Source organism: Lynx rufus, unplaced genomic scaffold (genome assembly GCF_022079265.1).
Source record: "Lynx rufus isolate CCGP_SWC_20201006 ecotype Redwood Valley unplaced genomic scaffold, mLynRuf1.p SCAF_9, whole genome shotgun sequence".
Lineage (NCBI taxonomy): Eukaryota > Metazoa > Chordata > Mammalia > Carnivora > Felidae > Lynx > Lynx rufus.
Window position 1 is genome coordinate 99,967,706 of NW_025814897.1, and position 144,179 is coordinate 100,111,884.

The 144,179-nt window shown below is 43.0% G+C and overlaps 1 protein-coding gene and 1 pseudogene across 1 annotated transcript; both read right to left on the reverse strand.

Moving 5' to 3' along the window:
* Window positions 1–470: 470 nt before the first annotated feature.
* Window positions 471–553, reverse strand: LOC124506557 (uncharacterized; annotated as a pseudogene).
* A 1,687-nt stretch (window positions 554–2,240) lies between these two features.
* Window positions 2,241–53,251, reverse strand: NUP160 (nucleoporin 160). Its single transcript, XM_047070130.1, has 36 exons — window positions 53,137–53,251; window positions 52,757–52,868; window positions 47,790–48,000; window positions 47,256–47,478; window positions 45,869–45,947; window positions 44,672–44,786; window positions 44,021–44,179; window positions 38,264–38,341; window positions 37,910–38,007; window positions 36,248–36,332; window positions 34,599–34,667; window positions 31,555–31,638; window positions 30,974–31,144; window positions 30,114–30,213; window positions 29,677–29,842; window positions 29,094–29,221; window positions 28,843–29,003; window positions 26,125–26,258; window positions 25,351–25,421; window positions 24,357–24,516; window positions 23,687–23,756; window positions 22,169–22,267; window positions 21,134–21,253; window positions 16,568–16,663; window positions 16,375–16,469; window positions 16,183–16,279; window positions 15,988–16,093; window positions 11,612–11,772; window positions 10,379–10,439; window positions 9,061–9,171; window positions 8,747–8,870; window positions 7,959–8,060; window positions 7,195–7,336; window positions 5,887–6,012; window positions 3,787–3,891; window positions 2,241–3,317 (listed from the first exon to the last, which is right to left on the reverse strand). The coding sequence occupies exons 1-36, from the start codon at window positions 53,234–53,236 to the stop codon at window positions 3,228–3,230; spliced, it is 4,209 nt and encodes a 1,402-aa protein (XP_046926086.1). The 5' UTR covers window positions 53,237–53,251; the 3' UTR covers window positions 2,241–3,227.
* Between the last annotated feature and the right edge of the window lie 90,928 nt (window positions 53,252–144,179).

Genomic DNA, 144,179 nt, shown 5'->3' on the forward strand with positions numbered 1-144,179 from the left:
TTACATCCAATTTTTTTTTTTTTTTTAAGCTTTTGTTTGTCTTTACTCCTAAGTGCTCAGTGCAGTTTCAGTTTTAAGAGACAACACAGCCTGGACTTTGGGAGGGAATCAGAATGGGGAGAGAAAAACCCATAGTGAGCTGGTGAGAGGTGATCCCCGGGATTCTCGAGTGTTTTAGTGAGGACGACTGGCAGAGGTGACAATGCACAATGTATTTATAGAACAAATTAGCTTTTCTTGGAAGGTCACAAAAATCAGTGATAAACTTGGTAAGAATGGTCAATATGAACCTCATGTGTATCATCAATTCTATTATCCACAGGAAATATTTTATTGTCACAGGCTGTTAAGGTAGGGACCTTATCAGTTACACCTTGTTACATGAAGAATGACAAAATTTCCCTTTGAGAGTCTTATCTTTATTTAATGGCAGTTAAGTACTAAAAAGGGGGGAGTTGTTTTTTTTTTCTTTTTTAATGGAATACTTGGCGAATTTGTGTCATCCTTGCATAGGGGCCATGCTAATCTCTGTATTGTTCCAATTTTTGTTTTTTTTTGTTTATTTATTTCTGAGACAGAGAGAGACAGAGCACGAGTGGGGAGGGGCAGAGAGAGAGGGTGACACAGAATCAGAAGCAGAATCCAGGCTCTGAGCTGTCAGCACAGAGCCCGACGCGGGGCTCGAACCCGCGAACCGTGAGCTCATGACCTGAGCCGAAGTCGGACGCCCAACCGACTGAGCCATCTAGGTGGCTTTTAAGTTTATTCATGTATTTTGATAGAGAGAGAACCAGCAGGGAAGAGGCAGAGAGAGAGGGGAGGACAGAGGATCTGAAGCGGGCTCTGTGTTGACACCCATGAACCATGAGATCATGACCTGAAGTTGGACGTTTAACTGACTGAGCCATCCAGGTGCCCCTGTATCCTGTATTCCAATTTTCAGTATATGTGCTGCAGAAGTGAGCACAGGAGGCAGCTTTTTTTTTTTTTTTCAGGATTTCATTTTAGTGTAATCTCTACACCCAACGTGAGGCTCAAACTCACAACCCTGATATCCCCTGATATCAAGAGTTGTGTCTCCCCTGACTGAGCTAGCTATGTGCCCGTTAAGAGGGAGCTTTTGTTTTTTAAGTTTTGAGAGAGAGTGAGCGAGCAGTGGAGAGAGAAAATTTCAAGCACTGACAGTGTGGAGCCCAACGTGGGGCTCAAACTCACAAACCATGAGTGAGATCATGACCTGAGCCAAAACCAAGAGCTGGATGCTTAATGACTGAGCCACTCAGGCTCCCCAGGAGGAACTCTTTTAGTAACATTTTGTAATCAGAAATTTTTGGCGTGGGAAAAACAAGGAATAACGATGCAAGGAATAATAATAATGGACTATGAAAACATCACATAGTCCAGGAAAACAAAAATGCAGAACTAAAGTGGAGAGAAAAGTGAAGTGAAAGAATTTCCATCGTCTGTTCTGGTTGGAAACCAAAGTGAAGAAGGTGGGAGAAAATAGAAGAGGGGTGCCTGGGTGGCTCAGTCGGTTAAGCATCCAACTCTTGATTTTGGCTCAGGTCATGCTCTCAGTTTGTGAGTTTGAGCCCTGTGTTGGGCTCTGTGCTGACAGTGTGGAACCTACTTGGGATTCTCCATTTCTCCCTCTCTTTCTGCCCCACCCCCCCAGCCGTGCTCTCTCCCCAAAATAAATAAATAAACATTAAAAAAAAAAAAGAAAGAAAGAAAGGAAGGAAAAGGACAGAAGAGCTGGGTTTTCTCCAGCATGGGTGGGGTCTTGAACCAAAATACTGACAACAGGAAAAACTGGTCAGGGTCTTGTGAACTGCCACCATGGAAGCTACTGCTCTGATGAGCAACACAGGTGGCTAAATTTCTGGAACAGGGCCAGTCTCAAGTTACTTCCTGTTCTCCAAAATGGCTACAAGAGGATTTGATTTTTTCAGACTGTGGCTTATGATCCATTAGTCATTCATGAAAGCGTCAGGTTACACAGCGACAAATACATATACTGTGAAACCTTTCTTTTGGTTTTATATGTGTATATTTGGTTATATATGTGTACTTCTTGCTATACTTGGGAGCCACACGGGTTTATGAAGCTCTGGCAGGGCAAGGGCTCTCCCAGTCCCAATTACATCAAACACTTCACATTAATCTTGGCAGAGCTAAAATGAAAAAAAGAGCCATACATCTCATTATCTACCAATAACAGTACCACAGTGAAGCTCACATTGTTATTTAAAATATATAATGTAATTATGGTATTGATAGTATAAAAATTAAAGGCTTATGAAAAACTCAAGAGAGGTCAAAGGGCATACAAGCAAGTAATATACAGATCATTTCCTTAAAAGATACATTTTAATATACAGAATAAAATCCAAGATTTTACTTTTCATGATCCCCCCAAATCTGTGGACATGAATACTCTGAATCCGACCAGGAAAGTTTATATTTTGGTCCAATACATTATTAGACAAGTTGTATGATCAAGTCCGGCTTGATTATCATAAATCATAGAAGTTAACAGAATTTACCTTGAAAATTGGTTACTTTTGTAGGTAAAATCCCCTATTTTTTTCTTAGCTAAGAGTTTACTCAACTTTAGCCTCAGAACCAGATTCAAAACCAGCTTCTTTCACAGCTGATCATCATTTTAGGTTTAATTTAGGCAAGTTATTTAATAGTTTATTGAAGATCATACAAAAACTCCACAATAAATAATGAAAAGAGTATGCAAAATCATTAGCCTCTGTTTGCAATACAGAAAATACATGTCAGTTCTGGACCAAAATAATTCCACTGAAATACAGACAGTGGCAGGAAGAATGAAAGGGTCTGTAGTGGCTGCGTCCAGTGGTTGGCCACAACCAACCACCACCATCAGCTACTGTGGCAAGTGAGGGTGGGTTTCAATTTGCAGATAAAGAATGTCTTCGGTTGTTTAAAAAAATAGAAACTCTAAAAAAGCTTGTGAATCATATACAAAAGCAGCTGTTTGAGACCAAGGTTGAGAACCAGAAATTGTGTGTTAGCACCGCCAGCAAGCACAGGTTCTGTGACTCATCTGCCCTCTTCTCTTGTGCAGGATGCAGACTCGATGTTGCACACACCATTTGCAGGTATAAAAATTGTCCTGGAATCCAGGGTTCCTGTAGGGTAAAGTCTTAAGCCCTAAGAGGCACCAAGCGGTTACAAAAGCTAGGCAATCATCCAGATCACAAGTTCCGACGATATAATAAATCTCGTGTTGCTTTATCAACTTTTTGCTGGTAGTCCTCCAATTTGTCAAGTATTTTCTGGGACAGCTGGAGGAGAAAAGAAGGGAATCGTTACAGAATAGGTCAAGGACTAAAAAAAGACTGAAGTTAGTCATCACTTTGACTTCACCAACTAGCTTCCCCCTAATGAAGATGTCTGCCACTCTGCTTCACTTACTCAACATTCAGTACCGGAGTCTGTTCTGCGATTCTACTGATAAAATTGGATTCCACTGTTCACACACACTATCCCACTCCTGTTCTAATGAATTTTCTAAACATGCAAATCACACCAGTATTTTAATAAATGCATTACCGGCTATCTTCTCAGAACCGGAGAGGCTACATGTGATTTAACTAATCATTTTATAAAGAGATTGGAGCAGCATGTTAAGGGCAACAAATGTTTTCTGTTCTCCCCTTAATCCTTGAGAGCTGAAGAGCCAGCTTCAGGTGGGAGTGCTAGTGCAAGGGCTTATAAAAGACACCTGCCCCGCCTCATGAAGGACTGACTTACAGCAATGTTGTGACTGTTGGCACTGTTCTCTCCCAGAGCCTGGAGAAGCTGGTCAATAGAAGAGTATGGGAGCCACACCATTGGAGCTGTTGCAGACAATGGAAACTGGAAAGAAAAATATCTTCTATTTGAAGAAAATCTCAAAAGTGGACCATTTCTTCTGGGTAGTTTCATAGGTTTGGACAACATAAACTAGTAATTTTTTTTCACAGTAAGAAATTGTGTGTGTATGTATGTACATGTACACAGACACACATTTGTACCACCCCCACCCCCTCGCTTCTCTTTTCAACTGGGAAACTTGCCTTTTCTTAGTGAAATCAAATGTATTTAAAAATTTTTTTAATGTTTTATTTTTTTTTATTTTTTTTTTTTGAGAGAGAGAGAGAGAGGGAGGAAGGGAGGGAGAGAGAGAGGGAAAGACAGATCCTGAAGTAGGCTCCAGGCTCTGAGCTGTCAGCATGGAGCCCGACGCAGGGCTCCAACCCACAAACCATGAGATCATGACTTGAGCCAACGTTGGATGCTTAGCCAACTGAGCTACCCAGGCGCTCCCAAATGTATTTTTATTTTATTTTATTTTATTTTATTTTTTAATTTTTTTTTCAATGTTTATTTATTTTTGGGACAGAGAGAGACAGAGCATGAACGGGGGAGGGGCAGAGAGAGAGGGAGACACAGAATCGGAAACAGGCTCCAGGCTCTGAGCCATCAGCCCAGAGCCCGACGCGGGGCTCGAACTCACGGACCGTGAGATCGTGACCTGGCTGAAGTCGGACGCTTAACCGACTGCGCCACCCAGGCGCCCCCCAAATGTATTTTTAAATCCATGTCACCTCTTATCTTAAAGTAACCCTAAGGCCTATCAAGGAAAAATACACTCAATAAAACTCTAACTTGTCAATGAATGCTTCTATTTGCAGTCTGAAATATAGATTCAAATTAACTGGAAAGAAAAGTTTGGAAAAGGAAAGCTCACCTTTCAAAGTTCTGAATACTTTTCTGAGAGTTTAAGAGCTTGGCTTTGTAGACCCAGATTTTAGACCTGGCTCTTCCATTTACCATCTGTGTGAGCTTTGGCAACTTACTTAACCTTTGAACCTCTGTTTCTTTGTGGGTTTAAAAAAAGGGGGGGGGGGTAAAACAATCTCCCATAGGTGGCTGTAAGGATTAAACGAGAAAACACTTGCAGAAATTCAGCACAGTTTTGGAACACAGAAAATAGCATTTTGTTCTTAATTACCTCTTTCCTCTAAATACTAACTAAAGCTACGTTCCTTTGATGGAGAAAAATGAAATGTATTTCCATTTTATAAACAGGAAACTGGGAAATCCTACAGTGCCAGTTCCTGATTATAAGGAAAACTAGTCGTGAGGACTCCTGGCTGGCTCAGTTGGTGAAGCATGCAACTCTTAATCTTGGGGTTGTGAGTTGAGCCCCATGCTGGGTGTAAACATTACTTAAAAATAAAACCTTTTTTGGGGCGCCTGGGTAGCTTTGTCGGTTAAGCGTCCGACTTCGGCTCAGGTCATGATCTCACGGTCCGTGAGTTCGAGCCCCGCGTCGGGCTCTGTGCTGACAGCTCAGAGCCTGGAGCCTGTTTCAGATTCTGTGTCTCCCTCTCTCTCTGCTCCTCCCCTGTTCATGCTCTGTCTCAAAAATAAATAAACGTTAAAAAATAAAAAATAAAAAAAAAACCCAAAAAAAAACCACCTTTTTTTTTTCTTAAAGTTTCTTTCTTTATTTTGAGACAGAGAGTGTGCAAATGCATGCAAGTGGGTGAGGGTCAGAGAGACAGAGAGAGAGAGAGAGAGAGAGAGAGAGAGAGAGAGAATCCCAAGCTGGCAGCTCAGAGCTGATGGGAGGCTCGATCCCATGAACTGTCAAATCATGAAATGAACTGAAATCAAGAGTTGGACACTCAACTGACTCAGCCACCCAGGCACCCGAAAAATAAAATCTTAAAAAACAACAAAAACGAAATAACTAATCGTGTAACTACAAATAGTAAAGGGTAAATCCACTATTCTATAGCTCAATCTACTTTCACATCCTGACTTTATTAGAGTGATAATACAGAAACACATATGCATGCCTACCTCAATTCCAAAGTACTGATGTCCTTTCCCCAATACAGCATCTACATATTCTGAAACCAAATCCACAGCTTCTTCTAAAAGGTCATAATTTAAGTACAAACGGAGCAACTCAGCGGCATCGACCTTCTGTAAAGAGTCAGAGATTAGGAACATCTACCTATTTCCATCTTACCTGGGCAGTGACCAAAGGATGCAGAGTGTCTAATTCCCTGGGATTTATACTTCTCAATATAAATAAATGAGCATCTTGGTTTACTTATCCTGGGACAAGGGTTGGATTCCTTAGAGCCCAATTACTTCTGGGCACCTTGTAAGACTTTATCTGTTAAGTGGTCTTCCTGCCCTGTTTTGTAATCTAAGACACATTTTATTATTTTTCTACTTCAGTGTCCACAGTAGTAAAAGTCAACAAACCTTCTCAGAAATGCTGAGTACTGAAGAGATGATATATTCACGTTAATTCCCAGAAATATATGAATGACAAATGCAAAAGAAGTTAAAAGAATTACCAACTTTCAGTACCTGAATTAAATCTTTTCAACTCAGGGTGAAACAAAAGTGAAAACAACCTCAGTTTGGAAGGGCTCTACTAACTATGTAATTATGCTTTCCATATTCTGATATGATCACATTTGTAACTTTCATCATCTTAGCTGCTTTTCTACTTTCTAATTTAACAACAACAACAAAACCCAAAAAGAAAAAAAAAGATCAGTTTTCCTGATTTTAAGCATTACCTTCTCTCTTTCCCTATTCCACTCTATGTATTTCAGATATAGCTTTCACACTTAAGCATGCATTATTTCAAATTAGGAGCTTGTTAAAATATAGATCCCAGATCCTGGCTCCAGATAACCTGATTCTCTAAGTCTGGAATGGGGCTCAGGAATCTGTATTTTGAAGAAGCCCACTACCCAAATAATTCTGATGCAGGCATTCCAAAAACCCAATTTTGATAAAACTCAAACCCTGCTGCAGTTTTGAAAACAACTCCACTCACTCCTGTGAATTTTTTGCGTAATGAACAGTAAATACTGTGTCATGCATATAGTCATTGTTCAGTTGAGCACACAAGCAGGCATGAACTTAATCACTAACCTGTAGAACTTTAATTCTAAACACCCAGTACTTCATACAGAATTCAAGTTCAGCTGTTCTTAGTGTTTTTAGCTAACTTTAAGAAGTTGCCCAAAGTATATGTCAGTATGTTTCCATAAATTATCACCTCTACTTTTTAATCATCTCATGAAGTTATTCATACTGATAACGACCAGCTTCTTACTCTATACGAGTTAAGATACCACTTACCTTGTAACTGTTTATTAGCCAATTAGGTAGAGGTACTCCATGAGACAAGAGCTTGTTGATTACACAGTGGTGATATAAGTTATTCCGAACTTTGTACCTTTCCAGATAAGTTGATAATAGTCTCCATGCTTCATCTGTAGCACTTGATAAAAGCAGAAAGGACTAATGAGTTCCAGATTCTTAACAGATATTTACAGCACCATTCAAAGCATCTATTTACAAGGAGAAAAAAAATCTTTAGAAGCTCACAACTGAACTGAAAATATAACTACATGGCAACTAATATCATTAGGGTCAATGTGACTTAGGGGTAGTACTAGAAACCAAATGACATGGATTGTATCTCTCCCACTAATCACATCTTTACTCAACTACACAATTCATTTAACTTCTTTGTTACGGATTTCTAAAACAAGGAAATAGGCTCACATCACTGTTTCCAAACCCGATCAAGCATTAGAATCATGCAGAAGTTCTGCTTTAGAAAATGAGGGCAATAGATCTGTATTTTAGTGGTGATATTGGTATGCTAATTTAGGGGTTGAAAACTAATGTCAGAGGACTGCCAAATCGTTAAATGCCCCAATTCTAAAGTTGTGTAATACAAATTGTAAATGCGATTCAAGGAAGGGAATTTTACTGAGGGTTAGGGTTAGAGAAGGATTCTAAAGAAACTGAAGTGCATTCAGGTAGACATGAATTGGGCACTAGGGGAAGTGTTTGGAAGGTAAGCCCTTTGGGGCAGAGGAGCACTAGAGCTGTACCTGGACTCCTTAGTGGTGATGACTGATGAGAGCTGATTGGCTGCTAGCCAGGACCAGGCTTCTGCTTGGGCTGCCTCGCCCCCTAACTGCAACTTGATGCATCTGTAACGAAAATGGTTCCACATGCCATAAACTAATCTGCTGAAAACAATCACATTATTTTGTTACCAAAACTAGAGATAAGGTGATAACTTTAGCTCTGGTCTGCTGCTGAATTCACTACTGGGGAATACTGGCTCTTTCCTCCCCTCACAGCCACATAACTGGAGGACCCACAAGGCCATTGGTAAGTGTTAAGAATTTACTTCTAAGGGAAAAATTCTGAAAGTTTAAAAAATATTTCCAATTCACAAACTGCTTGACTAATATTTAGGTACAAGGTTACTTCAATAAAAAGTACTTTTTAATAATGCTTACAGGGGCCTAAAGGATTGAATACATGCCTTTTCTAAAATGGACCCCACTGTTGACGCCACAGTATCTACTGTCCTGTGGGAATGTAGGCCTGGGAATGCCAGGTTTTTTGAGTTCTCAAGAGAAGCTATAAATCAAGATTAAAAAAAATCATAATTAAAAGAAATTATAAAAATCACTGTGGTAGACTAGACAAAAGCATTTCTTTAAAGCACAACTGGCTTAGGTACTGTGCTGACAGTGTGCAGCCTGCTTCAGATCCTCTGTCCCCCTCTCTCTTTGCCCCTCCCCAACTCATTCTCTCTCAAAAATAAACGTTAAAAAAAAAAGAAAGAAAGAAAATGAAGACCATGGAAAGACAATTTCATACATACTTGAAAGCAAGTCCCTCAAAGACTGGCGTTAAGGGAAGCTTAAAAGTCTGACAGAGGGATATGGCAGTGTCAAAAAGGCCAGCCTGAACCAAGAGAGAGACCATCTCCTCTGCTGATGAACTTCCTGTGAAAATGGAAAAGAGCTTTTTAGTGCAAACAATGGTGTATGTGGATGACCCAAAGCCCCAAAGCCGCCCCTGGTATGAGCATCTCAGAGGAAGAGTGAGAGGCTCTGGCCAGTCTAGCCTACTGTGTCCACCGCCCGGCCTGAAGCAAAGCGTGCTGCCAGTGCTCCCAGAATGCCTCATTCCTACCTGCAACTGCAACTGCTGACGGGTCATGCTGAGCCAGAGTGAGGCGGATTCGGGCCAAGGAACACTCTTTTTCCAGGTCTCCCAGTTCCAGAATTTCAATCTGCCGATTGGCTAGAAGCCAAAGAAAAATGTTTTCAATTCCCAAAGTACAAAGGAAGTGTGTCTCATCAGTGCCTATTAACTCAGTCTATCAATTTCCACTAAACATGAATTCAGTGTCAATTCCAAAGGCACTAGAGGGAAAACACAGGGCTCCATAAAAGTGAACTTAAAAATAAAGCAACAGGGGGCGCCTGGGTGGCTCAGTTGGTTAAGCGTCCGACTTCGGCTCAGGTCATGATCTCGTGGTCCGTGAGTTCGAGCCCCGCGTCGGGCTCTGTGCTGACAGCTCAGAGCCTGGAGCCTGTTTCGGATTCTGTGTCTCCCTCTCTCTGACCCTCCCCCGTTCATGCTTTGTCTCTCTCTCTGTCTCAAAAATAAATAAACGTTAGAAAAAAAAAATTAAAAAAAATAAATAAAGCAATAGCCCTGTGTCCAGCATGCAGCTGAGCCAAATCAAAGTACTCAAATAACAGCTGCAGTTGAGAAGATGCTTACAAGGTACTTTCCACAGAATTTCCTTTAACTCATACAACCCTGAGATGCAGTTATCTACATCAGTATGAAAGGAACACGCCCACAGTGAGAAAGGCAGAATTATAACCAGGTGTGTTCAACTCTGGAGCCCAGGCTTTTTAAGAAGCAATACAATGCCCGCCTGGGTGGCGCAGTCGGTTAAGCGTCCGACTTCAGCCAGGTCACGATCTCGCGGTCCGTGAGTTCGAGCCCCGCGTCAGGCTCTGGGCTGATGGCTCAGAGCCTGGAGCCTGTTTCCGATTCTGTGTCTCCCTCTCTCTCTCTGCCCCTCCCCCGTTCATGCTCTGTCTCTCTCTGTCCCAAAAATAAAATAAAACGTTGAAAAAAAAAATTAAAAAAAAAAAGAAGCAATACAATGCCTCCATGGTAATAGGCAAGGAGCCCGATAAAACAAGTTTGACACTAAGCTGATTCAAACACAGCAAGCAACAAAAACAAGCACTCTCTTTCGAGCATCTTCATTTCTCGTGCAGCCATACGAAGTTTTCCAAGAGCTGCCAGCCAACTTCTAGCAGATTAAAATCTTGAAAATAAGCTAAAAGAAGGAACTTCACAATATTTTTACAGTACTGTACATAATTTACAACTACTATACAAAAACACACATTTAATACAAATAATACTGTAACATAACAATATAATTATTGTCCAGCAAAGAATCCGCGGGAGATGTCCAACTCACTTGGAGCAGCTGTGCATTCTCCATCATGATTCCTCTTAGGGGACGTGCCAGGGCGATCACACTGTAAAGACAAAACAAGTGCTTAAATGTGAAAAGTTAGTACAGTTGACACTTGAACAATGTGGGGGTTGGACGCCAAACCCGTATACAGTTGAAAATCTGCGTATAACTTCTGACTCGCTCCAAAACTTAATAGCCTACTGATGACCAGAAGCCTTACCAATAACATAAATAGTCGACAAACATATATTTTGTATGTTATCTGTACTATGTACTATATTTTTACAATGAAATGAGCTGGAGCAAATCAAAAAAATCATGAGAAAATACATTTACATTATTGTATTTACTAACAAAAGCTGTGTATGAGTGGACTTGTACAGTTCAAACTTGTGTTGTTCAAGGGTCAGCTGTATTTTGAGATCATTAACTGATCCAGAGCTCTCATGCTTAAATTCTCTCCACATAAATTATGTTTATTTCAACCAGCACAGCTCTTCTTACAAAGGTACTGTAACTATCAGACACAGGAGTTGTTTGCCAAGTTGGCCAACTTAGCTCTAACATGTTATTGGGTCTAAGGACATGGATTTAACCCCCATATAAACGACTTGACTTTCTTTGGTTCCAGAGTTATATTCTCCAGCCCTAACCACAGGAAACAGCCTAGTAAATGCAGGAACTATACACAGCACAAGTAGCTGTGCATATATGACCTCATCAGCATGACAAGAAAAACTCAAAGTGCACATTCTTTAAAACAGTAATTGTAGATTTAATTAACAAAAATGACTGAAATAGAAGCAGTGACCATTTGCTGAGCACTTTTTGCAGGTCAGGCACTGCCACTGTTCTAAGCAATCTAAATGAATGATCTCATTTAACACCCCCCAAATCCTACAAGGTAGACATCATCATCATCATCATCCCTATTTTATGCAAAAGGGTAACTGGACACCAAAACATTAAGTAATCTGCTTGAAGTTAGGTCTAATTCCAAAACCACACTGCAATACTTCTTCCTATAATAATTCTAAACTTGAGAACTAAAGGGGTAGTAATACAGAACCGAATTGTTGCAAAAATAGGTAAGTTCACAAATATCCCAGCAAAAATTTTAAATGAAATGAAGCAAAATGAGGTGATGTTTTCTAAAGGACCAAACCAGTTTCAAAAGGACCAACCCTAATAAGCCAAATGATCTCCAAACTCCAAGATGGAAAGTTTTCATACCACTGCACCAGATGCTGGGTGGACGATCCACGCGTATTCTGGACGAATAAGTCGTAAACAGTTAACAGCGGCCAAGTAACAGTTGCCTTGCTTCTCAAGTCCCCGCAGAGTTCGAACTTCTCTGCCAAGACGCATTCCATACTCAAACATCACTGTACCAGCTAGGAGGCAATAATAAGTCAGACATCAGAACTTCAAAAACGTGTTTTAGACGGGCGCCTGGCTGGCTCTGCCCGAAGAGTATGTGACTCTTAATCCTGGGGTTGTAAATTCAAGCCCCATGTTGGGTGTAGAGATTACTTAAAAAATAAAATATTAAAAAAATGTGTTTTAGAGAATCTGTTATACTAATCAAATAATAAAATTTAAAACAAGATTGAGTTTAACTTAAAACCCCAAAAAATCCTGGGGTATCTGGGTGGCTCAGTCGGTTGAGTGTCCAACTTCAGCTCAGGTCATGATCTCACGGTCCGTGAGTTCAAGCCCTGCGTTGGGCTCTGAGCTGACAGCTCAGAGCCTGGAGCCTGCTTCGGATAGTCCAAATATGGAAAACAGGGCTTTGAGGAGATATTTGTATGCCCTTGTTCATAGCAGCCTTTACTCATATTATCCAAAAGATGATGGCAATCCAAGCATCCATTGATGGATGAACAAAATGTGACATATATATATAATGAAATATTGTTCAGTCTTAAAAAGAAGTTACATGTGGGCGCCTGGGTGGCTCAGTCGGTTAAGTGTCTGACTTCAACTCAGGTCATGATCTCACAGTTGGTGGGTTCGAGCCCTGCATCGGGCTCTGTGCTGACAGCTCAGAGCCTGGGGCCTGTTTTGGATTCTGTGTCTCCCTGTCTCTCTCTGCCCCTCGCCTGCTCATGCTCTGTCTCTTTCTGTCTCTCAAAAATAAATAAATGTGAAAAAAAATTTTTTTTCAAAAAGAAGTTACATGCTACAATATGGATGAACCTTGAAGATATTATGCTAAGTGAAATAAGCCAGTCAAAAGGGGTGCCTGGGTGGCTGAGTTGGTTAAGTGTCTGACTTTGACTCAGGTCATGTTCTCACAGCTGGTGAGTTTGAGCCCCACATCAGACTCGCACTGACAGTGCAGAGCCTGCTTGGGATTTTTCTCTCTCCCTCCCTGCCCCCTTCTGTCCCTCCTGCACTTGATCTCTCTCTCAAAATAAACAAACTTAAAAAAGCCAGTCACACACAAAAAATACTATATGATTCCAGTAGCCAAATTCATATGGACAGAAAGTAGAATGATGGTTGCCAAGGGCTGCAGGAAGTGGAAATAGGAAGCTGTGGTTTAATAAGTATAGTGTTTTCATTTTGCAAGATGAAAAGTTCTGGACATTGGTTACATGTAATGTGAATGCACTTAGCATTACCGTATACTAAAAGTGGTTACGTTAGTAAAGCTTATATGTATTTTACTACAATAAAAAAAAGAAAAAAGATCATGTAAATATTATTTCTGACATTCATTCATTCATTCATTCATTCATTCATTCAGAAAGTAATCTCTATATCCAATGTGGGGCTTGTGATAACTCACGATCTTGAGATCAAAAGTCCCAAGCTCTACCAACTGAGGCAGCCAGATGCCCCGATTTTTGACTTTTAGATACTACATTCCCAGACAGTACAGAAGACTAGTTTAGAAGGCTACTTTCAGCCACATTGTTACCTAATTCCACACCATGAGACCAAGAAATGTTTGGATGCTCTGCTCAAGAACAGATTATTTTTATAAAACTTTAGTTACACAGGTTGAATGAGATACTGAGGAACACCTTGTTCTGAGACAGCATGAGACTCCAGAAATCAAAGGGCATTAAAAATATCTTTTAGTTTTCTTTTTTTTTTTTTAATTTTTTTTTCAACGTTTTTATTTATTTTTGGGACAGAGAGAGACAGAGCATGAATTGGGGAGGGGCAGAGAGAGAGGGAGACACAGAATCGGAAACAGGCTCCAGGCTCTGAGCAATCAGCCCAGAGCCTGACACGGGCTCGAACTCACGGACTGCGAGATCGTGACCTGGCTGAAGTCGGACGCTTAACCGACTGCGCCACCCAGGCGCCCCAAAAATATCTTTTAGTTTTCAAATGAAACTATTTTTCATTCCAAGTTTTAAAGTTTATACAATTTTATTTAAATTGAAGTTAATTAACTTTTTCTCCCCAACAAATGTTTCTGAGTGCCTGCCATATGTAAGACATTTTGTTAGAAGAACAAGTCTTGCTTCAGAAAGACCTGGACATTAATCAGGCTAAACTGGTCTTAACCAAGTTGATGTAATGGATGTTGTAACTATAAAAGCAAACAGGGAGTGGTACTTAATCACCTATATTTCTCAGTATGGGTCAAGGAGATAAGTAATACACACACGTTTTACCATTAGGAAAATTAAGAGCATGTCTACAAATTACTTCCATCTATTCTTGCCAATGAAAATCATCAAGAAACCTTATTAAAAGTTTTCTGAGTGAAAATGGTATAAAAATGTTACCATTTCCAAAGGCGAACCACAACGGTGATCTTGTAAAGTAAGATCTTCTAATAGACATGTAATCCCTTCATTTTAGCTGTTCTTTTTTTTTCCCTGTCTCAAAGACTAATTTTTTTTAAGCCTCCAAGGCTCAAATTTTTTTTAATGTTTATTTATTTTGAGAAAGAGTGAGAGGGTGTGTGTGCCTGTGTAAGCAGGGGGAGGAGGAGGGGGAGAGGGGGAGAGGGGAAGGGAGAGAATCCCAAGCAGGTTCTGTGCTGTCAGCAAATGCAGGGAGCCAGATGCAGGCAGGGGTTGATCTCCTGGACCCGGGAGATCGTGAACTCAGCTGAAATTGAGTCCAATGCTTAACCAAGTCACCCAGGTGTCCCATAATTTTTTTTTCTTTTAAATCTCTTTATTTAAGTATAGTTGACACAATGCCACATTAGTTTCAGGTGTACAACACAGTGATTCAACTCCTTTATACATTATGCTATGCTCATTTTAGCTGTTCTGATAGAGTCTTCATTAGTCATCATACAAATCCAAACTAAGATACATTCTACAAAAATAACTGGCTTGTACTCTTCAAAAATATCAATGACACCAAGGGCAAATTAAGGCCAAAAGAAGGGCTCCAGATTAAAGGAGACTAAAGAGACATGACAAATATGCAATATGTGATTCTGTTTTTAACCTTTTTTTTTTTTTGAGAGGCAGAGAGAGACAGAACATGAGTGGGGGAGGGGCAGAGAGAGAGGGAGACACAGAATTTGAAGGAGGCTCCAGGCTCTGAGCTGTCAGCACAGAACCCGACGTGGGGCTTGAACCCACGACCTGAGCTGAAGTCAGACGCTTAACCGACAATCCACCCAGGTGCCTCTGATTCTATTTTTTTTTTTAAGTTTATTTATTTTGACAGAGTGAGAGTGGGGGAGAGACAGAGAGAGGGAGAGAGAGAATCCCAAGCAGGCTCTGTACTGTCACTGCAGAGCCAGATGTGGGGCTCAAACTCACAAACCGCAAGATCATGACCTGAGCTGAAATCAAGGGTTGGATGCCCAAGCAACCGAGCCACCTAGGCGCCCTGAAATATTGTGATTCTAGACCAGGGGGTAAGGATGGTATAGGAGGAATGTGCTATAAAAATAATCATGATAGGGGCCTGTGGGTGGCTCAGTGGGCTGAGAATCTGACTCTTGATTTCGGTTCAGGTCATGATCTCACAGTTCCTGAGATTGAGCCCCATATTGGGCTCTGCGCTGTGAGTGCAGAGCCTGCTTGGGATTCTCTCTCTCCCTTCTCCCTTCTTACATGCATGCTCTGTCTCTCAAAATAAACTTTAAAAAATCACAATAGTATTATATTTACATTTAATTCATGAAATTAGTTGTATTTCCTTAATCTAATAATTGTATTGAAATTAAATAAGAAACTGTCCTTAGGAGATACATCTTAACTATGCATGAGATAATGATGTCCATAACTTATTCTCAAAAGAATCAACAAAAATAAGAAAAGGCCAATAGCAAGCTGGCACAAGAAGTCACAACCAGCCACAAGAATTCAAGACGTCTCTAGTAAAAAAGTTAGTTTGTCTTAAAATCAGACAGAAGATATAGACGGAATGACATCTCGCTGGAAATACCTCAAGAATGTTCTAGAATGGGATAAGTGCATCTCTTTAAGGCTAGCTGGTAATCTTCAAAGGGGTGAAGCCAATCTTGTAATTAAATATAATTTCCCCAAATGCTTGTAGAGAACACTCATTCAATAGTAAAAATAAGGTAAAAATTACATAAGTCTAACAGTAATTTTGTAAACATGACTAAACTCTAAGGTTGCCCCCAACAAAGACTGTCGGCTTCAACCGCTCACCTTTTCGGTAATTGTGGCGATAGATGTGAAAGGCATAGAGGAGCTCATAGTAATTGTGAGTCATAAGGTCCACGGCTCGTGCACGTGATTCAATTATTGCCACAACCTAAGGAAGGGGAAGCAATCAGATTTCAAAGTAGCTAGCGTAACAACCACCACAGCTGTGTCCAGTCAGCAGTAGACACGTAAAATTACCTCATTATGCAGATTCACATAGGGAAACTCTACAAGATCCTGTAGCTGCGAGCGTTCACAAAGAACTACCACCAGCTGCCGCAGACAATCTAACCGCCTAGAAGGCAAAAAAAGGAGTGAAGGCAAACTATCTCAGTGGATTAAATAGAGCTGGTAAACTGTCTTCTCTAAAAAAAGACTAGGATTGACTACCTGCTGGAATCAGGAATGTGGGTTAAGGCTTCATATGCTTGGCTATTATGACCCAAATCCAAATGATGTTTGAAAATGCATGTCCTTAAAGTAGCCTAAATATCAAATATAGGGGGAAAAGAAGAGTAGAAATTGAAATACTACATCCAGGACCAATCTAAAGGGAAATAACTGGATTATATTTAGTTCTTACCTGACTTTTCCAATCATCTCCTGCTTCAGTTATTGCTGACATGGCCAACTGAATAACCAGCTCAGGCAAACCAATAACATCTAGTAGACGCAAAACCTAGAGAAATAGAGAGAGTGTCCATGAAAATTAATATGGTAGTGCACTTCAAACTGAAATAGGATTTAAAACAATCAGAAAGACAACTAGTTAAGATCAAAGATACTGACTACAAGACAGGACTATTTGGTTAATATTTATGACTTTCCTTTAGGGAGAACTGTCTGGCTCAGTTAGAAGAGCATGTAACTCTTGATTTTGGGGTTGTGAGTTGGTGGCCACCCACGTTAGGTGTAGAGATTACTTAAAATAAATAAACACAATAAAAAAAAAGACTTTCCTTTAGATTCTACTGTCAACAGACTTACTGTAAGATTTCCTATTGATCTTTTTGTTCACAGCTCCATCCTCAATGTTTAGGGCTCACAGTAAGTATTGGTTGGCAATTTCACTAACTTTTCCTACTGTTTAGGTCATAGACGAATTTAAAGCCCAATAAATAAATTGCCGCCATAGCCTTATAAAACCCTAAAGAGAATGATGTTTGACATAACCCATTTTTAAAACAAGACAGAACAGTGCTCTTCAAACTTATCTGACTGTCCACCCTATTAACAATGTCTGTGCATGGGGCGCCTGGGTGGCTCAGTCGGTTGAGCATCCGACTTCAGCTCAGGTCACGGTCTCACAGTCTGTGAGTTCGAGCCCCGCATCAGGGTCTATGCTGACTGCTCAGAGCCTGGATCCTGCTTCGGATTCTGTGCCTCCCTCTCTCTCTGCCCCTCCCCTGCTCATGCTCTGTCTCTCTCTCTCTCTGTCAAAAATAAACATTAAAAAAAAAAAATCTTAAATTTTTTTTTTTTTCAACGTTTATTTATTTTTGGGACAGAGAGAGACAGAGCATGAACGGGGGAGGGGCAGAGAGAGAGGGAGACACAGAATCGGAAACAGGCTCCAGGCTCCGAGCCATCAGCCCAGAGCCTGACGCGGGGCTCGAACTCCCAGACCGCGAGATCGTGACCTGGCTGAAGTCGGACGCTTAACCGACTGCGCCACCCAGGCGCCCCAAAAAAAAAAATCTTAAAAAAAAACAATGTGCATACTCTCCTAGACCTGTGCACATGTATTTACTTATATACACACAACTGTCTAATACATACATATAAAACACTCAACATATAAATGTATAGAAGATAAAGATAAAAAACAGTTTAAAATTATCTTTATTAGTACTTATTCTTTTATTAACAGTATAAAACACATTTATCTTTTAGGTGCTTAGTTTTTCATACTTTCCACTGAAAGAACATATTTAGAAATGTACATAAATCCTAGGTATGTAGCTAATTGAATGTTCACAAAGTAAACATATCCATTTAACAAGCACCTAAATTAAGAATTGTGTTATGGCAGTACTCCAAAGCTCCCATGTGACTCCTTCCAGCCACTACTGACTTGTACTGGTTTTGTTTTTAATTTCATGAAACAGAATCTTATGGTATGAATTCTTTTGTGTGTCTGCCTTATTTTGCTTAACATGTTATAAGGCTGATCTGTTATTACATGCAGTAATTCCTTTCACTGATACTGTATTCCATTCAAAGAATATACCGTAATTTAACGATCCATTCTATCAACGGACACTTGGGTTTCTAGTGTATGAGTGTTATGAATATGTTGCTTGGAACATAACCGCACATCTCTTTTGGTAAATACGTACATGTTACTGGGTAGATCTAGAACTGGAATTACTGGGTCAGAGGATATATGTCAATGACTGCAGCCAGTAGATGCTGGCAGTTTTTCAAAGTGGTTGACACCAATTTACGCTCCACCACAGGTAAGTAGGATGTTTAATACCTTGATAATTTTCATGGTTTCATATTATCTTAAATTGAAATTTTATTTCAAGGTACATTTATTTTAAAATAGCATTCCTGAGAAGTTCAACTGTTATCAGCTGATTCTTATCAAACCTGATTATAGACTGTCACTGTTTTTACCTTCCCATATGGCTGATCAAAGGCAGAAGTGTCAGCCCTATTTTGTCCTCATTTGCTTGTACTTTTTTTTTTTAATGTTTATTTTGATAGCGCATGAGTGGGGGGAGGGGCAGAGAGCGAGGGAGACAGAATCTGAAACAGGCCCCACGTTGCCAGCAGAAAGCCTGATGAGGGGCTCGCACCCACAAAATGTGAGATTGTGACCTGCGCTGAAGTCAGACGCTCAACTGATTCAGCCACTCAGGTGCCCCTGCTTGTACTTTCTTAATCTAGGTTTTTGAAGGAATTTTTAAAAATTGTGAAGGTGATTTTCATTAAAATTAAGCAATATAATGTGCAAATTAATTTAACCAATCAAACATAATCTACTAAAATGAAATACAGGAGTGTAGGTGCCACTATGTGCCCCACCCCAGCTGTGACACCGTCACTCTTTCAGACACCTGCTTTGAGACTAAATGATAAATGACCACCTGGTAATAGGTCCAAATAAGGGCACCAGGGATCAACCAGCGTTGATCCTTATATACATATTTTTAAATGTTAATTATTGAGAGAGAGTGCATGAGCCAGGGAGGGGCAGAGAGAGAAGGGGACAGAGGATCCTAAGCAGGCTCTGCGCTGACAGCAGTGAAATAACGAGTCTGATGTGGGGCTTAAACTCTCGAAGCACAAGATCATGCCCTGAGCGGCAGTGTGATGCTCAACTGACTGAACCACCCAGGCGCCCCAGGTTGATCTTTCTATTAAACATTAGCACATCTTAATTTAATTCTTCTGTGAGTATTCTCTTCCCAAGGCCCACTTTGGGGTTCACTAGAGCAGTGATTCTTAAGTCCTTTTTTTTTTTTTTTTTTTGCATTTTTTGGAGCAGTGATTCTTCATGTGTTTTGAATCAGTAAGTTTCCTCTGATGAAAAAGCTATGGAGCTTCTCCACAGAAAAAATACAAGCAACATTTTGCACACAATTTCAGGGGATTTATCAATCCCTCAAATCTATCTAGTCTCAGATTAAAAATCCTCAGAATTCAGAGGGCCTGGCTGGTTTAGTTGGTGGAGCATGCAACTCTTAATCTCAGGGTTATGAGTTCGAGCCCCACATTGGGTGTGGAGATCATTAAGAAAAAAAATAGGCGTATCTTGGGGCACCTGAGTGGCTCAGTAGTTAAGCATCTGACCTCGGCTCAGGTCATGATCTCACAGTTTGTGAGCTGGAGTCCCACACTGGCTGAGCCCCACTTCTCTCTTTCCCTCTCTCCCTCTGTCCGTCCTGGGATGCTCTCTTTCCCTGCCCCTCGTTCATCTGTGCGCCACCCTCCCCCCCAATAAAACAAAACAAAACCCTTAAAAAAATCCTTAGAATTCAAAATAATTTTCCCATTAGTAGGATGGGGAAGGTTATTAAGAGTTACAAATCTATTTCATTTATCTTGGTGTGCCTGGCTGGCTCAGTCGGTAAAGCATGCAACTCCTGATCTTGGGGTCATGAGTTCAAGTCCCACATTGGGTGTAGAGTTCATTAAAAAAAAAAAAAATCATTTTATCTCTTTAACAAGCAATGAACAAAGTAGTTAAGCCTGCCTTTACTTTCTAGTGGGGAACTCAGATAACAACAAATAGATACCCAAAATATGACAACAAGCATGGTTAAATGTTATGAGGAAAATAATAAGGGATAGCAAGGGCAGAGACTGCTCACAGTGCCTCAATCTGCACGTGGGGGGGTGGTACAGGTCAGCACGCAGCCCACGAGCACCACAGCTATTCTACACGGGGAGACAGAGAGGAACTCCCTGAGGTGGTGACAAATGCACAGACATCTCAATGAAATGAGGGCTTGAGGTTTGACTATTTGGAAAAAGGGGAACAGCAGGTAGAAGGGTCTTGAAGGGCAGACTGTGTGCTTGGCTTGCATGAGATAATAATAGGCCACCCTTGCAACAACTGAGTGACCAGAGCAAAAAAGGCCAGAAGAGGAGGGCCAAATCATAAACTAAGGCTGAATACAACATTCAAGTTAATTCTTTGAGATATCGGCAAGACTGATATTAATAAAATTCTAGTGATGACTTGGCTAATAAAATGGTATCACAATGGGAATTTCACTGAAGTTAAAAACATTTACCAGTTTCATTAAAATACACATTTCTTTAAATTTCTCAAGGCAAATTCATTTCTCTTCTTTTGGAATTTCAGGGAATGACTTAATTTTTTTTAACGTTTATTTATTTTTGAGACAGAGTGAGACAGAGCATGAACGGGGGAGGGTCAGAGAGAGAGAGGGAGACACAGAATCTGAAACAGTCTCCAAGCTTTGAGCGGTCAGCACAGAGCCCGACGCGGGGCTCGAACTCATGAACTGCGAGATCATGACCTGAGCCGAAGTCGGACGCTTGACCGACTGAGCCACCCAGGTGCCCCGGGAATGACTTAATTTTCACATTATTTTTCTCCCCCAATACCAAAGCTATTATTTCAGGTACATTTTTACACAGGTAAGAAAGACCAAACCAAGCCACAATGTACCTTATCATAATACTGCATCCTGGGGGTGGATACAATCTCCCCATCCTCTGAGCGAATCAAGCGATCCAGGAATTCCTCTTTGCCCACTTCAGATGCTGCCTGGCGGAAGCATTGGAGAGCCTGGAGAAGTAAAAGGATACAAAATGACTTATAATGGACTGTTCTAAGTGCTAACAATTAAGGTGGGTGGGTGCGGGTTCAGGTGCTAAAGGAAAGCCAAAAAAGAAAAAGTAAGACTGTTGACTACATTTACATTTTCTGCTATTCTAAATTCTGACACGTTATTTAAAGTTTTTTTTTTTTAATGTTTATTCATTTTTGAGAGACAGAGCACAAGTTGGGAGGGGCAGAGAGAGAGGGAGACACAGAATCCAAAGTGGGCTCCAGACTCTGAGCTGTCAGCACAGAGCCTGACGCGGGGCTCAAACTCACGAACTGTGAGACTATGACCTGAGCCGAAGTCAGACGCTCAACCGACCGAGCCACCCAGGCACCCCTCTGACACGTTATTTAATATTTTTCTTTATCTCACTTTTTAACTTAAATGCTATTAAAAGGTAAACTTTAATAAGAAAATTAATATAAGCATACTAATATGTTAATATTTGTAGAATTTGAGTGGTGAGTATATGATTGTTTATTATAAGTCTTTAAACTTTCCTGCATGTCTGAAAATGTACATTAATAGGATGTCAGGGAACAAATTAGATAAACTACCATAATGGGGGAAGAAAGCAGCATAACATTTTAAAAAATATGTAATAAAAACAATGTAATCGAGTAATAAATTTGATTTACAAAATTCATCCTGGGGCAAAAGGATTTTAATGTTTTCTTCTTCATGTTTTCTTATGTTCTAACTAATTTGCAAAAGTACAAGAAAGCTGAACAACCCCCACATGGCTCTTGCTGGCATTAGTTGTCTTTATCCTTATTTAGAGGATTCTGTGCCACCCCATCCCCCCTCACCTAGTTAGATGGAGACTAACTGTCCTCTTTGCACTGAAGTAGGTTCATCATTTGAATACAATTTACCTTCTGTCCTTCTCCTGTAACCAGGTAACAACGTCCCAGCATAAATCGACAGGAACCAATGTTGACTTGACACCAGGGATGGAGCAGTTGAATATAATCCTGAAAGGCATAAAAGGTGCTTTCTGATTAGAAAGTAAGTGCTATTTAATGCGATAACCACCCCCAAGCTCTTCACAGAGGGAGAAAAGATAGTGGTCAATCAACAGAAAAGTATTTCCTGAAATCATCCAGAAGTTAAAATCTAATTCTGTTAATCTATTCTTGTATTAAGTTACACACTTTAAAAATGTGAACAAAACTCAATAATACCAACACGCATAAACACACATATGCTTTTCCAATTCAGCAATTTCCCAACTTTATTATTTACTGGTTCAATGACTAGATTCCTGTAAAGGATTTTTTTTTAAAGTTTATTTATCGGGGCACCTGGGTGCCTCAGTTGGTTAAGCATCGGACTCTTGTTTCAGCTCAGGTGATGATCTCCCGTTTCTGGAGTTCGAGCCCTGATTCTCTCTCTGTCCCTCCCACGCTTGCATGCACACACTCTGTAAAACTTAAAAAAAAAAAAAAAATTATGTATTTATTTTGAGAGCAAGTGCAGGCGAGCAGCAGAGGGGCAGACAGGGAAAGAAAAGCCCAAGCAGGCTCTGCACTGCCAGCATGGAGCCCGATTCGGGCCATGAACCCAGGAACCATGAGATCATGACCTGAGCTGAAACCTGAGTCAGACTGCCTAACTGAATGAGCTATCCAGGTGCCCACCCTGTAAAGGATTTATATGAAGACGTTATGTTTGTTTTACTATAAAGAGAACCTAATAGGGGGTGTCTGGGTGTCTCAGTCGGTTAAGCGTCCAACTTCAGCTCAGATCTTGATCTCACAGTTTGTGGGTTCGAGCCCCATGTTGGGCTGTGTGCTGACAGCTCAAAGCCTGAAGCCTGCTTCAAATTCTGTGTCTCCCTCTCTCTCTGCCCCTCCCCGGCTTGCTCTCTCTCTCTCAAAAATAAATAAACATAAATTTTTTTTTTTTTTTTTAAGAGAGCCTAATAGGATTAAAAAACAAGCCAAGATACTCTAGAAAAAAATGTTAGGAATGACATGTCAAGAGAGAAGTACATAAAGAAAATCTCTCTGGAGATTTTCTGGAGTATGTTTTGGTGAAGTCAAGTTTAAATTATTGTGGCTCTTTTTATCAGCCAATTAAAATGCAGGTAACATTTAAAATTCCAGAAATCCCATTCTTTAAAAGAACGACTAAACCAGAAATATTTGGGGCACGTGGGTGGTTCAGGAGGTTAAGCATCCAACTTCGGCCGAGGTCATGAACTCATGGTTCATGAGTTTAGCTCCGTGTTGGGCTCTGTGCTGACAGCTAAGCCTGGAGCCTGTTTTGGATTCTGTGTCTCCTTCTCTCTCTCTCTGTTCCTCCCTCACTTGCACTCTGTCTCTATCTCTCTCAAAAATAAAGACTAAAACAAAAACCAAACAAAACCAGAAGTATTCAACAGTACTCACCTGCAACTGTACATACTGACAATTGGCCATCAAACATTCCATAAAGAGACAACCAGGATTGCTAGGCCATCTAGTCACTGGATAAGGAGATTTTTTTTTTTTTTTTGGCAAAACTTTAAATCATATACATATTGGGCATCAAACACCATGTAATGACTTAATTTTTAAAAAAGAAGGTAAAGAGAAGGGGTTAGAGCACATGTTCTTTCCACATAACTATATAACCTTAATATAAGACAAATATAGTTTAAAGACTATACACTAAAAGCCTAGTTACCTAACTCAGACCTCAGTTAACTAGGGGCTAAAGCACGTATTTCATCCCTGGACGATCACTTCTAACTCTGGCGTATTGCACATACTCTTGATGCCCGTGGGACACCCAGCACCTACCACATAGTGCCTGACATACAGAGCCATTCAATAAATACCTGATACACGTATAATGTTGTAAAAGAGATCTAAGTATTACATATTTGTGTACCAATAAAATCTGGCTAACTCCTGAGGAAAATAAAAACTAGGACATCTGATAGTAAATATTATTATTTCTTGTTGGGGGAATAGCACTCAACCTCATTAAAAAACTTCATTATACAGGGAGAATAGAAGAGTCTTCGACTATTTAGACAGAAAAAACCTTCTAACTGGCTTTTAAATAAAAGGATACAGAAGCTGCAATAAATAATTGGTAACTGCAGTAATCATCTCAGGCCAATTCAACCCAGTTTGGCTCAGAGGTGCCTTTGGTTGAGAGAAGAGATGGGCTATGATGTGTTTTCTTGCAACTTCTTGGAAGAATAATTCCACAATTGTCTGAGGGCTAGATACTTGAAAAGAAAAAAATTATGACAATCACCAATTTATGACAGTAGTATCAATTTTCAATTAAGACAGTCTACCAATTCATGTTATATCTGTAATAAAGAACATTTATTATTTCAAAACATGAAATGTACCATGGGTGTCATTAATGGCAATATAAATAAAAGCAGTTTGTAAAGTGTGCAGTACTATACAAATGCAAAAAAAAAGTCACTTAAATCAACATTGCACTCGTTTCTTTTTTTCACTGACCTCACTACAGCTAAGCATCTTCCTTAGGAAGTGTTTACATTAAATATGGTCTCAAGATTCCACGTTTTTGTTTTTTAAAGTTTATTTATTTATAATCTCTACACCCAACATGGGGCTCGAACTCACAATCCTGAGATCAAGAGTCACATGCTCTACTGACTAAGCCAGCCAGGTGTCCCAAGATTCCAAGTTTTTTACCAAAATAATATAAAACAAATTCTCCAGAATGGTTCTTAAGCATGAGAGATGACGCCTCTTGAATTTTTATTAAGACAAGATTATGAAAGCTACCATGAACTTAGTAAATTTAAAAAATAATTTTGTTGAATTAATCACTGGAGCATTAATAAACAATGGAAAAGCAGCAATACACACGTACATATTTTCATATGCGCAACACCCTTAATTCATGCCTGATTTGGGCTTCACGGGGTTTCATGGACTCCCTGTCACAGCCAGCTTATTAACCTCCCCAAATGAAAGCAGAGCTTACCTAATCTTTCTGCAGCAAAGGTGGCAAAGGACTTTAATGAATATGCAATAAAAGCCCAATTTAAAATCAAACGCATGCACAGACTAGTCCTTACCAAACTTATTTCCCGTTAGAGCACCAGAGTCTGTTAGTTCCAGTACTGACAAGTGTTGGAGGTTGGACTCCCTGTGAGAACAAAGAGACAGTAGTTCTACAAAAACATTGCTTCAACAAGCTCTCCTACCAGGAACACTGTCAATTTGATTAGTAAGTTGCACATAAAAGTTCTACTGAAAGAACACTGCCAAACAGGATGGTTTATCTTATATTGAAAATGTAAATCTAGTAAGTAATAGATTTCCCTTTTTATTTTGGTTATTAAGGAAGCTCAGCCTACCTTTAATAACTGGTATGTTTTTGTGTGTGGTCCGACTTTCCCTGCGACCTCATCTAACTATTTTGCCCTCAGTAGGATTTATCTTTACGTTAAACACACACACACATGTAATAACTGTACACCCCAAAGTAATGTAACATTGTGTGTCAACTATACTTCAATTTTAAATAAGCATTAAAAAAGTGGGTGTTTGTGAAAAGTCACCTATCTCGACAGTTTTTAAGACAAATTTTAGAAATGACATATATTTTCCACTTCCACTTCAGAATAAACATTTTTTCTTTTCAAAATGCCATACGTATAATAAATACATACTTGGTATTTTGATTCTTATAAGTTGTCTTCAACCTTTAGAAAATGAAGCATCTAAAGCTCTCTGAATTTTAAAGGCAAATCATGTTACTGCATTATGTTTACAATTTTTTGAAAATGATGAGAAAACTAATCAAACTTGCAATTTATTTTAAAAATAATTAGAATAATGAAACTCACAGTGTGTCAACTGGAACATCAGTTGCTAAGCACTGACTTCCCCACTTAATGAGATAATAACATAAGAGGAGAGGAGAGGTTCGGTGTAGTAGGTCTTGCTGGGCTTGAAAGAGCTGATCAGCTCCCAAGATCGCCTATACATGATGGGTGGGTGGGTGAGACGGGACATAGTGATTAGTGATGATAACTTTTAAGGGTCAGGTGGAGGTAAAATAAATAACAAAACACAGTTACAAAGGGCATACAGAAAAAAAGCAACATATGTACATAAATAAAGGCAACACACTCATTAAATTTTAGCGTAGCAAAAATAGCTACCCAAATATTTAATAGTGCAAAAATGCTGATAGTGAAAGAGAAAACAACAAAAATGTAACTTTCATTGAATGTGTGGGTTCAGAATTCAAGAACAGGAACAGGGATATCTAGCCTTTCTTTATGCTACTAGCCTTGGGTAAAGACAGTTATGAACATTAGAGGAAAATTTGGCAAAACCACCCAAAGCCTTAAAAATGTGCATAGCCTGGGGTGCCTGGGTGACTCGGTCAGTGGTTAAAAGAGTACGACTCTTGATTTTGGCTTAGGTCATGATCTCACGGTTTGTGAGACTGAGCTCCGCATCAGGCTCTGCATGGATGTGCAGTGTGGAGCCTGCTTGGGATTCTCTCTCTCCCTTTCTCTATGCCCCTCTGCTCCCTTTCTCTTGTGCTCTCTGTTAATATAAATAAATTAAAAAAAAAAGGAAGGGGCATAGTGTGTGACCAATCAATTCTAGTTCCGAGAATTTATCTTAGAGATATAGTCGGAGGCGTACAAAAGTATTTAGGTAGGAGGGAAAAACTGGCAACAACCTGGCAGGCCACAGATGGGAATGGCTGAATAAATTAAAACTGTGTAGGGAACTTTAAAAAAATAATTTTGTAGAAGAATACTTAATGACATGTGAAAATGCAGATGAGGTGTGTAAAGTAGAAAACAATTAGATTCCAAAAATACCATGTAGCATATTCTAATTCTAGAAATAATGGAAACAAAACATTTGCACAGGAGAAAAAAGGATATACGCTAAAATGTAAGTAAACAGCGGTTATCAGCTGGGTCAATTACAGACAAATTTTAATTTCTTTTTGTTTACAGAGAGGCTTACATATAAAGGTTCTATAAAGAACATCCATTACTTCTGTATTTAGAAAAAAACAATGGTTATAATTAAACAAACAAAAAACCCCACTAAAAACCCTGAAGAAATGGAAGATTCTACAAAGATTAAGAACTTAATAATGGCTGCCTTAAGTAATGGCCTCTCAGGAAAGGTTCCTGTTTCTCTTTGGTGGCTTAAACAAATCATCTTCCTAAATGTTTTTCCTTATTTTTACCCAAAATTCTACCATTATCAATATATTTGGGCTAAAAAATTCTGACTTAAAAAGTACAAACAGGGGCGCTGGGGTGGCTCAGTTGATTAAGTGTCCAACTCTTGGTTTTGGCTCAGGTCATGATCTCACAGTTTGTGAGACTGAGCTCTGAATTGGGCTCCATGCTGACAGTGCAGAGCCTGCTTGGGATTCTCTCTCTCCCCCTCTCTCTGCCCCTCCCTCACTCGTGCTCTCTCTCAAAATAAATAAAACAACATTAAAAAAAAAAACAAATGACTAGTTCTGAGAGCCCCAAACGCCTTTCAGTTATTTACATATTAACATGAGATAACTAGACTGCTTCCTCAGGTCAAGGTTCGTGTGAGATGACCACCTGAGAGACAAGTGGGACTTTTGCATGAGGGTGGAAAGGCAATCTCCAAGCATGGAACTTTCAGTAGGGTGAGAGACAAGGACTATCGGACAAGAGTCTGGTGGCCTAAGAAGACTAGGATGGAAAAGGAAGCACAGAATAGAGTTGGGAGGACCCCAAAGACACTGCCATCTCAAAAACGTGCTTAGGCTAAATTCTGTACTGCAGAAAGAGAATTCTTTTTCTTCTTTTTCCTCTTTTCTCCACACTAAATGGTACCTTGCTACCACATGCAGAGTAGTTAGTAACAATATTAAATTTGGGGAAAGCCATCTGGGGAAATTTCCCCACTGTTATATATACAAAGGTTAATTATAAAATAATCTGCTTTATGTACTAAAAAAAATTTTTTTTAACGTTTACTTATTTTTGAGACAGAGAGAGACAGAGCATGAGCAGGGGAGGGTCAGAGAGAGAGGGAGACACAGAATCCGAAGCAGGCTCCAGGCTCTGAGCTGTCAGCACGGAGCCTGATGCGAGGCTCGAACCCATGAACCGCGAGATCACGACCTGAGCCGAAGTCGGACGCTTAACCGACTGAGCCACCCAGGCGCCCCTTTATGTACTTTTTAAAAAAAAGTTCATTTGTTTATGTATGTATGTATGTATGTATGTATGTATGTACTTATTTATTTAAAGGTAATCTCTATACCCCAAATGGGATGGACTCAAACTGATGACCCCAAGGTCAAGAGTCACAGGCTCTTCTGACTGAACCATCCTGGTGCCCCACTTCATATACGTTCTTAATTTGTAATTTTAGATTATACTGTTTACTCATTCTTAATTCAACGAATATTTATAGAGCACCTACTACAGGTCAAACATAGGTGACAGAGCAGTGGACAAAGACAAAAGTCTGCGCTCATAGGGCTGACATTCTGCTCTGTGTGAGTAGATTTTACAAGTTTTCCTTCAAGCCATACTTACCGCATCGCCCAGCCTCAATAATAGGTGCTGTAAGATCAAAAGGTCTCGGCAGATGAGGAAGCGAGTGCTGGCAATTTTGCACACACCTCTGCACACAATATATCCTGCTGTGCTGCCACCATATAGCTGGGAAAGATTCATCCGAATATTCAAAGGCTGAGCTATGATTAAGAGGAAAAAAAAAAGGAAAAGTTAAAAGAAGTTAAATTGCTTTCTCTAAATCAGAGACATGTTTGCTTTTTGTCATTTACCTGGATTGAACCCCTTTTCCATTTCTACTTCTGTCTCGTAATCCATCTCCCGTAGAAGTAGCCCAATGGCATGGACTGGGTTCTTGATCTCTTGTAGCTTACTGCAAATATCCTCCATCACATTTTCTCTAGAAGGACAATTAGAAAACCATTACTACTGAGAATAGGTAATGCAGACTGTTTATGTTCCGTAAACTAAATGCTCTACGAAACGGGAAGACCAGCTACACAATAAAGAAATGGAGATAATCACTCTGGCATATAAGATACCTTTACTTCATATAGAGAATTTTTCCTCATTTTTTTCAGAAATGACGGAAAATGAATGTGAGAAAATACTTTTCTGTTTTAGAATTCATAGCTTAGTAGTTTAACTGACCATAACTTATGAGTTAGCTTCCAGATCTGAATTCATATGTTAGATTTTGCTTAAAAGGGGAAACACCTATTTAGAACCATGACAGCTCACTTTATCCATAAGCCACTATTGTCCATACTTGAATGTACATTAAAAACCTGACACTGGCACTAAAAATTGCTGAATTTTCATTAGGAAATGCACTTTACCCTAAATTCTCCTTACACATCAATAGTGATCAAATCTTCCAGAATCTGTTCTGCAGCCTTTTCTGGAGACTGTAGGTTGTAACAACTCATTTCCATCATTACTGACATGTCCATAGTTACTGACTCTCCAATCAGCCGAAGGCATTTTATAAGACACATGACGTCCCGAGCAACTTCCACATCTGTAAGAGAAAGTTAATATTCATGACTCAAGCCAATGAAGAGCTACTGATTAACATTATACTAAAATAAAATATTAATAATTAAATGCCAAGAATCTATCTGAAGTCTTAGAGATGCTTAGGTCTCTTCAGTTTTCCTTATAGCATCTATATTGTGGTAAACTGACCAGGAGAGGTCATCGTGGCAATCAATGTTTTTTGCATCCAGTTGAAACAAAGCACAGGGTTCATGTAGGAAGGGGCTAAATATGGTCACAGTAATTATTATTACCATCAGATATGGCTGCCTCATCCTCGGCCAAAAGGTCGTCATCAGGATGGAGATACAAATGATCCACTAAGGAGGAAGGCACAAGGAAAGACAGGTACCCCTGGAAATATAAATCTTCCAGTTATGCTTTTTTTCAATTAACGTTTATAGGTGTAAAAAAAATTGAGACCAGATTCTTATCAGCAGAAAATACGAGACAAATCCAGGCTGAGGGACACTTTATAAAACAGGTATGGTCTTCAAAAAATATCAAGGTCATGAAAGACTAAGAAAGGCTGACAAAAGCCCTAGATTAAGCTAAATGAACATAACAACCAAATATACCCAAGATCTTGGATCAGACCCTAATCAAGAGGAACAATTATGGGCACAATTGGTAGAATCAGAATGTAACTGTATGATACCATATCAATATCGAGTTACCTGATCTTTAAATTGTGCTGTGGTTACGTAAGGATACTCTGTTCTTAAGATACGTGGTAAAATATTTAAGGACAAAGGGGCATAATGTCTGCAACTAACTCCCAAGTGGCCCAGGAAGAAAAAAACGTATAGAAGGAAGAAAAGCAAATGGCAGTTAACAAACGATGAACCTGGAAGAAGGGTATACAAAAGTTCTTTGTGCTATTCCTGTAGCTCTTTAAATGTGAAATCAATATATAATAAGATAAAGAAAATAAAATGCAAGAAAATTATAAATAACGCAGGAGACTATCTAAATAGAAATGAACTAGAATTCTAAGAAAAAAAATACAAAGTCCTAAAAAGCTAACTACAACATACAACAGACTGATACTCTGAAAGATCCACTGAATCGTCTAAAGGATTAGACGATTAAGGATTAGTTTTAGCTCCCTTACTTTTTTCAGTAGGCACACCATGTTTGTGTGTGGATTCAAATGCAGGGCAAGAGGATGAGAGAGGGCTTCTTGGTACTGAAGACAACAGGCATAGAACTTGCACCAGAATTCCTGTTGTAAATTTCGAAATTCCTCCTGGGAAAATTCATACTCTGTTACACTTCCTTGGAGCTGGCAAAGAAGAAGACAAAAAAGAAACTGTTAATACCATTTGGGATCTTTCTCCTCCAAAACCTAACTGCCTAATATCATTTTACTAAATTATAACCAAATGAATATCCCTTAGGCCTTACATGCCATAGATTATATATATATATATATAATATATATATATATATATATATAATATATATATAATATTATATAATATTATATATAATATTATAATATTATATTATATATATATTATATAATATAATAATATTATATATATATATAATATATATATATAATTCTCTAATTAAAAGGTTTAAATATTTATACTTCCTACTAACAAGGTCCAGTGAACTATTTGAACAATTCCCCAGTACCAATCTACCCTATATCAAGAAATTATCATTTGTTCTCTACCCAAACCTCACCTCACTTTCAACAGCTAAAGTGACTTCTTTCTTCAGTTCACTCCAGGAAAGATCTAAATTCCTCTCAGTTCCTCGACAGAAAATCTAAAATTAAGAGAGACATTTTAGAGTATTATATATCATCCAAAACTGAATGAAAAAAACTTCAGTTTAGAAGGCACGGAGGCAATACGTAACTATACAATAGAAACTGAACATGCCTAAAATACCCATCTACTTCTAATGCTGTGCAAATAATTTCTGTAAGTAAAATCATAGCAAGTTTAAAATCATTTCTTTTTAAAAAATTATTTGAAGAATATTTATTTATTTTTGAGAGACAGAGAGAGATAGAGCATGAGGGGATAGGGGCAGAGAGAGAGAGGGAGACAAAGAGTCCAAAGTAGGCTCCAGGCTCTGAGGTGTCAGCACAGAGCCCAATGTGGGGCTCGAACCCACGAACTGTGAGATCGTGACCTGAGCTGAAGTCAGATGCTTAACCAACTGAGCCACCCAGGCACCTCTGAAATCATTTCTATAGACCAGAACGAACTATAGATATCCATGAATCTGACAGAATTATAACAGGATACATCTGGATTACTAAAAAAACCAAAAAGCTCGGGAAAGGCCATTGCTTAGCTGGAGGGAAGTTATAAAATGATGTTAAACACACACTCCCTGAGACTGGTATAAAAGCAAGCCAGAGTAGTCATGTGGCTGGCCACTCTACTACGAATGACTCTCCTAAAGGAAAGCATTTAATAAATGTCTTTAGTGATTGTTTAATATCTCTGTGTGCAAGAGATACCATAAGAAATACACATTTAATTGTTGTTAACAAGGAAGAAGGCTGATGAGAGGAAAAGAAAAAACACCTTGGGGGCACCTGGATGGCTCAGTCAGTTAAGCATTTGACTGCTGACTTCGGCTCAAGTTATGATTTCATGGTTTGTGAGTTCCAGCCCTATGTTGGACTCTGTGCTGACAGCATGGAGCCTGCTTGGGATTCTCTCTCTGCCCCTCCTCTGCTGGAGTGCTCTCTCTCTAAATAAACTTTATCATTATTTTTAAATGTTTATTCATTTTTGTGAGAGAGAGTGCGTGCACATGCAGGGGAGGGGTAAAGAGAGAGGGAAAGAGCAGATCCGAAGCAGGCTCTGTGCAGAGAGCAGTGAGCCCAAAGTGGAGCTAGAACTCACGAACTATAAGATCACGACCTGAGCCAAAGTCGACACTTGACCGACTGAGCCACCCTGGCGCCCCAATAAACCGATAAACTTAAACAAACAAACGAACCATCTTGGAGAGAGTGATCATGTCACACTGAAGTTCTATCAGAGAGAAAACAGCAAACATGTAATAACCAGATATTTAAGAATGTATGTAACAGAAAGGTCAAGGGTCTATAAATGGTATCACCTGAGAGAAAGTTAAGGCACTGCGTGTACTTGGAGAAAGACAATACGGAAAGATTCTTGAAATATTTGAAAAGTTGCTTTCTAGAAGAGAGACATGTTCTATGAAGTTCCAAAAGAAAGAATTCACCAAAAGCATGGGGACTAAATTTGATCCAAATGGGAAGAACTTTTAAATTATACAGCTCAGGAACAAGACCTCCACAAGAGCCAGTGAGAAACTTGTCACTGGAGGCAGAGACAATTAGAAGCTGAAAAGCTGTCTGTTAAAAGCCTCAGAAGGTGTTTCTTTGTGTGGAGGGTCAGGTTAGGAGATTCTAAGGGGTCTTTCAAGTCTATGAGTGATTATCATATTTAATTAATTTATTTTTAAAAGTTTCCTTAAATGTTTATTTTTGAGACAGAGAGCACATGAGCTGGGGAGGGGCAGAGAGAGAGAGAGAGAAGAGAGAGAGAGAGAGACAGACAGAGAGAGGGAGGGACGGAGGGAGGGAGAGAGAGGGAGACAGAGGATCTGAAGTGGGCTCTGCGCTGACAGTGGAGAGCCCGAGGTGGGGCCCAAATTCATGAACCCAAATTCATGGCCTAAGCCAAAGTCAGGTGCTTAACTGACTGAGCCACTTAGGAACCCCTATTTATTTTTGAGAGAGAGAGAAAGAATGCACATGTGTGGGCACCAAGGGACAGAGAGGGAGGGAAAGAGTCCCAAGCAGGTTCCTTGCTGTCAGCACATAGCCCGACTCGGGGCTCGATCCCATGAACCACGAGATCATGACTTGAGCCAAAACCAAGAATTGGACACTTAACCTACTGAGCCACCCAGGCACCCCAAGATTTTGTTTTTATGTCAGCACAGAGCCTGACGTGGGGCTCGAACTCCCAGACCGCGAGATCATGACCTGAGCCAAAGTCAGATGCTGAACCAACTGAGCCACCCAGGTGCCCCTTTAATTTTGTTTTTAAAGTTTATTTATTTTGAGAGAGAGAGAGAGAGAGTGTGTGCAAGCAGGGGAGGGGTGGGGGGGGGTGAAAATCCAAAGCACTGTTAGCTTGGAGCCCAATGCAGGGCTCGAACTCACAATCTGTGAGATCATGACCTGAGCCGAAAACGAAGAGTCAGATGTTTAACTGACTGAGCCACCCAGGTGCCCCTCTAAGTGACTTTAAGGTAAAGAATCTTTTTATAAAGCATTAAGTATCTCTTAAGCCATGTGACTTTGAAGATTCAATTTTCAGATTTTTCTTGAATCTGAACATGTCAGACCTCCATTGTATTAACAAAAAGGTAAATGTAGAGTACTATCAAAACTAACGAAAAAAACATTTTAAATTTCTTTCAAGTACAGAGATTATATGCAGTATAGTACGGTATCTTTTTACAATAGTGTAAGCACACATTTCTCTTTCAACTACTAGTATGCTTCAGTAGTCATTGGGAAAGTACCCACAATTCTACCTTCCTGTTGGGAGTCTTATTTAGTGGAAAAAACATAAAAAAAATTACACTGACATTTATAAACACATGCATACGTAACTGCAAAAATGTTTGTTTTGTGTATATAAAACAAAAGTTAATAGTAATTATTAATTATACAATGACTATACAAGAGATAGTCTTAAATAAACATTAAATCTTTTCTTGCTGACCTGTAAAGCTTTACATAAAGCTGCATTTATGAATCGTCCTGGTGTAAATAGAGTCTGCAAATACATCTCCTGTTAGAACAGTAAAACAAAAATTAGTATCATCCTAAATAGGTAAAATTTGGAAAAATTTGAAGGAAGAATTAATCACATTAGCGCCAACACTTGAGTTTCCATTATAAAAACATGGCCCTTCTGTATTTGAGCAATACCAAGTACTAGAGCAGTTCTATATTTTCACATTAAGGAAGAAACTACAGTGTGTTTGAGCCAACTAGGCATACTATAAGGAAATCAGCGTGTTCCTCATGGAGTACTTTACTGGGTTCCACTAGAAAACATAGCTTGTGAAATGCCAACCTTATATGGAAAGGCGAACACAGGTTTATTGGCGATACACACTGGTAAGAGAACAATTAAGCTAAACTGGTTTCTCCACCATCCATAAAGTAATCATCTTATGTCTCACATATAAAAGGAACCAATAGGCATTACATGTAAAAACAAACAAAAAATGCAATAAACTGTCACTACTTGGAAGATGAAGTAGAGAGAAGAAAAACGGAAAGTCTTAAGTTGCCCAAATATTTTACCCAAATTTCACAATTCAGATTTGCCAGGAAGTAGCAAATCTGACTAATCTTCACTCAAGTTTCCTTCCTTCTCCTGGGGTTCTGGGGGGTGACCCAGGGCCCATAATCTTCAACCTCATTTAACATAAAGGCATCAACTGATGCCTTTTTCTTTTCTTCTTAACCTGAGGATATCTCTGAAAAATAGGGAGACTGGCCTGTTTTGCTCTCTTCGGAATTATCATCTTTTTAAAAAGAGATTTCATGCCCAGTGTGGAGCCCAATGCGGGGCTTGAACTCATGACCCTGAGATCAAGACCAAGGCTGAGATCAAGTGTTGGGGCTCTCAACCCACTGAGCCACGCAGGCACCCCAACTGCATTTTAAAGTTATTTTCCTCATAGCATATACTGTTACCAGAATTTATTTGATTTCTAGCTTATATGCATGCTTGTACCAACATGGTTATAAACACTAGTGGACACCTAGTGTTTACGCCTACCCAGAATCCATTACCCTTCTTTTACTAACAAATCCCTACCTTCCTCTGGGGGAACCATTCCTCCTCTACCCATATTCCCCATACTCAACTGACTTCACCACCTCCACAAGAACAAGGTGCACGTTGGACATGTTTCTCATGCTAAGGCAGATTATTCTATTCTTTCTGATCAGAGTGACTGTGTCAGAAATCAGCACACTGCTCAAGCCAGGCCAATGAGAGTCTACTTCAGGACCAGGGACAGTGGTTCTCCCTCTCCTCTGGGGTCCATAGAATGCGTAGTTCACACAATGCATAGGCTCAGGGAGCCTGCCTGAGAATAAACCCAACAAGAAGGAAAACAAAATACAAAGGAGAAATCAAGCCCTGAAGGCATTGTGGCACTGTTCCAGCCTTGGGTGAAGCCAGGTAACTCTCCGCTTCTCAGCTGCACAAATATTTTCCTTTTAAGCTTAAGTGAGTTTGAGGTGGGTTTCTTTCACATGCAGCTGAAAGAATTCGGACTAATACACCTGGTTCTTCTCAAACTAATGATCAGGGTAAATCATCCTCTTACACAAGACTTTAATGTTGCTTACTCTGGGGTCTTGATCATCTCTGATAATGATCTCTTCCTCTGGCAGAGAGTGCATAAAAACTGAATTCCATTGACCTGCAACATTACTATAGGGAAACAAAAAAGGCCATCAGTCTACATAAAAATGATGACTAAAAGCTGATGCTGTTGATCTACTGAAGATTTCAAAATAAATAAGTAAAATTTATTGTCAACAGTCTGGCTTTATAGAAGTGCTCTTACCAGTTTTTTTTTTTTTTTAATGTTATTTTAATGTTTATTTTTGAGAGAGAGAGAGACAGAGAGAGCACGAGCGGGGGAGGAGCAGAGAGAGAGGGAGACATAGAATCTGAAACAGGCTCCAGGCTCTGAGCCGTCAGCACAGAGCCCGACATGGGGCTCGAACTCACAAACCGTGAGATCATGACCTGAGCCGAAGCTGGACGCTCAACCGACTGAGCCACCCAGAAGCCCCTTAATTTTTTTTTTTTAATGTTTATTTTTGAGAGAATGTTATTTTAAAGTAATCTTTACACCTAACATGGGACTTGAACCTACAACCCCAAGATCAAGAGTCCCACGCTCCACTATGCCGGCCAAGTGTGCCCTTGCTCTTACCAGTTTTAACAGGCATCTTCCTGAAATGAACACTCTAACCACAAATCTACAAACAATAGCTAACTTTTATTTTGCATTTACTATTATTAGATATTATGCTAGGCACAGTTAAGGATATTATTCTTATAAGCCTTATGGTAATTTTGAAGGACGTATCACCCACATTTTGTAGATGGGAAAAGTAAGGCTTTGTCACAGCTAAATTTCACAAGTGGACTCATACTCTTACTCTTATCTGATACCAGATTCTCCTCTATAAGGAGTACACTCATATTATCTGAGATGTGGCTCAACCATCTGGGGCAACTATCCCTATAGTTCTAGTCTAGAGTATAGGACTGATTATGAGGGATCCCTAAAGTTCAATTAGTTTAGTTCCAAAGACATTAAGCTATATTCCAGGGAATCCTGCACAGGGTGTTTCAGGAGTATATAAGTGTCTGATTAAGAAATTTTTTTCAAATGTATTTTGTAGCTATTAAAACATTTAAAACTATTATGTACATTAAAATATTAGAGACCAAATATATCTAATATTAGAGATAACCAACAATAACATTAAACTGTGTTATAATTTTATTCACAAAATACTAGTTTTATATATTGGAGTTCATTATCTTTTGAAAAAAAGGGTTTCCTGTTTAAAACAAAAAAGCTTGAAGAGCACTATACTTGTGCAATCAATCTCTCTTATAATGAGAAAATTGAGAACCCAAAGGGGCTGCAGTATCTTTTGGAAGTTGTGGGTATTGGAAATAGTCTGCTCAGAAGCAGAGTAAACTCCCAAATTAGAAGTATTTTAGATAGGTGCTATTGCTCCCAAGAAATATGGTATTTTATCTCATTCCAACCCTAAGAATCCTTCATTTTGTTCTAAAACCAAAAGGTAAGAAACATCACAAAATGCAAAAGGAGGAATTTTGGAAAATAGTTAACAGTAGGCAAACCCAGGACTGAATCCTTTAAATGCAAACACTTGACTTCGGTTCTACATAACAAGCTCTCTTGCTTTCTTAGAATGGAACCCTTAGGGGTGAGGCAAGATGACAGAGGAAGTGATCCATACTGCTCAAAGGTGATGTATCTCACAACAGTTTGGTTCTCAGCATCATGCCACAGGGCCCAGATATCCGTAGAGGTTAAGGCAAAGTCAATCAGTGTCTCCTAGGAGGAAATGTGGGGGAAAGGGGTTAAAATATGAAAGAGGAATAGCTTACAGCAACTTAAATTTGTATTAATAGGAGGTCAAAAGCATAAAAACAGAAGATAGTACCACACGAACTTGGTAAAACTCAAATGAAATTTGGTCTGCATCTATCAGTAAATATTTCATTTTAAGATTTCCGTCCCTTTACAACATAGTTAAGTCAGCCAATTCTTTCTTATACTTGAGTGATATGCAAAGGATGATCCAACCTACCTGAGAAGTGAAAACGGACGAAATGTGATCTAAACTATAGCGGTTATTCTCAGTGCTCACCAGTTGGAAAATGCAGAACTGTTAAAACACAAGTTAATAATTCATAACTTGAAAAAAATCAACATGCTACTTTTCTAACAGTTATGAGCATTCAGAAACCAATTATTTTTTTAATTAAAAAATTTTTTTACATTTATTTATTTTTGAGAGACAGAGAGAGAGCAGAAGTGGGGGAGTGGCAGAAAAAGAGGGAGACACAGAATCCGAAGCAGGCTCCAGGCTCTGAGCCATCAGCAAAGAGCCTGATGCAGGGCTCGAACTTGCGAACCATGAGATCATGACCTGAGCTGAAGTCGGACGCTCGACCGACTGAGCCACCCAGGCGCCCCAATTAAAAAAATGTTTTAAGTAGGCTCCATGCCCTGCATGGCAAGAGCTCCATGCAGGGCTTGAACTCATAACCTTGAGATCAAGACCTGAGCCGAGGGGCACCTGGGTGGCTCAGCAGGTTGAGTGTCTGGCTTTGGCTCAGGTCATGATCTCATAGTTCATGGGTTCGAGCACAGAGTCTGGAGCCTGCTTCAGATTCTGTGGCTCCCTGTCTCTTTGCCCCTCCCCTGCTCGTGCTTTGTCTCTCTCTCTCTCTCTCTCAAAAATAAACATTTAAAAAAAAAAAAAAAAAAAAAAAGACCTGAGCCAAGATTAGGAATCAGATGTTGGATACTTAACCGAGTGAACCACCCAGGTGCCCCTAGAAACCAATTTTTATAAAGGTGTGGTAAAATACACATAACATTTGTCATTGTAACCCCCCCTTATTATTTTTTTTTTTTACCATCTTAACCATTTTTAAGAGCACAGTTCAGTAGTATTAAATACATTCACATTATTGTGCAACCTATATCCAGATCTTTTCTCATCTTGTAAAACTGAAACTATACTCATTAAATAGCTCCACACTCCCTTCTCCCTCCAGTCCCTTCCACCCACCATTCCGCTTTCTGTCTCTATGAACTTGACTGCTCTAGGCACTTTATATAAGTAGAATATTAACAGTATTTTCTTTTTGTGACTTCACCTGGCATAACATCCTCAAGGTTTATCCATGTTGTAGCATGTGTCAGAATTTCCTTCCTTGAGGCTGAATAATATCCCATTTTATGTATATACCATTTTTGTTTATTCATTCATCTGTCAAGGAACACTTGGGCTGCTTCTACCTTTTGGCTACTGTAGATAGTATGATGACTATGGCATACAAATTTTTTTTCTTTTTTTTGGACTGTCTACAAGAAAACACTATCTTTTAAGTAAGAAAGCACATGCGCGTGTGAGCACAAGCAGGGGAGGAACAGAGGGAGAGAGAGAGAATTATAAGTGTGGAGCACAATGTGGGGCTCAATCTCATGACCAACCATGAGATCATGACCTATGCTGAAATCAAGAGTCGGCGCTTAAACGACTAAGCCACCCAGGTGTCCCCAAATACGTCTTTGAGACCTTGCTTTGAATCCTTTGGGGTATATACCCAGAAGTGGAATGGCTGGATCATAGATAGGGTAATGCTACAATTAGCTTTTTAAGGAACTGCCATACTGTTTCCCACAGTGGCTGCAACATTTTACTTTCCACCACCAGTGCACAAGAGTTCCAATTTCTCCATATCCTTGTCAACACTGCTATTTTCTGTTTTTTTGGGGAGGATAGTAGCCATCCCACGGGTGTGAGGTGGTATCTCATTGTGGTCAGAAGCCTGTTTTAAGTTTATATTTTTACCAAAGTGCCAGAGATAATTTAAAACATATGCACAATACAAATCAACACTAGTTAACTTTTACTAAAAACAAAACTCTATAAAATAATTCAAGTGTAGTATTTAGCTCTATTGCCAAAACAAAAAATTTCAAACTCAAAAATGATACTTTATGGATATTTTAAGTAATTTTTTTGGAAAAAGAAAATTCACTGTAAACTGGTAAGAGTGACAATGGTTCTCTCTTAATAACACAGAAGTTACTAAAGGGTAGTACTAAAAGAAAAATATACAGGGGCGCCTGGGTGGCTCAGTCGGTTGAGCGTCCGACTTCGGCTCAGGTCATGATCTCAGTCTGTGAGTTTGAGTCCTGCATCGGGCTCCGTGCTGACAGCTCAGAGCCTGGAGCCTGTTTCAGATTCTGTGTCTCCCTCTCTCTCTGACCCTCCCCCGTTCATGCTCTGTCTCTCTCTGTCCCAAAAATAAATAAACGTTAATAAAAAAAAATTAAAAAAAAAAAAAGAAAAATATACAGAGAGTCCCTTCTGAGAAAAAGTAGGAGTGTATGAAATACAAAAGATATATGCAGTGTTCATATTCATCCTAGTCTAGAGCTGTATTTTACAAGTTGCAGATCTCAACCTGTTAGTGGAATATAAATCAATTTAGCAGGTCTCAACCAGCATTCAAACAACAAGAACAACAACAACAACAACAACAACAAAGTATCAAAGTTCATCAGTTCATCACTCATAGTAAAGGTAAACATGTTTCATATATTTTTTTTTTGTTACATGTCCATCACCACAATATGTGTATAGTAGATAGCAAAACAAGGTATTTCTTGTTGGAAAAATGCTGGCCAAGCATATAGTGCTTCTCAAATTACCTGTGGTAAAGGACTAGTTTTTTGTTTTATTTAATTTCCAACCTGTTGCAGATTGATACTTTATTTATAACATACAGGAATCTTGAATGTGGACATCTGTAGCAATGTCAAACCACTATGAAAGTATCTGAAAGTTCACTCTCATGTTCTGTAGCTATCTTACTGCAAACTGGTAAACAAGAATTTGTGGCCCAGGACCAGTCTGTGGACCACACACCACAGTCTACAGGACTTCTGTTTGAGAGTTGTATTAAGGTCTTAGATGAAATACAGATGGCAGCTTGTATGATCAATGAGAACAAGATCCTGGAAATAACCGAAGTAATACACTTACTAAAGAATTAGAATCCAAAGAACCAAAGGAAACACCAGAAACAAATGAATAGGAATGGATATAAATATTAGAGACAAAGGAAAAATAAATTTCAACTGTGCCTATTAGAGGAAAATACAGGCTGAAGAGCAGGATTTGTGTAGGGGGGAAAAAAGTCTACAAGTTCACCATAACATGAGTAGGTCTAACTGCCAAAAAGGTTTATCTGATTTTAGGCTTCATGAATAGAACCATAATGCTCAAAAGAAAGGAGATAACAGCTCTGCTCAATTTCACACCACTCCTACACTCAATTTTGAGTCTTTTAGAGGAGTGCTTCTCAAAATGTAGACCATAGACTATTTCAGGGGATCAGTGAGGCCAAAACTCTTTTCATAAGAATACATTATCTGCAATATCTGTGTTGATATTTTTGCATTGATGATGCACAAGCCTAAATAAGAGGGTAAAATTACTGGTGCCTTATAACGAATCAAGGCAATGGCAGCAAACTGAACACCCTTGCATGAGAAAAACACTCAGTACTAGGAATAGAAAGGAACTTCCTCAACATGATAAAAGGCTTTATGAAAAATTCACAGCTAATGTCATACTCAGTGGTGAAACACTGAAAGCTTTCTCCCTTAGACCAGGAACAAGACAAAGATGCCAGCTCTTCCCACTTCTATTCAATATTGTACTGGAAGATCTATCCAGGGCAATTAAAAAAAAAAAAAAAGGCATTCAGTTGATTCAATTGGAAAGGAAGTAATAAAACTATCTTTATTTGCAGATGAGGTTATCTTGTATACAGGAAGTTCTAAGGACTCCACTATAACCCTATTAGGACTAATAAAATAATTCAGCAGGGTTGCATGATACAAGACCAATGATACAAAAATCAACTGTGTTTCTATAAACGTTCACTGAGTAATCTCAAAATAAAATTAAGGAAATAATTTCATTTCCATAATTTCATTTCCACTAGCATTAAAACGAATAAATACCCAGGAATAAACTGCTCAAAAGAACTGCAAAACTTCTACTCTGAAAACTATAAAACATTGTAAAAAGAAATTAAAGATGTAAACATATGGGAAAACATTCCATGTTTATGGACCAAAAGACTTAATATTGCAAAGATGGCAATATTTTCCAGCATCATCTACAGAACCAACATAATCTCTATCAGAATCTATCAAATAATAATAATAAATATATTTTGGTCTCTGCCACTGGGTGCTGGCACTAAGCTAAAACCCTTGTAATTTCCTGAATGATGAAGATGATAGGAGCATCTTATACAGAGCTCTAGAATCCCTTGGAATTTCCTGGGTGATAAATGCCTTTTATTTTTTCAAGTAGGCTCCACAACCAGCATGGGGATCGAACTCACCCTGAGATCAAGAGTCTCTACTTACTCATGCTCTACTTACTGAGCCAGCCAGGCGCCCCAGAAACACCTTTTGTTCTAATGAGATGACTCCTAGATAGCTTCAAGGATTAGGGCTGGTCACCAGAAAGACCAAGCCATGATTAGAAACTTGAACTTTCAGCCCCCACCCCCATTCTCTGGGGTGGGGAGAGAGGCTGGAAATCTAGTAATAATGGATTATGCCTACATCATGATGCCTCCATAAAAATCCCTAAAGTATGGTATAAGGAGAGCTTTCAGATTGGTGAACACATCCATGTGCCAGGAGGGTGGCAAACTCCTACACCACAGGGCAGAGGCCTCTGAACTCAGGATCCTTCTGGACCTCACCCAACATACCTCTTCATCTAGCTGTTCATCTGTATCCTTTGTCATATAGTAAACTGGCAAATGTAAGTTACTGTTTCCCTGAGTTCTGTGGACTACTGGAGGAAACTGAGACCGAGGTCAGGGTCATAGGATGGATGAATCAAGAGCCCAAGGAGGTAAAAAGAGTATCCACATTTGGCTTAGAGTGTAGGTGCATGAGCAGAGTGTGAAGGCTTCCACACATATGGAAGGCCTGGTATAGGGTGGAAACTCAAGCAGAACAAGGAGGGTGTTCACATAGGGTAGCAGTCTGTATTGGTGATTAAAGCCCAAGCAGGGAAGGAGGGTGACCACTGAATAGGGGTGGCAGAGTATCAGCTCAAAAGGCATGAACAAGGCATCCATATGGAGGGGCAACCTGTAGTTGGGCATCAGAGCCCAACAAGGGTGAAGAGGCACCCGGATGGGCACCTCTAGCACAGTGAGGACAGACCCTACCCCACTGAAATGTTATCCGGATTAAATGGATAACATGCATAAAGCGTGTGAGCCCAGAGTAAGCACTGTCCAAGTATTTGCTATTAATGTACATAAGGGGCCCGGCATCATGGCAAACACAGAATATCCAACGAATGGTTGTTTATTACCGGATTACCATTATATGACATCCTAAATACCTCATCTACATACAACAGCTAGTGTTTGGAAGACGAGCAAAATTATTTCTAAAAATTAACTTCCCTCCAACCACTCAGTAACACCTGCATCCCTTTCATAACTCCATTTTTCCACCCAGATGTCCAAACTGGCTCTTTCTTATTTAGCTTTGGTTAACTTTTCCTTTCACGTTCCTTTGAACTCTCTACTCCCTTTCACCCCGACTTCTTCACGATTTTTTTGATTCACACATTAGCACAAAACCCATCATCTCCACAGAAACAACACATGAAACACCTAGGTTGGTGGGAAGAGCTTAAATAGACTCAAATGTATCTCCCGCTACTTGCCCACATCAGTACATACAGTGTAGCTTGATACAGGTCTTATTTGTTTCATACCTGTCCGCGTTTTGGTGAATGCATGAACAGCCCTAGGTAGAGTCCCATGGAAGGGGAATAAGCAAGCCGTAACTTATGTCCAGTTCCAATACTGAGCTGAAAGTCTTTAGTCACAGGAACATACTCCAGCATGTCGGCCACCATCAGGCACATTTGGTCCTGCTCAAGATAAGTCAACAAGTAGTATCAAAGAATATCCAAGTCAGGAAAAACAAACTTCTTCCCCTTTGAAAGGATGTGCACTCATCACACCTAGCACTCCTCTTTTATCTGCTGAGGGACACTAAAGATTTTTTTTTAAAGTCTGAGATGAAAATGTCTCCTAAGTCTGATAAATAAGATCATCTGTTTTGCGTATGAATCCTGAAAACTGTTTTATCAACTTGCATTTACAAAACACATTCATTCCTCTTAAGTGAAGATTATTCTCTGTATATCTTAATTCTGTAGGATTCATAATTTAAAAATATATAAAAAAGGGGAGAAATGTATGAAAAAGCTAAATGAAACTGTCTGAATGTAGAAATGGCCTGCAATTTCCAAACTTCAGTGATCTTAATAATCTTTGACAGAAACAGCAAGATTGACTTCAATTCTCTCACAATTCGCAATGCTATTTTAACTTACAGTAACTATAAATGTAGCATTTACCTTATAAGACCACATTCGTAGTTTATGATCCTGGCACAGAGCAAAGATGAAGGCATCGTGCTCGACACAATGAACAGCAAGAGCGAGGGGACGATCTGAAGGCCCCTGGTCACCTCTAAAAACATAAAGCCCAATTTTAGGCTCGTAGTGTTCTAACTATCAGGTTATTAGAACTTGTTTTTAAAAACTTTTTTAGGGGCTCCTGGGTGGCGCAGTCGGTTAAGCGTCCGACTTCAGCCAGGTCACGATCTCGCGGTCCGTGAGTTCGAGCCCCGCGTCAGGCTCTGGGCTGATGGCTCGGAGCCTGGAGCCTGTTTCCGATTCTGTGTCTCCCTCTCTCTCTGCCCCTCCCCCGTTCATGCTCTGTCTCTCTCTGTCCCAAAAATAAATAAATGTTGAAAAAAAAATTAAAAAAAAAAACAAAACTTTTTTAACATTTATTTATTATGAGCATGAGCAGAGGAGGGGCCGAGAGATGGAGAGACACAGAATCCAAAGCAGGCTGCAGGCTTTGAGCTGTCAGCACAGAGCCCGACGCAGAGCTCGAACACACAAACCGCGAGATCATGACCTGAGCCGAAGTCGGATGCTTAACCGACTGAGCCACCCAGGCACCCCAAGATTATTAGAACTTGTAATTAAACAGATAAAAGAAAGTTATAAATGTACCATTTTGTTTAAGATTTTAAGTATTTCCTACATCCAACATGGGGCATGAACTCGCAACCCCAAGATCAAGAATTGCATGATCTACCGATTAAGCCAGCCAGGTGCCCCTATAAATGTACACTCTTAGTCAACACAAGGAACCAAGAGTTTACATGCTGGTATCAGATAACTATATTTTCTACTTGGTCTATAACCAATCACTATGATATACTTTAAAGGGCTCTACATAAGAAAGCAATAGAGTTTTAATCATCAGAAACTTCCTACTTCTAATTTTACACAAAATTAGTGAGTCAGAGCAGAGCACTGAGTTGAATATCATGAGAAAATATAGAAAAAATCAGTTTCTGCTATCAAGATGTCTGAGGTGTGGCTCTCCTCAGATGGACTGTGATATTTTGCAGACTCTTCTCCTTTCCAGTATAATGCTTATCTGCCTTAGAATAAGACTAGAATCACTAATAGTTCCTGACCAGTGCAAAAATGAAATTCTTGGGCCCTTTGGTTTGCCCACCAGACACCACTTACCTGATAGCTGTTGGCATCCAGCCTATAAGCAGTCTCTGCATTACTGAACTCTGTTTTAGTTCCACAACTGACACCATCCCTACGAGATTGAAAACAGACCAGTGACATCCAAGGCACCTCTTGATCAGACTCAGAGAAACTCAAAAACAAGGATCCATCCAATCATGAACAAGGTCCTTATAACAGGTGACAGGCTTCTCCATTTCCATACTGAATAAGAGGGTTTTAGGATGTACCTTTCCACATACATCACACTTAAAATATCTTGAATCATTACTGCATTAATAAAAATAGTACTAACATATTGCTAGGGAAAATTTTTGCCAAACAGTTACAAATAGTAACCTGATTGCTGCTCAGAACAGTCATTCTTCCCAAAAGAATCATTGGGTTCCTTTCATGTGTCAGGCACAGTTCTAGGTGCTGAAGATGTGGCAGTAAACAAAACATTAAAAAAAAAAAACACCTGTCCTCATAAAACTTACATTCCACTGGGAGAAGGTCAGAAGCCGAGACAGCTCACAAACTAAGCAGAATGGTAATAAGTGAAAACAGAAAGCATACAGTGAATGCTGTGTGTGTATGTGCAATTTGGAAAAGGGTGGTCAGGGAAGGCCTCACACACTGAGGGAACATTGAGTGAAGACCTTGAGGAGTTAAGGGAATGAGCCAAGCTGGCAGCTGGAGAAAGACTATCTCAGGCAAAAACCCTGATGTAAGAGTATGCCCAGTATGTTCAAGGAATTGCAATTGCGAGAAGCATGAGGCTGGTGTAGAGAAGGCGAAGGGGAAAAAAGAGGTCCCTGAAAGCCAACGTAAGGACTCTGGGTTTATTCAGAATGATATGAAGAACAAACCCTCACTTGAGGGCTTTGAGCAATGGAGTGACATGACTCTACTTAAAGTGTATCTCAGAAGTTTCTGTAGAGGGGTAAGAACAGATCTGAGGGATATTTAGGAAGATAATGCAATAATCCAGGCAGGAGACAGTGGTGACTTGGAGCAGGTTATCAGCAGCCGAACTTCCTTGTGTCAATTAACTTACTTTAGTGATAGTACCTCAACCTGAAGGTAGATAACTAGTCAACTCATCTCTACTACAGGCTTTAGACTAGGCTGTCTTACAGTTATGTCTTCCCACATTCCGAAAAGCTTTACAATTCCTCATCCGCTGTATAAAATCTTACCTTCTCAGAAAACAAACAAAACAAAACAAAAAACAGTAAAAGCACTAGAGACTCCTTTGGCAAGCAACACTGAATGATCAATTTCAGGGGGAGTAGAGAAGCAATTCCTGCCTTGGATGATGGGTATGGTCTTCTAAGGTCTGTTTTACTGCCAACATTCCTTGCTTAAAGTTAAATCCAAGTTCAGCTCCCACTCTTACCAGGTATGTCATAAGACGGTAGTTTAAGAACAAAGATTCCCCCAGAAGCAGACGGAAGAGCAAACAGAGCCTCCCCATCACTGCCAAGCCAAGCTGCCGAGGAGGTAGAATTAGGGGAGAGTCCAGGTACTGCTGGAATTAATTGAGAGTTGCAAGGATCCCTGAAATCAACTTTTCCAACGTCAGTAAATATTGACTGCATCTGACTTTCAATTACCAACTCCTGTGGAGTAATTAAAAAGAAAAATCTGTTAAATCAAAATAAACTGAATTTTGCTCAGTTCCTTTCAATGGCTACAAAAGTTTTAAAAGAAACAATTGAGCCTGGAAACAAAGCTGTTCTTTTTCATCAAGATTATTTCAACTTAAAAATGTGTCTGATCATTTTAGATTGTAACTATCAAAAGTATGCTTGGTAAGAGCTACCAAGAAATCCAATTTTCCTTCAATTTCTAAAGGATATTGCTCCAGCATTAGATGTGTGACAACCAGAGTAACTTGGGAAATAAAGGATATTACTCTTAACCAACTTACGCTCCTATACATCCGGGAAGGGTGTGGTAAAAGTAATCTGTGCACTGTCTGATTGGTCAAGATCAAGATTATCACATGATTCTGAGTCTCAGAGACGTGAACCCCTCCAGGTAAGAGGCTGCAATTTTGGAATTTGAGGCGAACTGCATTATTCAACAGATTTACGTCCAGTGACTCTTCCACCAGCTCCAATGTATCTCCAGAGGTCTTCCTATTAAAAAAGAGACATTTGTTTAAACAGTTTATGCTTTCCCAACTGACTGTTGTCTTGAAATATATGGAAGTGGCTTCCAGATGAACTTTCCCAATTTCAAAGTTTTGGGTAAACAAATTCAGATCAACTTTTAGAATCTAAACCATCACGATACATTCATTTGCCAACCACAGTACCATATAAAATTCCAATCTTACTATATGATTCTCTGTTAAAATGGAGGCATTTCCAAACTTGATGGCTTATTTATTTAGGATGATGACACTCAAAGTAACTGAACCCCACTATAAAGAAAATTCACACCATGCATCCCCATTACTTACAGTGGAATGCCTCTACTATCAGTACTACAGCATCATACTATGGTGACCCTAACAAATGTGACTCTTTCCCTTTCAGTGACTTCCTCTTGGATGCAGGGAAGACCTCTTCAGGCGCAACTCTGCCATATGGTAGCACTGGATCATAGAAAACACCGTGCTGGGAGGGCCCTACCTTCTCATCAGCTCATTTACCAGTCTGCCTGCATCCTCCCCTGAAGAGCGAGTCTCCTTCCAGCAATTCGAGGGCAACCTCTGATGTTCTCAAGTATATCCCTTCTGTGTCCATCTCTCCTTCTGCCAAAGCCTTCCCTCAACATTCAAATGCGCTCTTCCCTGGCCTCTCCCTTTCCATCACCCCATTCCTGCCACTATCCGGCTATCACCATCTCTCCTTTCCCCTCCATGGCCATGTCTTCTCTATCTCTTCATCTCCCTCATACTCTTCAACCTGCCCTCTTCTTACCAAGGTCACCACACCAATTCCAGTGGATTCCTGCCCTGTTCTTACTTGACCTCTTAGTAGCATTCCCCATACTTGACAATGCTGTCCTTCTGAGAGTTTCTTTCCTGACTTCGATGATACTACCCTCTCCTGCTTTTTCCCCGTGTCTCCAGGCATTCCCTCTCCTTCTCCTGGACCTGATGCTTGCATTTTATTTCCTCCAACCTTGATTTTCGGGTGTCTTATCTGCTTACTGTACCCATTCTCTCAAAGCGCATCTTTTCCACCCACGAAGCTGTACGCACCATGTGAACTCTAATTTCCTAGGGCTGCTTTGCTTCTGGTAACTCACGGCACATCATCAGCACAATTTTTTGGACTCTCAACCTCGTCTCTGAAAACCTGCTTCACCTTCTTGCTTTATGGTTAAAGTTGGGTCCTGGATCTTGCCCTGAGGACACCCCTCAGAGTCCTCTCTAACGGTGGTAAGCTCTCTCTACCACACTCTCTGTGCTGGGGCCTCAAAGTGGGGCACAGCTGTCCTGCTTGCTCCCCACTGCCACTCCAGCGCCACTGTTCCTCCCTCCCTGCCCGAACTACTCAGCTCTGAGGCACGTGCAGCCAGATACCACCTACGACCCCTGCCCATCGCAGTTATCTGCAAGTCTCTTTCATTCCTTGAAGACTAGCTCCTGGCTCACTGTTACTCTCCCACACTTCCTTTCCTGCATCTATATTTTTTTCTAATATCTCACTTTCTGCAGTTCCCATCTAGTGATTGCTCTTGACTGTGTATGCATACACTATTATACTTCCTCCATACACTTGCATCGCCCTCCTTCGAGAATTGGAGTTCTCTACTTCTCTCACAGCGGTGCTCCTTAAGAGAGCTATTCTGTACTCACAATTCCTGTCATCTTCTCTCCAGAGCCCAGCCACTTCAGATGTTTGTACCACAGTGGGAGCAGTTTCTGACAAACCTCCACCACACAGAGGTCTATTTTCATTTCTCTGACTTATATGCAGTACTTAACAGTTTTTCACTATTCTTCTCCTTGAAATATTTCCCTTAGCTTCTGAGATAACACTCGCTTTTTGTTCAACTCTTATGTCCCTCCTATTCCTTCCTAGTCTCCTTATCTTACTAAATATTGGAGTGCTCCAGGGTTTAGTCCTCAGAACTTAACTTTCCTCCACTACACAAGTTCTCAACAGGGGAACAATCTACCCCACTCCTTAATAACATTTAATAGTACCTGGAGAAATTTTTGCTTGTTACACTGGGGAGGGGGTGCTCTTGGCCTGTAGTGGGTAGAGACCAGGGATGCTACTCAATACCCTAAAATGTGCAGGGCAGCTCCCCACAACAAAGGCTTTTCTGGCCCCAAATGCCAATACTTCTGGCGATCTCTAAGTGATCTCACTCAGTGTAATAGCTTTAAATGCCATCTAATGCCAGCAATTCCCAAATCTATATCTTTAGTCCAAACTCTCCACTGAACTGGCTACTGCCTCAACACTTCCACCTGGATATCTAACAGGGGTTTCAAATGAAACCTGTTACAGAACACCTAGACTAGCAAACCTGCAAAACAAAGAGACCAAAACACCCACTTCACCTTCACTCTTCTCCAACTCAATTAATGGCATCTCTGTAACTTCCAGTTGCTCAAGACAAAACTCTGGAGGTCTCCCTTGATGCTTCTCTTTCTGTATACCCTATATCTGAACCAATAGTAATTCTAACAAACTTACCTTCAAGACATATCCACAAACAGAACATTTCTCACTGCCTCTGCCAATACCACCCTGTTCTAAGCTGCCAGCATCTCGTCTGGACCATGGCACCAACCTCCTAATCAGTCTCCCTGCTCCCAACCTTTCCCCACTATACCCTGTCCTCAATACAGCAGCCACAGCGATCCTCTAAAAACACAACCTAGATCAGGTCATTCCTCCACTTAAAACCCTTCAATGGCTTCTTCTCATCTAACTCAGAGCAAAAGTCGAAGCCTTAAAGTCACCAACAAAGCCCTGATTTGACCCGTGGCTACTTTCCTATTCTACCCTTTGATCACTTAGCTGCAGACTCCTGGCCCCTTGCCATTCTTTAAGCACAATGAACAAGCTCCTGTCTGAGGTTCCTTGCATTTTTGGTTCCTTTTTCTTGGAAGGCTCTACCTGAAAAATCTCATCCCCCAGATACCTACTTCCTCCGCTCAAATGCCAACTTCTCACTGGGTCTTCCCTGACTACCTTCTATGAAAGGTAACTGCAGGCATGTCCTACAGGCATTTCCCTTTCCTCTCACCTTGCCTCCCTGTTCTCTATTCCACTCATCACTGGACAAACTGTATTTATTTGTTTTGGGGGATTATTGTTGTTTATTGCCTCTTTCCCTCCATGAGAGCAGGGACTTTGTTTTGTTCCCTGCTATATTCTCAGTCCCTGAACACTGACTGGAAAATATTAGGTACTAAAAAGTATTTCTTAAATGAGACTTGTACGTCAAACATAGGTCTCTCTTCTGAGCCTCAGACCTATACATTTCAAGGCCTACATGACATTTCTGAAGGGCTCCTACACAGGTTAACTTCAAATGTATCGGAAAGAATTATTCACATCTCTCCATCTTCTTTGTATTAGTAAAAGGCAACTTGCCCACCCAATATCTTGTTAGTCACACCAGAAACCAGGGAACTGACTTTGTTCCCTCCATTTCCCTTCCCATCTTCTACCCCATATTCACTCTGTCACCAAGTCCTAGTGAAACTGCCTTCTAAATGCATCTTAAATCCATCTATTTCTCCTTTCCTAGCTACTCCTGTAAGTGAGCCACCAGCATCTCTCACATGGGCCATCATTAAAGCGAGCAGTTTTTTTGTATTATACCTATCTAACTCAAATCCACCTGCCATGAAGTAAAATGATTTTTTTTCTTTTTAAATAAAAGAAAAGGGGTCAAGACCTGAGCTGAAATCAATAGTCAGACGCTTAACCAACCGAGCCACCCAGGCACCCCTAAACTGTTTTTTTTTTTTTAATGCAATTTTGGTTATGTTAGTAAAGAGTAACTCTTTAAAATCCTTTACTCAATTACTCAATGTGCTTGGGGGGAAAAAATCCAAAACGCTTAGAAAGGATCTGAGGGTCCTCCATGATCTGAGTCCTGCTTACTTCCCCCGTCTCAGCATCTTCACACCACTGTCCATTTCGCCCACTGTACTTAAGCCACACAGATCTCCATCCAGTTAGTTCCTCAAACCTGCCCAGTTCCTTCTATCTCATGGATTTTGCATATGGTGATGCTGTGTGCTGGACGGCTCTGTCCCCCAATCCCCTCCCTACCCGGCCAACTTTTCATCCTACAGATCTCGGGTTAAATGTGATATCCTTGAAGGCCTTCTCTGTCTCACTAATAACATTTGGTCCGCTCATTAGCCTCTCACAGCCCCTATACTTTTCCTATGAGGCAAGTATGAAAAATTTGTATTTATACACCTATGTCGCAGTCCCTTACTTTAGTGTCTTTTCCTTCATAAAACTGCACCATCAAAAGCAGGTCCACACCCATCTTCAAACAGCTACAACATCTTGCGTGATGGAAATGGTGTTGCTTTTGTTCACCACTCCATTTCTAGCAAACTTAGATACTAGACGTGCTCAGATGCCTGACGTGAAAGAGCTCAAATGTATTTGAAGAATTAAGGAAGCTGTAGAACACTATAAAAACACAATGAGTTCAAGTTTAAGACTGGACTTTGGGGCTTTATCCCATAAGCTTCATTTCCTCTGCTTTTAGTGCTGCCTGGAAGGGCACCTCTCCTAGTACTCTGCGGCTCCCTAATTTTCCCCTGATTCAGATGTGAAAACAGTCCTCTTTTCCTGTCTATTACCGCCTCGGAGAATGACATTCTGGCAACAGCCACGAGAAGTCAGAAGTCCAACAGCCCAACCTGCCAGGGGGGTTGGCGAACACAGCACTTACCAATGAATGAACCTGTTTCTGGTGACGGCGAACAACTTGCCACTTTCCAGATAACAGAAGCCTCCCGCGCTCTCACTGTATTTCACGGCTCCAGCCAAGGCATTTGCAGTCCCTGCAAAAGAAGATTGGTCAGCCCGCACACCTAACTCTTTAGGGATGACAGGGACTGAAGGCACTGAGAAAGCAGAGGGTGACGACTGACAATCCATACAAAGAGAAGGGGAAGAAAGGAGGGCGAAGTAGGACACTACGGAAGCTCTGATCCCGGGGCTATAGGCATGTGGACTTAGGAGTATGAACGAGGGGTCAGACATGTAGGGACCCATAGGAGATGCCCGAGGGGAAGGACCGGATCGCGTCCTCCTTAGCTGCTTCCGTACCAATGCCGCACACTGTGAATTCCCGAAAGTGTCTCGGCCTCTCGCGCTCAGCACCGCTGAGCTCCACGAAGCTCCGTTCCAGGGCTCCCGCCGCCGCCATCTTCCCGCCGCCGCCGCAAGGCTCGACGGGACGCAAGCAAGGATGGGAGGCCATCGTCACTTCCGGGGGTGGGGCGGGCGGAGTTGCGGACAGGTGAGGAAGCCAGAGGAGAAGAGAGGGTAAGACCGTTCGTTGCAAGGCTTCCAGTCAGTTGGCTGGAGAACGAAAGTGGGCAGGGAGGAAGTCAGAAGGGAAAGGGAAAGAGTGAGCCGATTCTGCTTGCGGGGACATTCGCCTGGCCGGCTGGGATGCCCCCCCAGGGGGCGGTGCCCTTTTCCCGGCGACCTCCGGGAGCGGGGCGGGGCCGGGTTTGTTTCCATTTTGAAAACCCGGGCGCGGGCGGCGGTGGAGCTGAGCTTCCCGGGAGGGGCGAGGTCCGGGGAGGCGGGGCAGCTGAGCGCCCTCTGCCGGGTTTTCCGAGTTCGCGGTCACCCTTCCCTGCGTTGGGGTGGCAGTCCGTAAGTCTCCTGGTCTCCCTTTTGGCCTTCGGTTGACATGTGGAATGGGGAGAGGGGATCTTTTGTATTGGAATCTTTTCAAGAGGCTGTATTCGTGTAATCTTGTGTAATGATACATATTGCGTTCGATAAAACATTGATAACAACTTGCTGAGATTACCTAAATACTGCTCACTTGCGTACGTGAAGGGAATTTGCCTTTGCTTCCATTCCTCATCCGGAAGTTTGGAAGATACTGTTACTTTGCCCATATCTAGGGCACAATAGATGCCCAGAACTGGGGAAAATGCTGATTTTCAGGGGAAAATGTTTTTCTTTTTTCCTCAGTAGTCAACATTTGTTAAGCAATTCTGTTATTCTTGCTATTACCAGTGACTGCAACCCTTCGCTGTCATTCTCTGTTTCATTGATCTTATGCTGACCACTCCCGCCTAACTTTCCAGCTTGCTCCTAGGACACCAACGTTAGCGATGCCATCCCTCCATCCCACCTACTGTGTCCATTGTTCTTCCACCTTTTCACTGTCCCTCATTTCCTTGAGGTTTCCTTCTTGCTCTGCTTAAGTTCCATTTAAATTACTCCTTTTCCTAGCTCTCTTCCTCTTCATTATGCTCTGGTAAAAACTACAGCTTTGATTGAATCCAAGTCTGCAGCTGAACAGGGCTGGAATAAAATACGCAATCATACAGATGACTTCCTCTACCTCCATTAGGCTTCTAAACGTTGAGTGGGTCCATATTGCTGCCCAGCAAACACATCGTACTTCCTTTGTCCACTTATGGTCCAAGATATGAGCATTTCACAACTTCTCTAACCGGTAACACCTCCCCCCTCCTCCTCACTCTCAGCTTGCATTTTCGCTTACAAGATTGATGCAATCGAAAGAGAATTTCCCTCACTACCACCTCTCCCTACCTGCCTTCATCTGTACCCACATACTCTGTCTTCCTGTACTGTTACCACTGTAAATTGAACTGTCCCTGAACTTACGGGAGGACAACCTTTTTACATTTTTTCCAGATCACCTACTCAAGGACACCATTCTAGCAGTTATATCCTCTCTCCTACGTCTTCAACCCCTGCTCCTATTTACTGACTTGCTTCCCTAAGCACACAAACATGCTGTTATTTTTCCTTCTCACCACACACAGAAACCCTCATTTGATCTCTGCTTTCTTTAGCTACTATCTCCTACCTCAGAGCTGTTCTTCACTGTTAGGGCAGAATTCAAGAGCTTTCTGTTTAATTTCTTTTCTTCCAATCTCTTTTTTAAAATTTAGTTTAATTATTATTATTATTATTTTTAAAACTTACATCCAAATTAGCATATAGTGCAACAATGATTTCAGGAGTAGATTCCTTAGTGCCCCTTACCCATTTAGCCCATCCCCCCTCCCACAACCCCTCCCGTAACCCTCAGTTTGCTCTCTATATTTATGAGTCTCTTCTGTTTTGTCCCCCTCCTTGTTTTTATGTTATTTTTGTTTCTCTTCCCTTATGTTCATCTGTTTTGTGTCTTAAAGTCCTCATATGAGTGAAGTCATGTGATTTTTGTCTTTCTCTGACTAATTTCACTTAGCATAACACCCTCCAGTTCCGTCCACGTGGTTGCAAATGGCAAGATTTCATTCTTTTTGATTGCCGAGTGATACTCCATTGTATATATATACCACATCTTCTTTATCCATTCATCCATCGATGGACATTTGGGCTCTTTCCATGCTTTGGCTATTGTTGATAGTGCTGCTATAAACATGGGGGTGCATATGTCCCTTTGAAAGAGCACACCTGTATCCCTTGGATAAATGCCTAGTAGTGCAATTGCTGGGTCGTAGGGTAGTTTTATTTTTAGTTTTTTGAGGAACCTCCATACTGAGGTTCCAGAGTGGCTGCACCAGCTTGCAGTCCCATCTTCCAGTCTCTCTTAAACCCACTATTATCAGGCTTTTGCTCCTGCTGCTCTACTGAAGCAGCTTTTTTCAAGATCTCCAATGACATCCATTATATCTAACTCTGAACTCTTATTCCTTTTTCTTTTTTTTTAAAGTAATCTCTACACTTAATGTGGGGCTCGAACTCACGACCCCAAGATCGAGAGTTGCATGCTCTACAGACTCATACAGCCAGATACCCCTGAATTCTTAACCCTGAACTTAACTTGACCATCTGCAGCTTTTGAACAATTAGTTGCTTTCTTGCTCACTTTCTTCACACGGCCTCCAGGGCACCACACTACACTCTCTTGTTTTCCTCCCATTTCACTGACTGTTTCTTTTCAGACTCCTTTGCTAATTTGCTTCTCTTTTCCCCAGCCCTCTTAATGTTGGAGTACCCCAGAGCTCAGTTTTTGAGCCTGTCTACAAATAACTCCCCTGAGGATTTCATGCAGTCTTCTGGCTTTAAATACTAGATTGCTACATTCTGATAATTCCCAGATGCAGATCTCCAGTGTAAAAACCTTTCTCCCTTGAACTCCAACCTTATGCATCCAACTGCCTATTCTTTTTCTTTTTCTTTTTTTTAGAGTTTTCATTTTTAAAGTAAGCTCTGGGCCCAACATAGAGCTTGAACTCACAAAGCCAAGATCAAGAGTCACATGCTCTACTGACTGAGCCAGCCAGGCACCCAGTCCCTTGAGTGCTCAGTCTTTGCATTCATCTGCCTACAAACATCACTGGGATTCCCCCACAGACCTCTCAACCTCAACATATCCAGGACTTAACTCATTTTATCTCACTCTACACCATTATGTGATTATGTGCCTATCAGTACCCAGTGACCTGATTTAGAAATCTAGGAATCATACTGGGCACAGAGATCCTAAAACCCTTGGAATTCCCTAAGTGATGAGAGGATAAAGGTGTCTTTTTTTATGTTAACGAAATGACTTTTGGAAAGTCCCTAGGTAACTTAAAGGTGGGGGCTGGTTGCCAGGGGAAGCAACCGTGTGATTTGAAGGTTGGAACTTTCAGCCCCACCCCAGCCCCCAATCTCTGGGGAGGTTTGCGAGGTTGGAGATTGAGTTCAGTCACCAATGGCCAATGATCTAATCAACCACGCCTATATAATGAAGCCTCCGTGAAAGCCCCGAAGGGTGGGTTTGGAGAGCTTCAAGATTGGTGAACCAGAATAAACCCATTGTACTGTGCCCCAAATTCCATGGGAACAGAATCTCTTGCATTCAGGACCTTGCCCTATGTATCTCTATCTGGCTGTTTATTCATATCCTTTAGTATCCTTTGTAATAAACCAAACTCTAGTAAGTAAACTGGTTTTCTGAGTTTTGTGAGCCACTCTAGCAGTTAATCAAACTGAAGGAAGGGGTTGTGGGAACCTCCAGTTTATAGCCAATGGTCAGAAGCACATGTGACAACCTGAACTTGCAATTGGCATCTGAAATGGGAGCAGTGTTGTGGGACTGAGCCCTTAACTTATGAAATCTGATGTTATTTCCAGGTAGATAGTGTCAGAATTGAGTTAAATTTGTGGGATATCTGGTCAGTGTCCACAGGAGTTGAGTTAATTGCCTGGTGGTATGGAAAAGTCCCACACACTGGACCTCTGGAAAGTCTACTTTTAAATATCATGACAGTAGGGATTAGGTTTCAACATACTAATTTGGGAGGTGGTGGTGAGGACACAAACATTCAGTCTCTAACACTTCTTAAAAAGTTTCGGGGACTCAAAAAAGCCTTTCAGGGGCTCCCTGTTGCCCTGACTTCCAAGGTCTTTGTCCTAATTTAAGCTTATCTACCTTCTTTAAATTCTTGAATCTCCTTGAGGGAGAAACACTTACACTGTCCCAGGCGTAGACTGCCTTGTTCATACAGTGGGAGTCTTAACTTGAGTCCAAGTGGGATTTGGTCATATCTGGGCACATCTGTCAAACTTGTGTGATGGGTTTGCCCAAAACCTACTTGCTAGGGGACTGAAAAGGGACTTGGGGAGAAAAGTTTGCCTTAGGGCAAAAGGAACCTGTAGTAGTTTGGTTTGGGACTTAGTTGTAGTGGAGGGATCATTCTGAGTACATTGTGATTCGCCTACCTCCCTGGTTCCTACTGGACTTATATCTGATGTCCATGGAGAGCAGAGTGGGGAACTAGGAAGACAAAAAGACTAAGTACATTATAAAATCTATAAAACATTGAGCGCCCTCAAGTACTGCGTCAAGACTGATCATGTGGAGGGTACACAAAAAGGAGAAAGCCAGTCTTCCTCCTGTGCAAATGACCCCAGAGCAGTTTTTCCAGTTTAAAGCCTCCAGCATATTGGAGGGGGTGCCTTCCAGAAGTCTGGTGACCAAAGGAGTGGGGTGAGTACCTGGGAAGGACTTGTGTCCTAGAAAGCAGGGGTGGTTCCCCCAAGGAGACTGGAGCCTGGCCAGCACAGCAATTCTTAATAGTAACTTGGTGGAATTACCTGGATTACTTGGAGATGGATTATTTCATGAACACACATCCTCCTTGGATACTCCCAGAAATGCTTGCAGGGCTCTTTAGCAGGGACTGATAATATGCCAGCTGGAGTAGGTGGGACCAGAAGTCAGTGGAATTTGTTTATTTTATATATATGTGTGTGTGTGTGTGTGTGTGTGTGTGTGTGTATATATGATATATTTATATTTACATATATATATATATATATATATATATAAATCTTAATGCTTATTTTTGAGAGAGAGGAACAGAGGGTGAGCAGGGGAGGGGCAGAGAGAGAGGGAGACACAGAATCGGAAGCAGGCTCCAGGCTCTGAGCTGTCCACACAGAGCCCAGCGCGGGGCTTGAACTCATGAACCATGAGACCATGACCCGAGCTGAAAGCGGGTGCTCAACTGACTGAGCCACCCACGTGCCCCTCTTCATGTTTTTAATGTAATTGTGCTTTTACCCATAGGTTGGGGAAATTTGGATATTACTGTATTGAACTATGTCACTCGTATATGTCATGCTCTTAGAGTTCAGTGTGCTTTGTTGTATGAGTTTTCTATTGCTGCTACAGTAAATGACCACAGATTTAGTGGCTTACATGGTTGCATAGGTTAGAAGTCCAACATGGGTTTTGTTGGGCTAAGATCAAGGGGTCAGTAGTGCTGTATTCTTTCTGGAGACTGTATAGGAGAGTCCCTTTCCGTATCTTTTCCAGCTTCATGATGCCAACCCTCTCCTTGACTGGTGGCCCCTTCTTTCATCTTCAAAGCCAGCAATGTCACATTTCTCTCTGACGTCAGAGAAAAGTTCTCTGCTGTGATTAGGTTGGGCCTCCCAGATCATCTAGAATAATCTCCTCATCTCTAGATTCTACAAAGTTCCTTTTGCCATGTGAGGTACTCAGTCACAGGTTCCAAGGATTAGTATGTGGACATCTTCCTTGGGTTGTGGGGAAAGGGGACATTTTTCTATGTACCATATTTACGATTTACTAAATATATCATATTCACATTTCATTTTTGTAACATCCTTCTATGATAGATTATTCCTATAAGACAGATAACTTTTCTGAAGCACTTATTAAAAATATAGTTCCCATCAGTTGTTACTATCTTAACCCAGAGTTCAATCTTAGCATTACTCACTAATAAGGACAACCAGCTGTAAAGTGCCTCCTGGGTGATGCAAAGTGAAAGAATATGGCATCATCTGTAGAAGATTTTTAAACAACTTGATGAAGGTATTAACATACCATAAAATTTTCCCCTATAAAGTCTGCAGTTCAGTGAATTTTGTATATGTACATAGCTATGTAACCATCCCCACAATCTAATTTTGAAACATTTATATCATCCCCCAAAGAAATCCAATACCCATCAACATCACTGCCCCTTTCCCCTGTCCTCAGCGTCTGGAAACTACTGAAGTCAGCTTTCCTGTTTCTATAGATTTGCCTATTCTGGGCATCTTATACAAATGGAATAATATGGACGTGGCCATTTGGCTTCTTTAACTTGGCATAATGTTTTCAAAGTTCATCTGTGTTATAGTGTGAATCAGTACTAAATTCCTTTTTATGGTCAAACAGTATTCCGTTGTGCAGATATACTACATTTTTTTCATCAGTTACTGGCCATTTGAGTTGTTTTCCTTTTTGGCTATTATGAATAATGCTGCTATGAACATATAAAGTATTCCTGCAAAAATGTTTAATCCAGATTGTGGTAGGCAGAGTAATGCCCTCCCTGCCCCCACAAATGTCTACATCCTAATCCCTGGCACCTGAAAAGGGTGCCTTTTGCCTCACATGGCAAAAGGGACGTTGTAAGTGTGAGTAAGGTTGAGGAACTAGAGGTGGAGATGTGAGCCTGGATCACACAGGTAGGCCCTATCTAATCACATAGTCCTTAAAAGGAGAGAGCATCTCCCTCTGAGGATGGAAAGGGACTGAGATGGAGCAAGAAGGCCAGGAGCAAGGAATGTGGGTAGCCTCTAGAAGCTGGGAAAGGCACAGAAACAGATTTCCCCCGACAGCCTCCAAAAAGGAATGGGAACCCCGCCAACTCCTTGAATTTAGTCCATTGATTTTTGCTTTTAGCTGAAGGGAGCTGCCTTGTCTATGATTATGCCCCCTGCAACCAGTGAGTGGCCAACATGGAAAGATCCTCCCCTCTTGCTTTGATCTAGGACAACTCTGAAGGACCATCTCAGCTCCAGGGTGCTGAGTGGGATGGGTTGAGGCCTCAACCTCTATTTCTGCCCAACCCTGCTTCCCTTAGTCCCTTCCAGGCACTGTTCCTGAGAGCAATCTGCACGCAAATCTCTGCCTCCAAGTCTGTTGCCTGGGGAATCCAACATGAGACGCATGCACATGACATCTTGTCCAAGGATGCTCAGCCAGCTGGGAATCCGCAAAAAAAAGTTGAGGGGAGAGAAAGAGTTTAGGGGAGGATCTACTCTAAGTGCCAAAATTGGTGATGAAATATTGAAAAGAACGTCAGCTGGGCATTAGAAGGCCTGCGTTCGAGCTCTAGCCCTGCCTCACTGACCGGCTGCTGCCCGTCTCCGTGCCTCTAAGGAAGAGGGTATTGTACTTCTTTTTAATGTTTATTTATATTTGAGAGAAGAGAGAGACAGAGTGTGAGTGGGGGAGGAGCAGAGAGAGAGGGAGACACAGAATCGGAAGCAGGGTCCAGGCTCTGCGCTGTCAGCACAGAGCCCGATGCGGGGCTCTAACCCACAGATCGCAAGATCGTGGCCTGAGCCGAAGTCGGATGCTTGACCGACTGAGCCGCTCAGGCGCCCACAAATTCTCTTCTGGCACTGAAGCTCCAGATCTGTGGCCCAAAAGCCAGAGACAGGCTGGATCTTCACCTTCATCTCTCCCTAATTTCTGAGTTCGAAACTGAGTCCCCTCCAGAAGTTCCCCAGGACTGAGGACAGGCATGTCCTTCCTGGGTCAAAATTGACTCTCGAGTTGCACAACTTGTGGCCTTTGGGACACTTAGTTCAGACTGTGAAAATTTCTTAGATGCTTGTCTGTCACCAGGCTTTCCACATGTGCCGTATTCTCATTTCTGTGTTGATAACTTAAAATGTCATGCAATCAATGTGCATGTTTTATGTAGTTTCCTTCTTTCCTTCCTTCCCTCCCTCCCTGCTTCCTTCCTTCCTTCCTTCCTTCCTTCCTTCCTTCCTTCCTCTCTCCCTTCCTTTCTTTCTCTTTCTTCCTTTCCTTTTCTCCTTTCCTCCCTTTCTCTTCTCTTCTCTTCTCTTCATTCCACAAAAGTGTTTGTTAAATTGATGGGTGTCGCCTTACAGTTTCCTAGGAATCCAATAATTATAATGTTTACAGTGAGCTTTGTCATTCCTTTTCTGATCTTCAACATCCATCAGAGTCCTTGAAACTTAAAAGTTACCTAAAAATGTTTGAAGGAATTACTAAATGAATGAATAAACCCGCAAAAGAATCCTTAGGAAACTCAAATACCTTTTGAACCATTACTATGCTGCTGTGGGATGACTGTAATATAAATGGAATCATACTGCCATCTAGTGGTTAGTTGGTGACTTCATTTAGAAGCAAAATGCAGAATGTTAATAAGATTATTATTTGCGCAGCAAATTTTATTAAAAGATACTTTTGTAAGAAAAATACTTTTATCACCTGACACTGTATTGTGAGAATGTCTTGGTTTGCTAGATCACCACGAATGAGTAAGTAGAAGGGAACGGTATTGTAAATTGAAGTTTAAAGCCGATTTTCCTAACCTAAGAGATATTCTTTGAAAGGAGAATTTGGTAGTTTATAGATTTTGGATACTAACCCTTTATCCGATATGTCATTTGCAAATATCTTCTCCCATTCTGTCGGTTGCCTTTTAGTTTTGCTGATTGTTTCCTTCACTGTGCAGAAGCTTTTCTCTTGGTGAGGTCCCAATAGTTCATTTTTGCTTTTATTTCCCTTGCCTCTGGAGACATGTCAAGTAAGAAGTTGCTGTGGCCAAGTTCAAAGAGGTTGCTGCCTGTTTTCTCCTGTAGGATTTTGATGGTTTCCTGTCTCACATTTAGGTCTTTCATCCATTTTGAATTTATAACTCAATACCCCAAAACAAATAATCCAGTGAAGAAATGGACAGAAGACATGAATAGACACTTCTCCAAAGAAGACATCCAGATGGCTAACAGACACGTGAAAAGATACTCAACAGAACTCATCATCAGAGAAATACAAATCAAAACCACAGTGAGATACCACTTTACACCTGTCAGAATGGCTAAAATTAACAACTCAGGAAACAACAGATGTTGCCAAGGATGCGGAGAAAGGGGACTCTTTTGCACTGTTGGTGGGAATGCAACTGGTACAGCCACTCTGGAAAACAGTATGGAGGTTCCTCAGAAAATTAAAAATAGAACTACCCTATGACCCAGCAATTGCATTACCAGGAATTTATCCAAAGGATACAAAAATGCTGATCTGAAGGGGCACATGCACCCCAATGTTTATAGCAGTGCTATCATGTCCATCAACTGATGAATGGATAAAGAAGATGCGGTAAAAAAAAAAAAAAAAAGATGTAATGCACGCATGCACACACACACACACACACACACACACACTGGAATACTACTTGACAATGAAAAAGAATGAGATCTACAAACACAAAGGGACGCTTGGGTGGCTCTGTTGGTTAAGTGTCTGACTTAGGCTCAGGTCATAATCTCACAGCTTGTGAGTTTAAGCCCCGCATCGGGCTCTGTGCTGACAGCTCAGAGCCTGGAATCTGCTTCAGATTCTGTGTCTCCCTCTCTCTCTGCCCCTCACCTGTTTGCTCGCTTGCTCTTTCTCACTCTCTCTTAAAAATAAATAAGACGTTAAAAAAAAATTTAAAACAAAAGAAATCTACACACACAATGGAATACTACTTGGCAATGAAAAAGAATGAAATCTTGCCATTTACAACAACGTGGATGGAACTAGAATGTATTATGCTAAGTGAATTAAGTCTGTCAGAGAAAGATGGATATCATATGATTTCATTCATATGTGAATTTGAGAAACAACAGATGAACACGGGAAGGGGAGGAAAAGTAAGACAAAAACAGAGAAGGAGGCAAGCCATAAGAAACTATTAAATAAAGAGAACAAACTGAGGGCTGCTGGAGGGGAGCTGGGGGGAGGGATGGGCTAAATGGGGGATGGGCCTTAAGGAGAGCACTTGTTGGGACGAGCACTGGGTGTCATATGTAAGAGATGAATCACTGGGTTCAACTCCTGAAGCCAAGACTACACTGTATGTTAACTAACTTGAATTTAAATAAATTAAAAAAAAAGAATTTGGTGGTTTAAGTAAGTATGGGAAATGATGATTAACACAGTTAAACATATTTCTTTTCTGCAGAACTTTTCAGAGACATTAATATGATAGTGTGCTTTGTGAAGCTGTGAGAGGGGCTTATGCGTGATGTTTTCCAGACACTTTATACTCTTTTCAGGGAACAACTCATTGGATCATTGTTTTATGGGAAAAAAATTCAGAAACACTGGTTTATTGTCATTTTCCCAATATGTTAAAAATATCTAGGGTGCCTCAGTGGTCTCAGTTGGTTAAATCCAACACTTGATTTTGACTCAGGTCATGATCTCACGGTTCATGAGTTTGAGCCCCACAGTAGACTCTGTGCTGATAGCGTGGAGCCTGCTTGGGATTCTCTCTCTCTGCCTCTCCCCTCCAAATAAATAAACTTAAAAAATATGTATCTATTAGTGCACAGCATTTCCTGACTACGGAGCCTTCTTTGACCTTTATTTCCTTGATATAGTCAGTTCAAGAAGCATCAGAATAAGTCAGGAGTTCTACTCTCCATGTATATGGATCTTAGTTTTTAGGTAATAATTTTTTTAATCGGAATTAGTATTCTTCCACATCAAAAGCTTTTTTACGTAATCTGCTTTCTTTTGGATTCTAAGAATGTGGTTTCCTGCTCTTTGGGCTGTTACTTTCAATAATTGCCATTAGTGATGGTGGAAATGACTCGGGATTCAACCACAATGCAATTGACTTAAGATTTCCTATTTCTGCCTTTTACCTATGTGCTGTCATATTAACCTAAGCAGCTAATTTATAAATTCCTGGCAGAAGCTTCATTTCTTTCTTTCTTTCTTTCTTTCTTTCTTTCTTTCTTTCTTTCTTTCTTTCTTTCTTTCTTTTTCATTTATTCTTTTAAAGTAAGCTCTATGCCCAGTGTGGGGCTTGAACTCACAACCCCAAGATCAAGAGTCACAGGCACTACAGACTGAGCCAGCCAGGTGCCCCTATTCTTTCAGTCTTGATTGCACACCTACCATGAGCTAGGCACTTGGGTTAGAAAGACCCCGCTGGATTGAGCTCTATGCAGTCAGGGATCTTGTCCACCTTGTTGTCTGTCGTATCTCTCACGCCTGGCACAGTGCCTGGCAGTGACGAAGTATTCAGGAGGTATCTGGACAGAATACACATTTCCTGTTCTCTGTTTTTGAGGTTTAATAGACAAAGAAATACAGATAACAGTAAAGTGTGATCGTTGTAGTAAAAGATATGCACAAGAAGGAGAAAGCATTCTAGGCTAAAAGTCTTGAATGTATGGAGAGAACCGGGTTGGGAAGTGGTTGAGAAGGATGGAGTTACAGTGGAGAGAGCTTTTTCATTCTTGCTGAGGAGTTAGAGTTTATTGAAATGTTTCTCTTTACAACTCCGTGCTTAAAGTACTTGGTGAGGGGCACTTGGGTGGCTCAGTTGGTTGAGTCTCTGGCTTCGGCTCAGGTCATGATCTCGCAGTCTGTGAGTTCAAGCCCCATGTCAGGCTCTGTGCTGACAGCTCAAAGCCTGGAGCCTGCCTTGGATTCTGTCTCCCTCTCTCTCTCTGCCCCACCCCTGCTCGTGCTCTGTCTCTCTCAAAAATAAATAAATGTTAAATTTTTTTAAATGTTTATATATTTTTGACAGAGAGAGACAGAGCACGAGCGGGGGAGGGGCAGAGAGAGAGAGGGAGACACGAATCCACAGCAAGCTCCAGGCTCTGAGCTGTCAGCACAGAGCCCGACGCGGGGCTCGAACTCAGACCATGAGATCATGACCTGAGCTGAAGTCAGATGCTCAACCGACTGAGCCACCCAGGCGCCCCCCCCCCCCAATTTTTTTTTTAATTAAAAAATACTTGGTGAATTCTTGTTGTAGATGTAAGTTTTATTTCAGCTGAAATCAAACTTTGTAAATAATTTTTTTTTTTTGAAAGGTTGATTTGACCTCAATATAGAGAGCCTTAGCATGTGTGTGGGCCCACAAGATCCTTGCTGAAAAAGAGAAGACATCACTGTAAGGTCAGTGAATTCAGGGGGAGCCAGGATGATATTGTAAGTAGTTAATAATTACCCTGACCATGCTATCTAGACTGAAGCTCTCCCAAGGCAACGCTTAGTGCAGAGCCCTGCAGAGAAGTTTCTTTTAAAAAAGCAAAATTGTGGAATAAGTGAAGTATGTCAGTGACTTTTCACTTCCTTTTTTCATTATACTTTCGACCTGCTTCTGAAACCACCATGACTTCAGAGACCAGGGCCCTCTGATGGCCCCTGAAAGCGCAGGGTTCCCAGCCAGACTTGACTGTCCTGTGCTTTGGACTTATCCTTGGGTAGGTGTGTCCTGGAGTGTTTTCATTACCTTTTATGTAATAATTCCCACAAATTTCAATAGGTTGTGATTCATTACATGCTTAATCAAATATTACTTGTATATCTTTGTGAGAACTGGTATGTGATTTAATTTACAAAATCAGTAAAAGAAAGTCCTTGCTTAAACTATACATCCTGAGTTTTGCTTCTAAAAATACCAATGCTGTATCTACAAACCCAGCTTCAGTATATCCACACTGAGGTGCTGATGATAGATAAAAGCTTAATAAATAACCCTTTCCAGAAGAATGGGTACTGCAACACACATTGCCTTAACCCACAGACCTTGCCTCTCTTCCCTTTCTTGTTATCTTGCTAATCAGTTGTGGGAGCCCTTTTCTACCTTAATATCATTTCAACATAGTGATTCAGACTTCTGTTGGTCGACTGGTATTGGCCTGTGATACATGATCTGCTTACCATCCAATTTAAAGGAATGGAACTCCAGAAGTAGGATTGAAGGCAGCAACAAGGAACCAGACTCATAGGTAAGCCCAACAGGGGGCAGTTAAGTCATCTCAGTGAAATATAATTAATATTGACCTTACCGACCAAGATCAAAGCTGATCCAGTAAAGAGATTTTATTTGCATGAATAGAGCCCAGAACTACTTTTGTAGGTAAAAGCACACAATACAGTTAAGCTAGAAATCCACATTTTAAAGTATAGATTTTCATTTAGTTCTGGACTCTTTTGAGATCACACCCAGATGCTCCCATCTCATCCTGTTCCCCACCCCCCTTTTTAAAAGTGTTTATTTATTTCTTTTGAGAGAGAGAGAGAGAGAGACCAAGAAAGCACGAGCAGAGGAGAGGGGCAGAGGGAGAGGGAATGAAAGAATGCCGAGCAGGCTCCACGCTCTCAGCACAGAGCATGATGTGGGGTTCGGTCCCATGAACTGAGACATCATGATCTGAGCTGAAATCGAGAGTCGGACACTCAATCGACTGAGCCACCCAGGCGCCCCTCATCCTGTCCTCTCTCGAAACTCAGGGCCGTCACTTCTTTTTCTGCTGCACAGTCACAAGCAGTGCCAATCAAACTGCCCACATCTTTGCATGTCTGCAAAATCATGACTGCAATAAATAATAATGGGAGATTCTTGCCATCTGTTTAATTCTTTCCTCCTTTTATCTGATCCTGAAAGTTATCTAATGTCTTTCTCCTGTTCTACTGTTTCAAAGACATAAACGGTTCAAATCATAAAAATAGGAAGAGTTTTTAGAAGTGTTGCCCCTTCCTCATTTTGTCTGCCAAGTTTCAATTCAGTGCAGGTGCTGACAGATGTTTATAGGCAAATAAAATAAGTCATTTCCATGTTGCAGAGCAAAGATGCTTGCTAACCTGAGTGAGGGTTAGGACTATGATTAGAGGCTCCAGTTTGAGATTAGAGGCCAGTGCTTTCCTAATTCCCAGCCTTTAGTTTGTTTTAGCTCGCCTTTGTCATTGCCCAAATCCTGGAAGAATGTCTGGGAATTAAAAGTCAAAATGTACTCCTGCAATCTCGGGCCTGGCAAAGCTTCTATAGGCAACCGCAAGTCCGCACCCAGTGATTGTTTACATTTCTCTTGCATCCTCCAGAATCCTGCTTACGCACCACTTTCTGTTGAGTAACGGTGTGTGGAGCCAAGTCAGGACCGGTAATGTTCCTCGTCTGCCTTCTTGGGCTGGTCCTGACGCTGGCCCCTGACAATGCCAGGCTCGGGAACTATTTGTTTCTGATTTCCAGCCAAGAAGTCGAACAATTCTCTCCCTTCCTTCCTATCGCCCTCTTCTTCCTTACCAATGCCAAGTCTGGGATTTTCCTTGTCTAGAGACCATACCAGGCAAGGAAATGAACTTTCTTGGGATATGACAGACTGCTTAACAGAAACTGTGCCCTTTGTTCTCATTCAAATGCCTTTTCCTTAAATGACATTTCTCTTTTTAAGGGTCCTGCAGATAATCTGCTCTAGCTACTTAATTTCTACGAGGTCCCGCTCAGAAGACTGAGGCGTAGTAGGTGTTGGAATTCTGATTGTTCTGATTGGGAAGCAATAGCTCAGAAAGGAAAAATAATTTGCCCAGGGATTGAGTCAAGCAATTCTATTAGTTGTGTCTAAATCCATTCTTTAAGGGGCACCTGGGTGGCTCAGTTGGTTAAGTGTCACGATCTTATGCTCCGTGAGTTTGAGCCCCATGTTTGGCTCTGTGCTGACAGCTCAGAGCCTGGAGCCTGCTTCGGATTCAGTGTTTCCCTCTCTCTCTGCCCTTCCCCCGCCAGCACTCTCTCTCTCTCTCTCTCTCTCTCTCTCTCTCTCAAAAATAAATAAACATTAAAAAATAATAAAAATAAATCTATTCTGAAACTTTAAAAATCCTTTTCATTCCTAGCAACTGTGTCCAAAACAAAGGAAGCAAACCCTTATGTTTACCTACAGAAAATAGAGGCAGGTCTGGTTGTTGATCACTGATTCCACTATGAGTCAGAAAACTTTATTTCTTTTGCACATGCTCACGGACAGCCCAGCCCAGATGACAGTCTGCAGGGATACGAGTTCTACTTCCCACTGTTAACAAGGCGCTCAACCCTGGGCAAGTCACTTGACTCCTTCTCATCTATAACATGAGGTAGTTGGGATTCATGGTCTCTTAGGTTTTCTTCCAGCTCCTGGATCTCCAGCTAGGAAAATGCAGGGATAAAGGCATAAGGCTAACCCGTCTTCAGAAAGTCAGCAAAACATCTATATATAACACTGTAAAATTAATCTCTACCAAATAAGAATTTGTATACACTTTGGCTCAGCAATTTCACTCTTGGGGCTTTATCCAAAGGAAGCAATCAGAGATGTGCTTCAATAAGCAAGGATGACTGTCACAGTGTTTATTTTTAATAAACTTTTAATTTTAGCATGGTTTTAGATACACAGAGAAGTTGCAAAGATAGTACAGAGAGTTCTTCTGTACTCCATCCATCCTTCCTCCTCATTTCCTTCATTGTTAACAACTGCTATTCGCATATTACATTCATCACAACTAATGAACCACTATTGATTTCATTTTATTAACTAAAATCCATACTGTATTCATATTTCCTTAATTTTAAGCTACTTTTCTTTAATTTTTTTTTTATGTTTATTTATTTTTAAGAGAGAGAGAAAGACAGAGTGTGAGCAGGGAAAGGGCAGAGAGAGAAGGAGACACAGAATCTGAAGGAGGCTCCAGGCTCTGAGCTGTCAGTACAGAGCCCGATGAGGGTTCAAACTCATGGACTACGAGATCATGACCTGAGCCAAAGTCAGACACTTACCCGACTAAACCACCCAGGTACCCCTAACCTACTATTCTTTTTCTGTTCTGGGATTCTATCCAGAACACTACGTTATTACATTTAGTTGTCATGTCTCCCTAGGTTCCTCAAGACTGTAAGAGTTTGCCAGACTATCCTTATTTTTTTTTAAGATTTTATTTTTTCTTTAAAAAAAAAAATTAATGTTTATTTTTGAGAGAGAGACACACACAGTGTGAGAGGGAAAGGGCAGAGAGAGAGGGAGACACAGAATCCAAAGCAGGCTCCAGGCTCTGAGCTGTCAGTACAGAGCACAATGCAGGGCTCAAACCCACGAACTGTGAGATCATGACCTGAGCTGAAGTCAGACACTTAGCCGACTGAGCCACCCAGGTGCCCCATAAAGATTTTATTTTTTAAAACATTTCTTAAGGTTTATTTATTTTTGAGAGAGAGAAGGGCAGAGAAGGAGACTGATTTTCCAAAGCAGATGCCGCGCTGACAGCAGAAAGCCGGCTGTGAGGGCTCACGAACCTCGAGATCATGACCTGAGCTAAAGTCAGATGCTTAACCAACTGTGCCACCCAGGTGTCCCTTTAAATACTTTATTTTTAAGTAATCTCCACACCCAATGTGGGGCTCGAACTTACAAGATCAAGAGTTGCATGCTCTTACCAACTGAGCCAGCCAGGCGCCCCAGATTTTCCTTATTTTTGATGACCTTGACAGTTCTGAGGAGCACTGGTCAGATATTTTGTAGCATGTCTCTTGATTAAAAAAAAAAAATCATTAAACGGAGGTTTTAGTTATTAAGCTGGGGACAAACTGTCTACATGAGCTTTCACCAATGATGTTAACCTTAACCACCCAGTAGAGGTAGCATTTGCCAGGTTTCACTGTGCAATTTTCTAATAATGTAAGTTCTAATATAAGCAGGGTGCCTGAGTAGCTCGGTTGGTTAAGTGTTGGACTCGACCTCAGCCCAGTTCTTGATCTCAGGGTCCTGAGTTTAAGCCCTACGTTGGGCTCCATGCTGAGTATGGAGCCTACTTAAAAAAAGTTCTCAAGTAAGCTACACATCAGTAACAGGACAGTATACTCCATGAGGGCGGGAATTTTGACTGTTTCACTCCCCACTGTGCACCCAGTACCAAGCACAGTTCTGACATAAAGTGGGTGTTCCATGAACAGAATTTGTTGGATGAAAAATAGATTGGTTAAATAAATTAATTTATATGATATGATGGAATACTAGTGGTCATCATAAATATTTGGGGATATGGAAAAAAAACATTAATGATATATCCAATGAACAAAACAGATCAGAAGACAATTTGTATACATCCTATTTTCTATAAAGTTTGTTCATGTGTGTGTATTTATGCCCGTGTATGTGTAGAAAAAGAACCAGAAGAATGTTGTCAAAATGTTAAAGTGGTCATTGGTTATTGCAAGATAGAAGGATTACAGGGGACTTTAATTTTCTTCCATGTTCAGAAATGATAAGAATGGATTACTTTTGAAATTAAAAAAAAAACACAATAAAAACAGAGAGAAGTTTTGACCTTCAAGAAGGTTCTCGAGCAAGAAAAACAGATGTTTCAATACAATGCCCAGCAACCACATTATTTAGCCGTGTATTAGTCTTTGTGAAGGAACTGAAATCAGTGGTGCGGTGCACGGAGGGTGTTGTCCTCAAAATTCTGCTGTTTCTAGGAAACAGGGTACACTAGGTACCATCTGTTTCTGATTTAGGGCATTAGAGTTGCAAGATCATGAGCTGTATCTTTGTTACTCTCATAACAAATTGTTTAAAGTTAAAAAAAAAAAAAAAGTAAAGAGCGAAACCAAATGCACAGGAGGCCAGAGTGAATGGCATTATTGTATCGTTTGCTTTCTCCTCCCCGGGGCTTTGCATTTTAAAAACACATGTTGTGGTTTTTCTATGATTATCTTCCCACTTCCTGTGTTGTATCTCCCTTACTGTAAATATCCTTTTGTATAGTCATGCTTTTCTTTCTGTGTCTTGCATGTGCGTCTTTCTTAATACTTGCTAACTTTCTCCAAACTTCCAGTGTCTATTTTTCCTGATACTAATTCGTATAGGTCCAATGGCGTTTTTACTCTCCGAGATTCTTGCCTTGATTTCGAATCCTAGCTCCATCTTTTATTAGCTGTGTGAGCTATGGAGAATTGCTTAACCTCTCTGAGTCCCCCCCCCACCCCCCAGAAAATTAGGATAGTATTTTCTACTCACTCAGAGTATTCCAAGGATTAAATGAGATTTAATGTAAATATGTGCTGGACCCATCCTAGTGCCAGTCACAAACAAGGCTCTTAGCCTTTGGTATCCTTTTTTTTTTTTTTTTAAATTTATTTATTTATTTATTTATTTTTTCAATGTTTATTTATTTTTGGGACAGAGAGAGACAGAGCATGAACGGGGGAGGGGCAGAGAGGGAGACACAGAATCGGAAACAGGCTCCAGGCTCTGAGCCATCAGCCCAGAGCCCGACGCGGGGCTCAAACTCACGGACCGCGAGATCGTGACCTGGCTGAAGTCGGACGCTTAACCGACTGCGCCACCCAGGCGCCCCACCTTTGGTATCCTTTACTTCCTTCTCACTTCTATGCATACTCCGTACTGTGTCTTCTATTATCTTTCTAAAATTCCATTAACGTACTCAAGGATCAAGTCTAACCTTTGGCTTTCAGGGTCCTCTTTAAATGAGCCCCAGCCCATTTCTGTGGTCTCACTATCTTCCAGGCACATTGTATATACACATTATGCTCCAGCCACACCAAATTACTAGCTGTTGCCTAAATACATGTTACTCTTTTCTTCTCTCCATGCTGTTAAGCATGCTGTTTTCTGTGTCTGGAAGTCTTTTGTGTTCCTGACAACCTTCTTTGTGAAGCCTTCTCTGACAGCTTGAGGTCCCCCACGCTCTCCTCTGACCACAGTAACTTGTTCAGACCTTTATTAATGCGATTCCTTATACAAACGTCTACATCATTCACTTCTTTATTCAACAAATAGTTACCCAGCCCTTACACTGCGCCAGGCACTGGAATGTATCCTCTACTTAAATGGTGGATTCCATAGGGCCAGGGGCTTGTCTCATCCACCACCCCCGGCCCCATGCTTAGCATAGGAGTAAAGCAAATACTCAGTTTGTTTGTTCAGCATTGAATAAAATTCGGGCATTTCTTTTTCAGTAATCAAACTGAAAATCATAATGCTACCAAGTACTTCCTCATTTGCCCTTTAAAGACAAAGATAAAAGACACATATTTTCTTGTACATGTAACATATTGTTATGCTTATTAACAATTCCAGGGGGCTCAGAAATATTCCTTTGCTTTGAATGTCCTCCATCTGGAAGAGTTTAGCTAATTAAACCAAAGATCACGGATGAGTTGGCCCCATTTATCTCCAATGGATGAAATCCTTTTCTCTCCAGAGGATTCTTCAGACAAATATCAAGGGTCAGTGTTATTTTTAGTAACATATAGTTTTGAAAGTCTTACTTTTTTTTTTTTTTCAATTTCTAAGTTTGGTAACACATACTTTTGAAACTTTTTATTTTTTTAAAATAAATTTATTAGCGTAACTTAGCCTATACAGAAGTATTTGTCTCAACTCTAGATGATATTGAATTACCACACTGGAGATTAAGGTAGTCATTAGTCTGAAAAAGAAGTTAGAAAAAAAAATGCTTCCTGCCCGCCCCCGCCCCCCCCCCCCGCAAGCCCCCACCGTGTAAGTGCAAGATTCCTGTTGGTGATGATATGCTGTGCAGATTGAATGGTGATTCAGAGAAAGCTATTATTATCCTTCCTTTTGAGGGACTTTTAATTTTTGATGATTAATATTTGTCAGTATTTCAGAATTTTCATTCCTTTCTTCCCCTCTCCTCCATTCTTTCTTTTTTTTCTAAAAAGTTTTTTAATGTTTATTTTATTTTTGAGAAAGAGAGCGTGAGCAGGGGAGGGGCAGAGAGAGAGAGGGAGACACAGAATCTGAAGCAGGCTTCAGGCTCTGAGCTGTCAGCACAGAGCCCAGTGCAGGGCTCGAACCCACGAACTGTGAGATCATGACCTGAGTTGAAGTTGACGCTTAACTGACTGAGCCACCCAGGCGCCCCTCCATTCTTTCTTAATGCAAAGAAACATACGAGCCTTACTTTCTTGGATTCATTTGGATCCCCCTTGTACATTTCACAGGCCAGTTATGAAAATTCATGTGTCAATTACATGCTGATTTAAGCTTAAGAATGAGAACACTTTTAACTTCACATTAGCAACAATTAAATCATGGCTACAAGAGTTGAGTTTCGCTGATCTAAATTCATTTTTCCCCCGCTAGTTGAAAACCATTTTTCCATTTCCTGAGTTATATCATGAAATTTAGACTGACACGCCCAGATAGGAAGAAGCTAAAGCAAGTTTTAGTGAAAAAGATGCTGTGTGAACTTGAACTGTGAATAAACCAAATCTAACATCTACCATTACCATCCTCGCTAGACAATGTACAACAGACTCACCTGAATTTCATTAAAAGCTAAAAAAAAAACCCAATAAAAGTCAGTATGGGGCCAAAGCAACCCACAGAAGTTCATCCAGCCCTACTTAAGTGAGGCCCTCTTTCACATCCCTTCTTGGGGCTGTCCCTCAGCCTCTCAAGACTGCTTCCTCCTATCCCACTTTCCTTCTGGGGGGACAAAAGAAGGGAGGGGGGCGGTCACCATGGCATTCAGATCACTGAATTTGATAAACAGGTTCTTTGGTATCATGGCCCTGGTAGCAGTTCTGATCAAATCCTCAGCTCCTGAGTGGTGTTTGGCATTCTTACAGTGCCCTAAAAATCAGAGAACTGTCACCAGACCCTTTTCTCATTTCTCTTCCCTGAGGCCCTCACAGCATTTCTATGGAGGTCATTCCATTCGTTCTTCACCCTCTGGTAGTGTCAGAGGAGGTTAATCATGTTTTTGTAGCCTCAGGTAGAAATACTTCTGCTAACTGGTGCTTTGGTATTACAAGGAGGTCCCATGAAATCCTTCACTGCACTTTGAGAAAGACAGTAGGACACTGTTTTCTAAAGTCCTTCGGGTGGACCCCTGGGAGACAGTGCAATTGTGCTCGTCCTATACAGCTGGTGTTTTTTATCCGTTAGGGGCTCTGAGCATTTTATAGCTCATTATATAATGTTTCTCTCTTTGTGTTGCTTATCAGGAGACTCTGATCCATCTTTAGCAGAGACTTCATGACTTGTATCCTACTTCTTCTCCCTTTGCTGTATGTTTCTCATCTCAAATTTATTTTATTTTGCTACAGTGCTTACATTTTTATAAGTAGCCATACATTCTTCTTGCAGGAAGATAGATTATAGGTAAATAAGTAAACATTTATGGACAGGCAAATCCAGAGAAAATGAGTTCTCTCAGGCCACAAGAGAACCTTGGGGCCTGCCACAAATTACCCAAGGTACTGTGTAGATTGTATTAGAAAATGCAGTGCCCTTTTGAGCACCATGGCAATTCTTAGTATGGATAAATATAGCAATGGATGTGTGAATTTCACCCAAGTCACAAAACCCAGGAATCGCTGAATGAATGGTAGGGCAGGAATCTAGGAAGGTCTTTTTCAACTTTGTTGTTGAAAATGATTAGACTCTCCTATGGGAGAAAGACTCAAGTGACCCAAAGGAAGTGATTTGTAGGGGATGAAACCAGAAAGTAGTGCCAGAAAAGGTCACCAGGGGGAAAGCGGGAAGTGCCAAGCAGAAAGTCCAAAAAAATAAATAAATAAGCATTTGTCAAAAGGCGAATACCTAAGCCGTCCAACCCAGGGTCACAAGCTCCCAGCAAAGTGGCTAGAATTTCTGCTGATGAATTGAAGGAAATTTGCAATAAGGAAAAATACACCCATCTGAAAAGAAATCCAGTTCGTAAGGTCAGCCCAACCCAAAACAACATCAGTGAACAGGAATTTCATTCTGCGAACAATACCAATCTTAGCCCTACAGTGGCCAACTCATTCCTTTCCAAAGTGCACACAGTTCACACCTATTTTTGTTCTGAAAATTCTACAGGGAACTTCTGAAAAAAGTCCTGGACAGTCAGGAACCCTCAAAAAATGTGATCTTTGTTTTCTTGTACAGCTGCATGATGGCACATTTCTGTTAGCAATTGCCAACTTCACTAGAGCGCACAATGGGGGTAGTGAAACTGCCAGTTACCTCACACGTAGAACTTTCAGGGAAGGGAGGCAATGTCACATGGTGCTGTCTTACATTTAAATACCAGCAGAGAACAAATGCCCATGAGGCCTACAGGTGGTATGGAAAGCTGAGGAAATGGGTGAGATCATATAGAGGGTGAAGAGGAAGAGGAGGGAGGACCCAGGATTGGACCTCCAAGTTCTGTGTCTGTGCTGGACTCTAGGTCCACGTGTCCAGCTGTCTCCAGTTGAATATCCGATAGGTATCTCAGACCAAATGCTCAAAGCCCAACCTTGACCTTCACCCTCCTGGTCTTCTCTAACTCTGCAAATGGCATCTCCATCCTGCAGTTGCTCAAACCCCAGACTTTGAGTTACCTGATCACTCCTCTTTTTCTCACATCCTGTATCCAGTCGGTCAATAAATCCTCCCTCCAGGAGAGCTCCTTCATTTTCCACTTGTTATTATGTCTGCCACTGCCTCTCTTGTCCAAGCCATCTTCTCCTCTCCCCTGGATTATTATAGTAGCTCTTACTTCCACCCTTCCCTCCTCTAGTTTATTCTTTTTTAAAGTTTATTTATTTATTTTGAGAGGGGGAGAGGGGCAGAGAGAGAGGCAGAGAGAATCCCAAGTAGGCTCCGCACTGTCAGTACAGAGCCCTACGCAGGGCTCGAATCCAGGAACCCTGAGATCATGACCTGAGCTGAAACCAAGAGGCAGATGCTTAACTGACTGAGCCACCCAGGCACCACCCTCCAGTGTATTCTTTCTTTCTTTTCTTCTTTTTTTCTTTTTTTGACATTTTAATTTATGTTTGAGAGAGAGAAAGACAGGGTGTAAGCAGGGGAGGGGCAGAGAGACAGAGACACAGAATCTGAAGCAGGCTGCAGGCTCTGAGCTGTCAGCACAGAGCCGGACCTAGGGCTCGAACCCATGAACTGTGAGATCATGACCTGAGCTGAAGTCAGACGCTTAACCGACTGAGCCACCCAGGCGTCCCCCTCCTCTAGTTTATTCTTAACAATGCAACCAGAATGGTCCTGTCAGAACATTTGTCAGGTCATATCATTCCTCTATTTGCTTCTCTTCTCAATCAGACTGAAACTGTCTCTCAGGCTGTTTATGACCTATATCCCCAGCCCCATTACCTCCTGGAGTACACACTCCTCTCATTCTGCTTCCATCACCCTGGGCCCTTTGCTATCCTTCAAGCACTCTGTTCTGCCTCAGGGCCTTTGCACTGTGATCTGCTTAGAAAGCTTTTCCATATAACAGCATTGTTTGCCTCCCCACCACCTACATTTCACTGCTCAAATGTAACCTTAACAGAGCATCCTGTAAAGAAATAGCAGCCTCTATCCTTGACTCTTCCAATTTCCCTTAACCTGCTTCACCTATCTATCTATCTATCTATCTATCTATCTATCTATCTATCTGTTGCTGTATCTCTTATGATTATCTAACATGCTACATATTTACTTACTTATTTGTTTCTAGATTATTACCTATCTAGTAAGAATATATGGTCCATAGGGGAAACTTTGTGTCTCTTGTTCACTGCTTATTCCTAGCATACAGTAGACACTCAAATATTTGTTGAAGGAAGGAAGGAAGGACTACAGCATTTCTCATCCAGGTAGAGAAGGAATTGACTAGGAGACTAAGAAGTGGCTTGACTAGGAGACTAAGAAGGTAGGAAAGGAGAAGCCAAGAGCATGAAGTATAATAGAAGCTGCGAGAGAAAGCATGTAAAAAATTAAAAAAAAAATGTTTATTTATTTTAGAGACAGAGCACAAATGGGGGAGGGGCAGGGAGATCCAGAGACAGAATCTGAAGCAGGCTGCAGGCTCTGAGCTGTCAGCACAGAGCCCAATGCAGGGCTTGAACCCACGAACCATGAGATCATGACCTGAGCCGAGGTCGGACACTTAACCGAATGAGCCACCCAGGCATGCCGGGAAAGCATTTTTTGTTGCGGTAAAAAACATGTAACAGGGGCACCTGGCTGGATCAGTCAGTGGAGCATGTGACTCTTTTTTTTTTTTTAATGTTTATTTATTTTTGAGGGAGAGTGTGTGAGCAGGGGAGGGACAGAGAGAGAAGGGGACAGAAGATCCAAAGTGGGCTCCACACTGCCGGCAGCAAGCCCGATGTGGGGCTCAAACTCACGAACCTTGAGATCATGACCTGAGCCAAAGTCAGATACTCAACCGACTGAGCCACCAGGTGCTCCTATGTGACTCTCGATTTCAGGGTTCTAAGTTCAAGCCCCATGTTGCTCATAAAGCTTATGTATATACATATGTGTATATACACATATATATGTATATATATGTATATGTATACATATATATATGACGTAAAACCATTTTAACATAGACAGTTCAATGGCATTAAGTACACTCACATTGTTTTGCAACCGTCACCATTGTCCATCTCCAGAACTTTCTTTGTCTTCCCAAACTGAGACTTCTGTACTCATTAAACAACTATCCATCCTCCCTTCACTGCTACCCCAGGCAACCACCACTCTACTGTTTGTCTCTATGACTGACTACTCTAGGTATCTCATATGAGTGAAATCATACAGCGTTTGCCTTTTTTGTTACTGGCTTATTTCACTTAGTATAATGCCTTCAAGGTTTACCCATGTCTTGCATTTATCAGTTTCCTTCCTTTTTAAAAGCTTTTAAAAGTATTTTTATTTTAATTATTTATTTATTTATTAAAATTTTGTTTAATGTTTATTTATTTTTGAGACAATGCAAGAGACAGAGTGCAAGCAGTGGAAGGGCAGACAGAGGGAGACACAGAATCTGAAGTGGGTTCCAGGCTCTGAGCTGTCAGCTCAGAGCTGGATGCGGGGCTCGAACTCATGAACCGTGAGATCATGACCTGAGCTGAAGTCAGACGCTTAACCGACTGAGCCACCCAGGCGCCCCTAAAAATATTTTTATATTTAGGGGCGCCTGGGTGGTTCAGTCGGTTAAGTGACAGACTCTTGATTTTGGCGCAGGTCATGATCTCATGGTTTGTGAGTTTGAGCCCTGCATTGGGCTCTGCACTGTCAGTGTGGAGCCTGCTTGGGATTCTCTCTCTCTCTCTTTCTCTCTCTCTCTCTCTCTTTTTCTTTCTCTGCCTCTCCCCTGCTGACACCCTCTCTCTCTCTCTTTCGAAATAAATAAACTTAAAAATTTTTTTTAAATAAAAATATTTAAAACAAAATTTTAAAGGTTAATTTATTTTTCAGAGACAGAGAGAGACAGAGTGTGAGGAGAGGAGGGGCAGAGAGAGTGGGAGACACAGAATCAGAAGCAGGCTCCAGGCTCTGAGCTGTCAGCACAGAGCCTGACATGGGGCTTGAACTCACCGTGAGATCATGACCTGAGCTGAAGTTGTACACTCAACTGACTGAGCCACCCAGCCACCTCAATAAAAATATTTTTATATTAAAAAATTTGTTTTAAATATTCCATTGTATGCATACACACACACACACACACACACACACACACACACACAATGTTTATCCATTCATCTGTTGATGGATAACTTGGGTGGCTTCCACCTTTAGGTTATTGTGAATAAGACTGCTATGAATATGGGCATACAAATACCTCTTTGAGACCCTGCTTTGACTTTTTTGGGGGGTTATATATGAAGAAGTGGAATTACTGGATCATCTGGTAATTCTATGATTAATTTCTTGAGGAGCCACCATCCTATTTTCTACAGCAACTGCACCAGCGTACGAGGGTTTTGATTTCTCCACATCCTCGTCAACGCTGATATTCTGTTTAAAAAATGCTTTTAAAAAAAATAATGGCCATCCTGAAAAAAAATAATAGCCATCCTAATGGGTGTGAAGTGGTCTCCCGTTGTGTTTAGAGGAAAGGATTTAATGAATTTATTTTTAAAGATTAAAAATTTTTTAAAGCTTATTTATTTATTTTGAGAGAGAGAGAGAGAGAGAGAGAGAGAGAGAGAGAGAGAACACAAGCTGAGGAGGGGCAGAGAGAGAGGAGAGAGAATCCCAATCATGTTCCATGCTGTCAGCTCAGAGTCCAACGTGGGGCTTGAATTCATGAACCATGAGATCATGACCTGAGCGGAAATCAAGAGTGGGATGCTTAACTGACTGAGCCACTTAGGTACCCAAAAATGTTTATTTCTAAGTAATCTCTACACCCAGTGCGGGGCTTGAACACCCAATCCCGAGATAAATCACATGCTCCACTGACTGAGCCAGCCAGGTGCCAATAGATAGATAGATAGATAGATAGATAGATAGATTTTTTAAAAAAGTAATCTCTACACCCAACCTGGGGCTCAAACTCACAACCCCAAGACCAAGAATTGCACGCTCTTCTGACTGAGTCATCCAGGAGCCCCTAAAGGAAAGAATTTTTTTTGAGAGAGAGAGTGTGGCAGGGTGGGGGAGGGGAAGTGGTAGAGGGAGAGAGAGAACCTTAAGCAGGCTCCACACTGGGCATGGAGCCTGACTCGGGGCTCGATCTCCTGACCCTGGGATCATGACCTGAGCAGAAATCAAAAGTCAGATGCTTAACCAGCTGAGCCACCCCGGTGCCCCTAGAGGAAAGCATTTTAAACCAGAGAGAGTGGTCACCTGTCAAGAGCTGCTCTGAGATCTAGTAAAGCAAGACTGAGAGTATCTGTTGGAATTGGCTCGTGGAGGTGGTGGTGACGCCAGCAGAATGGCGGAGGGTCACCAGATCGGAGCAAGCAGGAGAGCGAGTAGGTTCTGAAGGTGACTCGAGAAGCTTGTCTGTCCTCAGGAGCAGAGGAATATTATTTATTGTTTGTTATGCCCGGTCATCATATGAGGTGTGGGGTTGGAGCAGAGGCTAACAACAGACGTGGTTCCTTTCATGGGGCTGGCAGTCCAGCAGAGGAGGGGTAGACGGTCAACACATTTCTTCAACTCCGATTTGATAAGCGCTAAAACCAGAAGTGGAGGGTGCTGTGTATATTGTGGCCAGATGGCAAATGAGGAAGGGAGGAGGATGTCAGAGGAGGTGTCCTGAGGAAGTGACTCTCCAGTGAGTTAAAATTTGGTGTCCCCTGGGGGTCTGTCTTCAGGGAGAGAATGCCTTGGTCATGCTGACACGGGCATTTGGGCCTCCGTGGCAATCTCACTGGACCATTACTGTGGCCAAAGTTGAAGGGACTCAATGTAAAAGTACCAAGAGTGTGCCAACGCTTCTTCCTCAGGCTTCTAAAGTCACGTGTCTTGTGAGTGAGGAGCAGGGCTGGGCCTGGGCGGGGGTGTGGGGGCATAGTGTGGTCTACCTGTACCCCAAAGCAACAATGCTTGTGCTTACAGAGCCTCTCATTCAAGTTTTCTGTCAACTTTCTGTCCTGTTCAGTTCTAGTTCAAGGGTCAGATGGGGGAGTCGACATACGACCTTGGGCAAATTAAGCATAACTTGCTTGTGCCTCAATTTTTTCATCTGTAATTTGAGGACAACACAAGTACCTATTTCAAAGTAAGTGAAAAAACTCACGTAAAGCATTAGCGCGGTGACTGGCACATAGGAGGAGCCTGGCAAATGTTAGCTTCTATTGTTACTTTTACTACTCTGATTATATGCTAAAGCTTGGGTACACTAAGTGTCTGAGCCTTAGCGAGTCTACTGTTCAAAGTCTACTGTTAAATGAATTGGAATTCTAGTTTTATCCGTTAGCTTTACAAGCTTAGGTAATGTGTATCTGCTTCTAAGAGCTAAGGCTGCCCTGGGGTGCTGATAAGATCTGGATTCTGAATGGCTGGGCCTGAGGACAGACGTGGCCTGGACTGTATTCACCAGAGTAGTGGGGCTTCTCGGGAGCCAGCTTGCTGCCCTCCCTGGATATGCTCAACCTCTCCATTATCTTTCCATTTGCTGCAACGCCAATCCTATTTTTCATATACCCCCTGGAAAAGAAAGTGTTTTTAAGCACCTGCATGCCAAAGGTTTCCAAGTGTCTCTAGAGTTTAGGGAGATGTTTTTTATGTTTTCGTTTTTTTGTTTTTTTTGCAGCAGTCCCTTGCTTCACCCAGTGGGCCTTCCGATCTCTTCCTTAGCAAGGCAATGTGGTGCTGAGCACCAGAAAATTCCCAGGGAGAGCCTCTGCCAAAATGCAAAACCAAGGAAAAAGGATAAGAGCAACAGTTTTGGACCAGGCTGGCAGAAATGGTAAACCCCATCTGCCATATTTGCTTTTTCTTAATCTAAAATAACAGAGATAACATACACAATGGACTTTCTAACTTGCCACTTTTCCCTTATCTTTTTTCCCTTTGTGAGCCTAAGACATCGTGTTCTTTCATATAACCTCTCTCTCTCTCAAAAAAAAAAAAAAAAAAAACCAACAACAACAAAAACAAAAAAACCCTTGGCCATTCCGTTCCCTGCCGCCCATGGAGAAGAACGGACTCTATCTGATATTTCAGCTGGAAGGCAGGGTGGCAGATTCTTTCCAATGGGGTGGCGACTTCCTCCCTACTCTCAGAACACACCCCTTCCCAAAAATACGCCCTCCTGGGCAAGCAGCACAAAGGGAATGTCAGCAAATGCCCACATCCCTTCCTTTTCCTTTTACACCCAGTGGCCTGGGAATGGCGGGCACGCTCGGGGAATGCGCACCACCGATCGGTGTGCGGCCCCATGGGGCCTGTAAAGCGGCCTTGCTCTCATCTCTTGCCCTCTTGGACCGTCTTCCAAACCAACTCCCAGATGGGATTGTCCTAAAACGCAAATCTGATCATTTCATTTCATCTACTTAAGAACTTGCCGTGGCCTTTTGGCCCACAATGAGGGTTCCCAAACTCCTGCCTGAGGTCTATGCCAGCTATATAAGAGTCATTGTATTCAGATGTAGTTTCTAGAGTTTAGGTTAGAACCTGGGGATCTGCCTATGTTAGCCTGAATTCTTTAGGTTGGTAAGTGACAGTAACTCATCTCAAACTAGCTTAGGTCAAAAAAGGAATCTATTATTTCCTCTGACAAGGACGTTTAGGGGGTAAAATGATCTCAATTATATCTGTGAGATTTTAATTTATGGAGGTGACTAAATGATGATGTGGAGACGTCAATACCATTGAAAGACTAAAGTATTAATTAATTTCCTAAGAGGAGAGGGTATGCTATGCCACACAGGACCATTTGGGGAAGCACGAGGTGGAAGGGAGCGGGGGTGGAGTGGGATCGTTGAGGGGGCGTAGACCACAGCCTTTGTTGAGATTCCTGCAGGACAGGCAAGGCAGTTTAGGACTAGCTAGTTTGAATAAATCAGGTGGCCTTTGGGGGATAGCAACTGTACCTGGTAGTCTGTTACCGGGCCCTGGGTTGATTTAGGGCAGGGGACATAACGTCTTGGTGGTGTGAATTCCCTGAAGGAGGTGACTTCAGAGTATCAACTCTGGATCTCAGGGGAGATGTAAACAACTTCAACTGTTACTTTGGGTGCCAAAGAGACCGATGTAGAATCTAAGAAAACACAATTAGAACAAGAGCTGGCTTCAGCGGGAATGGCTTTAGAGGTGTGCTAATAATGCAACCACGAGCTACATGTGGCTGTTGAACACTTAGAATGTGGGTAACACAAACTGAAATGTGATGGAGGTGTGAAACACATGCCGGCTTTCAGACAGCATAACGAAGAGAAAACTTGTATAGCCCAGTGATTTGACAATTCTGTGCGTTGCTCAGTGCTCACCAGCATCGGTGTGGTTGCCATCTGTCACCCGCAACATTATTACAGTATTATCGACTATATTTCCTATGCTGTAAAAAACAAAACAAAACAAAAAAACCCTATGTCATTAATGATCTTTCAACTTTTTTTTTAATGTTATTTATTTTTGAAAGAGAGAGAGAGAGTGTATGTGAGTGCAAGTAGGGGAGGGGCAGAGAGAGAGAGGGGAACAGAGGATGTGAAGTGGGCTCCACAGTGTCAGCACAGAGCCCGACATGGGGCTCGAACCCAAGAACTGCGAGGTCATGACCTGAGCCAAAGTTGGATGCTCAACCGACTGGGCCGCCCAGGTGCCCCTATGATCTGTTATATTGATTACATGTTGAAAATAATATTTAATATTTTGGAAATATTGGATTAAATAAAATATAGCATGGAAATTAATTGCATCTGTTTCCTTTTACTTTTCTTAACATAGACACTAGAAACTTGAAACAGCACGTGCAGCTTGCACTTTGAGAGAGAGACAGAACGTGAGCTGGGGAGAAAGGCAGAGGGAGAGGAAGACACAGAATCTGAAGCAGGCTCCAGGCTCTGAGCTGTCAGCACAGAGCCTGATGGTGGGGCTCGAACTCATGAACCGCGAGATCATGACTTCAGCCCGAGTCGGTCGCTTAACCGACCGAGCCACCCAGGCACCCCTGGTTCACATTATATTTCTTTTTTTTTTTTTTTTTAATTTTTTTTTTTCAACGTTTATTTATTTTTGGGACAGAGAGAGACAGAGCATGAACGGGGGAGGGGCAGAGAGAGAGGGAGACACAGAATCGGAAACAGGCTCCAGGCTCCGAGCCATCAGCACAGAGCCCGACGCGGGGCTCGAACTCACGGACCGCGAGATCGTGACCTGGCTGAAGTCGGACGCTTAACCGACTGCGCCACCCAGGCGCCCCTCACATTATATTTCTATTGGACAGCAGTGGTCAGGATCAAATGTTCTCTTTCTCTCTATGGACTCTGCTCTTTTTACATATATTTGGAATTCATTCTCTCCTACTTTAAACTGTCTTCCGTGTGTCTGCGAAAATGGCTGCTGGTATTTCCAAGCTTATAGAATTCCAGATTCTCAATGCCATCCAAACGGGAAGTTCTTTCTTCCATTGTTCATATATCAATCTCGGGGAAAGACACTCAATGGCCCTGCTGATGTCACATTCCACCCCTTGGACAAAGCACTATTGACAGGAAAACAGGTTCCTGTGGCTTGTCATGAATTGCGTACCCATCAAATAGGGGTGGAGCATCTGCGTGGCATGGGAGAGGTGCACTACCCCATATGATGAAAAGAACTCGTGGTTACTAATGTGGTTTCATTACACTTCCCAGGTGATTCTGATGCACAGTAAAGTTTGTTACGCGCCAGACCCTGGAGGTAAAACCCAACTGTATTAGTGTGTGTTCATGGTGCTTATTAGGCCTTCTGTGGTCTGGTCTCCTGCTGACTTTAATCTCTTGTCAGTTCCCTTCTCTTTCCTAGCTATATGTCAACATTGTATTGTTTAAAATTTCTTGCAGCTCCCTAAACACTCCATGCTGAAAACATTTACTATAGAAATTGTCAAATACACATAAAAGTAGAGAGGATAGTATACTGATCCCTCCATATACTATCACCCAGCTTCAACAATTATCAGTGAATGACCGATCTTGTCCCACCCATGCCCCCATTACTTTTCCTAATGGATTAGTTGGAAGGAAATTTCCAACATCATATTGTTTCATCTGTGAATATCGCAATAAGTATATCTATGGATTAAGGATCCTTAAAACAAGGTAATCACAATACCATTTGGACTCTCAAAAACACAATACTTCCTTGTTATCAAATATCCAGCAGGTGTTCAAATTTCTGTGGATTGCTGGAGCTGGTTTCTCTGATATCCAAACAAGGTCGTTGGTATGTCTCTCAGATTTCTTTTAACCCATAGGCTTCCCACCCTCTTTTTCTAACCTCGCAAGTTGTTTATCGAAGAAACTGAGTATTTTGTCTTGTAGAGTTACCCACATATTAGATTTTAATGGTGGCGACCTTATGGTGTCGTTTCACATGTTTGTTCTCTGCATTTCCTATAAACTGGTACTTAGATTTCAAGCAGTGTTGCCCAATAAAAATATCATGTAAATCACAAAGGCAATTTTAACATTTTCTAGTAGCTACATTGATCAAACGAAAAGGAGATGAAATTCACTTTACTACTATGTCTTATTTAACCCAATATACCCAAAATATGAACAATGTAGTGTATAGAAAAGATCACGAAGTATCTTGTGTTCTTTTTTTCCTTGGAGTCTGAGCAATCCAGCACAGGTTGGACACTTCCTGCACGTCTCAATGCAGACTGGAGACACTGCAAGTACGAATAGCTACTTGTGGCTAGCAGTTACTGGGTTTTTTTTGCCCAGCACAGCTCCAGGGGCTTCACCCAAAGTCAGTTCAGTTTTGTCAAGAATACTTCATAGGTGTACTTTCCCCGAAGGCACTTGGTGATATCACTTCACACTGCCGTGATGGGCAAGGAAACAAATACGTGTTGACGAGGATGTGGGGAGACTTCAACCCTCATGTATTGCTGGCGGAATGTAGAATATGGCACAGCAGCCGTGAAATACAGTTTGGCGCTTCCTCCATAGGTTACGCGTAGAATTTCCATATGACCCTGCGATTCTCCTCTTGGGCAAATACTCAAAGGAAGTGAGAGCAGGCATTCAAACAAACGCTTGCACACAAATGTTCATGGTAGCGTTATTCACAGTAACCAAAATGTGGAAACAACCCAAATGTCCATCAGATATAGTAAATGAATAACCAAAATGTGGCATATCCAGACAATGGAATATTATTCAGCCATAAAGAGGAACAAAGGACTGACACATGTCGAGCAAGGCTGAATCTTGAAAACATGTGAAGCCAAATAAGCCAGACCTAAAGGCCACAGATTGTGTGGTTTCCCCTATTTATGTGAAATATCTAGAATAGGCAAATCTGCAGGGGCAGAAAGCAGGTTGGTGATTGCTGTGGGCTAGAGGAAGGGGGAAATGGGGAGCGACTGCTTAATTGGAATGGGGTTTCCTTCTGGGGAGATGAAAATGTGCTAGGTCCAGGCAGCAGTGATGGTTGCACAACACTGTGAATGCATGATACACCCTTGAATTGGACACTTTAAAATAGCTAAAAAAGTGAATTTTATTTTACATGACTTTACCACAATAAAAAAAGAACAGGTGATGTCTGGTTGTTTGTCTTTTAGCAGATAAATGATCTTTGCCTAGATCTGTTATTTCACCAGGGGTTTAGGGGCACGAACGGTGATACCCTACATCTATAATTCCTTCGTCATATATTATCCGCGGGTACTTCTATCTGATGAAAATTTCCCTTGTCAATCACTTGGTACAACGTGTACCCCCTCATGCCCATGCTTTTGCTGTGTCAGTCCATGGGTCTGGAACACCTTTCTTTCCTTCCCCTCTGTGCCTGGCTAATTCCTAATTCAGCCCGATCCCTCATGATCTGGGTGAAATGTTACCACTGTGAAGCTTCACCATCTTGATTGTAGCACTTATTGCCTTTATTGTCATTTTTTTGTTTTTTTTTGGTCTTTCTGTCTCCTTTACCAACCTTTAGCTCACAAAGGGTAGGTTCTGTCCCCTATTCAAAGACTCAGCTCCAGTGGAATAGTGGGTGTTCAATAAACATTGGTGACTTGGAGGTGAGCTTGTTCATTGCAATGGGCAAAAAGATAAGTGTCAGTCCTCTACTTTACATGAGGGTGCTGGTTTTGTATATCCGTGTAACTAATGGCCACAAATCTGGAGACTTAAAACAGTACATTAATTTTTATTTATTTTATTTATTTATTTTAAATTAATTAATTTATTTTTGAGAGACAGAGAGAGACTGAGCACAAGTAGGGGAGGGGCAGAGAGAGAAGGAGACACAGAATCCGAAGCAGGCTCCAGGCTCTGAGCTGTCAGCACAGAGCCTGACACGGGGCTCGAACTCACAAACTGTGAGATCGTGACCTGAGACAAAGTCGGAGGCTTAACCAACTGAGCCACCCAGGCGCCCTGAATTTTTAAAAATGTTTACATTTTACTTAAAAAAATTTTTTTTAATATTTATTTATTTTTGAGACAGAGAGAGAGACAGAGTGTGAGCAGGGGAGGGGCGGAGAGAGAGGGAGACACAGAATCCGAAGCAGGTTCCAGGTTCTGAGCTGTCAACACAGAGCCCGACGCGGGGCTCGAACCCACAGACTGCGAGATCATGACCTGAGCCGAAGTTGGACGCTTAGCCGACCGAGCCACCCAGGCACCCCTAAAATTTTCACATTAAAAAATTTTAAGTTTATTGGGACTCTGGGGTGGCTCGGTCGGTTAAGCATCCGACTTTGGTTCAGGTCATGATCTCGCGGCTCGTGAGTTTGAGCCCTGCATTGGGCTCTGTGCCGACAGTTCAGAGCCTGGATTCTGTGTCTCCCTTTCTCTCTCTGCCCCTCCCCCACTCACGCTCTCTCTCTCTCTCTCTCTCTCTCTCTCTCTCAAAAATAAATAAACATCAAAAAAATTTTTTTAATTTTAAGTTCATTTATTTTTGAGAGAGAGAGAGAGAGAGAGAGGGAGAGAGACAACAAGTGAGGAGGGGCAGAGAGAAGGAGAGACAGAACGACGCCATCAGCCAAGAGCCCGATGCGGGGCTTGAACTCACAAACTGTGAGATCACGACCCAAGCCGAGATTAAGAGTCTGACACTTAACCGACTATGCCACCCAGGTGCTCCAAAACAGTACATTTGTTATCTCCCGGTCTGGTGTTTGGCATGGCTTAGCTGGGTCCTCTGCTCAGGATGTCATCAGGCAGTAGTCAAGGTGGCCGCTGTACTGCACTGTAATCTGCAGGCTCCAGGAGTGAGGAATTAGTTTCCAAGATCGTTCAGGTTGTTGGCGGAATTCATTCCCTTATGGTTCTGTGACTGAGCTCTCAGTGTTCTTGCTGGTTTAAGCCAGGGGCCACTCTTAGCTACCACAGGTGGCCCGTAGTTCCCACAATTCTTTGCCCCATGACCCTCTCTAACGGCCCTCTCATGACATGACAGCTTGCTTCTTCCAAGCCAGCAGTAGAAAGTGGATCTCTCTAGAGTGTGCTAGCAGCCCCGAGCCTTATCTATATAATTGTAACTCTAATCACATTGACCATGTTCCTCTGGTTATGAGCAAGTCCAACGTCTCACCTGTAACCAGACAAGGTGTGACCATAGGGGCCACCCTAGGGCCTGTTGTCCACAATTAGCTATGACTTACTGAGAATCTACTGTGTACCAGACACTGTGCTAGGCGTTTTCCATTAATTATTTCACTTAATCCTCAAACTATTTTATGAAATGAATCCTACGAGAGCTGATTTGTAGATATGCAAATTGAAGCTCAGAGAAATCGGTGTTTGAGTTGTTCAAGGTCTCACAATCAATGACAAATCTGACATGCAAACCCAAGTTTGATCCTAAAATCACCTTCTACCCTACATACCTCATCTTTTAACTAGTTGGTACCAGAAAAATCTTAAAAAATCGTCCCCTCATTCCTCTTTCTCAAGAGTAACAACAGACATAGGAGACACACGTTCTCTGCTCCTTGGATTCATATTTTAGAGCATAGTCAGAATGAACTCTGTCTGCTAAGAGGGAATGTTCAGATGGGAGCTGGCCCTTCTAGGAAATGTTATGTTGCAGAATTAGGGCAGGCTGCCAAAGCACGCGAACAGACCTGACCTGGATTTTCTCAATGCCATTAGAAGAGAGTCATAATACCTCCTAGCTATATAGTGAGTTATCAGTTCCTCTCATTTTATTCACAATGTCCCCGTGAATCAGCAAGGGCGGGGATTTTATATCTTTACTGTAGGGATTATTCTGTATCTGCAAGTTTGTATTTTGGCTTAAAAACCTTAGTATGTTATTGCCTGAACAGTTTCCTATATTCTTATATTGTCTCTCTAAATGTGACTTAAAATTTTTTTTAATGTTTATTTATTTTTGAGAGAGAGAGAGAAAGAGAGGCAGAGCGTGAGCAGGGAAGGGGCAGAGAGAGAGGGAGACACAGAATCGGAAGCAGGCTCCAGGCTTTCAGCTGTCAGCACAGAGCCCCACGCGGGGCTCGAACCCCCAAACTGTGAGATCATGACCTGAGCCAGAGTCGGATGCTGCTCAACCGACTGAGCCACCCAGGTGCCCCTCTAAATGTGATTTTAAATGGATACTTAATATTCAATTCCATGGATCTATCCTAGCTTACTAAAATGTTTCCCTAATTTGGGCTATTTAGGTTTCTTCTTGTTTTTCACTATTACAAAAAATGTCGTGATAAACACCTTTGATGGTCGAAAATGTGTCCACACATCCATATGCATACATGCTTAGGATACGGTCCCAGAAACGGGATGGCAGAGGACAGTCCCAAGGCTCTTGGTACATACCCATCGAGACATGTACCTCCCGCTATTCAGGCGAGGCTGCAGACTCCGAGGGAGACTTGTCCCAAGTCACGTGGCCCACACGCGCAGCTGAGATTTGGACGCGGGTCTCCTGCTTCCTACAGTGATGTTCTTCCTTACAACTAGCCCCTCACAGCGTGCGCCCCCCCCCCCCCCAGCAGCACTGGTAAACCCCGGAAGAATGTTAGAAATCTGTGCTCTCAGACCACCCCCCCTCCCCCGAGACTTTGTGGATCAGAGTCTGCATTTTCTACGATCTTCAGATGCTTCTATGCACATTGAAGTTCGGGAGTGCTGCTCACAGTACACCCTCCCCCAGAATCCTGTGAAGTGCTTTGGAACCAGGCAAAACGCCACTAGCCGTGGTGTGACCAGTTTCCCCTCAGCTTCGAGATACCTCTTTCACGTTTCCTGGTATAGGGGCTGTGTGTGATGTGCCCACCTCATGAAGGGATTTGTGAATTCACTGTAAAACAGCAGGATAGTTAACTTGCCTCCGTATTATCTCTGGATGTGGCCAAACCCTCCTGCTCAGAATTGTACACATAGCTTTTGGGGATAGTTTTCAGGAAGTGTTGTGGTGAAGGGGAAAGAGTATCACACCAAGAGTTCTGATCCAGGCAACGACAGCTGTTGGCGAGGATGCGGAGGAAGTGGACCTTTTTTGCACTGCTGGTGGGAATGCAAACTGGTGCAGCCACTCTGGAAAACAGTATGGAGGCTCCTCAAAAAATTAAAAATAGAACTATCCTACAACCCAGCACTTGCACTACTAGGCATTTATCTAAGGGATACAGGTGTGCTCTTTCGAAGGGACACATGCACCCCCATGTCTATAGCAGCTCTATCAACAATAGCCAAAGTATGGAAAGAGCCCAGGTGTCCATCGATGGATGAATGGATAAAGAAGATGTGGGATATATATACAATGGAGTATTACTCGGCAATCAAAAAGGATGAAATCTTGCCATTTGCAACTACGAGGATGGAACTGGAGGGTATTATGCTAAGTGAAATTAGTCAGAGAAAGACAAAAATCATATTACTTCACTCATATGAGGACTTTAAGAGACAAAACAGATGAACAGAAGTAAAGGGAAACAAAAATAATATAAAAACAGGGAGGGGGACAAAACAGAAGAGACTCTTAAATATGGAGAACAAACAGAAGGTTACTAGAGGGGTTTTGGGAGGGGGGATGGGCTAAATGGGTCAGGGGCACTAAGGAATCTACTCCTGAAATCACTGTTGCACTATATGCTAACTAATTTAGATGTAAATTAAAAAAATTAAGTATTATGTTGAAAAAAATTAAAAAATTAAAAAATTAAAGGAATGCTAAAAAGAAAAAAAGAGTTCTGGTCCAGCTTCCACCATTAGCAAGCTGGGTGACCTTGGAGAGCTGTTGGGTTATTCTTTGTTGAATTAGCTACTCTGATGAGAACACACTTTGTTGATCACGAGGCGATGGGCATATCTGTGGGGAGCCTGTATTTAGACATCATCTTCCTTGTGAAAGAAATGAAGGTGTTTAGACCAGATGATGCTTAAGGCAAATATTCAGAGGATGGAAGACATCCTTCTGAAGAAGCCTACTTTAGGTTGGACCCCCCTTGTGCTCTGCAGGGATATGACAGAGCGTTCTGAGTCCAATCAGGATGGGTACGAGCGAGCGCTGGAGTAATTGATCTTCAGAGTCTCATCTAAATCTAAAAACGTATGATCTTATACCATTTCAACATGAAAAAGAGAATCAGAATTCTAGCATTAGCTGGTCATTTTATGCACCTACCTGCCCTCAGGAAAGAGAGCAGCTCGTCTCTCCTTTTAAGAATTTGGATTTCTTTCAAATCCCGTTTCTGGGATTAGAGTCTTTCTTTTTGTTGCGATTCAATTAATTTCATCTGCCTTAAGCACATTAAGCAATCAGAGACCAGGCTTGGGTCTTCCCAATCAGATGTAATTACTGGAGTCCCTGATCTCTGGTTCGTTTTCCTTTCTGCTCTCCGCACATTATCTTTCTTAGAGGAAGGAAGTTAAAGGCTTTATATAGTTCTCTCTGTTTTGCAACCGCATTTCTCAAACTTAGAACTGCACATCCTTATGCCTAAATAAGTGGCCATGATTCAGCCTCTTGGAAAACCAGATACTTAAAGGAGTTTGTCACATGCAGCAGATTCAAAGAAATGGTCAGCGATGGCCCTTTACCTTGAAAGTCACAGTAATGTCCTCAGAAAAAAGAAAACATATTTTTGAGACTAAAATCCAAACCTTTTCTTTTGTTTTAGTGTATTACATAATCCATTTTCTCGTAATAAATAAGATTATTTAATCATTTTTTTCACTTACAGCGCCTTTGATATAGGTGGGGGTGTTAAATTGAGATTAAAAAAATTTTTTTTGAGTTTTTTTTTTAAAGCTCATTTATTTTGAGAGACAGAGAGAGTGGGAGAGGGGCAGAGGGAGAGAAGGAGAAAGAGAATCCTAAGCAGGCTCTGCAATGTCAGTGCAGAGAGAGCCCAATGTGAGGCTTGAGCTCACGAACCATGAGATCGTGGACGGAGCCGAAGCTGGACGTTTAACCGACTGAGCCACCCAGGTGCCCCAAATCGAGCTTTTTTGATATTGAAAGGTCAGTATTTCTAAAACCCCCAGGTTCTAAGAGGAAAAAGGAAAAAAAAAAAAGAGAGCATTTCTATTACTTTCAACAGCAGAATATTTCCACACGGGTCTATTATTTAAAGCCCCTTATTTAGGCACTGGTGGGAAATTACTCATTCATTTCACACATATTCAGTAAAAGCTTACTAGATGTCAAGCACACTTCGAGGTCCCAGGTGAAGGACGTGGCTCCTGCCGTCAAGGAGCTTAGAAGGGAGTGGTGCACTGGGTGCTGGTATAGGGTAAGCACAGGAACTGTGAAGATATTCACAGGCAGACAATTCGTCCTAAGGGGTTGAGGAAAGCTCCCTAGAAGAGATGTGCCTTGGGTTGAGGAGGAGATAGTCAGAGACTCAAGGGAGTGACGTACATTTCAAGCAGAGGGAACAGCAAATGTGAGGGAAGAGCAAATCAAAGGTGCAGAGGCAGTTGAGAGCACAGGAAAGAATTAAGCATGCCTGTGGGGGAGATACAGGAGTGGGTGGCACACACACAGTGTGGCACTGGCTGAAATAAATCAGGCCGGCTGAGCCAAAGCCTCCAACGTATAAAGATTTCAGAGAGTAGAGTTACTTTACAAGCATTTTAGAAATGATCCCTGTGAGGAGTGAAATTTAGTTTGGAGAAGGCACCATATCAAGAAATCCGTTGGCATTACCCCAGAGAAGAGACTATATTTTTCCTTTGGCTTGGGCATAGTCCCCCCTCCCCGCCCCCTTTGAGTGTGACTGCTTCATCTTTCTTTGGAAGAAAATAAAGTCTCAGCACAGGCAGCGTTTGATGCACTGCTCATTTGATCTGGTTGATTCAGGAAACAGATGCATCCTCTTGGTCTCAGCACAAATTGTTGGGGTTTCTTTTTTCTGGTTTCACCAAAGCCAGATCTGTGTCTCTATCAGCACAGAGGAAAAAAGTAATTACTGAAGTATTAGTGTGATTATTATTTCCTGATATGAATTCCTGCATTCCTTACTTGTATCTGGTCCTCTCCCTCGGCTGCAGTTAGAAAATTTAAAAACAAATTCCTCTTGGACAAAGCCTATATTGATTATTTTTAAACCTCGTTTGCATTAGAGGACTCTTTTGAGAATTTAATGAAAAAGAAAAAGCCCTCTCCTCGGAAGGATTCGCGTTTTCTCACGCTTACAAAATGGAACACGGTTTCAACAGCTTCACAAACCTCTTGAAGCCCCCCGAGGACCCTTGCGGAATCTGTAGACCCTGGTTAAGGACCTCCGGTCTGTACAGCAAAAAATAAAATGGAAGAGCTGCTTGCTGAGACTGGACGGTGACAGTTAGCTGTCTGCTAATTAAGGCAGTATATTTTGGGAGGTCAGAATAAACCCGAATTGTATTTCCCGTATAGTTGCTGGAGCCTCTGCTGTCACATTGACTCAGTGGGTGGACCTCAGCTTTCCCAACCCCCCACCTCCATGCCAACCCAAACCCGAGTGAAGGTCCCAGAGAGAGGAGGAAGAGAAGCCAGAAACCACTTGAGGCTTTTCATTTTGTTTGTTTGTTTTTAAATTTTTAATGTTTATTTTTGAGGGGGGGGGAGAGAAAGAGAGTGCCCAAGTGGGGGAGGGGCACAGAGAGAAAGGGGACAGAAGATCCGCAGCAGGTTCTTTGCTGACAGCGGACAACCCGATGTGGGACCTGAACTCACCAACTGGGAGATCACGACCTGAGCCGAGGTCGGACATTTAACCGACTAAGCCAGACAGGCATCCCTAGACTTTTCATTTTCTAAAGTCAAGTCCCTGGCCTTGGAGTTAGAAGAGCTGCTTTTTCATCTTAGCTCTCCCACTTTCTTATGCAATCTTGTCAAGCGATTATAATTTTTTCAGTATCCGCTTCCTCATCTGTAAAGTGGGCCTCACGACAAGATTTAGTGAGAGTGTTTGCCAGACATCTGGTTCCTAGACGGTGCTTGACAACTGGTAACTGAAATTCAGTTCTTCTAGCGCAGAGTAGAACCTTTCAGAGAACCTCAGTATTGAAAAACGTATGGTGTGGGGACTTCCGGTTTCTGGTTCCGGCATGTGGGGAACTTAGACATTGCCATTCTGTGCTAACAAGGAAAACGCTGAACGCGCTGAAAAATCCACAACTTTTCTTAGATCGGTCAAAGAAATGAGGTCACAGAGCAAACTGCTGTTCCCCAAATTGGAAAGACAGTTGCACACAGAGAATCACAACTTCCAGGGGCAGAACTTGCCATGGGAAGCAGGGCCAGGGTAGAAAAACCTGAACTGTAATGGGCAAATTGCTCAGTGTGGTCAACTCTGAGAGTTAAAAAACTCCAGGGGGACTCATTCATGGGGGGGGGGGGGAGGGCGGTGGCGGGGGAGGCTGTTTTGGTGAGTTTTACCTTCAGGAGTTCTATCAGGTCCTCACAGTAAATACTGGAGAAAAGTACTCATACTTCCGGCAGGTGGAGGGAAAAAGGAACCATTTTGAAATCTGTCAGAGCATTCTGTTGTTCTTAACAGGGCCTGCCCTCAGGAGAAACTTTTGCCAGAGCTTAACCTATTGGGGTTTTAGCAGAGCCTAACCTGCCTGGGGCAAGAGCAATACATAACTCCGTCTCTTCCAGGAGGTAGGATGGGGGAAGGAACTGAGAAGCGCCAGTGAAGTTCACAGTCCAGGGGCACAGGCTCACCAAAGGACAGAGACCTCACTGGAGGGTTCTAGAATATGTCCCCTCCACCTACACCTTACCGCCTCGTCACTAAGGGCCTGCTCATTGTAATTCCTTTTACCCAGCGCATCATGTCCATCCTTCAACAACAACAAGCATACTAACGGGCAAAAAACACGGTTTGAAGAGAACTGAACCAGCATCAGAACCAGAGGCAGATATGGTAGGAATGTTGGAATTATCAGAGCAGGAATTTTTAAAAGCTATGATTAATATGCCAAGGGCTTTAATGGCAAAGGCGTCCCACATGCAAGAACAGACAGATAATGTAAACAGAAATAACAATTCTACAAAGAATGAAATGAACTGCTAGCAATAAAGAAAACACTGGGACCAAAATGAAGAATGTCTCTCGTGGGCTCATGAGTAGACAGGACGCGGCTGAGGAAAGAATCTCTGAGCCTGAGGATATGACGATAGAAACTTCCAAAACTGAAAGGCAGAGAGAACAAAAGACCGAAAAAAGCAACAGAATAGAATATCCAAGAACCGTGGGACGATTACAAAAGGTTTGGCATACATGTAATGGGAATATTCGAAGGAGCAGGGAAAAAGGAACAGAAGCAATATTTAAAGCAACAACGATTGAGAAATTTCCCTAAGTTCATGTCAGACCCCAGCCCACAAGAAGCCAGAGAACACCAACCAGGATAAATGACCAAAAAAACTATGTGTGAAGTATCATATTGAAACATCAGAAAATTGCAGATAAAGAAAAAATCTTGAAAGAAGCCAGAAAGAAAACAAACAAACAAACAAACAAACAAACCAAAACCGTTATCTAAAGAGGAGCGAGGCACCTGGGCAGCTCAGTTGGTTAAGCATCCGACTCTTGATCTCTGTTCAGGTCATGATCTCACAGTTTGCAAGTTAGAGCCCTGCCTGGCCCTCTGCGCTGAGAGCACGGAGCCTGCTTGGGATTCCGTCTCTCCCTCTCTCTGCCTCCCCCCACCTCTCAAAATAAATAAATAAACTTTAAGAAAATAAAGAAGGGCAAAGATGAACATTACATCCAACTTCTCTGAAGCCATGTAACCAAGAAGAGTGAAGTATTTAGAGTGCTCAGAGAAAACCCCCCCACCAATCTAGCATTCTGTACCCCCCCAAATTGCCCTTCAAAAGTGAAGGAGAAAGCACGACTTTCTCACACAAACAGAAGTTGAGAGGACTTGTTGCTAGTAGACCTGCCTTGAGAGAAATGTTAAGAGAAGTTCTTCAGAGAGAAGGAAAGCGATGTAGGTCCGAATCTCAATCTATACAAAGAAAGGGAAAGCATTGGAGAATAAGCAAAGGTAAAACAAACACTTTTATTTTTTCTTCTTCTTAACTGATGTAATAGGGAATAGTTGGTTCAAAATAATAGCAACATATTTGATTATGTATGCTCATGTACGTATGTATGCTTGCACGTGCTTATGTGTAAGTGAAATGAATGACAGCAATGATATAAGAGATTGGAGGGAGGAATTAGGAATATTTGGTTATGATAAGGTACTTGCACTACTTCCGAAGGAGTATGGGGCTTTTGGAAAGTGGACTGGGGTTAGTTGTAAATGTAACATTGCAAACTCTAGGAAAACTGCGACAAAAAGTTTTTAAAAAGTAAAACGGATATGCTACGAAAGGAGAGAAAATGGAATCATAAAATGTTCCGTTAAAACCACAGAAGGCAGAAGAAGTATGAAAGTAAAAACAGGAATAAGAACACGAGTAATAAATAGACAAAGGTGATGGATATGGTAGGTGTTAATCCAAATATACCAGTAATCACCTTTTTTTAAAAAAAAATTTTTTTTTCAACGTTTATTTATTTTTGGGACAGAGAGAGACAGAGCATGAACGGGGGAGGGGCAGAGAGAGAGGGAGACACAGAATCGGAAGCAGGCTCCAGGCTCCGAGCCATCAGCCCAGAGCCTGACGCGGGGCTCGAACTCACGGACCGCGAGATCGTGACCTGGCTGAAGTCGGACGCTTAACCGACTGCGCCACCCAGGCGCCCCATCACCTTAAACATCAATGGTCCAAATACACCAATTAAAACATAGAGCTGGGGGGCGCCTGGGTGACTCAGTCGGTTAAGCGTCCGACTTCAGCTCAGGTCACGATCTCGCGGTCCGGGAGTTCGAGCCCCGCGACGGGCTCTGGGCTGATGGCTCAGAGCCTGGAGCCTGTTTCCGATTCTGTGTCTCCCTCTCTCTCTGCCCCTCCCCCGTTCATGCTCTGTCTCTCTCTGTCCCAAAAATAAGTAAACGTTAAAAAAAAAAAAATTTAAAACATAGAGCTGGTCAGAGTGGATCAGAAGATAAGACCACTTTGTCTATAAGAAACCCATTAAAATTTTTTTAAGTTTATTTTTTTATTTTGAGAAAGAGAGAGGGAGAGCATGAGCACACTGGGGAGGGGCAGACAGAGAGGAAGGGAGAGAGAACCCCAAGCAGGCTCTTCACTGTTAGTGCAGAGCCTGACATGGAGCTCAATCTCACTAACCGGAACCAAAATCAAGAGTCAGATCCTTTTTTTTTTTTTTTTAATGTGTATTTATTTTTGAAGGAGAGAGAGACAGAGTGTGAGTGGGGGAGGGACAGAGAGAGAGGGAGACACAGAATCCAAAGCAGGCTCCAGGCTCTGAGCTGTCAGCACAGAGCCCGACGCGGGGCTCGAACCCACGAACCGTGAGATCATGACCTGAGCCCAAGTCGGTCGCTCAACTGACTGAGCCACCCAGGCGCCCTCCATTTTAAGTATAAAGATGTATATAGATTAAAAGCAAAGGGATGGAGAAAGATATATCATGCTAATATGAATCAAGAGAAAGTGGGAGTAGCTATATTAATTTCAGACAGATCAGATTTTAGACCCAGGGATTACATAATGTTAAAGGAGTCAATACTCTAAAAAGACACATGATCCTTCATGTGTATGCACCTAACGACAGAGTAGCAAAATATGTGAGGCAAAAACGGACAGAACTGCAAGGAGAAATAGAATACTGGGTTTATTATTATAGTTGGACACTTTAACAACCCTTTATCAGTAACGTACAGAACCAACAAACAGAAATTCAGTGAGGACAGGGGTGAACTCAACAAAACCATCAATCAACTGGATATAACTGACATCTATACACTGCTTCATCCAACAATAGATTACATGTTCTTTCTCAAGCTCATGTGGAACATTCACCAAAATAGACTACATTCTGGGCCATAAAACACACCTTGGCAAAGCTACATTTAGACTACAACACATTCTTAAATTACACATAGTCAAAGAAGAAATCTTAAGAGAAATTTAAAAATATTTTGAACTCAATGAAAATGAAACCACAACTTATCAAAATTTGTGGGATGCAGTGAAAGCAAGGTTTAGAGGGAAATTTATAGCATTGAATGCATATATTAGGAAAGAAGAGGGGCGCCTGGGTGCCTCAGTCAGTTAAGCGTCTGACTTCGGTTCAGGTCACGATCTTGCAATTCATGGGTTCGAGCCCCTCATTGGGCTCTATCCTGACAGCTCAGAGCCTGGAGCCTGCTTCAGAGTCTGTGTCTCCCTCTCCCTCTGCCCACCCCACTCCCCCCCAAAATAAATAAATATTTTTTAAAAAATTTAAAACAAGAAAAGAAGAAAGATGTTCCTATTTATTTATTTTTGAGACAGAGAGAAACAGAGCATGAGCAGGGGAGGGGGAGAGAGACAGGGAGACACAGAATCCAAAGCAGGCTCCAAGCTGTCAGCACAGAGCCCGAGGTGGGGCTCAAACTCACAGACCGCAAGATCATGACCTGAGCCAAAGTCAGACGCCCAACTGACTCAGCCACCCAGGCACCCCAGAAAAGAAGAAAGATGTAAGGTTGATAATCTAAGGAGGAACCTCACGAAAGAAGAGACACAGATGGCGAGTAAGCACATGAAAAGATGCTTAACAACATACGGCATTAGGGAACTGCAATTTAAAATAACAATGAGGTACTACCACACACATAATAGATGGCCAACCGGTGAGGATGCGAAGCAGCAGGGACGCACATTCATCGCCAGTGGGAATGCAAAATGGTACAGCCACTTTGAAAGACAGTTTGCATTTTCTTACACAAAGCCAAACATACTTTTACTATATGACCCAGCAGTCATGCTCTGTAGTATTTACCCAAATGAGTTGAAGACGTGTGTCCGCATAAAACCTGCACGGCTGTTTCGTAACTGTCAGAACTTGGAAGCAATCAAGGTGTCCTTCAGTAGGTGAATGGGCAAATAAACGATGGTACATCTAGACAGTGGGATATTGCTACTGCTAAAAAGAAATGAGCTCTCAAGCCGTGAAAAGACATGGAGGAAACTTATATGGCATATTGAAAAAGGCTACATACTATATGATTCCAACTACATGGCATTCTGGAAAAGGCAAAAGCTACGGAGATAGTCAAAACATTAATGGTCGCTAGGGACTCGTGGGGAGGGAGTTGAATAGGCAGAGCACAGAGGATTTTTTTATTAACTTTTTTTTTTAATGTTTATTTATTTTTGAGAGAGAGACAGAGTGAGGGAGAGAGAGGGAGACACAGATTTTTAAAGTAGTGCAGCTATTCTGTACGATACTACAATGGGGACACCTGTCATTATGTATCTGTGCATAAAGTGTGGACTTTGGGTGATGATGTGTCAGTGTGGGTTCATGGATTGTAACACATGTACCATCTGGTGGGAGATGTTAATAGCAGGGGGAGTGAGGTTTGTGTGAGGACAGGTGTATATAGGAACTCTGTACTTTCCGTTCAATTGTGCCGTGAACCTAAAATTAAAAAAAAAAGGCAAAAAAATTGTGGTGCACCTCAACTCCCACAAATAATTTGAACTAAGGACAATATACAATAAATAAACCTAAGGGAAAATATTATTTTTTCCTATGATGGCATCAGAGCTTTTTTAAAAAAAATAAACTTTTAGGGGCACCTGGGTGGCTCAGTTAGTTAAGTATCCAATTCTTGATTTTGGCTTAGGTCACGATCTCATGATTTGTGAGCTTAAGCCCTACATCAGGCTCTGGGATTCTCTCTCTCTGCCTCTCCCCCACTCATGCTTTCTTTGTCAAAAGAAATAAATAAACTTAAAAAAATTCCCCCCCTTTATTTTGTGTGTGTGTATGCATGCGTGTGTGTGTGTGTGTGTGTGTGTGTGTGCCTGCCTTACTGGTGTCCTAGGAACATGCTCCGTCTTCCAAGGGGGTAGCTAGCACTGAATTGCCCAAACACACAGGCTGTAACTAAGGCCAGAACCAAGGAAGTCAGGAAGGAAGAATCCTTTGGTGGGGTGCTATCATGGTCAGGTTCACAGACAATAGAACACGTTCCTCATCAGGATTCCTGCCCATAAGGCCACTTTCTTGGCTGGGCTGCCCCTTCTTTCTCCCTGCATCCCTGCAGCTGCCGCATCAGTGGATGGAAAGTTCTTACACGTGCCATGTAGCTAGCCCAGTGGATGGATGGGTCACCTCAGGCCTCAGGTGCTTTACTCTTTCTAAAGCAGAACTGAAATTTCACCTGGGCAGTTAGTTCTAGTGACCACAGAACTTTCGTTTCCCTTTTGTTGTAAGGAGAAAGTTCTGAACACTACTATTTCACCATGAGTAACCGGGTACTGGGTGGGGACTTGATTCACACGTGTGGTTCCTAACCAGCAAAGCACTAGAATCACCTGGGGGAGCTTGGTATGAGGCAGAGGCTTAGGCTCCACCTGGACGGGTGAGCAGGGAGGGTCTGTAATTTCCTTTCTCTTTTTTCATTTTTAGTTTAGTTTTTCTTAAAGTGTTTATTATTTTGAAAGAGAGAGAGAGACTGAGGGAGGGAGAGAGAGAGAGAGAGAGAGAGAGAGAATGAGTAGGGGAGGGGCAGAGAGAGAGAGAGAGGGAGAGAATCCCAAGCAGGCCCTGTGCTGTCAGCTCAGATCCCGTTGCGAGGCTTGATTCTATGAACCGTAAGATCATGACTTGAACCAAAATCAAGTATTGGACGCTCAACCGACTGAGCTACCCAGGCACCCCAATTTTAGTTTTTTTTTTTAAAAATGTAATCTCTATGCCCAATGTGGGGCTTGAACTCAGGACTCTGAGATCAAGAGTCGAATGCTCTACCTATGGAGCCAGCCACACACCCCTGATTTTTAGTTTTAAATCATTACTTTTTTTCGCCCAGTTTTATTGAGATACAATTGACATATAGCGCTGTATAAGTTTAAGATATACAGCATAATGATCTGATTCATGTATACTGTGAAATGATTCCCACAGTGAGTTTAGTTAACAGCCTTTGTCTCACATAGATACAAACACATATATATTCTCCCTTGTGATGAGAACTCTTAGAATTTGCTCTCCTAACTTTCTTATATAGCATATATCAGTGTTAACTATAGTCATCCTGTTGTACATTACATCCCTGATGCTTATTCATCTTATAACTACCTTCCTCCTGTTTCCCTGAGCCCCTCTGTAACCTCAAATCTAATTTCTTTTTCTATTAGTTTGGTTTTTTCTTTTCTTTTGGTTCCACACATAAGTAAGATGATACAGTATTTGTTTTTCTTTGTCTGACTTATTTCACTTAGCATAATGCCCAGGTTGTTGCAAGTTGTAAGATTTCCTCATTTTTTAATGGCTGAATAATAAAGTGTTCCTCAAGGAATTCAGATGGCCTTCCAGGCTTGGGAACCACTGGTGCAGAGCACATAGCTCCTTCCCCCTTTGGCCCGAGCATATTCGGTCTCCTCTAAATTGGCCCCGTATTTTCATGCCTCATTATCCTTGCTCACTTCTCTCTCGCGCCATAATATTTTTACACTCACTTTATTATGTCACTTATATGATATCATACTTGTTTCCATATTTCTTTCCCTGACCAGATGAGCTCCTCAAGGGCAGAGATCATGTCTCATTCATCTTTGAGTTTCCTGCATTCAAGGTTGCCATGTATAGCTGAGCAGGTTGTTCACTGCTCAAAAGAGCGGGGTGTCTACACATACTAATAAAGGTTTATTTATCTACTTATTTTTTGGAAACGTTTTTATTTATTTAAGTAATCTCTACACAACCTGAGATCAAGAGCCACAACCCTGAACTCTCACAATGCTGAGATCAAGAGCCACATGCTCTTCCAACTGAGCCAGCGAGGTAGTAAAAGTTTATCAAGTGAACAAACAATCCAATCCCTTTAGACTCTGGGTCTCACCAGATCAAGTAAAGATGCAGTCACTTTCATCTCTATCACCTGAAAGTGGAAGCAAAATCTCAGAAATTAGTATTAATTCAATTCATTATATACGTGTGTGAGTAGCTATATACATTATATGCGCACGTAGGTATATGTGTAAACATACACATATATGGTAACTTCAGCTTTGTAGGCAGCACTGGACCAAGTTAAATAGGTGATTGGCAGACAGTTCAGCTGGTTGCTATTCTTCTAATGACATTTAAATGTGCGCAATACTGGGTTACAGCTGTGTGTGGGGGAGCTTGCGTTTTGATTCCACTGATGTAGTAAACAATTCCGAGATTGTTCCGTGTCTAAGATTTTTTTTTTTAGATTTCATTTTTTTTTCAACGTTTATTTATTTTTGGGACAGAGAGAGACAGAGCATGAACGGGGGAGGGGCAGAGAGAGAGGGAGACACAGAATCGGAACCAGGCTCCAGGCTCTGAGCCATCAGCCCAGAGCCGGACGCGGGGCTCGAACTCACGGAGTGCGAGATCGTGACCTGGCTGAAGTCGGACGCTTAACCGACTGCGCCACCCAGGCGCCCCTAGATTTCATTTTTAAGTAATCTCTACACCCACTGTGGGGCTCAAACTCACAACTCTGAGATCAAGAGTCACGTGTTGCACCAACTAGCCAGCCAGGCATCCCCCATGTCTAAGATTTTAAAATAAGGTCTTCTCTGGATTAATCTTTCTCCCCTTTTGCGGGGGGGGGGGGGCGGTGTGCAGAAGAGGGGATAATTATAGGAGTTCCTTCTCATTGGCCCACGTGGATCCTGAGATGTACAAATAATGTGGGATAAGATAGTAGGATGTAAAACATACTCAACTGTGTCCAAGCTCGGGAATGTTGTTTGGAAAGACCAGTGCCCACTTTCAGGCACTGGTTAATTTGATTCGATTGAGATTGATTTGATTAGATTAATTAGATTAATTGATTAGATTATTTTGAGGGGCGCCTGGGTGGCGCAGTCGGTTAAGCGTCCGACTTCAGCCAGGTCACGATCTCGCGGTCCGTGAGTTCGAGCCCCGCGTCGGGCTCTGGGCTGATGGCTCGGAGCCTGGAGCCTGCTTCCGATTCTGTGTCTCCCTCTCTCTCTGCCCCTCCCCCGTTCATGCTGTGTCTCTCTCTGTCCCCAAAATAAATAAAAAAACATTAAAAAAAAAAGATAGATTATTTTGATTGAGGCATCGGGACCTCTGGAAGTCAAAAGAAGTTCAGAATTCTTTTTTTTTTTTTTGGGGGGGGTATCTCCCCCAAATGGAAATATGAAGAATGCCTGAATCAGTGTGATACAAATGTGGTATATTTAAAATGTTTGGATTTAACAAATGACTATTTTTATCCCCCCCCAATGTAGTTTTATAATGTTATTTACAAGTCATAATGAAGTTCTAAAGCCACATGAAATTTTTTTAACTTTTTTATTTATTTTTGAGAGACAGAGAGAGACAGAGCATGAATGGGGGAGGAGCAGAGAAAGAGGGAGACGCAGAATCCGAAGCAGGTTCCAGGCTCCGAGCTGTCAGCACAGAGCCTGACGTGGGGCTGGAACCCATGAACTGTGAGATCACGACCTGAGCTGAAGTCAGATGCTCAACTGACTGAGCCACCCAGGTGCCCCAAAAGCAGTATTAATTCAAAGTAGGTTCTAAGTGACATGGCCCAGTATCAAGTGCAGTCCTTCAGCATAATACAGTGGCCCTGGTTAAATTCTTCTGTAGATGATGCGAAAAATCTGAGTTTGAGGTCTTTGTGAATTTAATCGACAAATTGAATTAAGTGCCTCCCATCTCCTCCCCCAAACCATACTAGGTTTGCCTAGCATCAAAGACAGAACTTGGGTCCTATTTATTGAATTCATGAGAGCCGAGGGTGTCTAGTGTAGCGACTCTCACTGGGAATGAAATTACTGTGAAGGCATCACAAAGGGCATGTTGGGCAGAGAAGCATGAACTGGGTGACTAGAAGCCCTGACCATTCAAATATGCAAATTTTCTTGGTCTTCCCCTGGAATTGAGAAGGAAGGCGAACTTGTTTTGAATTCAGGCACAGTTGGGTAAGCACAGGATTGGTCTTAGAGAGTTATTTTGACTTTTGAACCCAAGTGCATTCTTGGGTAGCCTCCTCTTGAGTTGCATGTTACATATGGTGAATGGAATGTGCTGTGGCTATAGAATAGAGTTAATGAGGGCAGTTTTCCGGCAAATCAAGTCCTTGTTTATGCACATTCTTTCCTCCTTTGGATATGAAGTCATATGCTCTTCTGGGGTTCTAAGTCATACCGGAAGAGGTGGAGACACATGGCAACATCTGAGGCCAAGCAGAAGGAGAAAAGCCCTATAAAAGGTAGAATTTGTGGAACTGCAATCTTCAAGAAGCCTCAGATTGAACCCTGATCCTGGTCTCAGGCTGACCCATGACCCTAGCCAAAGACAGTGATCAAGGGGAAGACCAGTTAAATTTATATTATGGGCCAACGGTCAGCAGACATCTTCTATAAATGGCCAGAAATAGCATTTTAGGCCTTTTGGGCCGCACAGTCTTCATCTCCATTGCGGCCACTCAGCTCTGCCGTCGTAGCATGAAAGCAATCATAGTTAATTTGCAAGTGAATGAGTGTGGCTGTGTCCCAATACAATTATACACATACACACACACACACACACACACACACACACACACACACACATATATATTTTAAAAGTTTATTTATTTTGAGAGAGAGAGTGCACGCGTGCATAGGTGTGTGCATGCACAAGTAGGAGAGGGCAGAGAGAGAATCCTAAGCAGGCTCCCTGCTGTCATCGGGAGCCCCACGCAGGGCTCCATCCTATGAACTGTGGGATCATGACCTGAGCCGAAATCAAGAGTTGGAGGCTCAACCAACTGAGCTACCCAGGTTCCCCTAAAATTTTCTCTATAAAACAGGTGGCAGCATATATGGCTGACAGGCCATAATATGCTAACCCTTACTCCGGAGTACCACAAACAGAAATCTGTGCATCCTCAAGAAATAGCAAGTCTCAAATATAATCGGAGAGCACTCTTGATTCCATAAATGGGACTCCCTGTTTAAGTGAGCTTGAATCTCAAGTCTATTATTTACAAGTTGTGGGCCTTGGGAGAAAACACATAATACCTTTTCTCATCTCAGCCTCCTTATTTGTAATATGGAGATTGTAAAAGCTGCTTTGCCTCCCCCAGGATGATGGTGACACTCAAATGAACTGTAATGCACCGACAGAAAGAAGCTCTCATTGGTACTATCATGGAAGTGCAGAAACACCTTATGAGTTAAAAACTGAAGCGCCTTAATGGAAGAGATGGTGACTATTCACCACTGAATCTTTAGCACCTGCCGCATGCTGGCCCTCAGAATAAATTTATTGACTTTAGAAATGAAATAGATAAAACATTTCCTTCTCTCAACTCAGTGTGGTGTTATTTGAATAGACTGGAGTAATCGAAGCTTGCAGAGAAACAGTGATTTGAAAACAGAACGTGAGCCATTTAATTTTTGGAGTTTAGCTACATTTGGGGAGTGTTTCTGGACCAACTTGCCTAAACAACTTCGGACTTGCAGAAAAGACTCCCATCAGGATATTACATACACATTTCCAGCTCCACTCAGATATACTGGAAGTGTTCCATAATTGAGGGAGGGTTTTCCCTCAGGCCTTTAAAAATTTCTCATCAGTAATATCCTCACTGCAAGAGAATCCTGAGCCATCTGACCGAGCACCCCTGGGACAGTCACTTGTTTCAACACTGATCCCGTGGTTGGACGTGACCATGTGCACAGACTCCCCAGACTCACAATACTAGCTTGTTAAGCAAGTTGAGAGTTTGTTTGGTGTTTTACAGATGTGTCACTGCCCAAATAAAGGCTAAAGATAACAGTCTGAGTACTATTGATGCCAATAAAAAGAAAATGAACCCAAAACCTTAGTTATGTTGACTTATCCTAAGTCAAATGCAATAGTCTCATTTGCCTTTCCATTTTGAAGGCAGCACTGAACAGTTGAAAGAACAAGAGCTTTGGACTCAGCCAGACCTGAGTCAAAATTATGATGATAGCATGTTAGAGAACTGTGGCCTTGTACGGTTGACTTAATCTCAGTTGTAAGTCTCAAGGTTGTTGTGAAAGTAAGACAAGTCAATGGAAATGGAGGTACCTAGCACGGTGCTGGCTGGCACCCATTCTTGGGTAGGAGTGGAGGAAACTTCTGAGAGTTGGGAGTTGTTGTGGGCTGGGTGGCCTCCCCCACAGGAATCTACTACAGTGGCCTTCTTCCAGGGCTCTGCATTCTGCTCATATCATAGTTAGGGTCAATGAGACCTCTCTTGGCTGAGAGTAGATGAAAACCATTTTGGATCAGGGTATGATGTGGGGGAAATGTTCTTGGACAACCTTGAAAGGAGAGACCAAAAGACTCAGGGGTAGGAAGAGAGGCCTAGGTGGCCAGACCCATCCCACAGAAAGGAGCCACCACCAGTGAATGACCAAGGATCTTTTTGTTCATTCCCTACAAACAGTTCCCTCCATTAGCTTGTATAATAAGGATTTATCTGCACTGAATGTAACGTAGATGCTTTTGGGAGCGACTTGAGAGTATGGTGTGCTGGTTGGGAGAGTAGGCTTTAGGATTAGGCTACCTGTTAGGCAGGTTACTTGGCATCTTTGAGTCTCAGCTTCCCTACCCCAGAAGATGAGAGTATTTATTCTCTACCCTCTGTGTCATTGCCTTATCTTGTGACTTCTGCCTTGTCATTGTGGCAGCTCACTCATGGTCTTCAAAGCTAGTCACTGAGGTCTCTGGGCAGAACTGTTCATTTCAGACACTCCAGAAGCTGCTGGCCAGCCTACCATTGCCTGCCTTTGGGTCAGGTGTAATCAGCATGGCCGGCAGGGAGACAGGGTGGATATGATCACATGAAGTAATCCAGAGGTGGCTGCTTAGCCAAGGACTGTGGACCGAGCCATTTCTCACCAGAGATTGTGGATGTGATGTGCATAATGATCTATGTTCAGGATGCAGAGATAAGACAGCGATCTTTAATGCAAGGTAGACGGTGGTAATGGCAACAAAGGAAGTGCTGATGAAAAGCTTTCCAAGTTCAAATGAGAAAGAATTTGCCTTCTAGCTAGGGGAGTAAAGGAAAAGCTTCATGAAAGAAAAGGCCTGCAGAGCGTCTATTACCCTAGGTCAATTAGGGCTCATACCTGAACTTGAAGATGAGGGTCAGTCTCACCCAAACCTCACGACTGGGAAATTCAGGGAGTTCCTCCAGTGAACCCATCCCATCCCCCAGCCACAAGCATTGATTCAAGGATGGTGTGTGACAAAAGTCAAGCAAGCCAGGGACAGTGAGATCTACCAGGAAGCAGACGTGCCTCTTCTCTGCTGAATTTGAACATGGAAGTATGTGGCCTTAGAAGCCACTGTCAGTTATCTTACAGGCACAGTGGGAGAGACTTTTAAGTACAGAACCCTCTCTGAGGAAGTACAGCTGGGAGGGGAGGGGAAGAGAGAGAGAGAGAGAGAGAGAGAAACTGGGCCCTGGATGCATCATTTCAGGGAAAATACGGGGAGTTGAGGCATTAGTGAAAAATACAATTTGCTGGGAGCACTGGAGCAAGGATGTTCATATGGGAAAAGCAGATTAGAAAGAGATCACGGAAGGTCTTGGATGGGGAATAAGAGACTTTCTATAGCCTTTCCATAGGCAATCAGAAGCTATTGGGAGTATTTAAGTACTGTGCTATGAGTGGCGTTGTGGGTAAATAATCAGTAACGGGTGCAAAATAGACTGGAACAGAGAGAGGCTGCACATGGGGGGGATGATGGGGAGCGCACTATGATAATCTGAAGACCTGAATGGAGCTAATGCAGTGGGGCTGGCAAGAGGAGAGTGGGGGGAAGTAAAAGCACGGAGTCAAGATTGTAGATGAAGACTTTTGTCACTAAGGCTGCGTGAATGAAGGAAGGAGGGTGCCTAGACGCAAGTCAAGCCCGGAGGAGCCCCCGCCTCAAGTTCTTGGCTGGCTCCTTTTTTTTTTTTTTTTTTTTTTAATTTTTAAATGTTTTTTTATTTTTGAGAGGGAGACAGAGCGCAAGCAGGGAAGGGCAGAGAGAGAGGGAGACAGAATCTGAAGCAGGCTCCAGGCTCTGAGCCATCTGCACAGAGTCTGACGCGGGGCTCGAACTCACGAACTGTGAGATCGTGACCTGAGGCGAAGTCGGACGCTCAACCGACTGCACCACCCAGTTGCCTGCCCCCCCCCTTTTTTTTCTTGGCTTGCTCCTTTAGGCCAGTAGTTTATCACCATAAAAGATGGGTGTAAAAGATTAGACAACAGGTTAAATAAAAAATTTTCTTCAGGCACCATCCCACAATGCAAATGGAGCACGATGATGACATTTTACGACATTGAGAAGTAGCTTGTGGTGTTGACTCACAATCTGTACTGTTAGCAAACTTCAGGAGCTGTTTATACACAGTACTAGCAAGCTAGTACTTTTGAAGGGGATAGCATAAAACATACACATCCATTTGTTGAGAGTTTGTACTTTTTTTCTAACTGGCTGTGTGACTCTGAGTAAATCACTCACCCTCTCTGAGCTACAGTTTCCTCGATTGTAAAAAGGGGAAGAATAGAGCTTCTTTCTGGGGTTCTGGTCCTCACCTCATGATGTCATAGGAAACCCCCTTGCCGGTTTCTAATAAATTTAAGATAATGAAATAAACAGTAAAATACATAAAAGTATTCAAAAATAAATAAATACAAGGTAAATAGGTTTCAATCTCTTTCCTATCTCTCTCCTGTCCTTTTTTTTTTTTTTTTTTCTTTTCTGAGTATGCTTTCTGTTTGCCGCCTGCCCTTAAACAGATACTATTTGCATTTTTGCGTTGTCACAGCTTGGTGGTAGGTTTTCAGCTTCATGTAGATTTTATGGTTAAGGCAGTCTTCCAGATACTGTTACCATCTGCATTACAGGATTGGGATGGCCTTTCTCTGCCCTGTATTTTAGAATGGTGGAATAACTAATACGCAGTCTTTTATTGTGATGATTTGCTCGAAGAGCTAAAAGCTACTCCTGATTTATATGGGGCGCCTGGGTGGCTCAGTCGGTTGAGCGTCCGACTTTGGCTCAGGTCATGATCTTGCAGTTCGTGAGTTCCAGCCCTGTGCTGGGCTCTGCGCTGACCGCCTGGAGCCTAGAGCCTGGAGCCTGCTTCAGATTCTAGGTCTCCCTCCCTCTCTTTCTCTCTCTGTCCTTCCCCCGCTCATACTCTCTCTCTCTCTCTCTCTCTCTCTCTCTCTCAGAAATAAACATTAAAAAAAATTCTAAAAAAGCTACTCCTGATCCATAATAGTGGGGAGAAGGGGGTGCTTCTCAGCAAAAGGCTGTGGGTATGACAAGCATTGTGAGTGGTATCTCTAGAGCAGGAGGGTGATATGGATGGCTAACGCAAGGGAAAGTGATGAGGGCCATAGAAGATGCATTGCTCAAGTCCCATGGCTAGGGGAGAGCCACTGTTAGGGATCTAGTGTCTTAGATCTATCAACAGCTCCCCATTTCCCCTGCACTACCATTTCTTCTGAATGTTTACTATGTGCTAAGTGTTTGTACTATTTCATTCAAGTCTTGAGATAACCCTAGGAGGTAGATAAGGCATTATTATTAAGCTCATTCGACAGATAAGGAAATTGAAGCTTAGGTCATTTGTCTGAGGTCACGAAGACAGAGCTTAGTTAAGGGACAGAGCAAGAACTTGAATCCTGGCCTTTAGTGATTCTAGAGCCCATGGTTTTAACTATTGTCCCAGATCGCCTGGGAAGCTCTCTCTTATCTTTTCTTTTATAGGCACTTGATTTATGTCACCCATCTGGAATGGGATGGAGTGAAAAAAGGGGATTTGGGAACTATTGTCTCTTCAGGATTACTCAGCTCTTTGATATCTCCCCTGGGAGCCACGTTGACTGTCAGCTAGAAGGTGCTGGAAAAAATAGATTGCTCCAGGGTGTTCACTTGTATGCAATTTATTATTTCTAAAGATAAGGCTTAAAGAGACGTCTATATTGCATTCTATTTCTTCCAATGAATGAAAGCAGAAGGGCATCTGTTTAGCATTTGGGACAGGCACCTGGTTCACTCTGGTTAGAAGAGAAAAATAAAGGGGCACCTGAGTGGCTCAGTTGGTTAAGCCTCTGACTTTGGCTCAGGGCACGATTTCACAGTTTGTGAGTTCGAGCCCCGCGTCGAGCTCTCTGCTGCCAGCCCACTGCCCGCTTCAGATCCTTTGTCTCTCTCTGCCCCTGCCCCTCTCGGTGCGTGCTCTCTCTCAAAAATAAATAAAATTTTAAAAAATGAGAGACAAAAAAAGAAATACTAAAACATAGTAATCCAGATAATTAATCCCTCTCTGGCTGGCTTGCCCACTGCTTTGAGTATGAGACTCAAAGACGATAAATTAAATTTGGGGCTGCCAAAAAAGGATGTACTTACGCTTGATTAATTGGGAAAGCTAAAGATCTCCCCAGAAGAGGGTTGGATTCCCTTCTGGGTCTAGACCTTCCGGGTTCTGGTCTGAAGCTTTGGGAAAGTGCTGAGGTTCTACCAGACGGTGAACTGGAAGGGACATCATCTCATTTAATACTGCCCTTTACCTGTGGAAGGCACTGAAGTCTAGTGTGCTAAGTACCTGCCCAATGCCCCTCCAAGACCGGCTCTCCACCCTTTCCTGACCTGCGCCTCGTTCTGGGAGGCAGGCCTGTGTGCACTGCTTTGGTGGCTTTCCTTATTCTCTGGTCTCCAGTTTGATCAGGCCGGAGGGAAGCACGCACAGCCGAGCAGAAGTCAGAGGAGAGCGACTGCTTCTCCCTTACTCCTTCAAGGCCTAGGTGGAATAAGGGCTCCTTGTAGTGACGAGCCCTGAAACACCACACGATCCATCTTGCGCACATGTCTTTGTAAGTAGCTGCATTCTGACGCTGGAGTCAAATCGCCCAGTTTGGACGGTGCCATCTGTTTCCTGCGGGGACCTTGACTGATACACCCAGAAAGGTTGAATGACTTGTCCAAGGTCTCAGGAGGATGTGGCCACATACCAGGCTGTGCTAATGAGAAGAGATAACGCTGGCATACTTTACTGTTTATGAAGAATTTTCATCACCAGAATCTCGGGTGCAGGAAAAGCTTTCCACTTAGAGATTAGAAAAGTGAATCTTAGGGAAGAGGAGCAATTGGCCACGGCTGATGAGCGACAGAGCTATCCTCAAACCCAAGGCATGGGCCGTGCCCGTCACACCCCATGGCCACCTCCAAGTCAGGCCAAACTTCTCATCGTTTACTGGCACTACTCCGGTGTGGAGCGTCGGGAGAGCACGGGCCCCAGAGTTCCATCTTCCAGGCCCAGAGCTAATGATGCTCCCTGCACAAGCCAGCGACCATGCGAAGAAAGCGATAACACCCCTATTTTACACATGAGGAAAGTGACGCTCAGAAGGCTGAACGTCTTATCCAAAGTCACGCAGCTGGGAAGTACCTGGAACTTGAACCGGAGCCCGTCTGCCCGCCCTTTCTGCTGCCCTGAGCTGTCTTTGTGTGCACAGGTGTGGATTTCTGAAGTTACTGTAGGCTGCAGACCCTGCACATCCTTTGTATTTTGTCTCATCAAACCAGTCTCAGCCTGGCCTTTATACTAACTCTGGGACCTTGGCCTGGCTCTCCTATTGGGAAGCCAAGGAGGCTCTTGTGGATAAAACATGACAGAAAATGGACTGTAGCTGATTAAGATCAAGAGATAACATGGGAAGGCCAGGCAGGCCCTTTGTCTGAGTTAGCCTGGGAAAAATGCAGCCAGGGTCAGAACCACCTCCTGTTCCTACTGAGGGGATAGCGGTGCCAGAGGGTGATTTTCAGCTTTGATGGGCATCTCAGTTAGCAGGGCTGAAGGGCCCATCTGATCTACCATCTTGGTAACAAGATTCCCCTGGGCCCACTAACTTTCATGACATAAAAGCAGAGTAGGGGGCTGTTGTTGGCTGAGCGTTGACCTGGGGTCACCCACTCTCTGTTTGGCCTCGAGGACTCACTCCCCCAGTTTGGGCCTCGGTTTTCTTATCTGAAATATGGACGAGATGGGTGACTCCAGAGGCCACCTATCTTCCCAGTCTGTCGTTTATGAGTCTGGGGGTCTGGGGAAGTATGTGAGCCTTTCAAGACCTCCCCACTTGCTGACACCCCTCCCATCCCTTAGCAGGATATCAGGGTTGTACTGTTGGTGGATTTGCATCAGTCAGTTCACATTTTCTTCCCTATTTACTCACATCCATGAACAGCTGGCCGAGACCAGGCAGTGGTTGCAGAGGGGGTTGCAGAGGGGGTAGGACTATCTGCATAGCATTTGTGCCTCCCACCACCCCTTGAATGGCGGTTAGCAGATTTGGGAAGTATTCTAGGTTATGTGCTGCTCCAACCTCCCCTTACTTTACGACAGTGACGAGCAGAGCCTGGGATGCTAAGTGACTTGCCCAGGATGCCGGCGACCCGGGGCCGCCACCCTCCCGGAACACTGTGCTCTTGCCGCCAAAGAAGACTCACTGTGCTTGGTGAGGGTCTCCGAAGACGACTGCTTTGAGGATAAAACAGAAATAATAAGCCTACAGTGTAGAGAGAAACACCATGGAAAGCGTAGACAAATAAAACGACGAAGAGGAAAAAGGTCACGTGATGCCACGCTGTTTTGGCTGAAGCAGAGCAGGGCTCTTACGGGATGCGCTGGAACCTGGCTTAAAACCCAGCAGTGACTGAACTTCTTGTTCTTATTGGCAGGTTCAAGGGGGTAGCGGCTGCTGTGTTTTCTGTTCAGGGAGGGCCCTTGGCCAGAGTTGCCGAGTACTCAGCGCAAGCCAGGTGATGAAGCAACTGGCAGGACCCGGAGAGAGGGAGAGCGTTTCTCCCGGCTGAATGAGGAAATGGGTTCCATGGTGGTACGGCCTGGGGATGGGGTGGTCCCTGAGACAGGTGGGTAAGTCTATGGGGACATTTGCTCGGTGGGAAGGCTTGCTTGCCTCTCGTGCCCCCCGTACAGCTTTGTTCTCTTTCCGTGCGTCCTAAGAAAGAGCTGCTCTCGGACGCGTTTTGGCACCGACGCCTGTGCCTCCCACAGCCGATTAGAAAAATTCTTTTCAAAACTTAAGGCATAGGATTTTAGAGTGCCAGGTCTAAGGACCTTAGAGCTCAGCTAGTCACATCCGGTTATTTCACACTTGAGGAAACTGAGGTTCTGGGATGAAAGTTGGCTCACTGAATGCCACGTGGTAAGATACTGGCAGTGTTGGGGAGCCTGGGTGGCGCAGTCGGTTAAGCGTCCGACTTCGGGCAGGTCACGATCTCGCGGTCCGTGAGTTCGAGCCCCGCGTCGGGCTCTGGGCTGATAGCTCAGAGCCTGGAGCCTGTTTCCGATTCTGTGTCTCCCTCTCTCTCTGCCCCTCCCCCGTTCATGCTCTGTCTCTCTCTGTCCCAAAAATAAATAAACGTTGAAAAAAAAATTAAAAAAAAAAGATACTGGCAGTGCTAAGCCTCGGACGTAGGCTTTCGGATTCCACTTGGTGTGATCTCAGGCTAGACAAACGGTACACGTGTTCTCAGCCAGCCTGGGATGGTACAAGGGAGTCAGTGCTTCTAAATGAGTAACTGGTAGCCTTAATCCCATATACATAATAATGAGCTGAAATGTACTGAGACCTTATGTGCAAGCAGTTTTACACGATCTCGTTTAATGTCACTTGACCTGTGAAGGAGGTATTATTATTGCAGGTGTTTTACATAAGGAAACTGAGGCCTAAAGTGATGTAACTTGCCAGAATTCACACAGCCAGCAGGTAGCCAAGCGAGAATGTAAGTCTGAGGCTGAACCTTGTTGTCAGGTCATTAGATGAACAGAAAATAATCTTGTAAAATTTGTTCTGGAGTGAGACGTAAGTTTTAGGCATCTTTTCCCTTTCATATTTGAATTTTTATTTATCTATTTATTTTTTAAACGTTTATTTATTATTTTTTTATAAAAAAATTTTTTTTAACGTTTATTTATTTTTGAGACAGAGAGAGACAGAGCATGAACAGGGGAGGGGCAGAGAGAGAGGGAGACACAGAATCTGAAACAGACTCCAGGCTCTGAGCTGTCAGCACAGAGCCCGACGCAGGGCTCGAACTCATGGACCATGAGATCATGACCTGAGCCAAGTCGGACGCTTAACCGACCGAGCCACCCAGGCGCCCCTAAACGTTTATTTTTGAGCGAGAGAGACAGAGTGTAAGCAGGGGAGGGGCAGAGAGAGAGGGAGACACAGAATCTGAAGCAGGTTCCAGGCTCTGAGCTGTCAGCCCAGAACCTGATGTGGGTCTGGAACCCACGAGCTGTGAGATTATGACCTGAGCCGATGTTGGAGGCTCAACTGACTGAGCCACCCAGGTGCCCCTATTTGAAATTTTTCTAACAATTGAAAAAATTGAGGCGTGCCTGGCTGGCTGAGTTGGTAGAGCATGTGACTTGATTTCAGGGTGGTGAGTTCAAGCCTCACAATGGGTGTAGAACTTATTTAAAGAAAACCTGACACATAGTTCACACTTGAATGTTTTATGTAAATTCATATAGGACTGAACTTAGTGTTTTGATTTCTTTTTAGATTTTATTTTTTTAAGTAATCTCTACACCCAATGTGGGGCTCAAACTCACAACCCCAAGATCAAGAGTCAAGCTCCAACGACTGAACCAGACAGGCGGCTTAGTGGTTTAAAGCAGAAGTTCTCAAGCTCTAGTGGGCATAAGAATCACCTGGAGAGTTTCTGAAAAACCCAAGCTGCTGGCCTTTCCCCCAGAGTTTCTAATACCTCAGGTCTGGTGTGGGGCCTGAGAATTTGCATTTTTAAGTTCCCAGGGGCTGCTGGTGCTGCTGATCTAGGGACCTCACAGAGAATCACTGACTTAAAGGACTCATGCAAAAACTTTGTGTCCGCTGAATTTTCTTGCATCGGGTCTCATTTTCCAAGTTAAGTATACCTCTCGGTGAAAAGAGTCTTGTCAGGAAGTAAGGGAAACAATGTTATCACTTGATTGCCTAACTACCATTTCAAAAGGGCTGCAGAAGGGCCTCAGTTAGGACGAATTGTCTAGCAGGCTAAAGACTTGGGCTGAAAAACACCAGCAGGAATTAATAAATCCCAGCCACATCTTCTGCTCCTGCCCTACTCTCAAGATAGAGGATTCTGGGGGGGACAAAGGGAGAATGGCTGAGCTGAGGTCACATGTCTATTCCTGAGCCAATCACCGTGGCCAGGAAAATGCGATGCTCTGATTGGCCAAACCTGAGTCACATGCCGACTCCTAAATCAGGAAGTGAAACGAACTCCTGGAAATAATTCCACTGGGGTGCAGACCCTGTGGATGTGAGTGGTCCCTCTAGAGGAAGCCTGGGGATGAGGAACATCAGAAAAAAGGGTAAAGTGGAGGCCAGGTGGCAAAAACACACATGCCCACCTTTCTAGTTGCTAAGCAACCTTTTACATTTTAGTTCTGGTTATGCTTATTTCCCACAAAGTTCTCCTGGCACAAGGGCTGACCTCTCTGTAGATGAAAGAGGGCCAAACCCAGGGGGTCTTGAGTGAAGTGGAAAGATCTGGGCTGGAGATTTGGGTTGTAGTTCTTTTCTGCCGTGAACTTCCTTCCCTCTGTGAGTCTGTGTTTTCTTCAGCTATAAGATGAGGAGACTGGCGAGGATCTCAGTGGGCCCTTGCAATTCTAATTAGGGTTGTGGTTCTGGGCAGTGTCACAGGCAGCGGGGCCCTCCCAGTGCCTTTCACATGATATCTCAGAAATGAAGGCAGCTTTTTCTAAACATGGGAGGTACCTGACACAGAATGACCTGGCTTACTGGAAAAAGCCTCAGATAGACTTGGCATCAGATAGACCTTTTTTTTTTTTTAAATTATATTTATTTATTTTTGAGAGCAAGAGAGCATGCACACGTGACCGGAAGAGGGGCAGAGAGAGGGAGACAGAGGATCTGAACCAGGCTCTGCGCTGACAGCAGACAGCCCCATGTGGGGCTGGACCTTACCAACCCTGAGATCATGACCTGAGCCGAAGTCGGATCCTTAACTGACTGAGCCACCCAGGCGCTCCTCAGAGAGACTTGATTCCTGTGTGACCCAGGCGAGTTAGAGTAGCCCCTCTGAACCTCCCTATAGAAGTGGAGTTAATGGTAATCCACACTTGGTCTCAAAGGTTGTTGCGGCTGAGAAGATGCATGTGAAAGTGCTTTGTAAACCTTCGAGCACGGTGCAGATGGCGGGCCCACCGACCCAGGGCTCTTGCCTCCCAGGCCAGCATGCTTGAGGGACTCAGTGCTCCTGAGTGAAGACTAACGCTCACATTCAGTGGGCACCAGCCCTTCCACAAGGCACGTCTGATACTTGCAGAGGACTTATACTTGCTATTTATACTTGCTATTCTGCCCACGAGTGCCCCATCGGGTGGTAAATTCGGGCCACTGGAAGCCTCTCCTAATGACTCTACCCAAGTAATCCCCACCACCCACCCGTTTCCTTCTCTCTCTCTGCCTCCATTTGTTTCCTTCACAGCGTGTATTGCAATTCCTATTTATCACTGTGGTCATTTAGCTGCGTATTGGCTTAGCCCCACGACACTGTAAGCTCAGGACAGCAGGGAAAGTACCTTCCTGTTGTATGCCCAGCATGTATGTACTCAATCAGTACTTTTTTTTTTTTTTAATTTTTAAATGTTTTTGTTTTATTTTTGGGAGAGAGAGCTAGTGGGAGAGGGGCAGAGAGAGAGAGGGAGACACGGAATTGGAAGCAGGATCCAGGCTCTGAGCTGTCAGCACAGAGCCCGACGTGGGGCTCGAACTCACGAACTGTGAGATCATGACCTGAGCCAAAGTCGGAGGCTTAACCAACGGAGCCACCCAGGCGCCCCTATTTCTTGAATCAAAGAACAAATGCAAAACGTTAGAGGCCTGTCCCTGTGACTTCTTTGGATTTCCCTCAAAGGTGCCATCCTGTGAACCAGTAGCTCTCGGCACCTTGTGTGAGCCAGGAATGGCGAGAAATGCTGGCGGTGCTGGGGTCTTCCCAGACTGGTAGGGAGCGGGCTGCCCTGCCCCTGTCCCTTGACCTTGAGCATGCATGCCCTTGCCTCCCACATATCCATGGGGACCCGTGTCTGGGCCCTAAAGCTCTCCTGAAATGATTTTCGGAAAAGGTTCTGATGAAGACAGGTACACTGGTGAAGGAGAACACTATTTTTCATAACGAACAATAAACCATGACACTTGAGATGACAAGGATTTTTGTGATACTTCCCGCAGGACTATGTATTTTGTAGGGCCTAGTGCAAAATGCAAATATGGGCTTTTAAAAAATCTATTAAGAATGTTGAGATTGTGACAACAGAGCATTAAACCAAGTGCAAGGAAGTCCCCCTACCCCAGCCTTTTTTTTTTTTTCTAAAGTAGGCTTCGCATCCAGCACAGAGCCCAGTGCAGGGCTTGAACTCATGACCCTGAGATCAAGACCTGAGCTAAGGTGCTTGACTGACTGATCCCCCAAGGGGCCCCATGCCAGGACCCTCCTAAGTGAGAGTTGCACACCCATGAGCCGGACCCTGCCTGCTGCCTTCAGAGTCTAGTGAGGAGATGAGTTTGGATTCTCCGGGCTGGCCTGCTGTTTGTGGACACTGTGGCTTCCAAAGACCCTTTTTCCATCAGCTCAAGAATGATACTGATTCCAGACAGGACTCTCAGCAGCCAGGATACGCCACTCGCCCAAGAAGCTGCCGCTGCTCCTTACCCCCAGATTTACCCCCAGACTCCGTGGTTTCCAGCTAAGCCACTTGACTCAGAGCAGAGCCAAATTTATTTATTTATTTTTTTATCTAGTAGCTTAAGGAAGCAGGAAAGTTGTTTTTGAAAAACTCCCTAGAAGGTAAACATGATGAATGATGACATTCTTTCATTGTTTACAGCAACACACTGGCATGGAGGGGGTTCGTTGCCACCACAAGCTGCTGTTTACCTGTCCTCCGCACACCGCACGCCTACAGCAAGCAAGTGACACAGCCTCCTTCCGGGGCCCCACCTTCAGGAATGTGGCCTTATTTTAGAGGAGGGGAGAGGCGGGGAGAGGATGGGCGAGGGCAGGCTTAGGTGGAATGGGAGGGGATACTGGCTTATGTTTCCTGAAAGCCACCGAGGGAAACTCAAAACTATATACATCAAATTATCCAATCAATATATATTTTAAATAAATGAACATAGTTGTGTATTCAGTTGATTTTATTTCAGAACAGGTAATACATTCTTATGGTTCAAAACTCCAAAGTTACAAGAAGGTTTATGGTGAAAAATCTTCTCGGCTCCCCTGCCCCTGCGGGTAGACATTACAATCCGTGGGGTTTTGTTTTTTGGTTTTTTTGGTTTGCACCCCGGTAGAAATACTGTTTGCATAAATGAGCACATATGAACACACCCTCCCACCCTGTTTTTTTTTTTTTCCCCTCCCCACTGATCACACACTTTAACACTGTCCTGTACTTTGCTTTTTTCATTAAAGATTATATCCAGGAAATCTTTCTGCCTCAGTTCACAAAGAGCTTCCTTGTTCTTTTCTAAGTATGCATAGTATCTTCATTGTGTAACTGTGTTGTAATTTATTTAACCACGTGGACGTTTAGGCTCCTCCAGGCTTTTGTTATTACAAACAGGGTGTAATAAGCGATTTTGACCAGTGTGGTTCAGAGTTTCCCTTGGTTCCGTTGGGGAAAATGGAAGTCAGATTCGCCCTCCCAATTTCTTTTTCGGTCAGAGTCGAGGGCATGTGCATTTCCAGATCTAATGGAGTGGAATGGATACTACCATTCAACCTTCTGTGAATTTCCACAAGTATTTATTGAGTGCCCACTTTGTGCTAACACTCTTGCAAAACACTTGGGATACTCCAGTGCCATGACAGTCCCTGCTCTTCTGGGGAGACCGTCTGGTTAGGGGCTGAGGGAGGAGACCTATGATCAATCAACAAGAAGCCCAAATGAGGCACCTGGGTGGCTCAGTTGGTTGAGCATCTGACTTCGGCTCAGGTCATGATCTCATGGGTCGTGGGTTCGAGCCACGCATCAGGCTCTGTGCTGACAGCGCGAAGCCTGCATGGGATTCTCTGTCTCCCTCTCTCCCTGCCCGTTCCCTACCCATGCTCGCTCTCTCTCAAAAATAAGTAAACATTGGGGCGCCTGGGTGGCGCAGTCGGTTAAGCGTCCGACTTCAGCCAGGTCACGATCTCGCGGTCCGTGAGTTCGAGCCCCGCGTCGGGCTCTGGGCTGATGGCCCAGAGCCTGGAGCCTGTTTCCGGTTCTGTGTCTCCCTCTCTCTCTGCCCCTCCCCCATTCGTGCTCTGTCTCTCTCTGTCCCAAAAATAAATAAACGTTGAAAAAAAAAATTAAAAAAAAAAAATAAATAAATAAACATTAAAAAAAAATACCTCAAGTGCTGTGATGGGGTGTGTGTGGAGGGCACCACTTAAATGGGGACTAGGAACAGCCTCTCTTGGATCACTGAGCTGTACTTGGGGGGATGGTACCAGGCGAGATTAAAAATTAAGCCTCAGACTTCGAATTTGTGTGGTTTGTACAGCTCTTTCAGACTTTCCCCATCGTTTGGCTGGTTGCCTAAGTAGTAGGGATTACTCCCGTAGGGCGGAGAGGTTTGGAGACATTTTCTTGTTTTCTCTCTCTCTATTCTGTTTTTGCAAAAGAGAAAATCGTCTTCACCTAGCGGCTCCACAGGAGGGTTACCCTTTGCGCCGTCTGAAGAGGTCAGCCCACAGAGCAGCAGTGGAGGCCAGATCTGGAGAGGCCTCAGCCTTTGTAACTCAGGCCACCTGAGCTAGAGTTCTCATCCAGTCCAAGTGGCCCACAGTCTGCAGAAATGGAGTCTTGTGGTGGCGGCCGCTCGGCTGGGAGGATCCAGATGGTTCTTCAGGCTCACCCCCGTCAGCCTTCTGATTTGGATGCTCCCGGAGCTGGGAGCACTGAAGTGAAGGAAGTATTAACGGGTAGCAAATGTTGACGGGGATCCTGGGCACGGAAGCTGGCGATCTTTCCTTCGTTCGAGGATGATATTGAACATTTTGAGCTGGCCGTCCGGCACCAGCCCTGGCTAATCTGGTTGCTGTGCTGAATGGGTGCTTCTCTCCCACCCTCTGCCCTGACCCACACTCTCCTGCATCCTGTCCATCAGCAAGGCAGGCAATTCCTTACTGTTCTTGCCCCTTAAATCCTTCCCATCCTTCAAGTCCCAGCCATGAAGCCCCCCACCTCCCTTATAGCCTGCTTTAAAGACTTCAGGGCAGGTCACGCATTGTCTTTATTCCCTACAGGGTCCTTTGGGGCAGAAACCTTGACACCCGGGCCCAGTTCTGTTGCCCCTCCCCACCCTGATCCTGGCACAATACAGCCTTGTCCGTAGTAGGCCTTCAGCACACACGTGTTGTCCGCAGAGTAAAAGCACTGCCCTGGTTTGTAAGACGACACTCTGTCCATAAACGAGGGAGCCGGCAATGTTAGGAATGGCGATTAGCACATTGTTGTTACTAGAAGTTGTTCTAGTGGGTCTATTTCCCATCCAAGTCAGCACTGCCTTGTTTTCTATTTTGGGTCCTATTTCAGCAGAATGATTAAACAAAGGGGAAATCATCAAAAACCACAGCAGAGCCTGATGGGGCGGAGGGAAAAGGCAGAACAGAGCATGTGGGGTTGAGGGGAGGGTGATAAAAATACAGTAAGGGGGTGGGAGTCTGAGAGACGGGGTGGCCCAGACTGAAGCCCGAGAAAGCAGCGCATGTAAAACGGGGCCATGTGGCAGAGCCTTTGGGGAAAGAGCTCTATGAGAAGGGGGGCCGAAGTCCAAATAACTTCACCCTGGGAACCAGTCAACTGTCCTGACTTGTGAGAGAGGGAAGCCAAAATTGCTCCAGAATTTTTTTTTTTTTTCCTGGAAAGAAGCATGAACAGAAATTCCAGCTGAAGGGCCAGTCCCCCCTTCTCCTTCCGTTCCTAGGGCTGGGCATACGGCTCCTGTCTCTGGACGAGGGAACCGCTTGTGTGCATTCCTTCCCTGGGCTGCTGGGAGAGGGCGTCTGGTCCCCACATTTTCCTCCCCTGGACGGAGGGGGCTGACCTCAGATTCTCCCCGTTGCAGAGTCTGGTTCCACAGTGGGTCACTGGAGTGTCCCAGCGGGGAATCTTTGATGTGGAAGAGACCCAGCAGGACCAGGGACCCACAGCACCCATGGGAGACCCAGGAACCTAAAGTGGCCTGGGGCAGGGAAGGAGGGAATGAAAGAGAATGAGGCCTGCTTGCTTCTGGAGCGTGGGCTCCTGCGAGATTTTTACCAGCCTTGGTCACAGGTCCAAAGCTCCTGGTGAGGCACCATGTATTCCACATTCTCTCCTTCAGAGAGTGCAGGGCTGTGCTGTGGCCACTTGCCACATATGGCTAGGAGCACTGACATGTGGCTGGTCCAAGTGGAGATGTGCTTTAGGTATAAAACATACCCGAACTTGGAAGTCTTTGTATGGAAAGAGAACGTAAACTATCTTGTTAATAATTTTCATGTCGATTACGTATGGAAATGGTGATGTTTGGATATACTGAGTTAAACAAAATGTATCAGTGACATTAATTTCACCTGTTTTTTCTTTTTTCTTTTTTTAATTTACATCCAAGGTAGTTAGCATATAGTGCAACAATGATTTCAGGAGTAGATTCCTTAATGCCCCTTACCCATTTAACCCATCTCCCCTCCCACAACCCCTCCAGCAACTTTCAGTTTGTTCTCTGTATTTAAGAGTCTGTTCTGTTTTCCCCCCGCCTCTGTTTTTTTATTATTTTTGCTTCCCTTCCCTTGTGTTCATCTGTTCTGTGTCTTAAAGTCCTCATATGAGTGAAGTCATATGATATTTGTCTTTCTCTGACTGATTAATTTCACTTAGCATAATATCCTCTAGTTCCATCCATGTAGTTGCAGATGGCAAGATTTCATTCTTTTTGATTGCCAAGTAATACTCCATTGTGTATGTGTGTGTGTGTGTGTGTGTGTGATAAAGAAGATGTGGTATACCGCATCTTCTTTATCCGTTTCTCCATCAATGCCCATTTGGGCTCTTTACTTTGGTTATTGTTGATAGCACCGCTATAAACATCGGAGTGCATGTGCCCCTTCGAAACAGCACACCTGTATCCCTTGGATAAATAAATACCTAGTAGTGCAATTTCTGGGTCGTAGGGTAGTTGTATTTTTAATATTTTGAGGAAGTTCCATACTGTTTTCCAGAGTGGCTGCACCAGTTTGCATTCCCGCTAGCAGTGCAAAAGGGTTCCCTTTCCTCCACATCCTGGCCAACATCTGCTTTGCTTGAATTGTTAGTTTTAGCCATTCTGACAGGTATGAGGTGGTATCTCATTGTGGTTTTAGTTTGTATTTTCCTGATGATGAGTGACGTTGAGCATTTTTTCATGTGTCTGTTAACCATCTGGATGTCTTCTTCAGAGAAGTGTCTATTCATGTCTTTTGCCCATTTCTTCACTGGATTATTTGTTTTCTGGGGAGTTGAGTTTGATAAGTTCTTTATGCATTTTAGATGCTAACCCTTTATCTAATAGGTCGTTTGCAAATATCTTCTCCCATTCCGTCGATTGCCTTTCAGTTTTGCTGATTGTTTCCTTCGCTGTGCAGAAGCTTTTTATTTTGATGAGGTCCCAGTAGTTCATTTTTGCTTTTGTTTCCCTTGCCTCCGGAGACGTGTTGAGTACGAAGTTGCTGTGGGCAAAATCAAAGAGGTTTTTGCCTGCTTTCTCCTCGAAGATTTTGATGGCTTCCTGTCTTACATTGAGGTCTTTCATCCATTTTGAGTTTATTTTTGCGTCTGGTGTAAGAAAGTGGTCCAGGTTCATCCCTCTGCAGGTCGCTGTCCAGTTTTCCCAGCACCACTTGCTGAAGAGACTGTCTTTCTTCCGTTGGATATTCTTTCCTGCTTTGTCAAAGATTAGTTGGCCATATGTTTGTGGGTCCATTTCTGGTTTCTCTATTCTGTTCCATTGATATGAGTGTCTGTTTTTGTGCCAGTATCACCTGTTTCTTTTTTCAATGCAGCTACCAGAGAATTTAAAATTACATATGTGGTTTGCATTCTATTTCTGTTGGCTGGTGCTGGTCTACAGTGTCTGTGTCTTAGGCTGGGGATAGGTCTGCAGGGGACTGGGAAAATTTTAAACTGGAAGGTGTCACCGGTTTAAATATTTTTAAAAATACACCATTTACTGGTTCAGTCATCGGTGACTAATAACCAAAAATCAGGGGTCATAGGGAGAAGGGGGTTCTGTCACATTTACTGTGCCCCAAATCTGGAAGAGGACCCCTAAGAGAGTAGAGCTCAGTGTTCATTCTACACTTATCCAAGTGCTTTTCCATGTGCATGTTCTAGGGGGCTGGGGATCCAGCAGGGAACAAAGCAAAGACTCCTCTCATGGAAAGGATAAGACAGGAGATAGAAATACATAGTCTCAGTGCATTGAAGAAATGCAGGAAAAGACACAGCATGTTAGCAGAGGATGATTGATAGGGAGAAAAGCAAAGCAAAGCAGAGCGTTTGGAATTTGAATATGGTGGTCAGAGGAGGCCTCGTGGAGAAGGTGACATCAGAGCCAAAACTTAAGGAGGTGAGGGAGTGAACTCTACAGTGAACTTGGAGAGGAGCATGCCAGCAGAGCAGCCCAGAGTCTGGAGTGTTTGGGGACAGCAAGGGGACAGCGTAGCTGGTGTGGAGTGCACAGGAGGAGGGTGGAGGGAAGACAGTCAGGAAAATGGCTGTGAGAAGACCGTTTGGAGCCTTGCAGACCATGGCAATGCCTTTGCCTTTTACTCTTTGCCCTTGGAGAGGAACAGGGTCATTGTGGCTGCTGAGTAGAGATAGATTCCAGGAGCCACAGATGGAAGCAGGAAGCCACTTAGAAGACTGGCCATCAATTAGGGTGAGATGAAAAGGTGGCTCCACCGGGGTGGCCAGAGTGCAGATGAATGAGGAGAGTTGCCTGGTGGCCCTCTGGGTTTTCTTTCCTCATCCTGTAGCCGAGATGGCTCTATTCCTGAGGCAGGGACAGCTGGCTCTCCACTTAACACACCCAGTGCTCTCCTCCCCGCCCCCTCCTCCCTAGTTGTGGAGCTCACCAGCTCTGGCCCGCCTCGAATGTTTGCACTGTCAACGCCTCTGCTCTCCCTCTGGCTGGTTTCTTCTCCTCATTCAGGTCTCAGTGCAGATGTCACCCCTCCGAGGGCCCTTCTCCCACCAGTGCCTCAAGGAGCCCCTTCCCCATCTATGTTAGCCTGTTCACTTCTTAGCCTTAGTCGGTGGCTGAAAGGATCCCTTAATTTATTTGTTTACTCCGTTGTCTCTCCCCAGCCCTTGAGAGTGGGGGCTCGGGCTCCGGCTCTTCCTGTCCCCAGTGCCAAGGACAGTGCCGAGAGGGTGGTTAGCACTTACCGCGCCTACTGCAACCGGCTAGAGGTCTGTCTTGCCCCTTAAACTTGAGGGAAGGAGGCAATAAGTCATATGGATTCTGGTGCTCCGTAGACTGGGTTCGCCTGCTTGCAACGTGCCCTTGGGCAACTTCATCTCTTTAAACCTTGGTTTTACCATTTGTAAAATGGAGGTAATATGTGTATCTACCTCATAAGGGTGTTTTAAGGAGTGGCAGGATGCATATAAATTGCTTCGCCCAGCACCTGGCACGATTATAATTATTATAAGTGCTAACAATTGACCATATCATTCTTGTTCTCCCACTCTCTAATTTTCTGTCAAATGTTCGAACTCCATTTTCCCTTAATCAAACAGTCTAGAACAGTGCCTTCCAGTGGAACTCGCTTCAAGAACTTAGATATTCTATGTCTGCGCTATATTCAATATAGCGGTCGCTAGTCCCCTGTGGCTTTGCGCACTTGCTATGCGGTCTAGTGTGATCCAGGAGCTGATTTTTAAACTTGATTTAATTTTCATTAATTTACATTTACATTTACATCTAAATAGCCACAGGTGGCTAGTAGCTAGCCATAGCTATACCATACTGAACAACACAGCTCTAGAAACTGTGAGGGATAGGAAGAAAAAGCTTTTCCTTTAGTGAAAAACATTTGGCAGAATTTTAAATGAATGCAGTACTGTTTAAGGATTCTTTACAGATCTAAATTTACTGGATCCGATTTGGAATACAAGCATATATCACATAGACTTTATGGTAAGGATGGTTAAATATATGAAATGTTGGAATGGTTACATATATGAAAATCCTTAACAAAAGGGGACCTTTCATCCCCTCTCTTCTCCTCCACTGTCTCCTTCCTCTTCTCCAAATCCAATTATTCTGTGTCCTTCCTGTTTTTCTCTTTTCTTTCTGGGGCCTCCAGCCTCTGGCTGGAGCTGAGAGCAGCCTCAGTGGATGGAGGGTGGACAGGGGGAAAGCTACCCTGATTCATTTCCCTTGTGTTGTCCAGAAACGCCCCAGCACCATCTCAGGACTTCCCGGACCTAAGAGAGGGCGGCCATTTAGGCCATTCGTTAGAGTCAGGTAATTAAGAACAGTGCAGGAGAATCCAGTTGGAAAATCATGAATTTTCGAGCTGGGAGGTTCCTTAGCGATGGTCTGGTCCAATCTCTTCATTTTATAAATAAAGACATAAAAACCCAGAGAGGAGAAGTGACTTCACCAGGACCCAGGATTTCTGACCCCCGCCCTGTGCTGGTTCTAGAACTCCCAGTGGAAGAGTCCACATATTTTTCCAATTCTTTTTCTTAAAAACACAAGCGATTAAAACTCAGCTACGCTAACCCAAACCAGACTTTTACATTTTGTTTTCCTACTCCTGAGCCTTTTAGACAGATCTCAGTAAAAATGTGTGGTCTCAATGCACGGGGAAAACATTAAAGATATTCTCCGAGTTTCCTTTTGAAGAATGACTCCATTCTGGAAATGTGGGCATCACGTGTAAAATCCTTATTATAAACGAAAGTACTGAATCTTGCCTAGCTACTGTAATTTATTTGGTGTGTTTGCTTTTTAGAAAAAAAGCACATGTCTGAATGTTGGTGGCAAACTACTGACCAAAGTACAGCAAGAGTTCTCACTTCATTTTCAAAGCAACCAAGCAGAGCATAACAAGTTGTTTCTCATATTCCACGTTCATCTGATATGGAAAATAGCTTTTTAAAAAAAATTTTTTTTTCAACGTTTATTTATTTTTGGGACAGAGAGAGACAGAGCATGAACGGGGGAGGGGCAGAGAGAGAGGGAGACACAGAATCGGAAACAGGCTCCAGGCTCTGAGCCATCAGCCCAGAGCCGGACGCGGGGCTCGATCTCACGGACCGCGAGATCGTGACCTGAGCCGAACTCGGACGCTCAACCACTGAGCCACCCAGGCGCCCCAGGAAAATAGCTTTTAACAAACAACAGGCAGAGGAGTGGAATGTTTCTCCTAGCAGTTAGATATTGGTGTCCTTAGTGGCAAAATGTTAAAGCTTTCGAGTACAGTGATGGTTCTGACGCTTGGAAGCTGTTTAAGCTTGGGCAAGTGACTTAACCTTTCTGAGTCTGTTTCTTCATCTTGTAAAACGGGGTTAATAATAGAACCTACCTCAAAGATTAGCTGTAAGAATTAAAAGAGAATCTACGTAAAGCTTATAGTGTAGTACCCGACACGCATGGCAAGCCTACAGTCCTCATTTACTTACTATTACTATTGGGAGATAATGTGAGCTTTGCAAATTAAGTGCTATGCAAATGAAAACTATTAATTTTTTTTAAAAGTGTATTTATTTCTTTTGAGAGAGAGAGTGTGTGAATGCATGCGTGCACATGAGTGGGGAGGGGCAGAGAGAGAGAGGGAGAGAGAGAGAATCCCAAGCAGGCTCCATGCTGTCAGTACAGAACGTGGTGTGGGAGACCAACTCACAAACCGTGAGATCATGATCTGAGTCAAAACCAAGAGTCAGACACTTAACCGACTGAGCCACCCAGGCGTTTCGCAAATGAAAATTATTTTAATTCTACTGCTATTTTGAAAAGCATTTTATTTATAAAAAGGACCTCCGATTCTTTAAGGGAAAATTTGAAAGTAAAGAAAAATATGGCCTAAATAAAGATCACCCCTAATGTTACCATTCAAATGCGATCTCTGACGCTTCTATTTTTTTAGGCACGGTGTAGTTTTATCTTGTATATGTCATTTAAAATTGGATTTCTGCCTTTAATATTATTTCACTATCTTCACATTGCTTGTTAGAACAAATTTATTGCCCACCCAAAGCAAGCTTAAGAGGCTTCATGCATATCCTTCTCCTACTGAATGCCCCTCCCCTTCTTCCAATTTACCTTTGCATTTTTATGGATCTCTGTAACTTGTCTAACGTCCCTTTTGGAGTTAGCAGGGTAGACATCAATCCTGACTGCACAGTAGAAGCATCAGGAGAGCTTTAAAAAAAAACACTAATACTCAAGCAACATCCTAATTTTATCAACATTCTTATGGATGGGATGGACATCAGTATTTTTTAAAAAGCTCCCCAAATGTTTGTTTATGTAAAGAAAGAAAGAAATACATAATTCTATAATTTTCTATATCATTTTTGCATATCTTTCCTAAATACGTACTGTTTTCTTTTTAAACTCAAAAAAATCCTAAATTTTTGTGGTATGACTGCCAAAAATGCACAGCTGGAATCTAATCATTAGGAACCATCCAACAAACCCAAATAAAGGAACATTCTACAAAATATCTGGCCTGTATTCTTCAAAAATGTCGATGTCTTAAAAGACAAAGAACATTTTTGAAACTAGTCCAGAGTAAAGGAAACTAAAGAGACATGATAACTGAATGTAAAATGGAATGCGGGTTTTCTTCTGCTATAGCGATTACTGAAATAATTTGAGAAATTTGAATAAAGTCTGAAGATTTGAAAGTAATATCATATCATCATTAATAAAAGATTGAGGGATAAAAGGCCTTCGTGTCTAATTTAGTCTCCAAGATTCAGAAAAAAATATATGTAGTAGATATATGTGTGTGTGTGTGTGTGTGTGTGTGTGTGTGTCTGTATATACATGGAGAGAGAAAGAGACACAGAGAGACTCAGGAGAGAAAACGAAGCAAATTAGGTTAAGTGTCAACATTTGGGGAATCTGGGTGAAGGATATAGTGTAAGTTTTCTTGCAAATTTTTCATAAGTTTGAAATTATGTCAAAATAAATAATTAAAAAACAAAAACCAAACCCTGGGGCGCCTGTGCGGCTCAGGCAGTTAAGTGCCCAACTCTTGATTTTGGCTCAGGTCATGATTTCACAGTTTGTGAGTTCCAGCCCCAAGTCAGGCTCCATGCTGACAGCACCGAGTCTGTCTGGGATCCTCTCTCCCTTTCTCTCTACCCCTCCTCTGCTCGTTCATGCACTCTCTCTCTCTCTCTCTCAAAATAAATACATAAATTAAAAAAAAAATCCTGAATTCTTATAAGGACCTAAAAAAGGAATAGAATAGGGACAGAATTTTAAAATGCAAAAAAAACCACTTTTTGTTTTTGTTTGTGTAATTATAATCCATCGCTACATGGAGAGACATTTTACTTAAGAGATGGTTCTCAGAACATAGGTGAGGGAGCTCTGGGCTTGTTTTAAGTAGAAGCTGATTTGAGGATCTAACAAATGCTGACAGTACCTCCGATAGAGGGCGGTGCAACCTTAGGAAGAATAAATCACATCACACGGGTTTTGGGTAACATTACCAAAGGTAGATTCTAAAGTGTTAACAAATGGAACAGAGGCATTGAGAATCATAGAGCTGAATTCTATCTACATCCCATTTTACAGATGAGCAAACTGAGACTCAAAGAGGGATAATAACCACTTGCCCAAGTCATAGTCATAAGCAGCACAACTGTCTTGCAAATAATGGCCATAGCTATCATTCATTCGAGGCTTACTATATGCCAGGCACAGAATGTACTAAGCACTTTATATGCGTAAGCTCTTTAATCACGCGCCCACCTCCCGCCCCCCCCCCTTTTTCAACCTGAAGTTGAGGCTCAAAGAAGTCAGTAAGTTATCTGACGTCACTAATGAATGAGATTCTGGCTGTGCTCATAGCTAACATGCCATCCTGTCCTGCAATTTTGCTGGGATGCCTACCCTTAAAGAATCGATCACCTAAAAGGGGTACAGAACACAGCCGTCGAAAGAGAAATCTTGGTGCCTGTTGATAGATGTGCACACACAAGGATCCAGGGATTCAGTGAAGGAAGAAAATTCCTGGAACTGAGGAAAGCAGAAAGGGGAGGGGCCACTGAAATGGCAGGGCGTGTGTGGCCTGTGGAAATCGACAGGTTTGGAGATGGGGAAGAGAAGGCAGAGAGGAGAGGTAGAGACAAAGTAGGGAAAGGAGCATAACGTCTTGTTGGGGAAGGCAGTGAGTCTAAAATCTTGACTTCTCTCCTTGCTACCCTATGTTAGCCTCTAACGAATCCATCCGCTAGTCTTGTTAGTTCTGCTTCCAGAAACATCTGTGATGTCTCCACTTGTCTCCATCTGCACTGCCCACCCCCACCCCTGCCGGGCTCAAGCCACATCTCTCCTCACCTTGACTCTTCGAAAACCTTCTCACTGGTTCCCTGCTTCTTTTCTCGTACCAGCCACAATTCATTCTCCAGACTACAGCCACAGTCATCTTTTGAAACCTATGTCAGGCCATGTCACTCTCCCGTGAACATCTTCGAATGGCTTCTGTGCACTTAGAACAGAATCCAAACTCCTCACGAGGCTCTGCTTGAGCTGCCCCTGACACCTCCCTGACCTCATTTCCTACCAACCTCTCCCTTGCTCACGTTGCCTGGGCCACACTGGCCGTCTCTCCCCGAGAACACACATGAAGCTTGTTGCCACCTTTCGGCCTTTGTGCTTTTGCTGCTCCTTTTGTCCAGAACACTTTTCTTCTAGGTTGCCACGTGGTCGTGCCCTTCTCCACGGTCCCCCAGTGGAGTGGGGTCTGAAAGAGAACCAGAAATGGGACCCCATGGGCTGAGGGGGCGGGATGTCCTGATTCTGCAGTCACGGTTTGCGAGCGACATCATTTGACTCAGTCTTTAAAGGGTTAACAATCAGGTCAGGGGATTTCAGAGTTTCAAAGTCTTAGCCCCAGATGGGACCCAGTCCACATCTTTTCATTCTACAGATAAGGAAAACATGAGATTAGAGCTGGGAAGTGACTTGCCCGAGGCCAGAAGGCCAAAAGAGCTTCCTCTGTCTTCTGGAAACACTTCATCTCTTGAGTTAGGTTTCTTCCCTTAGAAAACGCAGAGACAAAGTCTTCTGCACAAGATCCAATAAATATTGTGAAAGGGCTTTGAGAACTGGGAAATGAGGGACTCAGGTGGTATTTTATTATTATCTGGCCGTAACTGCCAGCTTGGCTTTCGCTGGGGCCCAGACTGATTCTTTTAAAAAACTTGTATTGGGGCGCCTGGGTGGCTCAGTCGGTTGAGCGTCCGACTTCGGCTCAGGTCATGATCTCACAGTTTGTGGGTTTGAGCCCCGCCTCTGGCTCTGTGCTGACCGCTTGTTCAGAGCCTGGAGGCTGCTTCAGATTCTGTGCCTCCTTCTCTCTCTGCCCCTCCCCTGCTCTCGCTTTGTCTCACTCTGTTTCTCAAAAATAAATAAATGTAAAAAAAAAAATTAAAAAGCAAAAAAAACTTTTATTGAGTACCTACTAATGCAGGTCCTGGTCTCAGCACTGGAGACACTGCAGATGACAAAGCCCTGACAATTTAGAGCCCTCACAGTATTTACATTGGGGGACATGTGTGTGCACGCTCACACGTGTGTGTGTGCATGTGTGTTCTGTGGTGCTAAGTGCTGTGGAGAAAAATAAAGCAGGCGAGGGCCATGGGGATTTGCCAGAGGTGGGAGAAGGACTGGAATTACAAATGGGGCTGGGTGGGATGTCAAAGAGGGCCTCTCAGAGGAGGTGACCCAGATTCTGGATTACGTTTAGCACAGGGAAGGGAGACCTTTTAAAATGGAAAAAAAAGGGGGGGGTTTGTTTTTTGTGTTTTATTTTTTTGAGAAACGTATTTGTTTTGGGGCAACAGATTCTCTGACTTTGCTGGGGTCTGCATAGATGACCATCCAACACTGCCTCGGAGCAAAGTCTGCAAAAGTGAAACCTTTGCCATCGGTACCCATCAGGTGCAACTTTCTGCTTCCTTCTCACAAACCAAACCCAAGCGAACGCCTTCAGCAGTTAGCAGCGGTAATTTGCATAAAGGCTGATCCTTAAATCTTCTCTGAGTAGTTTGGGAAGGGGGCAGGCGCTGACACGGCTGAGCCCTACTGTGTGCTAAGTGCAGTGCTAGGCTCCTCTGTACCCCATTTCATTCTATCCTCCAGGCAGCCTTATGAGTGGGATACTATTGTTCCCATTTTGTAGATGAGGAAACTGAGGCTCGGAGTGCCCGTATGAATTGCCCAACATCAGCACAACGGGGAAGTGACAGACCAGAGACCAGGTCAGCTGGCTTCATATCCTGTGCTCTCTCTGTGACATCACCGTTCCTTTCCGGGACTCTGAGCTGGAGTGGTTTTGAAAGCAACTACTGAACTCTTTCCCAGAAGAAATTCGGAAATGACATGTCCAGCTCCTTCGTTTTGTGGATCGAATGAGCTGACGATACGAATGTGTCTGAACACCCCAGCACCTATGCAATGGATGTTGGTTTCCTGTCCTTGCAGATTAGAAACCAGAGCTTTAGAGATATGCCCAGGTTACTTGCCATGAGGTAACACAGCAGGCAGCAAACCTATCCTCTAAGGTAGTCTCTGGCCTTCTAGATCTTTTCACCACCCTCTGAGCCACATAAGGCTTAGAGGTCAAGGGCTGTATTGTCAATGAAGAAGAGAAAGAGGAAGAATGGTCAGGCCTACGGAGGCCTGGAGGAAACTGAGGAGAAAGTCTGGAAGTCCCCTGCCCCTCCTCTCCCTAGATAGGGAGGGATGGGGATGCAAGAGAACACCTCTCTGGATGGCTTTTCTTCAGATTTACAGTCACACAGTATTTATTCAGCCCTACTGGGTGCCAGGCACTCAACCCCAACCCTTCAGGCACTGGCAGGTTAGTGAGTGGCCGAGAAGCACACACACCCTGAAATCTGAGAGTTAAGTGCTACCTGGTCCGCTCCAGGTGCTGTGGGAGCTCAGGAAATACGGGGTTGAGTGATGGCTTCAAGGCCACAGGGCTGGGGGGGCTTCCTGTGATGTCTTCACATGGTGACGTGTCTGGCAGAAATTCCCTGAAAATATCCACTCCCGTGTGTCAGTGAGCAGCGACCTTTTAAGGCTTCCATGAAAATGGTTATTACAGGCGAATGGCTGGGGTGGGTGGGGGCTTGGGGCCACTAGCAGGGAGCAGCCACAAGCCTGTGGGGGTTGCCGAAGTCACCACTGCGATTTGGCTCTCACTTATGCTGCACAGACTCGCATCTGTTGTTACATGGGATTTGGCTTTCAAAGTGCTTTCCTCTGAGAGGCAGGGCGGTGGGGGGCAGTGAGGGCGGCAGGCCGAACGGGCTGGTTGCCTTGGCTTGGCCTAGAGGGGGTGAACCGAAGCAGCAATGATAATGGCAATACGAGATATTTAAAGGGTCTACCTGCAGGGGTCGGGCTACATCTTGGGTGTGTGTGTGTGTGTGTGTGCGTGTGTGTGTACGCGCGTGTGGCCTCGTGTGTCTCCCCTGAGTGCCTTGGTCAGAGGCCAAGGGGGCGGGGCTAAATCAGGAGGAGGTGTGGCTCACATTGAATCTTCCCAGTACCCAGTCAGCTCACTTGATTTTTCTTCCCATTTCAAGGATGAGGCTCAAGAGGCTCAGGGAACTTCAAGGTCACACAGCCTGTAAAGATTAGAACTCAAGCCTGTCTAGGCTCCATTTTCCCATCTGTACAAGGTGGGGGGGGGGGGGAGGCGACGACTTAATTTCTTCTATTTTATTTTTTTTATTAAAAAAAATTTTTTTTTTTTTTTTGGGTGCCTGGGTGGCTCAGTTGGTTAAGTGGCCGACTTCGGCTCAGGTCATGATCTCGCAGTCCATGAATTCGAGCCCCGTGTCGGGCTCTGTGCTGACAGCTCAGAGCCTGGAGCCCGTTTCAGATTCTGTGTCTCCCTCTCTCTCTGCCCCTTCCCTGTTCATGCTCTGTCTCTGTCTCAAAAATAAATAAACGTTAAAAAAAATTAATAAAAAAAATGAAAAAGAATACTTAAAAAAAATTTTTTTTTTAGTTTATTTATTTTGAGTGAGAGAGAGAGAGAGCACAAGCAGGGGAGGGGCAGCGAGAAAGGGAGACAGAATCCCAAGCAGGCTCGGCGCCATCAGCTCGCAGCCCAGTGTGGGGCTCGAACCCACAAACTGCGAGATCATGACCTGAGGTGAGATTAAGAGTTGGATGCTTAACTGTACCACCCAGGTGACCCTCTTCTTTCTATTTTAATGAGAAAATGCTATGGAGGAGGTCAGGGGAGGGGAGTGGGAGGGAGGGATGCTGGCAGTTTCCATTTCTAGGAGTAAATGTTCTACACTTTTGGAGCTCTCTTCATTTTCATCCTGGAAAATTCACCAGGATGGGCCTTTAGACAAACACGAAGCAAGTCCTCGGCAATTGTCCTTGGGGAGGAGGGCTGGGTCATGCCAATCGCCATGCAGATGCAGCGGACAACACAGAACACTGATGTAGTTCTCGTTAATGATGTGAATTGGCGTCTTTTTAAGGGATCTTCACCTTTGAGGAGTGGGGGAGAAACAGTTCTGGAGAGAGACTCTAACTGGACAGTAGATGTCTTCCTGGGGACTACTGAAGATTGCATAATGGAGGTCAGGAAGGTACCACGGGCCCTTGAGACTGCCTCCTCTAAGCCGTCAAGTCATTCATTCATTCAGTCATTCCTGTGTTTCATGAGCTCCACTAGGCTTGGGGAACACGCTGGTGAGTTGTCCCCAGCTGAAGTTTGGGGGAGTTAAAAGGGCAGCAAAACAGCCCAAAACAGGGTAGCTGAAATTCGAGCTGACTGTTGTACCTGTGAAGGTCAGGATGTGGGAGAATGAGAGGCTCTGAGTCGTATTAATATTTGGATATTTTAAAATCAGGACGATCAGAAGGATGTTAAGATAAACTTACAGTTAGAATCTGGAATCAGGGAAATGCCGTTTAGAGATGTGCAGTTTATCTTTTAATTAAAAAAAAAAAGGGTATTTATTTCCAGAGAGAGACAGAAGGAGGGGGGCAGAGAGGGAGGGAGAGAGAGAATCCCAAGCAGACTCCATGCTGTCACAGCAGAGCCCATTGTGGGGCTCAATCTTAGGGACCATGAGATCATGACCTGAGCTGAGATCCAGAGTCGGACGCTTAACCAACTGAGCCACCCAGGCACCCCTCATTTTAACTTTAATGCCTTTAGCTGGGGATTGCTTCCCAACGTCCTTGGTTCTCACCATTCGTGAGTGGCCCCACCTGAATCATGGCCCCACCTGAATTACATACGTACCTTATCAGCTATCTGCCCAGCCCCTGTGGCTAACAGTTTTCCACCCTAACACTAGATGTCTCGAAGCTTTGAGAATCTGTTTAGTCAAGTATTTAAAAACATTTTTTTATTTATTTTTATTTTTATTTTTTTTTTTAATTTTTTTTTTCAACATTTATTTATTTTTGGGACAGAGAGAGACAGAGCATGAACGGGGGAGGGGCAGAGAGAGAGGGAGACACAGAATCGGAAACAGGCTCCAGGCTCTGAGCCATCAGCCCAGAGCCCGACGCGGGGCTCGAACCCGCGGACCGCGAGATCGTGACCTGGCTGAAGTCGGACGCTTAACCGACTGCGCCACCCAGGCGCCCCTAAAAACATTTTTTTAAATGTTTATTTATTTCTGAGACAGAGACAGAGCGTGAGTGGGGGAGGGGCAGAGAGAGAGAGAGAGAGAGAGAGGGAGACACAGAATCCGAAACAGGCTCCAGACTCTGAGCTGTCAGCACAGAGCCCAACGTGGGGCTCGAACCCACGAACTGTGAGAACATGACCTGAGCCGAAGTCGGATGCTTAACTGAGTCACTCAGGCACCCCTTCAAGTACTAATGAACCAAAAGCAGATTTGCAGAATGTGGTAAGGTTTTCAACTTTGAGCTTTTCTCTGATTCTCACTGTAATGGAGTAATAGTATCTCGACTGGTGATCTGTATTAAAAAAAATTTTTTTTTAATGTTTATTTTTTGAGAGAGAAAGAGAGAGAGAGAGAGCCTGAGTGGGGAAGGGGCAGAGAAAGAGGGAGAGAGAGAGAATCCTAGAATCTGTGCTGACAGTGCAGAGTCCGATTTTATGAGTTGTAAGATCAGGACTTGGGCCGAAATCAAGAGTCGGTTGCTTAACCAACTGAGCCACCAGGTGCCACAGCATTTTTTTTTTTTTTAAGTAGGCTCCACACCCAACATGGGGCTTGAACTCAAGACCCTGTGATTAAGAGTTGGATGCTCTACCAACTGAGCCAGCCAGGTACCCCTGTTAGCACTTTTGTAGGTCTAGGGAATACAGCAGTGAAGAAGACAGAAAAAAAAATGGAGCTTGAATTTCAGTGTGGGTGGAGAGAGACAGACAGTAGAGAAGACACATGAATAAAATGCATAGTAGATGAGATTATGGTAAGGACTAAGGAGAAAAAATGGGAAAGGGTAAGAAGTTTTGGAGGAGGAGGAGTTAGAGAAGGGTGGCTATTGTAGGCCCTACTAAGAAAATGAGTATTTCGTCCAGAATGAATTAAGTGAGGGAACTGGCCACCTGGGGCAAAAAACATTCTAGGCAGAGAAATGGCAAGTGCAAAGGCCCTGAGGTAGGGCTGGCCTAGTGTGTTAGAGGAGGTATCAATACATCATGTACTGCTCTAAGTTCTTTCACTCCACTGAGGGAGATACGGATATTGTTCCCATTTACAGATGGGCACACTGTGGCCAGATCTAAGAAACTTGCCCCAGGTTAAATAAAAGGCAGAGCCAAGCTTCTAACCCAGGCAGTGTAACTCCAGAGCTTGTGCTCTTAAACACTAAGCTATGTTAAAGAAATGATTTCATTAGCCTGGGTAGACCCAGGTACTGAAGATTTACACCTCCGGCTCTAAGCAGCCTTCCCAGCCCTGGAGGAAAACCCTGGGTGTGGCGGCAGGGGAGGGAGTGACTCAGGCCTTGGCTAGCTTCCTGCTGAGTCACTGCTGATGGGCTGTGAAGGGAGGCGAGTGGCACTCAGGCCTCACCTCCTCACACTGGCAGGTTCCTGCCCTTGGGGGGAGATGCCTGGCCACAGGCCCTAACCGCACCGTTGGTGAATGAATTCGTCTGACTTTCCCAAGAACTTTGTTGTGAAATTGTGGGTGGGCTCCACTTCCTGGTGTGGCCCCACAGCCAGCAAGGGGGAATAGCCCTGGAGGCTGACTTTCTGCCCAGCTTAGCCCTGACTTCTCCCAAATGTCCTGGATGGATACTCCTGTCCCTTCTCAGGACGGCTGTCTTTCATTTTGGGTTGAACTATCCAAGAGCAGCTGGCTGTGTGTTTGGCATGCCACCGCAAAGAGGAACGAGGTGCCCAGGGCAGCCAGACACGCTACCCTGGGCCTCATGAGGCTCACCCCCTTGACACATTCAATCCCAGACGGCAGGGAGGGAAAGAGTAAGTACTATAATAAGTACATCAAGTTGGTTAAGATTAAAAAAAAATTTTTTTTAATGTTTCTTTATTTTTGAGAGAGAGAGAGAGAGAGACAGAGCGAGAGCGGGGGAGGGGCAGAGAGAGAGGGGACACAATCTGAAGCAGACTGCAGGCTCTGAGCTGTCAGCACAGAACCCGATGTGGGACTCGAACTCATGAACCGCGAGATCATGACCCGAGCCGAAGTCGGACGCTTAACTGACTGAGCCACCCAGGAGCCCCAAACTGGTAAAGATTTTAAAACAGGGACTCATGAATAATAAGAGCTAACATGTCTTGAACCCTTACTATGTGCCAGACAGTATTCTAAAGCACTTACCGTGTTTTGTCTCATTTCCAAAACTCTTGCAACACCTGATAGGAGAAGTCCTACCGTCTTATGAATACGAAAATGGAGGCTCAGAGATGTCACGGTTAGGAAAGGGCAGAAAGGACAGTGAGCACAAAATCCTGGAGTCAGGAAGGTGCAGGCTGGATGTGGGGAGACTTGAGGGGCCGGAGCAGAGGCTGAAGGCGGAAAACAGTGACAGAGGAAGTTCTCAGATGAGACAGGGTACTGGGACCAGACTCTGAAATTGGACTTGAGTTCATGGTAGTTGGAAAGCACTGAAGATTTTTTGGCATGTCTCCCCTTGGTGCCCCAAGGCTATAGCTTTGTTGCTCTGGTCTAGGGTCGCCTTGGCACATGAATCGTGGGGGTCGAACAAAAACAGTAGGAAGAACTACTCCGTGAGGTGAGGAGACATCTCACTTGCTCCTTGCTCACCAAAACTCCTCTGGATTTGCTGCACTCGTACTGCAGAATATCCTTAGGGAAAGAGCTGTATGTTCCAGGAAGCATCCTGACAGGTGCTGCCCACAGCTGGCTGGTCCTCTCCTTTTGGGCCACAGCCACCTCTCCTGATTGAACTCTTTTCCTGGCGTTCCCCTCTTTGTTCCCAAATGTAATGTGCACATTAGTTGTTTCTGTCCAGCTGGCGTTTCCACATCTTCTGCAAAGCGTCTCCTCCCAGTTCTCCCTCTGTGATCTAGTGAGGTGACCTCCTAACACCTTCGTGTGGTAGGCACCCAATCTCATCTTCCTCTTCTCTGGCTTAAGAAACCCCGATTTTGGGGCGCCTGGGTGGCTCAGTCGGTTAAGTGTCCGACTTCAGCCAGGTCACGATCTCGCAGTCTGTGAGTTCGAGCCCCGCGTCGGGCTCTGGGCTGATGGCTCAGAGCCTGGAGCCTGCTTCCGATTCTGTGTCTCCCTCTCTCTCTGCCCCTCCCCCGTTCATGCTCTGTCTCTCTCTGTCCCAAAAATAAATGAACGTTGAAAAAAAAAATTAAAAAAAAAATTAAAAAAAAAAAAAAAAAAAAAGAAACCTCGATTTTGGGGCACCTGGGTGGCTCGGTCGGTTAAGTGTCTGACTTCAGCTCAGGTCATGATCTCATGGTTCATGAGTTCAAGCTCCGCATTGGGCTCTGTGCTGACAGCTCGGAGCCTGGAGCCTGCTTTGGATTCTGCGTCTCCCTCTCTCTCTGCCCCTCCCCCCTTCAAAAATAAATAAACATTAAAAAAAAAAAAGAAACCCCGATTTTGTTCTGGGTGATGTCACTACATGACCAGCCCTAGGCAATGGATCATGATATGCCCAAGCCAACAACAACCCTATTTCCCCCCTTCCCAGCCTCCCTTGCAGCTAGGGGTATCCATGTGACCCAGTTTTTGCCAATAAGACCTGCGGGGAAGTCTGCTTGGGGCTTCTGAGAAAGCTTTTGATTTTTTGACAAAAGGGAACAGTTTCCATTTCCTCCCCCTGACAACCCCTTCCATCTGCCCCCAACTTAACCACAGTCATGACGGCTAAAGCTGGAAGGACGTCAACTGAGGGTTGTCAGCAGCCATCATTTGGAGAAAGCCTGCCTTCTGAGGAAACACAAACACAGAGAGAAAAGCGATAGGGCAGGGAGATGGAGAAAAGTTGAGGCTTTGTTGGAACGTTTAGATTCATACCCTAAACTGACCCCATTCCTGAATTCCAGGTTATGTGAGCAATAATACATACTTTTCTTTTTTCCTGATGCTTGTTTGATTTTTTTTAAGTAGGCTTCACCTGGCATGGAGCCCAATGCAGGGCTTGAACTCACAACCCCAAGATCAAGACCTGAACTGAGATCACCAGTTGGATGCTTGATGGACTGAGCCACCCAGGCACCCCTCCTTATGCTCGTTTGAGATGGGCTTCTATTACTTGTAAGTAAAGGCCCAGGTCTCCTATCTTAACAGTGAATGTCTAGCAGGACTCCCAGCCTTCCTCTGCCTGTAATGCCTGTGACCTTGACCAACTGCTATAACGTGTATGAGGGTTCCAGTCACACCATCCACCTGCCCACCCTCAACCTCAGCACCCCACATCCTAACCCCACCCCCACCTCTACTCCCCACCCCCACCCTTCCCCATCTCTACCCTCTTGGTCAAAAACTGGCCCAAGGGAATGAAGAATGAGGAAACCCGGGGTGTCACCACATACCAGGGCCACCTCAGCTCCACAGTGTCCTCAGAATGCCCTCGCAACACCCCTGTTTCAGAAACACTGGGATTAAGAAATGGGAGTCAGAGAGAAGCAAGCTGGGTGGGCAGGGGTGGGTGGCATGGAGTCTGTCTGATTTGGGAGGGACCTGAGAGGCCATGCACCCATTCTCTCATTTGTTCATTCATACAACACATGCTTTTTGCCTTTCCTTGTCTTGTTATTGGGATATAATTGATATATAACATATTAATTTCAGGTGTATAACATAATAATTTGATATTTGTATATATTGTGAAATGATCACCACAAGAAGTTCCATTGACACCCATTATCACGAGTAGTTATAAATCTTTTTTCTTGTGATGAAACCTGTTAAGACCTACTTTCTTAGCAACTGCAAATATACAGCATAGTATTGTTAATGATAATCACCACGCTGTGCATTAAATGCCTTATTTATTTTGTAACTGGAAGTTTGTACCTGTTGACCCCCTTCACCCGTTTTGCACCCCCCTCCTTACCTCCCACCTCTGGCAACCACTGAGATATTCTCCATATAACACGTTTGTTGAGCACTTACTTTGTGCCGGACTCTAAAATGATCATGGGGGCGCCTGGGTGGCGCAGTCGGTTAAGCGTCCGACTTCGGCCAGGTCACGATCTCGCGGTCCGGGAGTTCGAGCCCCGCGTCGGGCTCTGGGCTGATGGCTCGGAGCCTGGAGCCTGCTTCCGATTCTGTGTCTCCCTCTCTCTCTGCCCCTCCCCCGTTCATGCTCTGTTCTCTCTGTCACCCCCCCAAAAAAATAAAAACGTTGAAAAAAAATTAAAAAAAAAATAAAATTATCATGAAAGATATAAAAGAAAGAAGCTGAGTAGCAAGTGTCCATCTTCCCTCAGGCTTCTCAAGGAGAAAAGGACCTTAAAGTAAAACAGATGAAGTCCGGGTTGGCAATGAGAGAGCCTCACTATTGGGTGGGATTTCATACATTAAAATGAAGTGTCACGTTGGGATTTATTTTTATTATTTTTTTATTTTTTATTAAAAAAAATTTTTTTTTCAACGTTTATTTATTTTTGGGACAGAGAGAGACAGAGCATGAACGGGGGAGGGGCAGAGAGAGAGGGAGACACAGAATCTGAAACAGGCTCCAGGCTCTGAGCCATCAGCCCAGAGCCCGACACAGGGCTCGAACTCACGGACCGCGAGATCGTGACCTGGCTGAAGTCGGACGCTTAACCGACTGCGCCACCCAGGAGCCCCTGTTTATTATTTTTTTAAATGTTTATTCATTTTTGAGAGAGAGAGAGAGAGACAGAGTGTGAGTGGGGGAGGGGCAGAGAGAGAGGGAGACACAAAATCCAAAGCAGGCTCCAGGCCCTGAGCTGTCAGCACGGAGCCTGACACAGGGCTTGAACCCACGAACCGTGAGATCTTGACTTGAGCTGAAGTTGGATGCTTAACCGACTGGGCCATCCAGGTGCCCCTCACATTGGGGATTTAGAATTTATTTTCCTGGAAACCTTCAGAAATGAATACCTAAACCACTGGCTCATCTTTTCTTTTCTTTTCTTTTTTAAAATTATGTTTATTTTTATTTTTGAGAGAGAGAGACAGAGTGCAAGTGGGGGACTGGCAGAGAGAGGGAGGGAGACACAGAATCCAAAGCAGGCTCCAGGCTCTGAGCTGTCAGCTTCCTTCCTACTTTCCTTCCTGCCTTCGATCAAGGATTTTATTTTAATTTATATGTTGACTTTTTAAATTGAGGTAGAGCTGACATGCAATGTTACATCAGTTTCAGGAGTACAGTGTAGTGACTCGCCATCTCTACGTTATGCTCTGCACACAGTGTGGCCACCACCTGTCACCATGCGATGCTATTACAGCATCATTGACTATATTCCCTATGCTGTGCCTTTCATCCCCATGACTTATTCATCTTATAACCGGATGCCTGTACCTCCCACTCCCCTTCCCCCATTTTGCTGATTCCTTTCTTGAAACGTCGTTTAGACAAATTGCCAAACGTCTCTGAGCCTCAATTTCCTTAGAGGTATAGTGAACATTGTATGAATGTAATGATACTATATAATATTTTTTAGATTTTTAAAAATTTATTTTGAGAGAGAGAGAGAGAGCAAGAGCAGGGGAGGGGCAGAGAGAGAGGGAGAGAGAGAATCCCAAGCAGGCTCTGAACAGTCAGCAAGGAGCCTGATGTGGGGCTTGATCTCACAAAATGTGAGATCATGACCTGAGCCGAAATCAAGAGCTGGACGCTTAACCAACTGAGCCATCCAGGGGCTCCTATAACATTTTCTGAGCGCTCAACTATATTCTGGTTGTGATCTAAGCCCTATAAGTTTATTAACTTATTTATCCTCGCAACAAATGAGGAGACCAAGGCATAGACAGGTCAAATACCTTGCTGGTCAGTTGCAGAGCCTGGCTTTGAATTCATTAAGTCTGGCTCTAGAGCCTATGCTGGTAAGCAGTTCCCTTCCTGCGGCCCTTGTTGGTAAATGGAGATGAGTCGCTCATTCTAGTCACTTAGAGTGGGTGGTGAAGACGTAAAACGCATGGGCTTTGCAGCCAGATTGCTGTGGTTCAAATTCCTGCTTTCACGCTCATTAGCTGTGTGACCTGAGTTATGAGCAAGTCACTCGAATTCTCCATCCCTGTCTTGATTTCCTCATCTGTAACATGGAGAGGGTTTTTGTGAGGATTGAGTGAGTTATACCATAAACTTAGAGTTGTCCCTGGTTCATGGGAAGTCCTCAACAGACGCTGGCCCTGTTCTGTTTCAGGTGCCATCGCTTCCTGAGGGCGGGCTCTCCTCCTGAACTGAATTATGTTCCTCCCTGTTTTTCACCCTCACAGCACCCTGCTTCCTTCCTACACAGCACTTAAGACGTGTGTAATCCTAGGTGGGAGTAACCACCTCACAGGGTTGTTAAGATGATTTAAATGAGATAATGTGAGTAAAGCACAGAGCTTAGCACGTGTTTGGCTTATGGCAAGTGTAAGTACCATTTTTATCGTTATTATTTACACTGGATCCTTGCTTGGTTAAAAATCACTGGCATATCTATGGGGCGCCTGGGTGGCTCAGTTGGTTAAGCCTCTGACTTTGGCTCAGGTTATGATCTCATGGTTCATGAGTTTGAGCCCCACATCAGGCTCTGCACTGTCAGTTTGGGACTCTCTCTCTCTTTCTCTCTCTGCCCCAGCCCTGTGCTCTCTCTCTCTCTCTCTCTCTCTCTCAATGTCTCAAAATAAAGAAACAAACTTTAAAATACATAAAATAAAATCACTGACATATCTACATATTGAGAATTTGACCAAATCTCAGGCACCCACAACTATAACCCACACCACTGGTACCATATTTCTAAGAGATAGAATACCATGACACAAAGCTTTCCTATCACTTAGAAGTTTCATTTTATGCATGTTGTAAGAGCTCTTTTAAGTCTTATTTAGACATAGATTTTTTTTTAAAGATTTTATTTTTTGGGGGTGCCTGGGTGGCTCAGTCGGTTAGCTCAGGTCATGATCTCCTGGTTTGTGAGTTTGAGCCTCATGTCAGGGTCTATGCGGACAGCTCAGAGCCTGGAGCCTACTTCACATTCTCTCTCCCTTTCTCTCTCTCTCTCTCTCTCTCTCTCTCTCTCTCTCCTTCTTTGCTCACATTTTGTTTCTCTCTCTCTCAAAAATAAATAAACATTAAACAAATTTAAAAAAAAGATTTTATTTTTTTAAGTAATCTCTACACCCAACGTGGGGCTCAAACTCACAACCCTGAGCTCGAGAGTTGCGTGCTCTACCGATTGAGCCAGCCAGGCGCCCTTAGACATAGATTTTTGTAGTATATCAAGCCGCTCTATGTCCTTACCTTCTTTTTTTTTTTTTTTAATTTTAATTTTTGAGAGACAGCGCATGAGTGGGGGAGGGGCAGGGTGAGATAGAGGGAGACACAGAATCCAAAGCAGGCTCCAGGCTCTGAGCTGTCAGCACAGAGCCCATTGTGGGGCTCGAACTCATGAACTGTGAGATCATGACCTGAGCCGAAGTCAGATGCTTAACTGACTGAGCCACCCAGGCACCTGCCACCATGGTTTAAATCAAACCAGTGTAGGTTTAGGTTTTCTTCTAAGTCTGACTGAGTACTGACTTTGTGTTGGCTCAAGCAATGCTAGTTGCTGTAAAAGATAAACCCTAACACTGCCTCAGTTGACACTGTAAAGGTTTATTTCTTGCGCATGTAGAGTCCCGATCAGGCATTCCTCATTGGCAGCAAAGGGCTTTGCTCCACATAGTCATTCGGGGATCCAGGTACACGGAGATATATTGCCATATTCAACAGCTTGTTTCAAGAACTGCTTTGGACCCATAAGCATAGAAGGTTTTATGCACTGAGCACGGAAGTGGCTTGCACAGCGCGCTTTTCCTCACATTCCACCCCCAGAGCTTGATCACACAGCCACATCTAACTGCAAGGGAGGCTGGGAAATGTCCTCTCACCCCGACTCCAGGAAGAAGAGGAATCGAGTTCAGTAGTGAGGC

Excerpts from the sequence above, each read along its gene's own strand:
- NUP160 (XM_047070130.1), bottom strand. The coding sequence starts at position 53,236 with ATGGCGGCGGCGGGAGCCCTGGAACGGAGCTTCGTGGAGCTCAGCGGT. Across the intron at positions 47,479-47,789 it reads CTTCCCGGATGTATAGGAGC|GAGTTGGTAATTGAAAGTCA; the intron begins GTAAGTTGGTTA and ends ATTACTCCACAG. Across the intron at positions 6,013-7,194 it reads GGCTAATAAACAGTTACAAG|AAGGTCGATGCCGCTGAGTT; the intron begins GTAAGTGGTATC and ends GACTCTTTACAG.